This window comes from Nicotiana tomentosiformis, chromosome 1 (assembly GCF_000390325.3).
Source record: "Nicotiana tomentosiformis chromosome 1, ASM39032v3, whole genome shotgun sequence".
Lineage (NCBI taxonomy): Eukaryota > Viridiplantae > Streptophyta > Magnoliopsida > Solanales > Solanaceae > Nicotiana > Nicotiana tomentosiformis.
Window position 1 is genome coordinate 78,268,980 of NC_090812.1, and position 144,179 is coordinate 78,413,158.

Consider the following 144,179-nt stretch of genomic DNA (forward strand, 5'->3'; position numbering starts at 1 on the left):
TCAGTGTGGAGGACGGTCGCCTGCCTTCGACGCTTGTGCCAGGAAACTATAGAGGAGCTAACCTTAGCTCATATGATGAATCTCTATTCTCCCAAAATCTTCCGCGGGGGAATGATAAACCTACAAGCGTGGCCACCATGCTTTGTTGTCTAGCATGGATGATAACAACGACCGTGGGTGGATGGAACGGTCCGTTGCAATCGCCACTAACAACATCATTCCGACAATGGCTTCATCCTTTTCGCCCGCTTGGAACCGCACTCGTAAGCTCTTTATTTAGTATTTCCTTTTACTAAATATTTTTCTATAGCAGTATTGATCCTCCATCCTTCATCTGTTTCAGCAACTCGATGGATTCCACCAGTGGTGGAAGGCTTGGACCGGTGGGTTCAAAAGATCTTGGACATCACGATGTCTGAAACTCGTTTGTGGAAAGAACCGGCCCTTAAATATGGGTGGAAGGCCAAAAATCATGGTAATTTTAACTTACCTTGCTTCCATTCTTTTTGTATATGGAGAACTTGGTCGAACCCTTTTGACTTGTTCACGAAATTAGGTCTACCCGCGGGCTTTGTTGCTATCCCCGATAAGGACGTTTTGGTTAATCCTGCTGATGCAGCGAGGGTGCTTCAGGAGGCAATTACTCGAACAGGTATCTTCGGGCCTGTTTCGGGCGCAAACACTTCTTTACGTATTCCCTGGCCGGAGGATAAAGAACCAAAGATAAGACGTTCCTCTACGGCCGAGAAAAAGAATAAGAGGGCAAAGACTGATGCCCCCGAGTCGTCTCCGGTGGCAATGGTGACTGGTCCTTCTTCCAGGCCGGTCATAGACACCGTCATGATTGATGATGATGAAGAAGCTAGTGATGCGGGAGCTTCTCTACATAAAAGACAACGATCCTCATCATCTCAACAGGATGCTCGACCTGTTGAGAGAGTTACACCAACCGAGGATGATGCCTCGACATTTTGGGGAGAGTTTGATTTGGTAGATAATGTCAACTCCCGTTTTCAAGCCCCAATTGTTGTGCCCGGTACTGCGGGGCTGAGTACCGGGTCCTTGCCGTCTTTGGTTGGCGAGCATCCAACAACCAGCAACTGCATTTGAAGTCTTCGTAGTATGTTTTCTATCACTGCCTCATTAAAAACCTTGTCAGAAAAACCTAATTGGGACAAAAACTGAACGAAGGGAAAAAGAGTGCAGCACATACTTTCCACTTGAATAATGTTCATCAACAATAATATCTTTTGAGGTGTGCCATGCTCCAGTTTCTAGGCAACTTGTCTCCATTCTGGTTCTCCAACTCGTATGAACCTTTCCCAGTGATAACTGAAATTCGGTAGGGACCTTCCCACGTTGGACCTAGCTTCCCCGTGTTGAGCTCTGGGGTATTTTGGGTTACTTTCCTCAGAACCAAATCTCCTAATTTGAAATAATGGAGGTTGGCTCTTCGATTATAATATCGCTCCATTCTCTACTTTTGAGCTGCCATTCTTACACGCGCCAAGTCCCTGCGTTCCACGAGCAGTTCCAAGCTGATTATCATTGCTTCGTTGTTCGATTCTTCATCTGCCCGAAAATATCTCAAAGTGGGTTCACCCACTTCTACTAGGATTAAGGCTTCAGCACCGTAGACAAGGGAAAAAGGAGTTTCTCCTGTGCTTGATTTGGCCGTTGCTCTGTAGGCCCATAGAACTTCGGGCAATTCTTCGGTCCATTTGCCTTTTACTGCTTCTAATCTTTTCTTGAGGTTTTGAATAATCACTTTGTTTTTGACTCTGCTTGACCGTTTGCGCTCGGATGATAAAGAGAAGATGTGATCCTTTTTATCTTCAAATCTTCGAGGAACTTTGTAACCTTTGCACCGATAAATTGTGGCACATTGTCGCATGTTATCTCTTTTGGTATTCTGAACCTGCAAATTATATTTTTCCACAGGAAATCAACCACTTCGCGTTCTCCGATTTTCTGATAAGGACCTGCTTCCACCTATTTAGAAAAATAGTCGGTCAGAAGTAAAAGAAATATTACCTTTTCGGGAGCCGGTGGCAGCGGTCTGATGATGTCCATCCCCCATTTTATGAACGACCATGGCGACAGAACCGAATGTAAGGGTTCTGCCGGTTGGTGTACTAGTGGTGCATAGCGTTGGCACTTATCATATTTTCGTACAAAGTTTTTGGCATCTTGTTCCATGCGAGGCCAGTAATATTCTGCCCGTACCAACTTCAGCACCAAAGAATCTGCGCCCTAGTGATTGCCGCATATCCCTTCGTGGACTTCTCTCATGACATAATTAGCTTCTGACGCTCCTTGGAAGGATTTTCTATACAATTGTCCTCTCTTGAAGCTATAACGTGCAGCTTTGGCGCGTAACGCCCGTGATGCTTTGGGGTCTTCGGGCAACTTCTCGTGCTCGAGATAGTCGATTATTTCATTTCTCCAGTCCCAGACCAAACAAGTCAAATTTACCTCATAGTAACCATCCGTATCGAGGACTGAGTTCATTAATTGCACTACCATCCCGGACTCGGATCCCTTTATTTTTGTCGATGATCCAAAGTTTGCTAATGCATCTGCTTATGCGCTATCCTCCCTCGGGATATGAGTAATTGACCACTCCCGGAATCGTGCCAAAAGAGCATGGACTGTTACCATGTATTGTTGCATACGTTCTTCTTTGGTATCGAAGATCCCGTAGACGTGATTTACCACCAGTTGCGAGTCACATTTGATTTCGATAACCTCGGAATCAAGTACCCGGGCCAATTCGAGCCCTGCAATCAAAGCTTCGTACTCTGCTTTATTGTTAGTTAAAGGGATCGTTCTGATGGATTGCCTTAAGGATTCCCCCGAAGGCGTGATTAAGACTATTTCGAGTCCGGACCATTTTACGTTGGAAGCTCCGTCCGTAAATAAGGTCCAAACCCCGGATGTCGATTCTGACATCATTACTGCCTCCTTGGTTGCCAGAGGCAGTAGTCCCTGATTAAAATTGGCCACAAAGTCAGCCAAGACTTGCGACTTAATTGCAGTCCTTGGTTCATATTCTATGTCGAACTCACTCATTCGACGACCCATTTGGCCAATCTGCCTGAGAGCTCGGGTTTATGGAGGATGTTCCGCAAAGGGAAAGCAGTCACCATAGCTATCAGGTGGAATTGGAAGTAGGGCCTCAGCTTCCGAGCGGCGACTACGAGAGCTAAGGCCAGTTTTTCCAAATGTGGGGTAGCAAGTTTCTGCTCCTGCTAAAATTTTGCTAACATAATAAATGAGAAATTGCGTACCTTCGTCCTCCCGGACTAAAACCGCACTTACCGCAACTTCTAAAACTGCGAGGTAGACTATCAATGTTTCACCTTCTTTTGGTTTGAGAGCAATTGAGGGCTTGATAAGTATTTCTTTAGGTCCCTCAAAGCCTGTTGTCACTCCGGTGTCCATTCGAGATTATTTTTCTTTTTGAGCAGTGTGAAGAAGCGATGACATTTTTCCGACGACTGAGAAATGAACCTGCTCAAAGCTGCTAATCTTCCTGTGAGCCTTTGGAGTTCCTTACGTTCAACAATTGATCCGGGATATCCTCTATGGCCTTGATTTTGTCGGGTTTTACCTCAATTCCCCTTTGTGAGACCATAAATATAGAAACTTACCAGAACTAACCCTGAACGCGCACTTCTCGGGATTAAGTTTCATGTTGTGCTTCCTCAGGATGTCAAATGTTTCTTGCAAATACTTAATGTGGTCACCTGTATTCAAATACTTAACGAGCATATCGTATATATAAACTTTCACAGTCTTTCCTATTTTCTTTTCAAACATCTTATTTACGAGCCACTGATAAGTGACTCCAGCGTTTTTCAACCCGAAGGGCATCACATTGTAACAATATGTACCTTGTTATAAACGAAGTTTTTTCCTGATCTTCCGGGTTCATCTTGATTTGGTTGTACCCCGAAATAAGCATCGAGGAAACTCATTAACTCATGCCCAGTCGTGGCATCAATCATTTGATTGATATTTGGCAGTGGGAACGAGTCTTTCGGGCATGCCTTATTAAGGTCTTTATAGTCTACACACATGCGAAATTTATTATTCTTCTTAGAAACTACTACTACATTCGCTAGCCAGTCCGGATATCTTACCTCTCGGATCGAACCGATATTAAGCAAGCGGGTTACCTCTTCTTTGACGAATTTATTCCTGGCCTCGGCAATAGGGTGTTTCTTTTGTCTTACCGGAGGTGCGTTGGGATCCAAACTCAGCCTGTGCACGGCTACTTCCACCGGGATACATGTCATATCCTGGTGCGAACATGCAAACAATCAGCACTAAATTTAAGGAATTTAATAAAACCAAACCTGAGCTCCGGGTGCACTCATTTCCCCAAATGGAATTTTCTTTCTAGGAATTCTTCGAACAATGCAACTTGCTCCAGTACTCTCCATTGTATGATATTAGCCGAACTTTCTGGATCCACTAGAACACGTTTAATCTTAAAATCCAACACATTTAAAGAAATTATCAGTGCATCGTTGTGTAGTAATAGCAATCCGTCTGCGTCCTTCTCCGTGAAAATGATATCGTCTTCCCGGAGTCTTTTACTATGAGTTATTGATACTTTCGTCTTCTTTGCTGTCGAAAAGGTAACCCCGTTAATCTCATTCCCTCAGAAGATCATATTGATCGTTTGGCATGTGGGTTCTTCTCCTGCTTTTGAAGGTTCTGCGTTGTCTCTGTTACGACCATAATTGTTCTTAGCTCGGTCACTCAAGAAATCTCTGAGGTGACTATTTTTCAATAGTGTTGCCACCTCTTCCCAGAGGTGTCGGTAATCCCCTATTCGGTGGTCGTTCGTCTCATGGTATTCACACCATAAGTTGGGATCCCTCTGGCTAGAATCAGATCTCATAAGTCTCGAGAATCGTGCCTCTTTAATGTTTCTCATGGCTGACACCAACTCTACTATACTGGCGTTGAAGTTATATTCCGATAACTTGGGGTAAGAAGGATCCCGAGACCCCGACGTCTCTTTATCCTGAAGTGATCTATTGTTTCAATCACGATCGTTCCCTATGTCAACGGTGAATTATTTGCTGCACGGAAGTTTCTGCCACTGCCTTCGGTCCGCTCGTAAGGCAAAAACCGGCTCCTCGAAATCCGTCTGTCCGCATCGTAGTCATCCTTTGATTTTTATCTACTCTTATCTCGTCCTTTGGCCGATGATGTAGAACCGACCTGGTCATCTTCGATCCTTATCTTTGACTCGTACCGGTTGTGGACATCTGCCTAAGTTATTGCTTGAAACTCAAGCAGGCTCTCCTTCAGCTTCCGGGAAGCGTCTGAGCTTCTCAATTTCAGTCCTTTGGTGAATGCTTCAGTTGCCCATTCATCCAGAATAGCCAACAGTAATATTCTTTCCTTCTGGAATCGGGTAACGAACTCTCGTAATATTTCAAATTCTCTATGTGCGACCCTGAATATGTCGGCTTTCCGGGCTTGTACTTTTCTGGCCCCGACATGAGCTTTGATGAAATAATCTACGAGCATCTCAAAGAAATCTATGGAATGCTCGGGTAATAATGAATACTACGTTAGAGCTCCCATCGTGAAAGTTTCTCCAAATTTCTTTAGCAACACAGATTCAATTTCGTGAGGAGCTAAATCATTTTCTTTTACCGCTGTTGTGTAGGTGGTAATATGATCCTGTGGGTCTGAAGTCCCGCCATACTTTGGCACTTCAGGCATTTTGAACCGCTTTGGGATTAGTTCTGGTGCCGCATTCAGCTTGTACGTCAATTGAGTATACTTCTTCGAGTTCGGGCCTTTCAATACTGGTGGGGCACCCGGGATTTGGTCTATGCGGTCGTTTACTTCCCTCATAAACCATAAAAGTTCATTCTTGAACGGGTCGTTCTCGTTGTTGAGATCGGATCTGCTCCCCTTAGCCCCGTCGGAGCCAACTTCACCCCTGGGAGTATTGTTGTCGACTCTCTGCGTTATTTGGTTTGCGGGAACACCGGGGGGAATTGGATCTCGTCTGTTTGCATTATTCGAAGCCCCCGATAGCGCCTACTTCAGCTCCGTCATAAGCTTATCCTGTTGCGTGAGATGGCTTAGAATGATCGCATGTTGCTCTTGCAGGACCCTCGCCGCATCCACGACATGCTCCTCGTCAGCATCATCGGGAGTTGTCTCCCGAACCTGTCGAGGGTTCTGTCTGTCATGCACTGGCGTGACGTCATTCCCCTCATTGCGGGTGTCACTGATTGAATCCTCGAAATGAGGCTGATCCCCCCGAATTTCATGGTTATGTGTGTTGTTAACAGTGTTATCTGCTTTTTTTGTGAATTTTTCTAAGACAAAATAATCAAACCACGTTAGTAAAAAGGCAGGGATCAATTTAATTGCACGACTGTCTAGGCCCCACGGTGGGCGCCAAGCTGTTTACCCCTAAAACGGTATAATTAAATTTATACGTGGTTTCTAGATAAGTGAACTAATTTGATCAGAAAATAATATAATAATTGAAGAAATGTACAATACTTAGTCTTAAAATATAGATGAAATAGCAGAAATGACAGTTCCGGGAATAAACTTTTCGGGCACAACAATGATGAGATCAAAAGACGAAAAAGTAAGATTGCATTAAGTTTTGTATAGAATGTAGTGTAAGTTTTGCCAAAAAATTCGCGTCCTTTACAATGATAACTGGGCTCACTATTTATAGTTGTATCTAGGGAAGAAGGTCCTAGAATCGTGCCCTCCTTTAATGTCAATTATGAGGGTCATTGATGAAGATGTAACGGTGAATATAAATGCCAAAATTCTCTGTAACAGGCCGCCGCTCTTAATGCTGCAGAATATTCCTCATTAAATGCTACCGGGCGCATAGTATTTAATATACCTTTATGAACGTTATCCTTTCCGGTGACAAGCAGAATGACTGCGTTCGGTCTTTGGCCATCCCCGTCTAGGGTTTCACGTGTCTTTCCTTTAGATGACCACGTGTCATATCATATTTCACCCTATACGGTCTGCAAATGCAACCATATTAACATGTAAGGGCGTCTAAACTCATACCTACATGTACAACTTCACCACCAAAAGTTGCGGTGGGATTTCTGAATATTTAATGAGAGGTAATATGTGTTTGGGCATATACTATTAACCATGCATTTAGATATAGTATATTCTAATAGTTATCATGGTTAAAAGTCTAAGTGGAAGATTGTTGTGATATATACTATTAACTATGGATTTGGTTTGAATATAGCATTTATTATGGAATAATTGTTTATTCAATTTTAATAAAGTTTTAAATAGATCATATATTCATCTGTGTCCTTTACTTATATAGTAGATGATTTAGTGTATAGAGTTTAGCTTATACGCGGAAGATTAAATCATCGGTTCTTATAAGTATAAAGATCATGTTCACAATCTAATGATGGAATTGGACAAACCATCAGGAATGATTGTAGCACACGATTAAATTTAATTTATCTTGATTATGGGAATGGTTTAATTTCGACTTCTTGTGCTAGTACATTTTGTATGTATTGAACGGACCAAGTAGAGATAAGTATTTTATACTAACTTAATAAAATAATTTCTCTAGCCACTAAACGTACTTATACTCTTAATCTTGATATAATTATTATTAGTTGTGTATATTATTTATTATTTTGATTTATCAAAATGCGAGATTCTTTTGTGGGTCAATATGCCTGGTAAATTGGACAATGATAATATATATTGGCGAAGTAATAGTTAGTTGATGAAATCTATGTCTCGGTGTTGACATTGATGATACACCTTTATGAAAGCTTATAAGTTTTCATGTATTTGTATCTGTCACATGAAATAAGTTAAACGAAAGTCTAAAGAAAATAATCAATGAATTAAATTGTCAGTAATTTAATTTATTTGATCAGTATCTAAATCTTAACATGGGGAGTTAAATAAGGTTTAATGGAAGAATTTCGAAATTGAACTGAGGAGTACAGTTACAAATTTTTAGTGGAATAATTCGTAATTTATTATGGTAGTATTAATTCGAATATTTCGAATTAAGTCCATAATAAGAAGCCTCTTTAATTAAATATTATGGTCCTTGTTGTGCCTGGATAATTAAGAATTAAATGAAATTTTATTTCTTGATGGAAAAGGAAGACCCAACTGGTTTAGAAAAAGATTTTAAACCCAAAAATCTGTGACTATAAAAATGGGTCTTATACTATAGTTTTTACTATACAGTTTTCCTAAGAGTAATTCGCCCACACGAACTACGGATATTATTTGAGTCACACAATCGGTGTTTGCTCTCACTTGAAAGCTTTTTTCTCTATACACTTTAAGAGATAAATATCAATTTTATTTTCGATTAAAATCCGTAATTATCCAAGTGATAATAGCTATTTACTCCGGCTGTTCATACATGTTTTTCATCAATAGATTAGGGTTCGACACCTAATAAAAAGAGCTTTCCCTCTGAGGGGCTCTATGCCGAATGAACCAGTGAGTTCGGGGTACCAAATGGTTATACTTAAAACAAAAACATGAGCAATTCCTAACAACAACCTTACGACGCTAATCAGCTTCTTCAAGATCCTTAGCCCAAAAAATCCCTTTACTTTTATAAACCATTGTTTTCCTCCATTTTTGCCAAAATAAGTTCCATGCTCTTGCTCTCCATCACTTCTCTTCCGTGCATTCAAATGGTGTTCGAAATGTCAACTTTGGGCCAAGTGATTCCCGCCCTTTTACATGAATATTCTGGTTTGCTTTTAAGCGTGTATGTGTGATCTGCTTTGATTGATTTGTATGCTAAGTCATTGTTTACCTAGAGTGCCGCCATGTTGTTCGATGAAATTCCTGTGAAGAACATTGCTCTGAATTTCTTAACAATGCAAAACCATTTGTAAGGGTACAGTTACAATCATTTGAATTCTGACTACAACTTGTTGATTTAACATCAAGAAGAAATGGCTAGAGGTGGTCCCTAACTAAACCAATTTTCAAGAAGATGAGGTTTCCATATGTTCTTTGTTGTGAACATCAGTGGGACCTTCTGCTTTTGGACTAGTCTCAATGTGTAAATAGTATGACAATGAGTTGGAAGACAAAACCATGTGATACTTCAAGTGCTATTGTCTTTAGCTGGTGTCCACAGAATGCCTATGCACATAAGTAGGATTTTATAACTTGTCATTGGCCTATATAAAGAAGGGTTACAATAACAGCACTCAACAAACTTGAAATCATACAAAGCTTTTCTCTGCTTTCAGGGTCGTTACTAATTCTTCCCTTCTTTATTTGCTCATTCTGTATTGAACTAAACGACCATGGCTATCCGTATGCCTCGTATAATAAAGAAGTCTTCTAAAGCTGGAGATGTTCCGAAGGGTCATTTTGCTGTTTATGTTGGGGAGAAGCAGAAGAAGAAATTTGTAATCCCCGTATCGTTCTTGAGTCAACCTTTATTTCAAGACTTGCTTAGTCAAGCTGAAGAAGAATTTGGCTTTGATCATTCAATGGGTGGTCTCACAGTTCCCTGCAGTGAGGATGTCTTCATTGATCTTACTTCTCACTTGAGTAGGATATGAGGCTTTTCCTTTCACAGTTTTGTAAAGAATAGGATTTTCAGTTTGTACATTAAAGGAATTAGGAAAGACACATCATTTATACCATATTACTGAAAATTAGATAGAGGGGGCTACTGTCAGCTGCAACAGTACATCCCAATTTTGAAAGTAATTTTCAGTAGCTGATGTCAAAAAGACATACAGCACATTCATTAGCAAATGAAATCTGTTCATATACATTCTTTAGCCAATTGGATTTTCAGTATTCTTGTTGGATATTTTTTTTTTCAAGACTCCAGTTTCTCCATAACATGGGAATTGGAGCTTCTAAAGTTCTAAAAGTCTTTTATAATTAGCTCTAAAGGAGTCACCTCATCTGTGGCCTTATCCTGAACACTGAAATGTTTTGGCAATGACAACAAAGAAAACTTAATATTTGTAGCAGAAATTTCAAACTATCAAATAAGTGACATCAATAGATCACACTCCATTAGATATTTTTATTTTCTGGTCTTTTCAAAATAAATCTCTGGCTTGATTTATTATAATTTCTACCGAACAGCTGAAAGCTTGGATAATTCTGATCGTGAAATTAAATAAATCATCAGATTAGAACAACTTATGATATGAGGATAACAAATTATATCTGTAGATATTTTCCGTCCATAAGTTTTTGTGTTTTAGATACTTCAATGTATAAAATCTAAATACCTCAATTGCATGTTGCACGGTAGAGTTTTTTATAATTGAAGAGTAACTAGACCAAGCAATTAGAAGCGCCTTTTTTGTTTCTTTTTTCTTTATCTTTACTATTCAGGAGCTAAAGTTCACCTTTATCCTCTTTCAATTTTTTAAATCTTGCTATATAAGTTTGTTGCCCAAAGCCTAACACATAATTGAATTCCCAGAATTAATCAAATTTGTATGTCAGTACATGAGATGTACATCAGATGTTGGTTCTTTTAAGCATACCTCAGATCAGGTGTTTTGTTTGTTATAATCTTAGGAAAGAGTTCCTAAACCACTATACAAAATAATACTCCTATATTATCCATATACAAAATTGTGACATTCTTAATAGATGAGATAAGAGTAGCCAAATATTCTGGATTAAGTTCAGGACCAAGCTAGACAGCACCTGGAAAGCTGGAACATCCCACTTGCCTTTGTTCTATTGGTTCCGGTGATGTCTATTCCATTTTATTTGAATAAATTCTTACTCGAAAACCATGTTAATGACAAGAAATGTCTATGTGTATAGTTAGAACTCTAGGATACATCTTTCTTTAGCAATTTGGTTCTCAGGCATGCTATGTTCCAACTTCAGACAAAAGGTAGGGCCTGATGTCTTGATCTTAAATGGACTAAAGATATGAATACTTTGAAAATTAGTTGGAAGGCAAAACCAGGTTACTTTAGGAGCTATTGTCTTCCCTTGGTGCCCACAAAATAACTCTTTACTATTGATAGGATTCTCTGAGTTGCCATTTGGCCTATATAAACACATTCAAAGAATGACTACTACCACAGCTCTCAGTTTAAAACATTCAAAGATTATTTTTCTGCTTTTGAGGTCTTTAGTAGTTCTTCTTTTCCTTCTTTGCTCTAATACATTAAAACGAAAAGATCATGGCTATTCGTATGCCTCGTATAATCAAGAAGTCTTCCAAAGCTGGAGATGTTCCAAAGGGCCATTTTGCTGTTTATGTTGGGGAGAAGCGAAAGAGGAGGTTTGTGATCCCCGTAGCATTCTTGAACCAACCTTTATTTCAAGACTTGCTTAGTCAAGTTGAGGAAGAGTTTGGCTTTGACCATCCTATGGGTGGTTTGACAATTCCTTTCAGTGAGGATGTGTTCGTTGATCTCACGTCTCGCTTGAGGAAGTGAGAAGGAAATCAACCAGTCACCAGATTATGCTACTTAATTTTGTAAAGTAGGATCTCCAGAGTGTACAGTTAGAAGAAACGGTAATTTGATGTTAGAATGAGGAGAGATACCATTCTCTGACTAGGTAGACTAATGAATTTAGCTCCATATTGAATGGATGCCATTACTTTATTCTCATGACTAAGGACACATTTTTCTACTTCAAAAGAAATTGAAGTAATGAACCTTTGTACTTCTATGGTTCCAATCAATTCCATATATTAATGGAATAATTCATTGCAATTTAAATTCTTGGTCAACTTTCTTGGTTTTGTAAATGCACCCGAATGCAATAGAAAAAATATTTTGAAGGTGTGATAAGAGCTACCATGTTTACCATTTGGCTTTCCAATTAGCTGTGTAGCTTAGGAGTGTGAAAACATCTTTTTCTTTCAAGCAAAGCTCCCTGCTTAATGGTTAGCACTTACCGAATATGTCGTATTCATACTTAGTTTACTGTTTGATTTCTCTTGTTAATCCTATTAATGACAAGAATACAGAATGGATGAGTCTGTTTTCTTAAATGAAGCTATCCTATACCTGGAGTGGTCAATACATTATCATTGGTTCAAGAGCTGTTCTAATTTTAAGTTTTTGTGTCCCAATAACCTTACCCCAGATGAAGATCTGAGCTTGTTGATTGGTTTTCTTTGTCCGTATTTGATTCAAGATCTTCAACATTTCTGCTGCTGATTGAAACAGATACAGGTTAATAGTGAGTAAACATTTCTGCCCTCTACTGTGTGGAGAATTTGCTGAAATAACTCAGGTAATTCTAACCAGGAAAGTTGATTTTACATAATGACTTAGCATGAGGGACCAAACAAGTTGTCAAATATTGCAGTAAATTTATTTCTTATTGCAGACCAAGTGGTCTGGACCTGAATAATTACAGGACAATCACCCGTTGTTATCAATTTGATTTCCAAAAATCCTGTTTTTTCTATCATGTCATAAAAACAATGGTGCCTACTGATCTTCAGGCACAATGGCCTAAAATCATAAATACTTGACAATGAGTTGGATAGCAAAACCATGTGATTCTTCATCTGCTATTGTCTATCAACAGCGTAACAAATGCCTCTTCACCAGTGAAATTTTAAGTCTGGTTGGCTTGTTTCTCTTATAGTACTGACATAGATGGACGCAAAGTTTGTATATGGGGTATGTTTTAGTACTAATGGATAGTGTTTTCGACACAAATCATCATAAGGGACCACCCATTCTTATGCATTTGATTCTATTAGATCCTTTGTATTTGTTCCATGCATAAGAAAATGGTAGGACGTATTGTTCTTGAACTTCTATGAGCTAAAGTAATTAATCATGTCAATTAGTTGGAAGGCAGGACCATGTGGTTATTGGTATGTCATTGTATTTCACTAATTCTTACTATCCATATACAAAATTGTGACATTCTTAATAGATGAGGTAAGAGTAGCCAAATATTTTGGATTAAGTTCAGGACCAAGCTAGACAGCACCTGGAAAGCTGGAACATCCCTCTTTCCTTTGTTCTATTGGTTCTAGTGATGGATATTCCATTTTATTTGAATAAATTCTTACCAGAAAACCATGTTAATGACAAGAAATGTCTAGGTGTATATTTAGACATGAATAGTCACTCTAGGATACATCTTTCTTTAGCAATTTGGTTGTGAGGCATGCTATGTTCCAACTTCAGGGAAAAGGCAGGGCCTGATGTCTTGATCTTAAATAGACTAAATTGAAAATTAGTTGGAAGGCAAAACCATGTTACTTCAGATGCTATTGTATTCCGTGGGTGCCCACGAAATAACTCTTTACCATCAATAGGATTCTCTGAGTTGCCATTTGGCCTATATAAACACATTCAAAGAGTGACTACTACCACAGCTCTCAGTTTAAAACATTCAAAGATTATTTTTCTGCTTTAGTAGTTCTTCTTTTACTTCTTTGCTCTTATACATTAAAACTAAAAGATCATGGCTATTCGTATAATCAAGAAGTCTTCCACAAGTGGAGATGTTCCAAAAGGCCATTTTGCTGTGTATGTTGGGGAGAAGCAAAAGAAGAGATTTCTAATCCCCGTATCGTTCTTGAGTCAACCTTTATTTCAAGACTTGCTTAGTCAAGCTGAGGAAGAATTTGGCTTTGATCATCCTATGGGTGGTGTCACAATTCCCTGTAGCGTGGATGTCTTCACTGATCTTACTTCTCGCTTGAGGAAGTGAGAAGGAAATTAACCAGTCAACAGGTTTTGCTTACACAATTTTGTAAAGCTGTAAAGTAGGGTTTCCTGAGTGTACAGTTCAGGAGTTAGAAGAAACAGTAATTTGAAGTTAGAATGAGGAGTGTTACCACCCTCTGACTAGGTAGACTAATGAATTTAGCTCCATATTGAATGGATGTTATTCCTCTATTCTCATGACTAAGGACACATTTTTCTACTTCAATAGAAATTGAAGTAATGAACTTTTTTACTTCTATGGTTCGAATCAATTCCATATATTGATGGAATAATTTATTGCAATATAATAATTCTTGCTCAACTTTCTTGGTTTTGTAAGTGCACCTGAATGCAATAGAAAAATATTTTGAAGATGTGATAAGAGCTACCATGTTTACCATTTGGCTTTCCAATTACCTGTGTAGCTTAGGAATGTGAAAACATCTTTTTCTTTCAAGCTAAGCTCCCTGCTTACTTGATAACACTCTCCGAATATGTGGTATTCATTTTTAGTTTACTGTTTGATTTCTGTTGTTAATCCTATTTATGGCAAGAACACAGAATGGATGAGTCTGTTTTCTTAAATGAAGCTATCCTACATTATCATTGGTTCAAGAGTTGTTATAATTTTAAGCTTTTCATGTGTCCCAATAATCTTACCCCTGATCCAGATCTGAGCTTGTTGATCGGTTTTGTTTGTTCGTATTTGATTCAAGATCTTCAACATATCCGCTGCTGATTGAAACAAATGTAACTTAATTAACTCTAAGATATAACATCTGTACTCACAATGGAAATTCGGAAACTATAGACATGGGGACAGGTTAATAGTGAGTAAACATTTCTGCCCTCTATTGTTTGGAAAATTTGCTGAAATAACTCCGGTAATCCTAATCAGGAAAGTTGATCCTATATAATGACCTTAGCATGAGGGACCAAACAAGTTGTCAGACATTGCAGTAAATTTATTTCTAATTGCAAAACAAGTGGTACGGACCTGAATAATTACAGGACAATCATCCGTTGTTATCAATTTGATTTCTAAAGATCCTGTGTTTTCTATCATGTCATAAAAATACTCGGGCCTACTGATCATCAGTCACAATGGCCTAAAATCATAAATACTTGACAATCAGTTGGACGGCAAAACCATGTGATACTTCATCTGCTATTGTCAATCAACAGTGCAACAAATGCCTCTTCACCACTGAAATTTGAGATATAATTCACTTGTTTTCTCTTATAGGAGTAGTTCTTACTTAAATTGACACAAAGTTTGTATATGGGGTATGTTTTTGTCCTAATGGATAGTGTTCCAGACACAAATCATCATAAGGGACCATACATTCGTATGCATTTGATTCTATAAGAAAAGGTGTAGGACCTATTGTTCTTGAAATTATATGAGCTAAAGTAATTAATCATGTCAATTAGTTGGAAGGCAGGACCATGTGGTTATTGGTATGTCATTGTCTTTCACTGATGCCCAATCCAAATGGCTCTACACCACAAAATCATGATCTTTTACGACTTTCCATTTGCTTATATAAACATGTTTTGAGAAGTTTTACACCACCACAGCTCTCCACAAAACTAGAAAACTACTCAAAGCTTTCAGAATATTAGTATTTCTTCTTTTCATCGTTTGCTCATCTTAAAGAAAAAATCATGGCTATCCGTGTTCCTCGTATAATCAAGAAGTCCTCAACATCCCTTGATGTTCCCAAGGGCTATTTTGCTGTTTATGTTGGGGAGAAGCAGAGGAAGAGATTTGTAATTCCCATAGCATATTTAAGCCAGCCTTTATTTCAAGATTTGCTTAGTCAAGCTGAGGAAGAATTTGGCTTCAATCATCCTATGGGTGGTGTCACAATTCCCTGCTCAGAGGACATCTTCATTGGAATCACTTCTCAGTTTAGGATTTAAGAATATAGTTGAGATCTTTTTTTTAGGTCTCACAATTTTGTATATCATATTAGGAGATCGGCTCTTGTACAGTTGATTAGTTAGGATCTCAATGAGGCATAGCACCACAAACATTGGTTCTTTTGACTCGCAAAGACTAATTCAAAGAATACATATACCACATCCATTTTTCTCACTTAATGTGTCCAAACGAAATTTATCTTGAAATTCTGCATAATTCAGCTTCTACACGTTTCTAGGATATAGTGTTGACACTACAAATAACTTTTACACTATGAGTGTATTTTAACTGGTTATATAGCAGATTATTTCGTTGATCTTGTATTTTCCAAGTTAGGATTACTATAGAAAGTCTCATGACTTTAACCTGATGGACAATGGTTTAAGTTTCTCTCTTTCAACTGCTTTATGTTCTTTCACTGGAATCTTTGCATTTGAATTAGGTTAGCAGATTCATACATGTGTTATTCCAAAAGTTCATGACTCGGAAACTGATACTTATTTCTTTCTGCAAATTTGTTGTTTGAAATATATGACAATGTTGAACCAGTAAGTTAGCTGCTCAAAGGGCACTTCAGTAATTCAGTTGTTCTTTTGAATTTTTTGAATTTCGTTTTCCCCAAGCTTATATATATAGGAAATCATTGGCATCACCTTTCATTTCTATGCTGATGACAAGCCAATGCGTCTTGAGAGTTGCTCTTCAGTTTACCGCTAGAATCATTAAACCACCAATGCTACGACCAAATATTTAAAACTTTTGTTTATTTTTGAATTGTCATGAACTTGCTTAAATCAATTACTTAGCTTAATGTTTGTTGTTGGTTCTGTTTTCTTTATGTAAACTGTTTAAATTTGATTCTTTTTTTCTGTAGAAGCCAGTTTAAATTTGATTCTTTTTAAACTGTTTAAATTTGATTCTCGAGTCATATGACCAAATTGCTTTCACTGAGCATTCATGTAACGACCCGACCGGTCGTTTTGAGCATTTGCATTCCGTTCAGCTGTTTGAAGTCTTTGAGTAGCTTAATATGACGTATTAGGACTTGTTTGAATAGTTGGTTTTGGTTTTCAGATGATTCGGGATCGATTCGGAAGAGGGATTCTCATGTTAGAAGCTTTGAGTTAGAGAGTTGACCAAGTTTGACTTTTGCGTATTTGATCCTAGATCGGAGTTTTGATGGTTCCGTTAGGTCCGAGTGGTAATTTTGGACTCGGACGTATGCCCGAATTTGCATTTGGATAATTCTAGGAGGTTTCAGCACGAATTGGCGGTCCGGATTTGGAATGTTCATAAGTTTGACCGAGAGTTGACTTTGATGATATCGGGTTTGGATTGTGGTTCCGGGAATTGGAATAGCTTTGTTATGTCATTTGGGACTTGTGTGCAAAATTTGTGTAACACCCCGTACATTCGAACTAGGTGTGGATATGTTAAATGGGTATTAATTTGATATTTTAGACATATGAAATCCTAATGGGATGAGTATGGGTGAAAATAGTTGTTTCGGAATCAAGATGGAGAGTGAGGTGCATAAGATTCGACAAAATCGACTAAGTTTACAAAAGGTCCGTTCTTCTAGCAGGAGGTAGTGAAAATGTGTAAGGAATTTGAGAAAACTCAAAAGATGAAAGTTGTTGCTCTTTGAAATAGCTTTCCAACGATATATTGTGGAGCCCGAACGGATCTCTGTGTAAAACGTTATATGCGTTTTACAGATCAGTGCACAATATGCGCGCCCAGGTGCGCGCCCGGAGGGTCACGTACGCGGCCGCACACTTGAGGCAGTGCTATTGCCATTTTGCGCAGTTAGGTGCACGGTCAGGCCTTCAGGTGCGCAGGGCGCACCTGGGGGGGAGGGGGGTCATTTTTAAAGCCCTACTTCGTCCCCCACACCCCAAAACACAAAAACTTGCTCTAGAAAGGGAAGCTCTCAAGAACCTAACTCCTCAAAGGTAAGTTCTAATGGTGATTCTAAGTTGATTTCAATTCTCCAACACCTTATTAACATGAGTAAACCCTCCAAATCATTAGATATTCGATTGGGGCATCATTGTTGAGAGAAGAAACCCTAGAACTTGAATTCAAGAGGATTGAACTTCAAAAAGATAATGTCTTTACCCTCTAATTGATTATACCATTGGATTAATGATTATAGACTCTATGTTCATGCGATATGAGTTGATGGGTTTGATAGAAAATCATGAAAAATTATAGGTTTGGTTTGTTGATTGTTGATTATTGGTCAAGGGTGTTGTTTATCTTTGGTGAAGAAGAATGATTTTGATTATAAGAAATTTGAGATTTTAGAATTTATCTAGGACCAAGAGAATGGCTTGTTGGTTGTAGAAACACCATTAATAAGGGCTATGAAGCTTTATGCCACCAAGTGTTTGATAAAATGCCTAAGTGACCAAAACATGAGTATTGTTGCTAATTTGGAATCCCTTTGACTTGTATTGATACAGATTAAAGTTGAAAGGGTTGGCGAATGTTGTATTATGCTCAAGAGCAGAAAGTTAAGGTATGTGAGGCTAACTCTCTATGTTTGGGAATGTTAATAATTCTCCCTACACTATTTTTTTTTTACCACGTTACTAATTGCCTCAGAAATATAGTTAAGCCTAGTTCCTTGAATAGTTGCAGAACTTCTATTTTCTAGCTTCGTAACTTGTTCATGATTTTCATTCTGAACGTTGTGAAATCAGTGCGTAATCAATATAGACATGGGTTTGATGCCCATGAGTCTCAGTCTAGATTACTCAGCATATCATAAACAGTTAAAGTTTCACTTTTCATAATCAGTTCATGAATACACGTCTCAGTCTAGTTCATTTCAGCATTCGAGTATCATGTAACTCAATATGATTCAGTATTTCAGTATCATGTATTGCAGTATGATTCTCAGTTCCTAATTTTAAATCCCTGAATGTTGAACCCCTGAATTTGGGACTAAGGCCACAGTTAATGCTTTATGTATCTTTGGGCCTGAGACCGCAGTTTATGCTTTATGCATCTTTGGGCTTGAGGCCATAGTTATGTATACATATACTTGGGCCCGAGGCCACAGTTTGTGCATATATATATTGGGTCTAAGGCCGCAATTTATTTATTCAGATAAACAGGTAGTTCATCATTCAGAAGAGGGAGTATTCATATCCTTACTTCCTTTGTTAAGTTCAGTTATTAGTTATCAGTTCAGTTATCACTTACTAGTTATCATTATCATTTTAGTTATCAGTTATTAGTTATCAGTTATCAGCTATCAGTTATCATTTTAGTTTCAGTTTCAATAGTTATCATTTCAGTTATCAATTATCAATTCTCAGTCATCAGCTTAGTTTCAGTTTTAGTATTTATAATTTTTTCTTTCAGTTGCTTTACATACCAGTGCAATTCAAATGTACTGACGTCCCTTTTTGCCCGGGGCCTGCATCTCACGATGCAGGTAATGATTTAAAGGTTGACGATCAGAGCGCTAGGATTCTCGTACCAGCTATTTGGTGATCCCTAGTTCTTTCGGGACATTATTATTATCTTACAGTCTTCAGTATTTTCAGACAGTCAGTGTTTTCAGTGCTTCATTAGAGGCTTCATAGACTAGAGTAATAGTTAGACAGAGTCACAAGCATTTAAGGTTAAGCAATATTGCGACATATATGTTTTAGACTTATATTAGTGATTCCGCATTTGATTTATATCATTTAGACTTTTAGTATATCAGCATGTGTTAGTTTATCTTTCGCATTCTGTATGTTATGATATCACATGTTGATTCAGCCAGCCAGTTGGTTCGCTCGGTCACATGTAGTCAGGCACCGAGTGTCGTATTACGTCCAGGCCCAGGTTCGGGGCGTGACAATTTGAGTTCATTCCGGATTGATTTGATATGTTTCGACACGAGTTTTGGAAGTTAAAAGTTCAAAAGTTTATTGAGTTCGATTCGAGGTGTGATTCACAGTTTTGATGTTGTTATGGGTGATTTGAGGCCTCGAGTAGGTTCATGTTATGTTTTGAGACTTGTTGGTATGTTCGGACGGGTCCCGAGGGGCTCGGGTGAGTTACGGACGTGGTTCAGATTATTTTCGTCTCATGTTGCATTGCTGAAGCAGGCCTAGAGATGGTGTTTCCGCATCCGTGAAGGTTTGGACGCAGATGCGAGTCCGCAGCTGCGGACTTAGTATCACAAAAGCGAAGGTAGCATGTTGTTGAACAGTCGCAGGTGCGGGGGGTTGGGCCGCATCTGCGGAGGCGCTGAAGCGAGGAGCTGGGGCGCAAAAGCGAGAAAGGGCGCAAGAGCGGATAGGTGCTCGCACCTGCGATGTCGCAGGAGCAAAAGTATTTTCGCAGGTGCGAGGGGTCGGATTTTAGTGACCTTCCGCAAAAGCGGGGTTTTGATCGCAAAAGCAACGCCGCAGAAGCGGCTATTGTTTCGCATATGCGAAAATGCCTCGGCAGAAGCTATATATCGAGGGCTTGATTATTTATTTCACATTTTGATTTGTGGAGCTCGGATTTGGATGATTTTGGAGGCGATTTTCATCACATGAATTGGGGTAAGTATTTTCTACTTGATTTTGATTATATTTCATGAATCTATCTTCGATTTTGGCATTTGGATTATGATTTTTAAAGAGAATTGGGGGTGGTTTTTGTCTAAATTTTTCTAAAGTGATTAATTGAGTTTTGAACATCGATTCGGAGTCAGAGTTGAATGAAATTAGTATGGTTGGACTCGTAATTGAATGTGTTGTCAGATTTTCTGAGTTTTATTGGATTTCGAAGTGCGGGCCCGAGTTTGACTTTTTGGTTGACTTTGAGCAAATGTGTAAAGATTCGATCTTTATCGATTGGGTTTATTTTCCATGGAATTATTTGATAATTTTGAGTTACTTTTGGCTAGTTTCAAGCCGTTTAGAGAATGATTTGAGCGGAATGATGTTTCTAGTGTATCGATTTGGCTTGTTTGCGATAAGTATCTTGCCTAACTTTTTTGGGAGAATTTATCCTACTAATTGCTATTACTTGCTGCATTCGGGGTGATGCATATATGAGGTGACGAGCGTAAATGCATGTTCCAGGGTTAATCATGCTCGGGGGTAAATTATACGATTAATTGTGTCTTGTAGAATTATGTGACCTTCTTGTTTCATGTCTTCCTTGACTTTTAAATTACTATGAATATGAAATTAAATGCTAGAAACCATGATTTAGCTTATTATAATTTGATTAAATTATTGATGCACTAAAATCGGTTGTTATTATACTTAATCATAAATACATTTCTACGACCGTTATTCTTGAGATCTTGGATTCTATACTGGAGTTGAAAATCATTTTTGAGACTCGTTGAAATAATTGAATAATAAGGTTCTTGAGGGTTATTGAATTGTTATTGGCTTGAAAGCCATGAATGATGTTCATTGAAATATTCGCTTAATCACTATCCTTGATGTTATTCATGTTTCCTACCTTGCTTGTTATTGATATACATGTGCTTGGTGAGGAAGAGTGTAAATCACGAAGGGTGATGTCGTCCCATTGTATATACATTAGTATGTGAGGAAGAGTGCAAAGCACGAAGGGTGATGCCGTGCTATTTTATTTACATTATCATGTGAGGATGAGAGTAAAAGCACGAAGGGTGATGTCGTGCCATTTACATTATCATATGAGGATGAAAGTAAAAGCACGAAGGGTGATGCCGTGCCATTTCATTTATATTATCGTATTCTCATTTACATTATCATGTGAGGATGAGGGTTAAAGCACAAATGGTGATGCTGTACCATTTCATTTATATTATCATATTTTTATATTATCATGAGTTCATAGCACTAAGAGTGTTTCCGTACAGGCGAGGACGAGGGACATGCATTATGTTGTAATATCTTTTTCGTGTGTAAACGTTCATGCCTTTACCTTGAGTTGTTATTGTTGTACCTGTTCATGCCTTTACCTTGAGTTGTTACTGTTGTACCTATGTCTTCTATGTGACTTGTCGTTATTGTTCTGCCTTTGTCCTCTATCTCAATTGTTGTTGTGCCTTCTATCTGTTTAACGTGCAAATATCATGTTTTTCCTTCTTGTTGTTATATCAGATTCATGTCGTTCCTCATTTGTTGCACTTTTGAATAAGTTTTCTATCATGTTAGTTATTCAGGCCTTCTATTTGTTAGCTCATAAAGATTATGCTTTCCCTCTTGTTTGTTATATCTGCACCTAGTCCTTCCGCCATGCTAGTTAGTGAGATTTATATTCTTCTTTCCTAATTGCTGTCATTATTTCTATGCCTTCTACCTAGTCTGTTACCGTTGTCCATATATAATGCCTTGTTTGTTATTGTTACCTGTGTATTTTCCACTTTGTCATTACTGTTATTGGCATTTCTTTTACCCGGATGGTTCTGTTATATGTATATTTAGTGAGGATGAGATAAATGCACGAAGGGTGTTGTCATGCCATTGACTTGATATCTTGAGTACATTTCTCACACTATGAAAGTTATGAATTTACTATCGTGGTTTATTGGTTATTGCTATAGGGAAAGGATTGGTCGAGATATTGGAAAATATTAAATTGTGATCTCTTCCAGTACTCATTTACTGCTTCGCATATTCATTTCGTGTAATCTTTTCTGTTATATTATAGTATTGTTCTATTGCTAGTTTACTGCACATGTTATATCACTGAGTATCTTTTAACTAAAAAGCCTTGTCACTACTTCATTGAGGTTAGTCAAGATACTTACTGAGTACATAGAGTCAGTTGTACTCATACTACACTTCTGTACCTTACGTGCAGATCTTGGAGCGGAGCTACGGTAGATGACGAGAGCTGACTCTAAAGATGTTCGTGCCTTCCGGGTGTGGCTACCACTTTTCCGTGGGTAGTTTTAAAATTGAATTCTGTTTATGTACTTTTCGAACAGAAGTTGTATCCATTTCATATCAGTTTTTGCAATTATCTAGTCTTAATAGCTCATGACTTGTACTAGCAGTCCTTGGGATATTGTATGGAAATCCAGATGTAGCATTTATTGATCACCTTTATTTTATTAGAATTGTGTTAACTATCAATTGGTTGACCTAATGGGTTGTGTTAGGTACCATCACGACTAATGTATTTTGGGTCGTGACATGTTGGTATCAGAGCACTAGGTTCGTAGGTTCTATGAGTCATGAGCAAGTGTCCAGTAAAGTCTTGCAGATCGGTATGTTAACGTCCATACCTATCTTCGAGAGGCTACAGGGCATTTAGGAAAATTTTCCTTCTTTCTTTCCTTATCATGTGGCCTTGTTTCAGCTTGAAATCTACGATTTTGATTCTTCCTATTCATTCATATGTGATGTTGCACACTCAGTATTCGCTATGCGCCGACGGTTTGTGATGCTGCAGATGGATTACGAAGGGCTATGGATGCTTGATTATCATCGCGATGTATTGTCTAGTCTCGAGAGCAGATGTAGTGTTAAATCTTTCAGTCGTTCATTTGTGGTACGAGGCGGGTTCTTATATCTGGTTGGTAAGCATAGACTTGAGAAGACTAGCTGATATCCTAGTTCTTGTGATTAAGGTGGGTTCATGGTATGGTGTTGACTTGAGTACAACTGGTGGGTTATCTCCTACGTGATGAGTTTGGATCGTGTGTCTCGTATGAGGCTTCCATTCAGTGGAATGCATATGTTATCATTTCAGAGCATTTGGAGAAGTTTGCTTGACTATTGCAAGAATGCGCACGTGCTTGGCAGAGTCTTCGGAGTGTTTTATGACCAGTATTGCATGAGATTTAAAGTATTCAGATAAATAGCCGTGCGGGATCGGGGCAGTTATGAATACATGGTACTTTGGATTACCTATGATGTGTTCTATGGCTTCGGGCTAAGTGGGGGAGTTTGCTAATGATGATCAGATTGTAGGAGCATGCGTTGTATCAGTTTTCGGGCTGAGGGATTGCTTGGTTGTTTCTTTGAATAGTCATGTGCTGGTGAAGCGCGAGTTGCTCGGTGTGTATTAGTTGTGTATAGAAGATCAGAGTAAGGTGAGCGGTTATCGAGAAGGTTCTGACGAGTTCCATATCATATGTAGCATTTAAGGACTTCTGAATTTGTGTATGGGTAGGGCTTGAGATCGGTAGCGAGTGGTGATCGGATCTTCGGTAGTTCTATGTGAAGAATGATTCTGCATAACAATATTGGAGAGATGTAAGAAACCATTTCGGATTTGCAGAAGGTTCCTTCAGAGTGAGCATATCAGATTGAGTTACTTTCGGTTGGCAGTCTGTGTAACTCGGCTGAGTTAGAGGCGATCAGTTCTGATGACTCGATTATGTGTTAATGAATTCTGAAGAATTCATCGTGGTTATGGCCACAACCGGAGTTGATGTTTGCTACAGATATAGAAGCTATATTTTGTGTGGTGATTTTCTCCTGGATTGAGTTAAATGAAAGGTTCGCGGTTGATGAGAAGCTCAATTTGCTCATGGTTCAGAGTTAATTATCAGATTTTTGTAGTGTCTTGAGTTAGCATGTTAGAGGCGATACGCTGTGTGGGGGTTGGAAAGTTGCATATACAAGGTTGCGGTTTAGTTTTGGAGGGAAGGATATGTGCTCTTGATGACACGGGCGATTTCAGGTGTTTAAGATTATGCTGGCACTATTTGTTATCGTCGGAAGAGAGTGCGCCTGTTGGCAGGTGCATTGTGTTTTGACTTGTGGGTATTTTTCTGTAAGATAATGGAGTATGAGTGACGTATCAACCATTTGAGTAGTGGTGTTGAGATCGTATATGGAAATTCTGGTATATATGAGGTTCAGAGACTGGATGTTCTCGTGGGCAAACTATTCCTTAATTGCGAGTTGTGAAGAAATGTTGAGGATTGGGTAATTAATGGTATGTGTTATGGAAAGGTTGTTATGGACTTTTGGAAGGTTATTTACCTGTTTGGGAATGATCGAAATTTATTTTGGGGATTATTTGTGAGCCTAATGAGAATGTATATTCTGTATCGGATCGGATTTTCTTGCTCCTGTGCAGCTATTACCACAAGTATATCGTCGGGCGGAATAGATGTATTCGTGCCTTGGTCTATATTACGTGTTTCTCTCTTATGCTATGACGGGTGGTGGAGGTTACATGATTTTTCGCACGCATATTGTAAATCCGTTTAGGCCTTATGAAATCATGGGCGAGGTGGCTCTCGTGATGTTGACTTGCTTATTGCACCATAGTAGTGCTTGTCTTTCTCAGTGTTGTTTATGCCCAATCATCTTCCCACAGTTATATTTTGGTGCACTCTATTGTGCTTGATGTGACACATATGTGATGAGTGAGCTTGAGCATTATGGCTCGATGGGTACCACTATGTGGATCGATACGATTGGATCGGCTTGCGCGCCACAATGGTACTGTGATGAGATGTAACTCCTTATATTTATTTCGTGTATTTTTCTTTCACCTTGTTGAAAATAGTTCATAGGAAAAATGTTAAAATCACCATGCGTGCTTAACTTGCTTAGTAGCCTTCATATTTAACTTTCTTACCATAATCTGTCATGTCTGAATTATTACTTATTTGGTATACGGAACCGCGTTGTGTGGGGCTCCATATGATTTTTGGTGAGACTTATCGGTTGGGCTGCTTGTATTGGTTGGGATGAGGTTTCTAGACCTGAGATTTGCACTATCGTATTGGGATAGGGAATGTTCGGAAGAATGATACCATGTTTCCGCTAAGGATTTGGGCAATGGCCCTGGTCGGACGAGCGAGCTTCTTGGCTTATTGATCAGATGAGTGGTTAAGAGATTCTGCGTGTTTCTTTTATCATCGACAGTGTACGAAGGTTTTAAACGAGGTTTTATTTGATATGAGGTTTACTACCAGCACCGAATTTGCTTTTGGGCAGCTATGGTGGTCAGCAGATATTGCTGTGAGTATCTGAGTTGTGGCATGTCGTGCAATTACACCTTGGGTCATGGTTATGGCTTGGCACAACCTGTTCAGACTTATACAATATGTAGATACAAGATTCGAGTCTTGTAATGAATTTCGGGTGTTGGAAATTGAGCTCTAAGGTTTACGGACTAAGGTTGAAGTAAGGATTTCCAGTTATGTTGTGCTGGCAAGCTTATGTGGAGCGGGGTGACGTGGGATCACCCCCGGGTATGTGCACGTTAAGGTTAGCCCTGCCGTAATACTATTGGTTTAAATATACCTCTCTTATGTTAAGTTTGTCCAAGGTGGACATCCAAACTTATGTGACACTGATATTTGATAAGATGGATGTCAAATGGCATGCCACCTCAGCGCCCCTAATCCATATATATAAGACTAAAATTTGAAATATAATATTTTTCATGCTAGCGGTAATGGTGGGAATAGTGGTTGAGGGGGAGGAATTTTAGTGGTAGAAAAAAATAGAAGGGAGAGGTAAAATGGGTTATGAGCGCAGAGGTGACAAGCCATGTGACATCCACCTCATAAAATGTCAGTGCCACATAGGATTGGATGTCCACTTTGAACAAACTTAACGGAAAAAGGGTATATTTGAATTAATAGTATAACGACAAGGGTATATTTGGACTCAAAGTATAACGAGGGTACATTTAAACCTTTTCTGATAGTACAAAGATATATTTGGCCATTTTCCATTGCATAGATGAAAGGAAAATCTAAGGATGAAATGGCTAGGCAAAATCGAGCAACCTGGGACTTCATTCATAGTCTAGTAAATCTTTTGATGCTGATTTTTGTGATGTTTTCTAGATTAACTGGTTATTCTATTAAAGGAGTGTGATTGACTGATTGGTTGACGAGTGAGGCTAGCTCAATTGGTAGAGCACCTCTATCATTAATAAGAAGATTTGAGAGACATTTCTATGGAAAATCTCAAATAGATTGAGAGACCTTTATAATTTTCTCTGAGGGAGGGTACAACAGCACCGGTGCTGAAAAGAAAAACTTCACAGATTTTTTTATTTTAAAAATCTGATTCTTACCATAAAAAGAACTAAGGATATCATGTGCTTCCTAGGTTATTTTTTTTTATAAAAAGAAGGACAACGCCGTTTCCGGGGATCGAACTTATATCACTCGCGTGACAGGCGAGAATACTCACCACTATACTACAACGACTTGTGTGTGTTCTTAGGGTTGGTGTTAAAATTGGATTACAAACTAGAAAGTATCACCCAAAAAATGGAGTAAAGAAACATGTTAGAAAAAAGAGAAACGAAAAACCACAATTTGGTATTCACAATATTTTCTTCTTTTCAGATACTTCACTACTAACAAAGCATGGAAGTTAGTGACCGTAGAACAACTTCTCCGCAGGGAATAGTGTTGCCCATGTCATGATCAAAGCCAAATTCTTCCTCTGCACATTGGAGGAGGTACTGAAACTCATGGTGATTTAAGAAAGAAATTGGTACGATATACCGAGTTCGGTTCTCTCCTACATAAACTGCAAAATGTCCTTTTGGTACATCAATGGGAAGGTGATCTTCATCATTATAGCATTGCTTCCTACCCAAACTTGAACACATTTTCATAATTTGCTTCAAAACTGCAGCTTGTGGTAGCTTGTTTAATTTTCTAATGGCCATTTTTATATATTTTCTTGAAGAAATCTAAAGAAAGTTGAGAGCTTTAGGAAGAAGGAAAAAAAATACTAATAGTACTTATTCTTTGTGTTTGAGGGAAAGAGATGCTACTAAAGAAGTAGTGCTGTTTGGGGTAGAGGGATGTGAAGTGAAACTATTTATGGAGGAAAATCCCATCTTTTTTAATCCCTTGTGTGATTTTTTGTCCTATCAAAACAAGAAAATGAAGGAGTTTTCAAGGGATTAGAATCTGTGAAATCTTGCACTAACACAATTAAATCACATAGTTTTTGTATTTGTATATCATTCTAGTTTGTTTTATCAAACAAGTTGAAACACAATCATTTTGGATTAAGGGTGGTCCTAGGCAAACTTTGGGGAGTAGGATAATTTCCAAGTGGAGTTGAAAGATTCAGTAAACAACAAATTTATTACTAATGTCTTGGAGCATTCCGTAGATCGTATTTCTCAATGAGTTGACCGAATTGTACGACTATAAGTCTACAACTAGATAAGCACATTTATTCCATAGATTTTGTACTGTCCAATAATATTTTTTTTGAGCATTCCATTTATGTTTTTGAAGAAACTAATGTTTGGATATACTATTAACCATGCGGTTTAGTTATAGTATTGTGTTTTATTTCTTATGGGATAATTATTTATTTGAATTATTCAATTCAATAAAGAATTATTTTAAATAGATCATTTGTTAAATATGTGTCCTTTAGTTATGTAGTAGACAATTTAGTGTATGGAGTCTTAGCTCATACACAAAAGATTAAATTGTCGGTTCTCATAATTAAGAAACTTTGTTCACAATCGAAGATATTGTTGGGAAAAATATCTTGATGATTTTAGCACAAGATTAAAGTATAATTTATCTTAATTATGAGAGTGGTTTTACTCCAACTTCTTGTGCTAGTATACTTTGTGTATATTGAATGGACCAAGTAGAGAAAATATGTTTTTGTACTAAATATATATAAAACACTTTCTCTCATTCATTAAATGAGCTTATACTCCTAATCTTAATATAGTTATTATGATTAATGTGATTTATTTATTGTGTTGATTTATCAAAAGGTACAACTCTATTAAGAGTTAGTGTATGCCTAATATATTGGATAATAACGAATAACATTTATAAAATAATAATTAGTTGATAGAATCCATGACTCGTTTTGAGTTTGATGATACCCATTTTATGTAAGCTTATAAGTTTTTATGTAAAAATCCGTCCGATGGATTTTATATCTATCACATGAAATAGTTTAATCGGAATTATAAAGGATTTAATTAGTTGATTAAATTAAATTATCAGTGATTTAGTTTAATTAACTGGTATTTATAATCTTAACATGGGGAGTTAAAATAAATGTTAGTGAATTTTTTAAATTCATATTGAGGAGTTCAATTGCAGTTTTTAGTAGAATAAACTATAATTAATTATAATAGGATTTAATTCTTCCAAATTTTCGAATTAATACTATAATTAGTAGCCTCTTATTTTTTATGTGGTTCCTGCTATACCTAGTAAAAACCTAGACAGACTTGGATAAAAAGTGACTTGGGAGAAAAGTCATCCTTTTAAGTTAGAGTAGGATAATCCTACACGTTTTTGAGCCCCTATTGTGGCTTAATTTCGGAATTATTAAAGGAAGACATGTTTTCAACCAATAAGAGTTGTATTGTTTTGCCCACACAAAATAATTTCGTCGAACGTCTTACAAGGAGCATAGCAGAAGACTGCAGCCCTGGATTCTTGCTCTGTGGAGGACCTGTGTAACGTTTTCAAGAGGTTAGTATTTCTATGCGTATTGAATCATTGTCTAGTTTACATGCTTGTGATACCTGCTTTGTATGCTTTCTTCCTATGCGCATGTTCCAATAACTAAAGTATATTTAGACGAAACAAACAAAATTATATCTATATATAGGCTTTTTCACGTGTTAGACAACCATCACATTGATACTTGGATTAGTTACAATATTTTAACCAACAACAGGTTGTTCTAAAGAATATGTTGTTGTATACAAGAAAGTACCAGTCAACTAGCATTATTTGATTCTTTTTGTTACTCAGCTAAAGATTATTATCAATAAACATCAAAGAACGAGTTTGTATTCACAAGGGTAAAGAGTACAAAAATAATATAAGGTTTGAAGAAGCAAGGGAAAACGTAACTGTAGACTTTTAACACTAAAGCAAAAATCTCAAAATAAAAGTTTTCTTATTATAAAACTCAACACCAGTACGTAATTCCGAGGTGGTTCCCCTATTGAACATATTTTGCCCGGCCAATTTTGCGATATCTTCACCAAAATATTTGTAGTCTGAGATATCATTAGTAATTAACTTCCCTGTATTTAAGTCATAACAACGGAAAGATTCCTTGTCCTGCCTCACAAAGAACAACATAGAATTGTTAGCGAAAGTAGAAAATGTCATTAGCTCTTTATGATTCGGTTTCAAGATTGGCAGCTTTGATCCGATTTCTTGGAGCCCATTTCAACTTTCTGCAATCATCTAACACTAAGATATAGAGCTCATCCTTTACTAGTTGAGCGAATGAGAGCCGCCCATTACAATCCAAGAGATTAGAGCTTCTCAACTTTGAGAAGAAACCAACACCTCTAGGGAAAGTAGTATGACTAATGTAGGTCTTATTAACCATATCCAAAACATCAACTTTAATGTTAAGACCATCATCCTCCATTTCAACGTACCAAATGTAATAAGTAACCTCCCTTCTAAATAAAACCTTAATTCTCTTCCTTTTTCGGCCAATCTCATTTACTCAATAACTTAGGTGGTGGTACCTTAACAGCTCGCCAACAATAAGTAGTTTGATAACTCCCAATCCTAAGAGCGAGAATTTCATAACCGAGTGAATATTGATTTTGATCATCTTCATGACAGAAACCAACTTGACAGCTTGGTTAGATAGAACTAACTCCAAGGCAATGCACAAACTAGGATTTTGTGGATTCGGGATAGCAAGGTTTTTGGCACAAGATAGGGCATCGTATGCGATATCTCAACGGATGAGGATGAGAAGAATCAGAATCTGAGTTAGCATCAGAATCAGAATTAAAATCTGAATCCGAATCAGAATCAGAACGTCCAGAATCAGACATAGTTTGCTCCAGAAGTAAGCCTTGACTACTCTTAGTAATCATGATAAAGTATTCTCCTTTCATGTCTTGAAATGTCATCTTCTTCAAAGAGCCTACATCCCCCAAAGCCAAACTACTCTAGAAGGAATTTTTGAAAAAAAAAGGAGGGAGAGATTAGGGTGCATAAATAGGGTATGCCAAATCTTGCAAACACTTTTGAATTTGAACAAAGACGAAAGTGGCAAATAGCTTAATATGTAAAAAATTATTTCATCTGGAAGCGTCCTTGCTAACTTATTATTATTCTCATGGAACACCATGATTTTAATATGGTTGATTTTATATTATTTTTGCTTCTAAGAGGTCAGTTTGAGAGAAAACGAGTAGAGACACATAAATGCACAAATTGATAGATACCAGAAATAATCAAAAGTAAGGGCATATACCTTAATTATAATAGCTTTTTGTTTACCCTAAAAACTTATAACAATTAAATTTATAAGTGGTTTTATGGATACATGGATTAATTCAATACAAATAATAAATTGCGTTAGATTAAACAGATAGAGGACGTAATAAATTGTCAAACCGCTTAAGGGGGGAGATTTCAGACTCAACATCAGCCTTAATGAAATATCTGCCATCGATCCCGGACTCACAACAACTAAGTACTGATGAACAAAAGTGAGAACTTTGAATAACAGAGAAAATAATAGTATATTTCCTTAATATGCGTGTTACAGTATCATAATGAATAATTAGACTCCTCTTTGTATAGTAGGGGAGTCCTACTCTAAATACAACTCCATAAAAGGTAAAAAAATTCCATTTAGCCAATCACCGAATTCCTGCTGATATGTACCAAGATCCACGCCATGATATCCTGCTGGTCACAGATATCACAGCCTATTGTTGGTCGTGCTTGATTGCTTAGTAGTGCTCTCCGAGGCCTTTGGGATTCGAATCGAACCCGGGGTCATGGCCTCGATACTCTCGAGTTCGGGTGCTTTGACCGGATCTCGGCTCGAGGGGATCCTTGCTTCGATTTCGGTCCCTTGTCATCACGCCTCTTGTTTCGTTTACCTTATTGGAAACTGAGGCATTCCATGGGCCCGGTTTCACCTGTACATAGATAGTCCCCTCGATTCTCAGAGGGTAAGTTTACGGAAACAACGAGAAACGTCATGAGCCCTTCGATTCCTTCTTCAATACGCCATGATAGAAATGACAAAGAACCCGAAATGTCCCATCAGTCACATCATAATGACTTCAAATGCGTGTCAGCATCGGCATGCCGTCCCTTGATGCGAAACGGCGCAAAGCCTCTATAAATATTCCCTCATTCGTTCATTTTTTACTTTTGACCAAACTTCTACCTTCGAATCTTCAAGATACCACTGCCTTCCCTCATATCCTAACATTTTTACCTTCATTCTTCAAGATGTTTCAACAAGTTGCAAGCTTTTATTTATCTTCTACCCAAGCCATCGTGCTTGATTTTCCTAGCAAGTTTTTACCCTTCATCTCCCAATCCTCCTTCACACTTTCAAACTTTTTTCCAGCTTTCGATGGCGAAGACTTCCAAGATTGTTCCCCAAAAAGGTGCTTCTTCTTCTAAAAGCCATCTTCGGTACAAGGCCGATGCAAGTCGGTTCGAGGTATATTTGCTCCATCACCGAGGTCGTCCTTCCTGTGGTTCGAAAGGACTGCGGCTGGGTGGATAAGGACATAGTAATCCCCTGGTCCGACAACGACATTACTACCCATGTGGAGGGGTATTTGAGTGTTTACACTTATCCCTTCACACTGGGCCCGGTGGACCCGATCATACTGGACTTCTGTAGAAGGTATGACGTATGACTCGGTCAGATCCATTCGTCACTGTGGAGGATCGTAATACTCCTACAATTCTTCATGAATAATTTTGACTCCTGTTTGTTCACCATCAATGATCTACTCTGCCTGTAGAGTCCCCGAATCTTCCAGGGGCACTGATAAAGCTCATACGTCGGGCTAGAAAAACCCCATTTTCGAGCATCGATGAGGATCAGGATCGAGGCTGGCAGGGACGCTTTGTCCGGGTGAGGATCGCGGACCTGATTCCTGTCGAATTTAGGTCATTCCCCAAGAAGTGAAATCTATAACGTAAGTATACTTTCCTTTAGATGTCGTTTTTACGTTTTGTCTTCCTTTTCCTCATCGATATTTGTGGTGATGCAGCTGCTCAAGGAGTGGATCGAGAGCATTTGCTCGCAGATACCTTACTCTGAGCGCTCGTGGCACGAACTCTTGAAGGGCCACTGGGAGGCTCGTTCCCACGGTAGGATTTCTTTCAGAATAAGTAACACTAGGCTCCCCTTTTCAGCATCATGTTCTCATTCCATCTCTTTTCTTTTTGCAGGCTTGCCTAAGACCATTGATCTTAGGCCTTTAGTAGGGGAGAAGACGTGTTCGTTGATCCCTCCACTCCGGGACAGCCCGGGGCTACAGCAGGAGAGAAGAAGAGAAGGAGGGCTCCGAGTTCCCCGAGCTCAAAGAAGAAAAAGCTGAGGAGACGGTTGGTCCGTAAGTTGAAGGAGAGCTCCAGATCTCGAGCGCCCGACTCAGACTCGCTTTTCCGGCTCAGGGACGAGCCCAAGGAAAGTGATGTTTTTGTGGCCCGCAAACCATCTTTCCACGAAGAGCAGGGGCAGCCGAGGGGGAAATAATGGAGGATAACCCCCCTCAGGTTCAGGAGGCTGGTGCAGAGGTGAGGGCCGAGACCTGTCGAGACGCTGGTTCCGCTCTGCCCGGTGTCATAGAAATTTTGGGGTTGCCTTCGTTCACAGAGTCTATGTTTGACGAAGCCCGGGTGACGAATGAGCGATTCAACGTAGGGGCCCATGGTGCGGATGATCCCCTCCATTATTTTTTTAAAGGCGTGGACTCTACTGCTCTGGAAGACTTACATGAGAGAGATGATCTGGTAGTCATAATGGTTGACCTAAAAGAGACCATTGAGGTTCTAAAGAAAGAAAAAGATACTTTTACTGAAAGAATTGAAAACGTAGAGCATGAGGGAGATGACATGTTGGTAGTAGTTGTGGATCTAAAAGAAATAATTGAGGAATTAAAAAGGGAAAACAGTTCTGGGAACATCCAAAAGGGAAAGGAAGTTGCAAGTGAGGCACACATTAAGCTTGAAAATGAGCTCAAATTTGTGAAATCTAGTATGTGTGCTGAACTTGAAAGAAATAGACAACTTCAGGAAAATCTAGGCATAGTTAAAAATGACCTAGAAAAATCATTAAAATGAGCCTGGTCCTCTGATACAATCACGGCCATGTATACAAGCAATGGGGGGAACACACAGTGAGTCAGGTTCCAAAAGGAAAGGACTCCCTACAATCCACATTGCAAGTATATTACTGTCCCTTATAACTGGCTTTGCTCTCACTGTGGTAACACTGGGCACTTTAAAGAAACCTGTAAGGCTAGAATTCAGTCCTAACAGAAAAATAAATTTTTTGTTGAAAAGGTAACTACTGCTAAAGAACCCGGTTCCTCCATTAAAAAACGTGTAATGCCTGCTTGAACAAAAATAAGTTTAATTCGCTCTTTTCCTCACTACAAGGGACCCAAACTTGTTTGGGTTCCTAAGTCTAATCCTTGATCTTCTGGTGCATGGAGCAGTCAAAGGAAGTAGTCAAAGATAGAATATGGATAGTGGTTGCTCTAAGAATATAAATGGAAGCATTGATGTTTTCTTTCACTCAAAGCCCTACAAGGAGGGAGTGTGTCCTTTTGGCAATGGAAAAAACGGATACATTCTAGGAGTAGGAAGGGTGGGGAAGACGCTCACTCATTCAATTGAGAATGTGTACTATGTGAATGGTTTGAAATATAGCCTACTGAGTGTCCTTCAAATTTGCGACAAAGGAAACAAAGTTGAATTCTTATCAAAGACTTGCACAGTCACAAATCTTGTGACTGGTGAAGTGGTTCTGTTGGCAAAAAGATTCAAAAATATCTATATTGCTGATTTTGAGTCTTTGTACAATGGGGATCTTACATGTCTAAGTGTTGTTGATGATGATGATGAGTTGTGCCACAGAAGATTGGGACATGTAAGCTTTTCATTGTTGAACAAGTTGGTCAAGAAAGACCTGGTCCGTGGGCTACCCAAGTCAAAGTTCAAAGATCACAAGGTGTGGTGTGTATGTGTAAGAGAAAAGCAAGTCAGGCCCTCTTTCAAGCCCAAGAATGAAGTAAGCACCTCAAGGCCACTTGATCTCCTCTATATGGATCTATGTGGACCTATGAGGGTCCAAGTCGAGGAGGAAAAAAGTACATTTTCGTCATAGTTGACGACTACTCCAGATTCACATGGACCTTGTTTCTCAGAACCAAGGATGAAACCTTTCCAGTCTTTGTTGCCTTTGTGAAGCAGATTCAAGTAAAGATAAGCCATAATGTTGTAAGTATAATCTGATCATGGTACAGAGTTCGACAGTGCAAAATTCGACGAATTCTGTGATAAAAATAGTATAAGCCACAAATTTTCAGCTCCAAAAATACCCCAACAAAATGGTGTTGTGGAGAGGAAAAATAGGACTCTTGAAGACATGACAAGAATTATGCTAATTGACAGTGGCGTAGCAAAAGGTTTTTGGATAGAGGCAGTCAACACTGCTTTCTACTTGGTGAACAAGTGCATGATCAGGTCCCTCCTAAATAAAACTCCGTATGAATTGCTGGACGGGAGGAAGCCCAAGCTAACTCGCCTAAGAATGTTTGGATACAAATGCTTCATTCTCAATAATGGTAAGGCAGCACTAGGAAATTTTGATGCCAAAAGTGATGAAGGAATCTTTCTTGGATATTCCTCACAAAGAAAAACATATAAGGCCTACAACAAAAGGACTCAATGTTTTGAAGAAAGCATACATGTAATCTTTGATGAATAACACCACTTATGTGGGAAATATTCACATGATAAGATTGATCAAGACGGAGAGCAGTCGAAAGTTCCTGGAGAAGGCAAATGGAAAGGCTGATTTGATGAGCCAAGTCTAGGAATCCAACGAAGAAAATACAACAGAACCTTCAGCTGATACAGAAGAACTTGGTTCCTCCATCACAAAAACTGAAGCAGAAGACAGAGTTGCTGATGTCATGCAAGGAACTGCTGATGCTGAGTAGAGAAGTGGTACTCACCCATCCATAGTTGCTAACAATGGATCCCATTTAGAGGAACCTGGATCTTCACACAATGAGATTCAGGTGTCTAACTGGAAGCACAAAAGTTCACATTCTCTCCAAAATGTGATCACTCCTCTTGATTCAGGAATTCAAACCAGATCAAAGACAAGAATATTGTTTGCCCTCTCAGCTATCATTTCTCAAATTGAGCCCAAAAATATCAAGAAGGCATTGAAAGATGCTGACTAGATTACTGTTATACAAGATGAACTCTATCAATTTGAGAGGAATCATGTATGGCACCTGGTTCCTCGACCCTCAGACATAACGATTATATGAACTAGGTGGGTGTTCAGAAACAAGCTTGATGAGTTTGGGAATACAACAAGGAACATGGCTAGGTTAGTAGTTCAAGGCTACAATCAAGAAGAAGGGATCAACTATGATGAGACTTTTGCCCCAGTTGCTCGAATGGAAGTCATCAGAATCCACATTGCCTTTGCATCTCATATAGAATTCAAATTGTTCCAAATGGATGTCAAAAGTGCATTTATGAATGGATATTTAAAGGAAAACGTTTTCGTCAAACAACCATCTGGTTTTGAGTGTCATGAGCATCCTGAACATGTATTCAAACATGACAAGGCATTATATGGGTTGAAACAGGCCCCTCGTGCATGGTATGAAAGGTTGTCCCAATTCCTTCTTGAAAATGGCTTTACAAGAGGTAAAATCGAAGACACCCTATTTTTGAAGAAACGCGGGAGGAACCTGCTCATTGTTCAAGTTTATGTTGGTGACATCATCTTTAGTGCAACAAATGATTCCTTGTGTGAGGAGTTTGCAAAGCTTGTGGGAAGCGAGTTTGAAATGAGCATGATGGGGGAATTGGATTTTTTCTTAGGGTTGAAAGTTAAGTAAACCCCTAAGGGAACAATGATAAGTCAGCAGAAGTACATTAAAGAACTCCTGAAGAGATTTGAGATGGAAAGTTCAAAGACCATTGATACTCCTATTGCCACTACCAATTGTCTGGACATGGATGAACCTGGTTCTCCTGTGAACGAAACCATGTACATGGGTATCATTGGTTCACTCTTGTGTCTCACAGCTAGCAGACCTGATATTATATTCAGTCTGGGATTATCTGCTAAATTTCAATCCAATCCAAAGGAATCTTATCTGAAAGCTGCCAAGAGGATTCTAAGGTATCTCAAAGGAACGCAGGACCTGGTTCTCTACGATCCTTCAGGAGATAATTTCGACTTAATTGGGTATGCTGATGCTGATTATGCTGGTTATCTGGTTGATAGAAAGAGCACATCTAGCATGGCTCACTTTCTTGGGTTATGCTTAATCTCATGGGGTACAAAGAAACAAAACTCAGTGGATCTTTCAACTGTAGAAGCTGAATATGTGGCAGCTGCCTCTTGTTGTGCTCAACTACTATGGACCAAGCAACAATTGGAGGACTTTGGTGTGTTTTCGGATTGTGTGCCACTACAGTGTGATAACACAAGTGCTATCAACATGGCAAAGAACCCGGTTCAGCATAAGCGAACAAAGCATATTGATGTGCGACATCATTTTTTCAGGGATAATTTTGAAAAGGGCCTCATCTGCATAAAGTTTTACAAAATAAAGGACCAGGTAGCAGATATCTTCACCAAAGCATTGAGTAGAGAGCACTTTGAAAAGAATCGACGTGCATTGGGGCTGATGAAATCAAAGTGAGTACCAAGTCCCTCAATGATTGGCTATGAAAGAATGAACAGGTAAAAATGCTAAAAAGTGTTTTCTAGCAAATTCTAACTCATCTCTATACCGTTACAGGTAAACACGCATGGAAATTACAGAGTGAACAAGCAGCCAATAACCTTACATCTGAGTAAAAGGATGAAGCTCTCATTTACAAAACTCGGTCAGGGAACCTGGTTCCCTTGACTCAGGTTAGTAGCTCTTCTTACACTCATGCATATTTTAAACTGTTATAAAAGTGCCACATCATTAAATGTTTCAGTCTCTTTCTCTCTCATCTGCTTAAAATCCAAATGTCACACACATTTGTAATTGACCCGTCTACCCAATACATTACACCCGTTTGTAACCGGTCCCTCACTCCCTCTAACTAACCCCAAAATGTGTCTCTTTCCCAAATATCCACATCAAAGACACAAAATTCTCTACTCTTTCAAAAGCAAACCCTCTCTTTCCCGTGTCTGTACTTCCAAACTCTATTAGTCTCAGAATCCAAAGATTTCAAGCACTACCAGTGTCATCCCTACTGTGTCTTCGTCTCACAAAGCACATGAGTGTGCGTCTGAGTCTCAACCTTCACCCAGTTAAAACCCCACACCGGACCAACAACCACCTATTGGCTCTTCTCCAACCCAATCGAGTTTTAGATCTCACCGCAGTCGTAAAACTCAGAACCCCAAGAGATCCATTGCTCCAACCTCTTCTTCTGCCTCGCCGAAAAAAATAGCAGATGATGAAATAGTAAATGGAGACGAGGGACAAGAGGTGACAGTCAGAAGGTTGGGAAAATCTTTAAAACTCAACCAGATATGGTCGGCAGTGGTGAAGTATCAGCAGTGCCTGCTCCAGGCTTTGATCTGAATATAGCCACTCCGATAGGTAATATTCCTCATGTATCTTCTGATACTATTTTGGGGGTGAATGAGAGAGAAGCCACTGAGAACATGTTACTGATTTCTACAGAGGGAGGATTGGTTGGAGGATATGAGTATGATGATGAGACCATTTGGTTTCAGGGAGAAGGTGAAAGTCACAGAGCTGGAGGTGGGGAACTGGTGCCCTTTGAAAATTTGGCACCAGTCAGTACTACTGGGGAAACAACAGATGGACCTGATCCCTCTACCCATGAAGAGAACTTTGCTCCTACTTGGGATGAAACCACTTGCTCCTCAAAAGAGCCCCAGGTCAGTACTGATGCTTCTCCTTCTCCTTACTTTGATGTTGAGCCGTTGAACTTTGTCAATCTTGAGATGAGATCTCTATATGAAGAGAAAAATGAAAATAGGAAGGAAGACTATGATAATGTGACTGTGGCAAGCTTCATTGCTGCTAGAAGTGGTAGGGCAGTTCCCAAAGAGCCCACTCTTAAATGACCCACTACCAGGATGCAAAAGAAAGAAGCTTATGAGAATATTCTCAATAAAAACAAAGAGGAAAAGAAAAGAAGGAGGTTGATGAAAGAGGGAAAGCTGGTAAATGAGGAGGATGTGCCTCCAGCACTTGTTGTTCATGTTGACGATGAAGAGGTGAATGAAGAACCTGCTTCCCTAGTTCGTAAATCCTCTAAGAAACCTGTGATTCCAAAACCCATGAGAGGGTCATCTGTGAAAGCTATATAGGTGAAAAATATCGAGGGAGAGAAGTCTGAAAAGAAGGAGAAAAATGTGAGAAAGTCTGTGAAGAGGAAGGCCAGTGACAAAGAGGAACATGGCTCCTCCAAGAAGGCCAAAGTGACTGTGTCAAAGGATGGAGGCAGAGAAAACCTTATGAAGTAGAGGGTGCTATGGGGTAGAACTTTTGAAACTGACATTCTTGACAGGTCAGGGATGAGACAACTATTTGACATTTGTGAGTTTCAAAAGTGGACACACTTGTTCACCAATGAGAGCCCCAAGATGTATGAGGAAGATGTTCATAGCTTCTACGCAGATATGTTTATAGTGGATGATGATAACATTTGTTGAAGGTCAATGGCATAGATTTTGTGATGGGCGAGGTTGTTCTAGGGTTTTGGGAGTGCCTACTGAAGGGCTATCATCCATTGAAGAGACTTGTTCTCCTAACGTCAGAAGAGCCATTCTGAAGGATGATGCTGTCCAACAGGGGGAATGGGTGCACAAGAAGGCTCTCTTTCCAATGTATCAACTTCTGTTTGATATGGTGAATAAGGTCTTACTTCTACGCGCAGAAATGTGTTCTATTACTTCAAAAGCAGACTTGTTCCTCATGGAAGCACTGGATTCCTACACCACCATCAATCTGCATGGTCTTATGATTGAGCATATGAAAAAAGTGGCAGACTTCAAGGACGGCAATCATGGCTTGCCTTATAGGTTCTTACTCACTAAAGTGTTTAACTTCTTCAATATCCCTTTGGGAAGAGTGATCTTGTCCAAGTCACACCTATATTCGGGGTTGTGAAATGGTTGATTGCAATAATAATATCTGAAAGTACAAGGGGGGGGGTGAATTGTGGACTATTAATTTCTTAGTTGACTAAGTTTTCACTTAGTCGACTAGCTTTCGTGCAGTACACAGATAAGATAGAGATGAATGCAATGAATTTGAGGGCAACACAAGACACAATAGTTTTTATACTGGTTTAGTACCGGTGTGGTACTTACGTCCAGTTTCCCTTGGGTCACAAGGGTTCTTTTTAGATCTTTGACAAAGAATTACAACAGTGATGGCTTTGGCTCGTTCACCACCAATGATGTTTAGCAATAATGATTTCTGGATGTTGACACAACTCTCTTTTGTGTTCTAACTCCTTATATCTTTTATGACACTTGTAGACTCAAGAATACAGTATTTGTACTTAGACTTAGAGGGACTTAGAAGATAGTGTTTGTAGTTGCGCACATTTCTCCCTTGAGTTCGCCAGTGACCTTATAGGAAAGTATTGCTGCGTGTTTGTGTCTGATTCCAGCAAGGTGTCTTGATTCTTTCAAGAGAGGTGGGTGTTGGATTAGAGCATGGTGTCTCTGATTTCTTCAAGAGAGATGGGCTGGAATTTGTTAAATTATGGAGTGCTCTGTTCCATGCCGTTTCCATGCCGAGATGCTTCATACTTTTCTTGAAGAGAAGAGCGCATGTCAAATGGTTTTCAGTTGGTAGGGTGGATTAAATAATCAAGGAATGCTTGAAGACAAGAAGCACCACTTCCAATTGTTTCCCACTATGATGTGTTTTCCACCCAACTTGTCTCCATTTCTTTTGTCCTTCCTTCTTGATCCTTGTTTAATTTGAGTTTCTGCCTTTTTGATAGCTTGCATCAGGCCCTTCGGTTGATGCCTTGTTCTCTACAGTCAAGAGAGTAAATAGGTATTAGTTTTGTACACTTGTCATCATTGAAACTTAGATATAATAATCTCCCCCTTTTTGATGATGACAACCAAGAGAGAGTAATTAAGGTATACTTCCCTTAGAGTTGTTGTACTCATTACTGCTCCCCCTGAGTTGTTGATTTACTCCCCCTGAGTTGTTGATTTACTTCACTTCTCCATACATTTCTCCTCCTTTGACATCGATCAACAAAACAAAGGTGCAAGCCCAGTATATAACAATATGCATTCAGATAATATGCATGCTAGATAGGAAAATAATATACAGATAATATGCATACTAGTTGGGGCAGCATAAGTAATGCCTTCAGCAGAGACATAGAGTGATGGTTCATACATACAGATGCAAAAATAATTCTTTCAAACAAAAGCAAGCACAAGAGATTGTTTTTAGCACACATAATCATGACTTAATTTCTCCTTAGGAAGTATTTGAGGGTATTGATCACTTTGGTGCAGAAGGATTCATAGGAGGTTTCAACATATTTGACGAGCTTGTCTATTTTTTCTGACACGGAGTTTAATGCCCTGGTTCCTTGTCTCTATATGGCTCCCATATCCTTCCTAAGTTTGGCCACATCTGTACCTGTTTCCTTGGTGACTTCTCTGATTTTGTTAACCTGTTCTTTCATCTCAACAATCATGAGTCTTACACCGTCTAGATATTGCTGAATCTGCTGAAAGTTTTGAGAGGCAGTTGACTGAGATTGGTGGTTCAGTGGGAGCTTCAATCTGTACTGGGACACTCTCAACTTTGGCGCATTTAACCCATCCATCATCACTTAAGGTGTAACTTATCATAGAGAAGGTTGTCTTATCATAGGTACTGGTAATGTGCTTGGGTATGAAAGGTGTCAATTCAACCTTCATAACTCCAAGAATATGTGAAATAAGTAGGCCATAGGGTAGACAAGCAACATAAGAGGATATATCCCTGATACTCTCAAGCATATATTGACGAATCCATACAAACCAGTTGAGTCTTTTGTTATTCACAAGACAGTAGAGAAAAAAGATATCTCTGGTGGATAAGGTGCTAAGGGACCCAGTTCTAGGAAGTAGAGTGGTGGCTATCATGTGGGCCAAAACTTGGTGTTCAAACTTTAGATTTTTAGGACCAATTTCAGGAGGATTATCAGACAGAAAGGCTTTTGCTTCTTCTAAGGAAACTTCAAAGTCTTTTGGCCAAGAATTTTGCACAAAAAACTCATACCCATTAAACTTAGCAGAAAAAATCTTCTCAAATTGATAAGAGTCGAGGACAATTTGAGTGCCTAAAACCATGGATTCCAATTCATCTTTATCATTCACAAATAAATTTGCATTGAACATTCTCACAGGCTCTTCATATACAGAACTCTCAATAGTATCGAATAGAGAGGAAAGATGTTGAAAATCGAAAATAGCAATCACATCACAGTGCATATTTTTCATAAGAGAGAGATTTACAGTACGTCATAAACCATAGATTTCGATTTATATGACTCAAACCTTGATTTCTCATTTGGTCCATAGAATATTAATTTGTCCCCTGGGCCAAATTCAGTACTCTCCACTTTCCCTTTCTTGCATGCAGATTTTTTGGGGGTTTGCTCCATGGGCCTCTTTCCTGCCTTTTCTGGTTAATGGGAAGATCCTCAGACGACTTACTACTTTCATTGTCAGTTCTGAGAGGATCTGAGTCGATGGATGATTCTAAATCTATAGTTTCTTCAGGTTTTAGGGTTTTCCGAACCCTTCTACTTCGTCTGGTAGCGATGGAAGATGAGAGGTTTCTTTTCACCATGGTGAGGATTTCTTTGGAGAGGATGAAGAGTGAGAGGGAGTAGGAGGATTCTTATCTAGACTTTGGAGTGCTGAAGAGTTGCATTGGTTGAAGGATAGTACGGATTCAGAAAAGAGTGACTCTTCTGAGGAGATGTTTCGGCAGTACTGATGGAGGTGTAATAATTATACTTTTATCAAAGTAAAATTAACACTTATAAGAGGAAATTAAAGTGTTTTAATCGTATATAGAAGATTTTTTTTATAAAACACACATGATGCCAATCTTTTTCCGCAGTAGACAAAATCTTTCTTCTAAAAGAGGCTTTATAAAAATATCAGCAAGTTGATATTCAGTACTAATGAATTCTAATGCAATATCACCTTTAACAACATGATCACGAATAAAATGATGCTTGATTTCTATATGCTTTGCTCTGGAGTGATGCACAGAATATTTTGCCAAACAAATAGCACTAGTATTGTCACAGAATATGGAAGTTGTGGTAAGAGATAAATCATAGTCGAGAAGTTGATGCATGATCCAAAGAACTTGTGTACAACAACTTTCAACTGCTAAATATTCTGCTTCAGTTATTAATAAGGCAACACAATTCTGTTTCTTGCTATGCCAGGAAACTAGTGCATTTCCCAATAGTTGGAATGTGCCACTGGTACTTTTCCTGTCGATCTTATAACCTGCAAAATCTGCATCTGAAAAACCTTTCAAGATAAAAAATTTAGAGTGAGCATACCATAATCCTAATTCAGAGGTCCCAATAGGATATCTTATAATTCGTTTAACAATAATAAGATGAGATTCCTTTGGAGCCTACTGAAATCTTATACATTTACACACGCTAAATATTATATCTGGTCGACTAGCAATGAGATGTAATAAGGATCCAATCATTCCTCTGTACATAGTTTCATCAACACTTTTTCCATGGTAATCTTCGTCAAGCATAGTTGTTGGACTCACTGGAGTCCCAATAGTCTTAGCACTTTCCATGCCAAACCTTTTTATAAGTTCTTTGATGTACTTGGTTTGACTGATAAAGATTCCTTTGAGAGACTGTTTGATTTGTAGTCCAAGAAAGTAAGTTAACTCTCCCATCATGCTCATTTTAAATTCTCCTTTCATAGAATGAGCAAATTCTTCGCATAAAACAGAGTTAGGACTTCAAAAAATAATATCGTCAACATAAAATTGAGTAATAAGATTACCTGAATTGCTTAATAAACAGAGTTGTATCGATATTACCTCGTTTGAAGCCTTGATTTAGAAGGAAGGAGCTTAATCTTTTGTACCAGGCTCGGGGAGCTTGCTTGAGTCCGTATAGAGCTTTTGTCATCTTATATACATGATCTGGGAGAATATCATTTACAAAACCAGGAGGTTGCTTTACATAGACTTCTTCAGAGATGTATCCATTTAGAAAAGTACTTTTTACATCCATTTGAAATAGACTGAATCCTTTATGAGCAGCAAAGGCAAGTAATATTCGAATAGATTCCAGTCTTGCTACTGGTGCGAATGTTTCATCATAGTTGATTTCCTCTTGCTGAGAATAACCTTGTGCAACAAGCCGTGCTTTATTTTGCATCACTAGTCCGGATTCGTTTAACTTATTTCTGTAAAACCATTTTGTTCCTACAATAGAAGCATTTGAAGATTTTGGAACCAGTTTCCATACTTTATTTCTTTCAAATTGATCAAGTTCATCCTTCATTGCTTTGACCCAGTGAACGTCTTTTAGTGCTTCATCCACTTTCTTTGGCTCAAGTTGAGAAATTAGAGCCATGTGGGAATTGAGCTTTCGAGATCTTCTGGTAGTGATTCCTTCGTGTGGATTTCCAATAATGAATTTGTGAGGATATCCAGGTTCACTTTTCCATTCATTTGGGATGGTTGTGGTTGTTTTCCTTTCCTCAGTAGTCGGCTTTTCTGTTGAAGAAGATTCTTGGACTTCATTATGTTCCTCAGTTGATAGATCTTGCTGACCAGTCGACTCCTCTTGACAGTCCTTTCCTGTAACAACAGATTTTGGAACAATAGAAATTTCCTCATCTTCAAGAAGTTTTTCATTCCTTGAGTGAGGGTTAGTGTCAACAAAAATAACATGAATTGATTCTTCAATGCATAAGGTTCTTTTATTGTAGACTCTGTACGCTCTACTTGAGGGAGAGTATCCAAGGAATATACCTTCGTCACTTTTTGGATCAAACTTACCCAGATTGTCCTTTCCATTATTGTGGATGAAGCATTTGCATCCAAAAGGATGAAAATAACTAATGTTGGGTTTTTTACTATTCCATAGCTCATATGAAGTCTTTTTAAGAATGGGCCGAGTTAAACATCTATTGATAATATGACATGCAGTGCTTATAGCTTCTGCCCAGAAGTGGTGAGGTAGAGAGTTTTCCACAATCATGGTTCTAGCCATGTCCTGTAAGGTTCTATTTTTACGTTCTACCACTCCATTCTGTTGAGGGGATCTTGGTGAAGAGAAATTATGAGAGATTCCTTGGTCATTGCAAAAGTTTTCAAAGGCTCTCCTTTCAAATTCTCCTCTGTGATCACTTCTGATAGTGGAAATGTAGTATCCCTTTTCACGTTGGACCTTCTTACAGAAAACTTCAAAATTTCTTAGGGCTTCATCTTTATGACTTAGAAAAATAACCCACGTAAATCAAGAAAAATCATCCACAATAATAAAAGCGTATTTTCTACCACCTATAATAGTAGTTCTGGTTGGACCAAACAAATCCATATGCAATAGTTGAAGTGGTTTAGTAGTAGAAATAATATTTTTTGATTTTGAAAGATGAGCGAGTTTGTTTTCCTAGTTGACATGCATCACAAATATGATCTTTTGAAAAATCTAGCTTTGGAAGACCAATGACGATCATGTTTAGAGAGTTTTTGGATAGTATGCATGCTAGCGTGTCCAAGCTTTCTATGCCAAACCCAAGGGTTATCGATCACAGAAGCAAGACAAATTTGATTTCCAAGACTATATATATTACTGATGGCATAGACATTTTTGTCTCTGTTACCTGAAAGAATGACTTTACCTGATTTGTCTTCTATAAACCAGCCATGTTTCTTAAAACGAACCTCATAAGCATTATCACATAGTTGACTGATATTGAGAAGATTGTAACCTAGTTCATCAACCATGTATACTTCGTCCACATCGCATGTTGAGCTAAGGGGAACCTTTCCCACTCCAATAACATTTCCTTTTGATTTATCTCTAAAGGTAAATGTTCCTCCATCTAGTTTGGTGACTGTTTTGAATAATTGTTTGTCACCAGTCATATGTCTGGAACACGCGCTACCAAAATAACATTTTTCTTTTCGATTCTTCTTGAGGTGTTCCTGCAAAACAAGATTACTTATTTTTAGGTACCCAAGCCTGCTTGGGTCCTGAATGGTTAGATTTTTGAGTGTTAGCTTGACTAGAGGATTTAGGTCGCCAGACCCATCTGCTGTTGTCCTTAAAACTGCAATGATTATAAGTGTGACCACATTTTCCACAATAAAAACACGACGGTTTATTGGGATTTTCAGAGCCTTTTTCTTCTCTGATTCTGTTCCTGCATTGGTTAGTGTTGTGACCATTTTTACCACAATAAGAGCATGCCTAAAGGTTTCTAGTTTTAATCAAATAGTTAAAAGGAGTGGTCGAATTTGACTTGACAGAACTATGACTAGTGGATTTTTGTAATCCATTCAATTGAAGTTGAAGTTCATTTATTTCCTCTTAAAGCATGTCACGTTTAATTTCACACACTTCCAGCTTCAAGGCCCAGTCCTTTTTTCTCATTGGATTTTTCTGAGTTTATTTAGAACTCTTTCAATATCTGCAAGAGCAATATTAACAAATTCTTGAAGTTTACAACAGTTAGGACAAGTAGGAAGACGTACCTCACTAGTTCCCTCGTCTGCCATAAGACCGAGTTCACCTAAGTCGTCATTGCTATCTTCTTTTATGGCCATGAAACACATATTTGCAATTTCTTCAAGGTCAGATTCTTCTTCATCACTCCAGGCTCCAAAAGACTTCTTCTTTTGAATGTTCCTGCTAAGTTTTGTCTTCAGTATGAGACAATCAGCTTGAATGTGCCCATATTTTCCACATTCATAGCATCTTCCATTATTTTTATTATTTTCATTATTTGTCCTTTCTCTTCTGAAGTTTGATTTCCCTATTTTGCTGAATCTATTCTTCCTCATCATGCTAGCTACAACTTGAGAAAGCATGTGTCACGCCCCGAACCTAGGAGCGAGACCAGCACCCGGTGCCTCACCTAACCTAGCGTACCAAATTGCGACTAAGGGACTTTGAACATATAATGTCATACTTTGGCCATGGGGCCACCTTGCAAGACAATTTGCAAAGCAAAATATAAAACTGAATGGAAAGTAGCGCTAACTAAACATCAATATAAAGCTAGGCCAACAATGCCGTCATAGCTACTACAGCTGACAAACCACCGAATTATACATACCAGGCCTACAAATCCAACATACTGCACTAACCAACAGGATATGTCTACAAGCCTCTACTGATAGATGTACTATGATCGGAACAGGGCCCCGACCTACCCATAACATATATACAGATATACATAAGATGTACACAAAACTCTAGACCTGGCAACTCCGAAAGACGTGGAGCTTACCGATCAGGCTGAACTTGGGAAACACCTACTGAGGAGGTCTACCCGTCTGTCTGTCTGAACCTGCACGCATGAAATGCAGCGCCCCCAGAAAAGGGACGTCAGTACGAAATAATGTACCGAGTATGTAAGGCAATAAAATAACTGAAATCTAAAACTGAACTGATAATATGATAACTGAAATTAACTGGGAGTCAAAGATGGTCTGGAGATATACTTACCTGCTGATAGTGACCAAACTCCTTCAATATAGTAAGTAAAATAAATGTCCGGCCCTATAAGGCTCGGTACGTGTAACTGCTCGGCCGTAGTAGGCTCGCTCATAGGCGCTCGGCCATACTGGGCTCTATACCTCGGCCATCCTGGGCTCGCTCATAGGCGCTCGGCCACAGTAGGCTTGGTATATATAACTTACCATCTGATCAGAGGTTGCCCAGTAGGGGCCTGCCCACCGATTATAGCTCGATGGTGGTGAAAATAGTGTAATACTGTATATATATATATATATATATATATATATATATAGACCCTCTGCTCTCTTGACTGAATAAAGACAAAACTAAACTGAATATGAAGTCTCGATAAGGAATAATATTGTAACTTATGAGACTAGAATAATGTGAATAAATTCATGAATACGAACTTCTCTTTATGTCTCATTATTAACACATGTAGCTACGAGATCATGCCAAAATGAAGGAAGGGCTTAGCCTTAACATACCTTATCACAATCTTTCCAATCACCAAGTTGAACTCACCTCTTCGCACCTTAATCTACAAGAATGATAATAATACTATCGTTAAGTTACGAAAGGTACAACTATCGCACAACGAACGACAAACTTATTTTGTATTAAAACGGGCAGCATCTCCCCTATAATCCTTACTTCCTCCAAATTCAAGATAACACCAACAATACAAGAACAGAACAATAACAACATATATACACCATTTTTCAGCCCTATATACGCCATCAAATACTACAAAACAGCCCAACACACCCCAATCTCTTCATACACAAAACGACCACTGTAGTAGTGTCAAACGACCCGAAAATGTTATGACGAATGACCAGCCAACCACCCTACATTTATATGGTGTTTCTACACCCCCTTCCTCCTCCAAAACTCCACAAAACAATAGTAAAACACGCAGCCCAACAGCAACACAAAACAGTCCACAAAACAGTCTGCTACAAGTGAATAACTCGAACTCACGGCTTCCGATCACCGTCCCGTGAGTTCTTACAAGTATAGAATGACTTACCATGAATTTACAGCAGAAAAAATGGATGAAATAGATCAGTAAACTCACCTTATTTGTTGGATAACTCAGCTCCTATCTTGGTTCTTCAAACTCTAGGTTTTACCTCCAATTAGAACTTGAAAGGGAGAGAAAATCAATTATGGTTTGTGGGAAATATTTGGGAGGATTCTTTGCAGAGCTTATGTCTGGTTATTATGCTCTATTTTAAGTCTAATATATGAAGAAAATAGGCCTTTAAAAGGCCTCTTTGGACGACCCGAAATGGCCCATTTTTGGGCTTTCATTTAAGCAAGTAGGTGACACACCTACTTGTCACCTAGCAGCTTGTGCAGTATCGCAAAAATGCCCATATCTCTCTACTCCAATGTCGTATTGACAAACGGTTTAATGCGTTGGAAAATAGACTCATAGATATTTAATTTGATGGGTGGAACACCCCATAACTCTAAGTATATTGGGAGAAAATTGCAGTTACATTTGACCCAAAGTTTCAGTAAAACTTATGAATGTAACTTGTGATGACTTTCATCGACTTTTGTTCCACAACTCGCTTGACTTCAAAACATAACACACGGATGTCATACGACTAATATAAATCATAACATAATCTCCTTATCATGTTAATCACCCTAGTCTCACCCCAAAGGTACATGTTATAACATTCCCAACTTGTCGACTTTCGACGAAACATTATTTTATTTAATTGCTTTAGCTTCTGAACTGTCCAACCCTCTTTGTACTTGTTGTTCATGATCTTCAATATTTGTAACCTCAGAGGTAACATGATTAACTTACTTTATATACTTTTAAATATTATCTCATTTTTGGTCCTACATTAGTTTGCTTACGACGCATTTTTACGTACAAAAATATAGGGTGTAACATCACTCCCCACTTGGGAACATTCATCCTCGAATGTTTACTCTTAGAGACTTTGGAAAATTTTGCCAGAGTATCCTTCGTACACTAGGTTAAAACCAACCTGCACGCGGCCAGAAAACATACTATGCATGCCACACATGGCCAATCTTTATAAATAGCAGCAATTTGCCTCACCGACCGTAAATCATAAATATTGAAAGTGAAAAATAAAAGCTTACCTGATGACCTGCTAGCCTACATAGAGCTATGTTGTAGCGTCCCATCTCGAACCATATCTTTCAGTTTGAAATAGGTGGGGGTATTTAGACTTCATTTCTCCCTCCGATTCCCACGTCATCTCTTCTACATTCTTGCTCCTCCATAAAACCTTCACGGAAGCTACCTCCTTATTTCGTAGCTTGCGGATTTGTCGGTCTAGGATGGCAACTGGAATTTCCTCGTATGACAAGTCCTCTGTAATCTGTACATCATCTGTGGGCACCACTCGGGTAGGATCGCCAATGCACTTCCGTAGCATAGATACGTGAAAAACCGGATGGACAGACTCCAATTCTGAGGGCAACTCTAACTCATAAGCTACTTGGCCCACTCTCCGAATGATCCTATAAGGCCCAATATACCGTGGGCTAAGCTTTCCTTTCTTGCCAAACCTCATCACGCCCTTCATAGGTGATACCTTTAAGAATACCCAGTCATTAATCCTGAACTCTAAGTCTCGTCGCCGCACGTCAGAATATGACTTCTGACGACTCTGAGCTGTCAACAGTCGCTCCCGGATAAGCTTTACTTTCTCTATGGCCTGCTGAACCAGGTCTGGCCCATGTAACCCAGATTCTCCAACATCAAACCACCCTATAGGAGATCTGCACTTACGCCCATACAAAGCCTCGTACGGAGCCATCTGGATACTGGAGTGGTAACTGTTATTATATGCAAACTCGATAAGAGGTAGATGTTCATCCCAACTTCTTTTAAAATCCAACACACATACTCGTAACATATCCTCGAGCGTCTGAATTGTGCGCTCGGCTTGTCCATCAGTCTGTGGATGAAAAGCTGTGCTGAGATTCACCTGAGTCCCTAGACCTCTCTGAAATGACCTCCAAAAATGTGCTGTAAACTGAGCCCCACGGTCAGATATAATAGAAACCGGTACTCCGTGTAGCCGCACTATCTCCTTAATATATAACTTTGCATAATCTTCTGCTGTATATGTAGATCTGATCGGTAGGAAGTGAGCTGATTTCGTGAGCCTATCGACTATCACCCATATGGAATCGAGCTTACGATTAGAACGAGGTAAACCCGTGATAAAGTCCATGTTTATCGCCTCCCATTTCCATGTCGGGATCTCTATAGTCTGCATTAGCCCTCCGGGCTTCTGGTGCTCTACCTTCACTTGCTGGCAACTAGTACATTGGGCGACAAACTCAGCAATGTTCTTCTTCATATCATTCCATCAGTACATATCCTTAATGTCATGATACATCTTCGTCGATCCAGGATGGATGGAATACCATGAATAATGTGCCTCTGACATAATCTTGTCTCGTAGCCCTGCTACATCTGGAACACACAAACGACCCCTGTATTTGAGAACCCCATCTCCCTTGAGCTCTAACAATGGCTTCTTCTGCTGCGGAACTCGCTCTCTCAACTCGACCAACTCTGGGTCCTCGTACTGCCTTTCCTTGACTTCAGCTATGAGGGATGATTTTGCAGTGTTTTGGAGTACAACTCCACCATCCTCAGAATCTACTAACCGAACCCCCAACGAAGCCAATTGATGAATCTCTCTAGCTAATTGTCTTTTCTCGGGCTCTACATGTGCTAAGCTACCCATAGATCGGCGACTTAAGGCATCTGCTACAACATTAGCTTTCCCTGGATGGTAGAGAATGTTAACATCGTAATCTTTCAATAACTCAAGCCATCGCCTCTGTCGCAAATTCAACTCTTTCTGCTTGAAGATATATTGTAGGCTTTTATGATCAGTAAATACATCAACATGAACACCATATAAATAATGCCGCCATATCTTAAGTGCATGGACAACCGCAGCTAACTCGAGGTCGTGGGTCGGATAATTCCTCTCGTGCTTCCTCAACTGCCTTGAAGCATACGCAATTACCTTCCCATGTTGCATCAGGACACATCCTAACCCGACACCTGATGCATCACAATACACGGCATAACCCTCTAGACCCTCTGGAAGTGTTAGAACTGGAGCTGAGGTCAACCTGTTCTTAAGCTCTTGGAAACTCCGCTCACAAGCCTCTGTCCATTGAAACTTAGTTTCTTTCTGTGTCAACTTCGTCAATGGTGCCGAAAGGGAAGAAAAACCCTCTACGAACCTCCGATAGTATCCTGCTAAGCCTAGAAAGCTACGAACCTCTGTCGGAGTGGTAGGTCTAGGCCAAGATTTCACGGCCTCAATCTTCTGAGTGTCCACCTTTATACCTTCATCTGATACAATATGCCCCAAGAATGCTACAGACTTCAACCAGAACTCACATTTAGAAAACTTAGCATACAACTTACGATCACGGAGGGTTTGGAGTACCGCTCGCAGGTGGTCCGCATGCTCATCCTCTGAACGGGAATAAACCAGAATATCATCAATAAATACTATCACGAACAGATCTAAAAATGGCCGGAATAGGCTATTCATCAAGTCCATAAATATGGCGGGTGCATTAGTCAACCCGAAGGACATGACAAGGAACTCGAAGTGGCCATATCGGGTCCTGAAGGCTGTCTTCGGAATATCTTTTTCCCGAACTCTGACCTGGTGGTACCCCGACCTCAAATCTATCTTTGAAAAGCATCTAGCCCCCTGCAACTGATCAAACAAGTCATCGATCCTTGGAAGTGGATACTTATTCTTAATAGTTACCTTGTTCAGCTGCCTATAATCGATACACATCCTCAGCGAGCCGTCTTTCTTCCGCACAAATAGTACCGGTGCACCCCAAGGTGAGGTACTGGGCCTGATGTAACCTTTCTCCAGCAAATCTTTTAACTGCTCCTTCAACTCCTTCAATTCGGCAGGTGCCATTCTATACGGAGGGACGGATATTGGTTGAGTTCCTGGAAGCAAATCGATGCTAAAATCAATCTCTCGCTCTGGAGGAATACCTGGAAGCTCATCTGGAAACACATCTGCATACTCTTTGACTACGGGAATAGACTGAAGTGTAGGTATCTCAGCATCTGCATCTCTAACTCGCACAATATGATAAATGCACCCTTTTGCGATCATTTTCCTTGCCTTCAGATAGGAAATAAACCTACCTCTGGGTGTTGGTGTATTACCTACCCATTCAAGGACTGGCTCACCCGAAAAATGAAATCTGACTGCCTTTGCTCGGCAATCAACTGTGGCATAGCAAGCTGCCAACCAGTCCATGCCCATGATAGCATCAAAATCCATCATCTCTAGCTCAACTAGGTCAGCTGAGGTCTGACGACTACAAATTGTCACCGTACAACCTCGGTAAACCCGTCTAGCAATAATCGATTCTCCGACCGGTATAGATACCGCAAAAGGATCACTTAGTATTTCAGGCACTATACCAAACTTCCTCGCGACAAATGGGGTAATATACGATAAAGTAGATCCTGGGTCTATCAAAGCATAAGCATCATGAGAGCAAATGGTTAATATACCTGTCACAACGTCTGGTGAAGACTCCTGGTCCTGTCGACCCGCTAAAGCATAGATACGGTTCTGATTACCACCTGAACTGGAACCTCTACCTCTGCCTCGACCTCTACCAGCCGAAGACTGAGACTCGCGCCCTGAAGGATGCACGGACATAGATGATCCTGTTGCTGAACTCGCTGGTTGTGCCATTCCCCCAGAATCTCTATTTGGGCAATCTCGCATCATATGCCCCGGACGCCCACATGTATAACAAGCATCAGAACCTGCTCGGCATTGGCCCAAGTGTCCTCTACCACAGATGTCACACCGTGGAGGAAATGACCATGTCTGCGCAGAACCTCGCTGTCGCTGCAAACCCGACGCCCGTGAGCTCTCACCTGGTCCTGACTGAGTATAGCGGTCATACCTGTAACCCTGTAACTGAGGTGGCGGAGGCCTAGGTGGCCGTCCGAAGTACTGGGTCCTATAACTACCCTGAGATTGCTCCTGAGACCTGGGAAATCTCATCCTCTTACGTTGCCCTTGCTCAGCCCTCTCTGTACCCTGCTGCCGACGCCTACCCCTTTCTATATTCTGGGCGAATGCCTGAATCCGGGAGATATCCATACTATCCTGCAATGCAGCGGTGGCACATGCCTCGGTTAACTCTGGGGCTAACCCTGCTATAAACCTGTGAATCCTGTCCCGCATAGTAGCAACTATGGATGGTGCATATCTGGCCAATGAGTCAAAACGGAGACTATACTCTCGAACACTCATATTACCCTGCTTGAGGGCTAGAAACTGATCGACTCGAGCCTGTCGGATCTCCCGTGGTAAGTACTGGTCAAGGAAGGCATCTGAAAAATTCTCCCAAATAGCTGGAGGTGCATCACGTCCCCTGGACCTCTCCCATCCCTCGTACCAAAGGATGGCTATATCTCGGAGTCGAAAAGCTGCTAGCTCAACTGCCTCTTTCTCCGTGGCATGCATAACACGAAAGATCCTGTGAAGTTGATCTATGAAATCCTGCGGGTCCTCCCTCTGATCTGTCCCCGTGAACTCTGGGGGACTCAAAGCAATAAACTCTCGGACCCTTGAACTCCCAGACCCCTCAGAAGTTCCTGCACTAGCTGATGCCCTAGCCTGTTGCTGGGTAGCTACCAACTGTGTCAACAAATGCACCGCACTTCTCAAGTCCTGATCTGATGGAAGTGGAGGGGGAACTGGATGTGCGGTTTCCCTAGGAATCTCCGTAGTTGGTGGAGGAGCCGGTAATGGCTGAGTAGGGGTCTCACCTTGAGCCTCAGACTGGGCCCCATCTACTGGGGGTACCCTGCTGGTCCCCTCACCTACTGTTGTATCTCTCCTCTGGCTAGCCGTAGTCTTCCTAGTCACCGTCATCTGTGCATGCAAACACCAACACATAAGTTTAATTCAAATTTCCTATAACTCAGTTCTATAGCACGATTTAGATTTCAAAGAAGGGTAACCAACTCCTAAATGCCCTGTAGTTCCCTGCTTATATAATGTGGTGCACAACACATCTATAAACAAGACCCTACTAGACACGGCTTGTAGACTCCCTAGGACAGAACTGCTCTGATACCAAGTTTGTCACGCCCCGAACCTAGGAGCGAGACCAGCACCCGGTGCCTCACCTAACCTGGCGTACCAAATTGCGACTAAGGGACTCTGAACATATAATGTCATACTTTGGCCATGGGGCCACCTTGCAAGACAATTTGCAAAGCAAAATATAAAACTGAATGGAAACTAGCGCTAACTAAACATCAATATAAAGCTAGGCCGACAAGGCCGTCATAGCTACTACAGCTGACAAACCATCAAATATACATACCAGGCCTACAAACCCAACATACTGCACTAACCAACAGGATATGTCTACAAGCCTCTACTGATAGATGTACTATGATCGGAACAGGGCCCCGACCTACCCATAACATATATACAGATATACATAAGATGTACACAAAAACTCTAGACCTGGCAACTCCGAAAGACGTGGAGCTTACCGATCAGGCTGAACTCGGGAAACACCTACTGAGGAGGTCTACCCGTCTGTCTGTCTGAACCTGCACGCATGAAATGCAGCGCCCCCAGAAAAGGGACGTCAGTACGAAATAATGTACCGAGTATGTAAGGCAATAAAATAACTGAAATCTAAAACTGAACTGATAATATGATAACTGAAATTAACTGGGAGTCAAAGATGGTCTGGAGATATACTTACCTGCTGATAGTGACTAAACTCCTTCAATATAGTAAGTAAAATAAATGTCCGGCCCTATAAGGCTCGGTACGTGTAACTGCTCGGCCGTAGTAGGCTCGCTCATAGGCGCTCGGCCATACTGGGCTCTGTACCTCGGCCATCCTGGGCTCGCTCATAGGCGCTCGGCCACAGTAGGCTCGGTATATATAACTTACCATCTGATCAGAGGTTGCCCAATAGGGGCCTGCCCACCGATTATAGCTCGATGGTGGTGAAAATAGTGTAATACTGTATATATATATATATATATATATATATATATATATATATATATATATATATATATAGACCCTCTGCTCTCTTGACTGAATAAAGACAAAACTAAACTGAATATGAAGTCTCGATAAGGAATAATATTGTAACTTATGAGACTAGAATAATGTGAATAAATTCATGAATACGAACTTCTCTTTATGTCTCATTATTAACACATGTAGCTACGAGATCATGCCAAAATGAAGGAAGGGCTTAGCCTTAACATACCTTATCACAATCTTTCCAATCACCAAGTTGAACTCACCTCTTCGCACCTTAATCTACAAGAATGATAATAATACTATCGTTAAGTTACGAAAGGTACAACTATCGCACAACGAACGACAAACTTATTTTGTATTAAAACGGACAGCATCTCCCCTATAATCCTTACTTCCTCCAAATTCAAGATAACACCAACAATACAAGAACAGAACAATAACAACATATATACACCATTTTTCAGCCCTATATACGCCATCAAATACTACAAAACAGCCCAACGCACCCCAATCTCTTCATACACAAAACGACCACCGTAGTAGTGTCAAACGACCCGGAAATGTTATGACGAACGACCAGCCAACCACCCTACATTTATATGGTGTTTATAAACCCCCTTCCTCCTCCAAAACTCCACAAAATAGTAGTAAAACACGCAGCCCAACAGCAACACAAAACAGTCCACAAAACAGTCCGCTACAAGTGAATAACTCGAACTCACGGCTTCCGATCACCGTCCCGTGAGTTCTTACAAGTATAGAACGACTTACCATGAATTTACAGCAGAAAAAATGGATGAAAGAGATCAGTAAACTCACCTTATTTGTTGGATAACTCAGCTCCTATCTTGGTTCTTCAAACTCTAGGTTTTACCTCCAATTAGAACTTGAAAGTGAGAGAAAATCAATTAGGGTTTGTGGGAAATTTTTGGGAGGATTCTTTGCAGAGCTTATGTCTGGTTATTATGCTCTATTTTAAGTCTAATATATGAAGAAAATATGCCTTTAAAAGGCCTCTTTGGACGACCCGAAATGGCCCATTTTTGGGCTTTCATTTAAGCAAGTAGGTGACACACCTACTTGTCACCTAGCAGCTTGTGCAGTATCGCAAAAATGCCCATATCTCTCTACTCCGATGTCGTATTGACAAACGGTTTAATGCGTTGGAAAATAGACTCATAGATATTTAATTTGATGGGTGGAACACCCCATAACTCTAAGTATATTGGGAGAAAATTGCAGTTACATTTGACCCAAAGTTTCAGTAAAACTTATGAATGTAACTTGTGATGACTTTCATCGACTTTTGTTCCACAACTCGCTTGACTTCAAAACATAACACACGGATGTCATACGACTAATATAAATCATAACATAATCTCCTTATCATGTTAATCACCCTAGTCTCACCCCAAAGGTACATGTTATAACATTCCCAACTTGTCGACTTTCGACGAAACATTATTTTATTTAATTGCTTTAGCTTCTGAACTGTCCAACCCTCTTTGTACTTGTTGTTCATGATCTTCAATATTTGTAACCTCAGAGGTAACATGATTAACTTACTTTATATTCTTTTAAATATTATCTCATTTTTGGTCTTACATTAGTTTGCTTACGACGCATTTTTACGTACGAAAATATAGGGTGTAACAGCATGGCTTTGTTTTCATCATGTTCTCCTTCTTCCTCTTCTTCTTCATTTTCTGGTTCAGCCACAGTCGCTTTAAAAGCTACTGCTTTCTTCTTTTCTTGTTGAATTTGCCTGTCGAAGTGAGTTTTCTCAAAGGCAATTAGATCACCTCTAAGTTCATCGTAGGATATTTTGTCTAGGTCTTGACATTCTAGAGCAATAACTTTGGGCTGCCAGATTGTGGGTAGGCTTCTGAGGATTTTCCTGACTTGTTCTCCGTTTTTTATTGGTCTACCAAAGGATTTTAGATCTTCACGGATTTTGCTGAACCTGGAGAATATTTCCTCCACTGATTCTCCATCCTTCATTTGAAATAGCTCATAGTCACGAACTAGAAGATTGATCCTTGTTTCTTTTACCTTGTTGGTTCCCTCATATGTGATTTCCAATTTAACCCACATTTCCTTGGCAGTTTCACAGCTTGAAATCTTTTCATACTCTTCTCCACTGATGGCATTATACAGTAGATTTTTTGCTTTGGCATTCACAGTTATAACAACAGCTTGTTCATCAGTGTAATCATCCAAGTCAAGTGGATCAGTTGATACAATGATTTGATCATTTTCATCTTTCTTTGGTGGAATTGGAAGATTTCCCTTTTTTATAACACGCCAAACTTTGATGTCATATGACATAGTGTATGTTTCCATGCGAACTTTCTAATGGGAAAAATGTTGTTTGTTGAAGTATGGAGGTCGTACTTGAGAGGTTCCTTCTTGAAATAATGCACCGACGACTGTGTTTGATCCCATGATCTTTTTCTCACTAGTTGTTAAGCAAAGTGTGTGAGCTAGGCTCTGATACCAATTGAAAGTACAGGGGGGTGAATTGTGGACTATTAATTTCTTAGTTGACTAAGTTTTCACTTAGTCGACTTGCTTTCGTGCAGTACACAGATAAGATAGAGATGAATGCAATGAATTTGATGGCAACACAAGACACAACAGTTTTTATACTGGTTTAGTACCAGTATGGTACTTAAGTCCAGTTTCCCTTGGGTCACAAGGGTTCTTTTTAGATCTTTGACAAAGAATTACAACAGTGATGGTTTTGGCTCGTTCACCACCAACGATGTTTAGCAATAATGATTTCTGGATGTTGACACAACTCTCTTTTGTGTTCTAACTTCTTCTATCTTTTATGACACTTGTAGACTCAAGAATACAGTGTTTGTACTTAGACTTAGAGGGACTTAGAAGACAGTGTTTGTAGTTGTGCACATTTCTCCCTTGAGTTCGCCAGTGACCTTATAGGAAAGTATTGTTGCGTGTTTGTGTCTGATTCCAGCAAGGTATCTTGATTCTTTCAAGAGATATGGGTGTTGGATTAGAGCATGGTGTCTCTGATTTCTTCAAGAGAGATGAGCTGGAATTTGTTAAATAATGGATTGCTCTGTTCCATGCAGTTTCCATGCCGAGATGCTTCATACTTTTCTTGAAGAGATGAGCGCATGTCAAATGGTTTCCAGTTGGTGGGGTGGATTAAATAATCAAGGAATTCTTGAAGACAAGAAGCACCATTTCCAATTATTTCCCACTATGATGTGTTTCCCACCCAACTTGTCTCCCATTTTTTTTGTCTTTCCTTCTTGATCTTTGTTTAATTTGAGTTTCTACCTTTTTGATAGCTTGCATCAGGCCTTTCGGTTGATGCCTTATTCTCTACAGTCAAGAGAGTAAATAGGTATTAGTTTTGTACACTTGTCATTGCTGAAACTTAAATATAACAATACCCAACAAGGAGTTGGGATCGAATCCACAGGGAGCTGAGATGGGATTAGGGGTATATATTTGGATAAAGAACGTGAAGTATCTTGCTTGCACTTCCACAAATATGGTTTTGTTTTTACTTCTAAAGTTACGTTAAGGATTAAAATTCTAAAGATATAAAACTAGAGAATATTATTTTTGGATGGTTTTCAAATATATAAAAAGTCGTAGGGGTATGACCTTTACCTAGGTGTTTGCCTAACGGGTTGTAAACTTTAAAGCTTGTTTTGTTGGTCGGTGTATATTATAGCAATCAACACTCAAATACCCACTCAATACCTCTCGGTAAGAGAATGATTTTGTCCAATTTGGATTTCTCAAGTCCAAATGGGTATTAAACAAAATAGTTGATAAAATGCTCAAGTCGGGTTTTACTATCTCTAGGTTCAACCCTTTAATTGAGACTATCAATCTCTTGATTTTATATCAAATTCTTGTTAGCCAAGTTTTCCTAGACTAAGTCTCTCTTTCTTAAGTAAAGACCAAGTCAAATAGGCATAAACTAATGTTTGCAACCATTAATTGTACAATTAAAGGCAAGAACAAGGCTAAATAATAAACACCCAACCATAAACAAGCCATAAAGCAAACACCCATTAGGTTAACACACTAGGGTTGGGTCACAACCCTAGCTAAAAATCTAGCTACTCATAATGGGTATAGAGAAAAATAGAGAAGAAAAGATGATAAAACTCATATTGCAAGATTAAAAGATAAAAATCCAATGTTTAATCACCAAAGCAAGCTAAAGTTGCCTAAAGGGGTAAAGAAAAACGGCTACATTACTTTCAATATTCAAAACTTGACCTAATTTCGTGAAAGTAGTCTATTTATACAAAGCTGGAATTTTCGGACAAAATTGCCCTTTCGAAGGTTCTGCGGCCGCACAATTATATGTGCGGTCCGCACTTCTCTTCAGATCTTGACAGGAGTTGACTCTGCGGCCGCACAATTCTGGATTTCGGCCGCATCTCTCATGTTCTGCGGTCCGCACAATTCTGGGTGCGGCCTCACTGGGCTCCTCTACGGATCGTACATTTCTTGAGTGCGGTCGCATAGCTGTTTCTGCGGCCGCACAATTATTGTGTGATCCGCATTTCTTCTTGAGCTTGAAATGAAACTCTCTGAACTTTGGCTCTTGATTTTCCTTCACATTCTACGGCCGCAGATAAAAATCTGCGGTCCGCACTTGAGCTTCTGTGCCTGATTTTTGTCCTTTTTTAGATCACTCCTCCTTGAGTTGGGTTTCATCGTAGTGGATTATTTTCCAATACTCTTGTAGGTAAGCATATTTCATCAGTTTTCGGGAATACAATTAGACACTTTTGGACTAAAACGAAAGCTAAAAGGCTCTAATAAGTAGGCAAAATTCTCACTTATCAACTCCCCCAAACTTAAGTTTTTGCTTGTCCTCAAGCAAATAAGGTAATTCCCACATCCACAAGATAAGATCTATTCCAGATAATCTAAGGTGAATCAAACACACATCAATTGGGACCAACAATTACCCACAACACTTATGAATTATCAACTAGGCAATGATTTGAAGTTTTAAGCACAAATAGTTCTAATGTGACACTAGAGCATCAAGAGTTGACTTTACTCATCAAGGAAGTTCTCTCTTTCATGTAGGTCATTATGGATCCCAAATTCCTCCTCCTCTACTCTCCGTTAGCATATCTCACTTAAGAATGTAGCACTCACTTCAAGAATTTGTGAAAAGTTCGCTCATCTCTCTCAAAAGAATGTCACAAGTACGGTTCTAAGTACCATATGCTTGCCCCTCATGTAAATCACCACTAATGTAAGTTCACTCAGCTTGAAATCACGTAGGGATTGTTTTGGAATGTAATGAAAGCTTTTGGACTAAAGTAGGAAATGTTGGAACAGAACGGGTTCATCTTTCCTTAAGCACTCCATTTTCTCTTTTTGGCTCATGCTTTGCCGACTCTTTGAGTCATTTTCTTTTTCCTTAGGGGAACTAGAGAGACTTAACATCACTCTTTCTTGGTTATGATATTCGTTTTCTCCTTTTTTGTTTTCTCCATGCTTTGCATTTTTGCTTTTCTTTGAATCCCTTCAACTCTTCAACTTATTCACTTTCTTTTTGTATTTTTTTTGTTCTTTCTTTCTTTTTCTTTGCCTTTCCTTTTCTTCATTTCTTTTCTCTTTTTGTACCTTGATACCACTTTCAAATTTCTCATCTCTCCCCCAGACTTATGTTTTAGCCAATTGTTTCTCAAGAGTGTTAAGAAAATCTCGGGTGCCAAGAGAGGATCACTACAAAATGGATAAAGGCTTGTAACATGGTTATCAAATGAGAAAGGTTTTAGGCTCAAAAAGGTTTACTAGGGATAACAACATTGGTGGATCATGGAAAATTTCAAAATAGATCAAGGAGATCCTACAATCACTTCTCAAGCCAAGCAAAACTTAGAATTTCACCTAGAAACACATTCGGGGTAAGTTCTAGACCATTCACATGGATACTTGGACTTGCAACAAAATATCTCACCTCTCACACAACTAGATTGTTCAAGAGCATAGAGTCGAGGGCCCACAACAATCATATTCGAGATTAAAAATCACTAATGGTTCAATTAAACCACTCGATGATTGTTTAAGTCAACACAAGAGTCAAAAGGTCACTAACTAGAGCTATTTCTTTCAAGAACTTGTTTTTAATCATAAGCATGTAGTTAAGTGTGTTGGTACCAAGTAAAGCATGCTTGACTCTTCTAGTTCGACTCAATTAGGTCCTCTTATTCATTATTACTACTATTCTTACCTAAACATCAAAAACGGACCCAATCCCTTAAGAAGGTTGTCACGCCATCCATCGTTGGGAAGAGTCACCCGGTTCACACAAAAATCACCTTTGGAAAGAACCGTGGAATTAAAAAAACTAAAGGCTTATTGATCACTTAAACATGAAAAGAAACTACTAAATTAGAAAGAAGCAATTAAAGTAAATAAGAAGATATTAGACTAAATATTGACTACTGAGAAAACAAAATAAAGAAGTTATGAAGTAAACTGCTGAAAGCATAAATGAATATACAAACCGAGAAAGGGAAAGAGAATATATACATCAGTAGAGAGAGAAGAATATGCACATAATGAAAGTAAAAATAAAAAGAGAATGTTATCAGTTATTACAAGACAATAACAAATGTCAAATCAAAATAGACTCCACCCCCTGAATAAAAATAAGCATTGTCCTCAATGTTTACCAAAATAAAAACAAGGAAGGGAAAGAGTAGAGAGGACTCCCTATGTGGTCTCAGTGTCCAATGCAGCATCACCTCCCTCAAGCTACTCCAACTGGTGCTGATGGTGCTGATGGGTCTGCTGGTACTGATGGATCTGTCTCCATCAGTAAGTCAAATGGAAGATCTCCAACGGCTGCTATCTTGGTCACCTCCCGTCTCAATTTGTCAATTGATTTCCTCGAAGCCTGAGATTTTCTCATCTTCTTCACCTGCTTCCCAAGTTCTTCAACTGCTCCCCCATGTTCCACCAAGGTGTCCATGATGGTCTTATAATTCTCCAATATTTTCTTCAAAGTTTCCTCCACTGACGGAGGAATCTGGGGTGCTGGTGTAGAAGTCTAAGGTGCAACAACACTGGATAGGTCAGACAGCTTTGCAGTAGCTGTCTGCATCTAGTTGTTAAGACTCGCTAGTGTCTGGGAGACTCGCAGCACAGAGAGTAGATAAGCAGAGGAGGAAGGCACTAATATTGATGGCCCTGAAGATGGAGGTGGAGGTATGGCAGCTGTATCGGTGGAAGGTCCGGTTGCTGTGGAAGGCATGGCTACTGTAGAAGGCATGGAAGCTGAATCTGCAACTACCACCGACGACTCATCAGACTGGCCTACGATAGTAGTCGACTTACCTTTATTCTTCAGGTTCCTTGGGTCCTTCAGAGAGTACCAGGAGAAGGGCTTCTTAGCCCTAACCTTCGTATCAAAGCTCTTGGGCTCCACCACCCCTCCCCCAATCCGTGAGATACTCTGTGATAGTGTTGGGATACGGATAGGAGCTTTCACCCTGCCTGACAACCAAAGACATGTTGGCCGACATGATGGCACCCATATTGATTGCGTACCCGGCCATAATGGAAGTAACTAGGACTGCCCGAGGGATTGGGAGATTATTTTCATTCCGGTTTGGGTCTATGTAGTAACTGCACACAAATGTTTGCCACTCATTTGCTTCAAAGTTGAGGGTGTTCCACTGAATGGGAACCCCTGCTATGATCCATGGTGGTGGTGGTCCTGGAGCTGCTAGTATCTCAGTTAGCCAAGGGCGAGTTGCATCACCCATTGTGAACTTCTCTAAATACTGCATCGGCTCCATATCCTCGATCCCCAAATAAGTGTTCAGGGTGCTCTAATCAAATCGTACTTTCAGGTTCCTCACCTTAGTCACCTTAGTCCCCTTCTTGATGTGCACCATATTGGCGTAGAACTCCCGGACTAAGTGCTCCTTGGCATCCACCACCCTTTTAGTGAACCATGTCTACCCTTTTCTCTCCCGAAACTGTTTTGCCACATTTGGATTGTACCTATCCAAGTATTTCAAAAGAAACTAATGCTCAAGTGTGAGCGATCTCTGAGGCCACCACTCTTGGAACCTGGTGAAAGCGGTCAGGCTCACGAATATGTCTTCCCAAATTTCCTTCTTTTTCGACCTCTCGAGGCCGGCAACTCTGGTATCTCCTCGACCGTCATCCGGAATATCATCATTATCATCATCAACTGTGACTGGTGCGATGGGGGCATGAGTAGATGAGGGTTCTGAACCCTAACTATCATCATCCGAACCCTCAGAAGTGCTTGTTGAGGTGGAAGGCTCATTTCGGAGATGGTATCTCCCTGGAAATTGATGTGGCTGAGATTGGGCATCAGGTCATTCTTCCATAGAGTGGCCCTCTGATGCTTCCCTAGACGGTATGTATGAACTTTACTCAGAGGGATCTGCAGCCCTACCTCGCCCTGCAGTTGCCTTTTTAGATATCACTTTTTGCACGGAGCGTGGTAGGGTACCCCTGCCTCGGCCTCGGGAGGGTTCACCCCTCCCCTTGGATGTATCACCTCGTCCCTGTAATCTAACCATTGTCTGTAATACATAGCAACAGGAATCAGTTATAGTTCAAATCCAAAGTATTAGACAGTTGTAGATAAATAGTATGCAGGTTGGGGGAAGTGCGGTCCGGACATTTTTGGGTGCGGCTGAAGATGCGCTTGTGCGGACCGCGCAATTTTGGAAGTTCGGCTGCACTGATGGTTCTGTGATCCGCACAATTTTAAGTGCGAGCGCACAATTGAAGTGCGGTCCGCACAATCTTGAGTGCGGTCGCACAATTGCAAGCTCCAAAATGATAACTCTCTGAAGTCAGAGAATTGATCAATCTGCGACCGTACACACTTTTCTGCGGCCGCGATTAAATTTCTGTGGATCGCACAATTTTGAGTACGGTCGGCACAATCATTTCACTATATTTACCCTAGCCTAATGATCTGTGAACCGCACAACTCCTTGTGCGGCCGCACAATTCAAAAACAAACGGCAGTCACTTAGGGTTTTTTCAATTCATGCACAATTTAGACATGGTATTGGCAATTTAGACATGATACACAGTTTACTCATCCCCCAATTAGCCAATAGGAAGTTACCAATACAATTCTAAGCTCATATAATGATGAATTTTGACATTAGGGCTAAAAATAACTAAACTAATTATGAACAAAATTAAGCAAATTGAAAAATTTAATGATGAATTGAACATACCAGTAATGTAATGATGCAAGAAAGAATCAAAGATGATGAAATGAGAGTGAGATACTTGAATCAATTGAGTGCACTATGCTTGCCCTAGTGTCAAATGTTCAGTATTTGTAAAGTTTGAATAGTGGTGAGGAGGAACTATTTATAGTTGGCCGGTTAGGGCAAGGACTCAAGAGCTGAGTGCGGCCGCACAATTTTGTGTCCAGTCCGCACTCCTTTACCTGTTACAAATTACCCCTTTGATGATCTACGGTCCGCACATTTTTTAGTGCGGCCGTAGATTTTTGTGCGGACCGCACATTTCCTTGTGCGGCCACACTTTGGCCATTTCTCTTACATGCACAACTTTAGAGAGTTTGTAATTTCTGATCTCCAGTTGTGCGGCTGCAACAAGAATTGTGCTGCCGCATATCCCTTTCTGCTGTGGCCTTCAAAATTGTGCGGTCCACACTTTTTTCACACTTAGCCACTTTTCCTGAGCACAGTTCCTGCAAAGCACACTCATTCCTGCAACACACTTCAAAACCAGTTAGCACAAAACAAGACCTATCTAAAGAATAAGAAAAAGGAAAAGAAAAAGAAACATGGGTTGCCTCCCAAGAAGTGCCTGATTTAATGTCGCGGCATGACGCAGATTACCATCAATCACTAGAAATGAATCACTACCACTACGTGGCCATCACCAACTTTTCCCAGATAGTGCTTCACCCGCTGACCATTGACTCTAAACACTCCATCATTTTTATTTTTCAAATCCAATGCACCAAAGGGTGTCACACTCACAACTTCAAACGGGCCACTCCATTTAGACTTCAACTTTCCTAGAAACATCCGTAACCGAAAATTGAACAATAACACAATATCACCTTCTTTAAACTCCTTGTTCCGAATGTACTTGTCATGGAGGTACTTTATCTTCTCCTTGTATAAGGATAAACTTGTATATGCATGGTACCGAAATTCATCTAGCTTATTCAATTGTGCCACCCTTAAGTTGGAGGCGACATCCCACTCAAGATTTAGCTTCTTCAAAGCCTACATGGCCTTGTGCTCAAGTTCCACCGGAAGGTGACAAGCTTTCCCAAACACTAATCGGTATGGAGACATCCCAATCAGTGTTTTGTAAGCCATCCTATAAGCCCATAAAGCATCATCAAGTTTCTTTGACCAATCCGCCCTGTTGGAATTCACTGTTTTTGACAAAATACTCTTGATCTCCCGGTTGGAGACTTCCACTTGTCCGCTTGCTTGAGGGTGAAAGGGGGTCGTGACTTTGTGAGTGACACCATACTTTCTAAGCAAGGTATCAAAAGCTTTGTTTCAAAAATGTGATCCCCCATCGCTTATAATGGCCCGCGGAGTACCAAACCTTGTGAAGATGTTCATTTTCAAAAATGCCACCACACTTCTAGCTTCGTTGTTGGGTAGAGCAATGGCCTCAACCCATTTTGACACATAATCCACAGCTACCAAAATGTAGGTGTTCCCACAAGAGCTTACAAACGGTCCCATGAAATCAATACCCCACACATCAAAAATATTAATTTCCAAGGTGGTGGTGAGGAGCATCTCATTTTTCTTTGAAATCCCACCGGCCCTTTAACATTCATCACAATGCTTAACTAGATCACTTGCGTCCTTGTAGAGAGTAGGACAATAGAATCCACAACTCAATACTTTGGCCGCCGTTATTGCTCCCCCATGGTGACCACCGTAGGGTGAAGAATGACAAGCCCCAAGAATTTCAGCTTGTTCCTCCTCCGGCACACATCTTCTAATCACGCCATCGGTACAAATCCGGAAGAGGTACGGTTCATCCCAATAATAGTCTAGGCAATCCCGTTTGAGTTTCTTCCTTTGGTTTGAAGAGAACTCATCCGGTACAATACCACTCACAAGATAATTTGCTAAATCAGCGAACCATGGCATCTCGGTCATTGAAATAGCTAGAAGTTGCTCGTCGGGGAAGGAGTCATTGATTTCAAGGCCGTCATGTGGCCTCCCCTCCTCCTCCAAGCAATACAAATGGTCCGCCACTTGGTTTTCACTGCCTTTGTGGTCTTGGATGCCTAGATAGAACTCTTGCAATAAAAGCACCCATCTCATTAACCGAGCCTATGAATATTTCTTGCTCATAAGGTACTGAAGTGCCACATGATCCATGTGGACAATCACCTTTGTACCCATCAAGTACGGGCGGAACTTCTCCATAGCAAAAACAATAGCAAGGAGCTCTTTTTCGGTCATAGTGTAATTGACTTGGGCATCATTCATTGTCTTACAAGCATAGTAGACCGGATGAAAGTTCTTATTGATACGTTGTCCCAAAACTGCTCCAACCGCCACATCACTAGCATCACACATGAGCTCAAAAGGAATGCTCCAATTCAGGGCGGTGATAATGGGAGTAGTTGTCAACTTGAACTTGAACAATTCGAATGCTCACATGCAATCATTATTGAAGTGAAATTTAGCATCTTTCTCCAAAAGCTTGCACAAGGGGTTCACCACCTTGGAAAAATACTTTATGAAACGCCGGTAGAACCCCGCGTGACCCAAAAAACTTCTTACGCCCTTCACGGATATTGGAGGTGGAAGTTTAGAAATCACCTTCTTTTTTCGCCTTGTCGACCTCAATCCCCTTCTTTGAAATCTTGTGGCCAAGGACAACACCCTCCTCGGCCATGAAATGGCATTTCTCTCAATTCAACACCAGGTTCGTCTCTTCACATCTTGCCAAGACCTTATCCAAATTTGCCAAGCAATCATCAAAGGAATCCCCGACTACCGAGATATAATCCATGAAGACTTCAAGGTAATCCTCTACCATATCCATAAAGATCTCCATCATACACCGTTGGAAAGTTGCCGGTGCATTGCATAAGCCAAATGGCATCCGCTTGAAAGTGAAAGTGCCATAGGGACAAGTGAAGGTTGTTTTCTCTTGATCTTCTGGGGCAATAAGGATTTGATTGTAGCCTGAATATCCATCTAGAAAGCAATAGAACCCCCGGCCGGCAAACCGATCAAGCATTTGGTCAAGAAAGGGTAATGGGAAATGGTCTTTCTTCGTGACTTAGTTACGCTTTCGATAGCTCATGCACACTCTCCATCCAGTCACCGTTCTTGTTGGAATCAACTCGCTCTTATCATTAGTGACCACAGTTATGCCCCCTCCCCATTCTTCGGAACACATTGCACCGGAGAAGTCCATGAACTGTCATAAATGGGGTAGACAACATCGGCATCCAACCACTTTATAATCTCCTTTTTTACCACCTCTTGCATTGCTTCATTGAGTCTCCTTTGATGTTCAATAGAGGGTTTGGCATATTCCTCTAAATTAATCTTGTGCATATAAAATATGGGGCTTATTCCCTGAATATTTGCCAAAGTCCACCCAATAGTTGTCTTCCTCTTGTGGAGCACCGCCAATGTAGAGTCAACCTGCACGTTAGTCAACCAAGAGGAAAGAATAACCGGTAAAGTAGAACAAGGGCCGAAAAATTCATACCTGAGATGTGGAGGCAATGGCTTCAACTCCAAGATAAGAGGCTCTTCAATTGAAGGCTTTGTAGGAGGAGTTTTCCTATTTTCGAGATCCAAGGAAAGTTTCCGAGGTGCATAATTGTATGACCCCATCCCTTGCAAAGAATTTACACATTCCATGAAGCCATCCATTTCCTCATCATCAAAATTTAGCAAAACGGCCTACAACATGTCACCCACATTAATCGTGGCACTTGTATCATCAATAATTACATCGGTCACCAAGTCCACGAATGAACATACTTCATTGCTATTCGGTTGCCTCATAGATTTGCACACGTAGAACACCTCATTTTCATCACCCACTCGGAAAGTGAGTTCACCGGCTTCCACATCAACAAGAGCCTTTCCCGTAGCAAGGAAAGGTCTACCTAGAATAATCGGCACCTCATAGTTCACTTCACAATCAAGAATAACAAAATCTGCCGGGAGAATAAATTTATCAACACGAACCAACACATCATCAATTATACCCAACGGTCTCTTCATGGTATGATCCTCCATTTGTAATCTCATATATATGGGTCTTGGTTTCCCAATTCCTAAAGTCTTGAAAACCGAATAGAGCATCAAATTGATACTTTCCCCAAGATCATAAAGAGCTTTAGCAAAGTCAGAATTTCCAATGGTACAAGGGATTGTGAAAGCGCCGGGATCTTCTAATTTAGGAGCCATTGAATGCACAATTGCACTCACTTGATGAGTCATCTTTATAGGTTCACAATTTATCGACCGCTTCTTTGTCACCAAGTCCTTCATGAACTTTGCATAACCAGGAATTTGCTTCCAAATCTTCAATCAATGGTACATTAATAGATTGACTCTTCATCATGTCAATGAACTTTTTGAATTGATTCTCGGCATTTTGCTTGGCAAGCCTTTGAGGATATGGGGGAGGAGGCCTTGGCATTGGTGCCTTAGCCTTTGGCACTACCGGTTCCGGTATGTCAACAATGTGCTCCCTAGATGGGTTCACTTCCTCTTGAGTCTCCTCCACATTGTCATCAATATCAATTCTTACTTCATCATTTGTTTGCACCACATTGCTCGGGATCTCATCTTCTTGTACCACTTGCTCATCATCCATAATTTTCCTTTGACTTGAGGTGGGTGCATCCCCACCTTTTCCACTCCTTGTAATAACAGACATGGCATGTACCGTGTTGTTCCCACCCTTTGGGTTCATCACCATATCACTTGATAGTGCCCCTTAGGACGAGTGTTTAAAGCTTGCGAAATTTTCCCTAATTGAACTTCAAAATTGCGAATTGAAGTGTTGTGAGAGGCTAGTTGGGCATCGGAGTCGGCATTCTTCTCCATCATTTGTTTGAACATGTTCTCAATTCGTCCCATCTCATTATTGGAAGAGCTTGGACCATGGGAAGGATAAGGAGGCGGGTTGCTCGGTTGTTGATACATCGGGGGCCTTTGAAAGCCCGACCCCCGATTTCCTTGGTTATTGTTCCATCCCCCTTGGTTGTTGCCTCCCCAATATCCTTGACTATTTCCACTCCAATTGCCTTGGTTATTTTGACCATTCCAATTTCCTTGATTGTTTTGATTGTTCCAATTCCCTTGGTTGTTTTGATTATTCCAATTCCTTTGATTACCATGGGGTCGCCATTGTTGTTGATTCGGGCCTTGAGGGTTGTTTCTTTGCCCTTGGAAGTTGTTCACATATTGTACTTCCTCCTCTTAATCATTGTAAGATTCATCTTGATCAAACCCACTATCTTCTTGCACATAATGTTCCGCACGGTTTTGCACTTGAGGACCCTTTTGCCTTCTCTTGTTTACCATCATATTAACTCCCTCCATTGCATTGACTTTCTTAGGACCTTGCACGTGTTGAAGTTGAGCCTTGGCTAATTGATTTATTGTGGTGGTAAACTCGGCAATGGCTTGCCCATGATCATGTAATTCTTTATGTAGGTGAATCACGTTTGGATCACCTTGAGGAACATTTGCTCTACTTTGCCAGGCCGATGAAGTATCTGCTATTTCATCTAAGATCTCACATGCTTCCGCATATGGCATTGTCATGAAATTTCCACCGGCAAGTTGGTTGACCACGCATTGATTGGTAGTATTGATCCCACTGTAGAAAGTTTGTTGAATCATAGCCTTTGTCATGTCATTGTTTGGGCATTCTTTCACCATAGTTCGGTACCTCTCCCATATTTCATGCAATGGCTCATTGGGTTCTTGTTTGAATGCTAGAATCTCGTCTCTAAGAGTAGCCATATGCCCGTGAGTAAAGAACTTGGAAATACATTTCTCCGCCAATTCATCCCATGTATGGATGGAATGGTTTGGCAACCTTTCTAACCAATCCAAGGCTTTCCCCCATAGAGAGAAAGGAAATATCCTCAACCTTAAAGCATCCTCAGAGACGTTTGTTTGTTTACTCCCCCAGCAAGTGTCCACAAACCCTTTCAAGTGTTTGTACGCATTTTGATTCGGAGCCCCGGTGAAGAATCCACGTTGCTCTAGCAATGTGAGCATAACATTTGTGATTTGAAAGTTTCCCGTCCTACTGCGGGGCGGGACTATGGCACTTGCATACCCTTCATTCGGCAACACCCGATATGGAACCGCTCTTGGTGGATTTAGGGGTGGAACGGGAACGTTGTCTTGAGGCGGTCTGCCTCGTCTATTTGCTTGAGGTTCAAGAGGAACCTCTTCAACTTAGCCATCTTCCACGTCCATATCCCCCAAAGGCATGTTTCCGAGAGGATCATTGTTGTTGAGAGCCATTGTTTCACCTACAATTGTTTCACCAAAAAGATTAGTAACACATAAGGAAAAAAATACAATTCACACACAAAACCAAATATATAGCTAAATCCATTTTTATGCTCCCCGGCAACGGTGCCAAAAATTAATTTCGTCCAAGTCATACTTCTATTCGGGGTTGTGAAATGGTCAATTGCAATAATAATACCCAACAAGGAGTTGGGATCGAATCCACGGGGAGCTGAGATGGGATTAGTGGTATATATTTGGATAAAGCACGTGAAGTATCTTGGTTGCACTTCCACAAATATGGTTTTGTTTTTACTTCTAAAATTACGTTAAGGATTACAATTCTAAAGATATAAAACTAAAGAATATTGTGTTTGGATGGTTTTCAAATATATAAAAAGTCCTAGGGGTATGACCTTTACCTAGGTGTTTGCCTAACGGGTTGTAAACTTTAAAGCTTGTTTTGTTGGTTGGGGTGTATTATAGAAATCAACACTTAAATACCCACTCAATACCTCTCGGTAAGAGAGTGATTTTGCCCAATTTGACTTTCTCAAGTCCAAATGGGTATTGAACAAAACAGTTGATAAAATGCTCAAGTCGGGTTTTACTATCTCTAGGTTCAACCATTTAATTTGGACTATCAATCTCTTGATTTTATCCCAAATTTTTGTTATCCATGTTTTCCTAGACTAAGTCTCTCTTTCTCAAGTAGAGACCATGTCAAATAGGCATAAACTAATATTTGCAACCATTAATTCTACAATTAAAGGCAAGAACAAGGGTAAATAATAAATACTCAACCATAAACAATCCATAAATCAAACACCTATTAGGTTCACACACTAGGGTTGGATCACAACCCTAGCTAAAAATCTAACTACTCATAATGGGTATAGAGGAAAATAGAAAAAAAAGATGATAAAACTCATATTGCAAGATTAAAAGATAAAAATCTAATGTTAAATCACCAAAGCAAGCTAAAGTTGCCTAAAGGGGTAAAGAAAAATGGCTACAGTACTTTCAATATTCAAAACTTGACCTAATTTCGTGAAAATAGTCTATTTATACAAAGTTGGAATTTTTGGATAAAATTGCCCTTTCGGAGGTTCTGCGACCGCACAATTATATGTGCGGTCCGCACTTCTCTTCAGATCTTGACATGAGTTGACTCTGCGGCGAACAATTTTGAATTACGGCCACATCTCTCATGTTCTGCGGTCCGCACAATTCTGGGTGCGGCCGCACTGGGCTATTCTGCGGACCGCACATTTCCTGAGTGCGGTCGTACAATTATTTCTACGACCGCACAAATTTTGTGTGGTCCGCATTTCTTATTGAGCTTGAAATGAAACTCTCTGAACTTTGGCTCTTACGTAGCTTCTGAGGTCGCACAATAATTGTGCGGTCCGCACTTTGCACTGGGTCTCTGTTGATTTTCTTTCACATTCTGCGGTCCGCACTTGAGCTTTTGTGCCTGATTTTTCTCCTTGTTCAGATCACTCCTCCTTGAGTTGGATTTTATTGTAGTGGATCATTTTCCAATACTCCTGCAGGTAAGCATATTTCATCAGTTTTCGAAAATATAATTAGACACTTTTTGGACTAAAACGAAAGCTAAAATGCGCTAATAAGTAGTCAAAATTTTCACTTATCAAAGTGCAACAGTGGGAACTCGAAAGCAAACTTTCTCAAAGACAACCTTAGAGAAATGTGAGTGTATTGACAAGAAAGGGGGTGTTGGCAGTAATTCCACTATTTCTCAATTGATTGATGCTCAGAATGCTGCAAATGAGGAGATAAGAAGGTTTAAGGCACGGAATGTCATTCTTGAAGGGTAGCTTAGATCAGGCCAAGGAGGCACCTAGTTCTGGCAGTGCACACGGTACAGAGGTTGTTCTCCTGACCAAAGAAAATGCATATCTCAGGAAACAGGTCGAGGACCTGAAAAAGCGGTTGATTAACGAACAAGTGTCTGCAAATGCTCGAATAGACATTCTTCTCAGAACCCTTGCCTCCTCATCCTTGCCTCTCCCTTCAAGTGCCCCCTAAACAGTTTCCTTCCCAGTGTCCAGTTAAATGATGTATGTCCTACCTTAGTCTTTTTTTGTTGTTACTATGGCTGGTACTTTAAGTTATTTTTTATGGATGTTTTTGTAACAATGATGCTACTATCTCTAATTTCTTCTCCTTAAATTAATGAGCATCTTATCTTTTACTATGTATGTTATACTCTTGTGCTCTATTTTTATCCATGTTGTGAGCACACATGTGGCCTGGGTTAACTTTGCTAGACTTCTTTTTGCATTTACTTGTATATAATCTTTTTATGATGCCAAAAGGGGGAAGCAAATTGAGAAGGGGGAACAGGTCCTCAGGTTCTCAGGGGAATAAAGTCTCTTTACAAGAAGATCTGGTTCTCAGGGGGAACTTCAATTATAAGTTTGTCATCATCAAAAAGGGAGAAATTGTTAAGTTACATGCCTTTATGTATTTTGATGATCTAACAAACTTTTTAATAAGAACCAGATTGGGAACCTGTTACACATCCTCAAAGTGCTCAAGAACAACAAGTCTCAAGTCTGGCACAAGTCAAAACAACTTGAGTCAAAGAAATTAGAGAGGGAACAAATGTCCATCAGTTCCTCTAATGACAGTACAAGTCAACTCTCTACAGTTGTAAAGTCGCTGCACTATTTTCTGCATGCAATAGTGCAGTAGTCACTTCTTGGAGCATGCCTTGTACCAGATAATTGCATAAATCATCCTAATGACCTCACTTATATATTACCAATATGAGGCAAGGGAAATACACACACTTGCACAACCCTAAATCATCAATTCTCTCTCAAGTGTGTTGTCGGCTTCAAGTTAGTGAAGAGCAAAGCAACAATAGAACAAAGGACCAGATCCCAGTATCAAGTCTATCATACGTCCTTAGTATTATTGTGTCTTTGTTAGTGTCATCTATTTGTAACTCCTACCTAGCTTACATAGAAGTATTTCTGTAGGAGATCTTTTGTAAAATCATAAACCCTATGTTTATGTTTTGGCTAGAGTTAGTCAAAGTGTGTGCTTTGTAATATAGCTATTACAAGAAGCTTGTAACAGAGTTATTACAAGTAGGTAAGGGATTAAGAGGTTAATTCCTAGATTACAATAGGTTGTAATCTAAAAGTTGCTCAGTTAGTGAAGTTGAAATCCTACGAGGGTAGGTCGTGGTTTTTAATCCCATGAGCTAGAAATTTTCCACGTAAAACTTTTCTGTGTCCTTTACTTACTGCTCTGTGTGTGTGTTCTGTAGAAACTAATAGAGAACTAGATTCTCTATACAGCTTGGTGGACCCTAAGTTTACATCAATGATCAAATCCAAATTCTTCTTCAGCGCATTCTTCTCTCCCACGTAAACTGCAAAATGTCCTTTTGGTACGTCAATGGGAAGGTGATCTTCGTTGTTATAGCATTGCTTCTTACCAAACTTGAACACCTTTTCATAATTTGCTTCAAAATTGTGGCTTGTGGTAGCTTGTTTGATTTTCTTATGGCCATTTTTTAATATATTTTCTTGAATAAATCTAAAGAAAATGGAGAGCTTTAGGAAGAAGAAGAAATACGAATAGTACTTTTTGTGTTTGAGGGAAAGGAGGCTACTAAGTAGTGCTGTTTGGGGTAGAGAGATGTCACGACCCGAAATTCGCACCTTCGGACCGTGATGGCACCTAACATTTCACTTGCTAGGCAAGCCAACATTAGAATAATATTATCCTTTTTTAAAGTAATTTTAAATTTATTAATAACAAGGAAACAAATGCGGAAGCAATGTTTGAAATATAGTGAAATAATCCATAAAAATAACGGTGTCTAAATACCATCCCAAAATTGGTGTCACAAGTGCACGAGCTTCTAGAATAATACAAATAAAGGTCTAAATAAAATAAAGCTGTCTGGAAATAAACACACAGCTAAAGTAAAATAGACGGGGACTTCAGAACTGCGGACGCCATGCAGTTATACCTCAAGTCTCCTCTGGTAGCTGAAATTCGAACAAGTCTATGGTTCACAGCTGGGACCAACTCCAAAATCTGCACAAGAAGTGCAGAGTGTAGTATCAATACAACCGACCCCATGTACTAGTAAGTGTTGAGCCTCACCTCAACGAAGTAGTGACAAGGCTAAGGCGGTTCACTTACATTAACCTGTACGCAATATTAATAACAACAATAAATAATAGAAATAAATTATGTAACTCATTTATAATAATTGAAGCCAACTCAGCAGTCGTAATCAATTATAATTTTTATCAATTCTGTTGCAGCGTGCAACCCGCTCTCACAATATATTCACATTCAATTCTATTGCAGCGTGCAACCCGCTCTCACAATATATTCACATTCGGTTCTATTGCGGCGTGCAACATGCTCCTCCAATATATTCATTTTAATCAAGTTTGTTGCGGCGTGCAACCCGATCCCCCAATATATATATGTATGTCGACTTTTAAATAAGTCTATTGCGGCGTGCAAGCCGATCCTCCAATATGGACTTTAAATAAGTCTGTTGCGGCGTGCAACCCAATCCTCCAGTATGGAATTTTTAATAAGATTGTTATGGCGTGCAACCCGATCCTCCAATATGGACTTCTTAATAAGTCTGTTGCGGCGTGCAACCCAATCCTCCAATATATTCATTATAATTAATTCTGCTGCGGCGTGCAACTCGATCCTCCAATATATTCATTATAATCAATTCAGTTGCGGCGTGCAACCCGATCGTCCAACATAATCATTTACCAATTCTTATAGAAGAAATTTTCCCAATAAATATAACAATTAATATAAAATTATAAGACAACAAGCATACAATAATTATGATTTAATTATGAAACAAACAAAGGAAAATAACAAATTATTATGAAAATCAGAGAGGAAATATGCAGTTTAATATTTTATATGCTAAATGTCAAATAACAATTAGGCACACAATTCAAATAGCATATAACAATTAATGCAGGAATTCAAGAATTAATATTTGGCAAAGAATAGGAGAGAAACAATTATTATAATAATTAATTCATGATTTAAAATAATTTATGATTTTTCAAGTAAGCAGGCAAATAATTAATTTGACGACGTATAGACACTCGTCACCTCGCTTATACGTCGTTCACATGCAATTCACATAACAAATAATTTAAGGGTTCTATTCCCTCAAGTCAAGGTTAACTACGACACTTACCTCGCTTTGTAAATTTTAATCAATTACTCAACCACAGCTTTTCCTTTTAAATTTGTCTCCAAAAGCTTCAAATCTATTCACAAACAATTCGATATATTCAATACTAATAATAGGAATTAATTCCATATGAATTTACTAATTTTCCGGATAAAAATTCGAAATTCATTAAAATATTCGATAGTGGGACCCACGTCTCAAATCTCGAAAAAACTTATGAAATCCGAACACCCGTTCCGATACAAGTCCAACCATACAAAATTTATCAAATTCTGATGTCAAATGGACCTTCAAATCTTAAATTTTTGTTTTTGAAAGATTTTAAAAAAATTCCAATTTCTTCCGTCTAAATCCGAAATAAATGATGAATATAGACTTAGATTTATGAAATACAATCACTTTATGATAAAGAGAACACTTACCCGTTTGAAATTGTGAAAAACTCTTTTGAAATCGCCCCTAAGCCGAGTTCTAATTGAGGGTTTGTGAAAAATAGGAAAAATCCCGTTTTGGTTCTGTTTTAAGTCACAGGCGTCAGTCGCGAAGGGCCTGTAGCGTTCGCGATGTGTAGCAGTCCGTGACTTTCACGTTCGCAAAGGCTTTTTCCCCCCTGGCCTTCGCGTTCGTGAGGCACTGCTCGCGTTCGCGATGAAGGAATGATCAATCCTCCCCCCCCCAGGCGTGCCTAACACTATGCGTTCGTGAGGAGCTGGTCGCGTTCGCGAAGGGTAACGCCCCCATCGCTTCGCGTTCGCGATAAAGCCTTCGCGTTCATGAAGAAGAAAACTTCAGCTGCCCAGTTCACTCTTCGCGTTCGCGAGAGTACCTTCGCGAACGCGAAGAAGGACATGCCAGAACACCTGCTGCAGCAAAATACCAGATTTTCAAAGTCCAAAACATCTCGTGGCCTATCCGAAACTCACCCGAGCCCTCGGGGCTCCAAACCAAACATGCACACAAGTCTAAAAATATCATACGAACTTGCTCGCGCGATCAAATCGCCAAAATAACACCAAGAACTACTAATCGGGCGACAAATCAAAGAAAATTTTCAAAAAAAATTTAACTCTTATATTTTTAAAACCGGACGTCCGAATCACGTCAAATCAACTCCGATTATCACCAAATTTGGCAGACAAGTCATAAATATTATAGTGGACCTATATCGGGCTCCGGAACTAAAATACGGACCCGAGGTCAATAAATCCAACATCAGTAATTTCTTAAAAATCATTAAGCTTTCAAGCTTTTAATATTTCATCAAATTCTATATCTCGGGTTAGGGACCTCGGAATTCGATTTCGGGCATATGCCCAAGTCCCAAATCACGATACGGACCTATCGAAATTGTCAAAACACTCATCCAGGTTTGTTTGCTCAAAATGTTGACCAAAGTCAACTCAGTTGAGTTTTAAAGCTCTATTTCACATTTTAATCCATTTTTCACATAAAAAATTTTTGAAAAATTATACGGGTTGCGCACGCAAGTCGAGAAATAATACATGGTACTTTACGAAGTCTTAAAACACAGAATTACTTATTAAATTTAAAGATGACATTTTAGGTCATCACAAGGGATGTGGAGTGAAACTATTTATAGAGGAAAACCCTATCTTTTATAATCCCTTGTGTGATATTTTTTGTCCCATCACACCAAGAAAATTAAGGAGTTTTCAAGGGATTAGAATCTGTGAAATCTTTCACTAACACAATTAAATCACTTAGTTTTTGTATTTGTATCTCATTCTAGTTTGTTTTAACAAACAAGTTGAAACACAATCATTTTGGATTAAGGGTGGCCCTAGGCAAACTTTGGGAAGTTGGATATAATTTATAAGTGGAGTTGAAAGATTCAATAAACAACAAATTTATTAGTAATTTCTTTGAGCATTCCGTAGATCGTATTTCTCAATGAGTTGACCGAATTGTACGACTACAAGTCTACAACTAGATAAGCACATTTATTCCGTAGATTTCGTATTGTCCAATAAAATTTCTTTGAGCATTCCATTTATGATTTTGAAGAAGGCAGAATACATAAAATACCACCTGAATTTGTACCCAAATCCCTCTTACACATTTGTTGATTACGGAGATATTTTAACACACCAAACCTTTCAAATGTGTATTTATGACACACCGCTTTTGTATTTGATCACTCTTTTCAAATAAGTGTATATCACGCACCAATGAGATGACGACATGTGTATTAACTTAAGAAAAATAAAGAAAATATTTAAAAATAAAGAAAATAATTAAAAATACTCATGTTTTTCTTCTTCCCAAGCACAGACTCCACCGTCGCCCAGTCCTGAACCCCCAATCACCTAAAATCAAACACTATTTGACAAAGACATACTTTACATGCTTCATTTTCCATGTGCATCAAAACAAGAAGAAAATTCCTCTCTCACCACCCAATTAACTATCCACCACCATGAAATCCTTACTCAGCCAATGTTCTGCCACCCATCCTCCATAGTCTTCGCTCGGCACCACCATATTCCTCAGAAGAAAATATTCCCAAATTGACACCTTTCGCCGTCAACTATACTACTAAGCACAAAATTTCTCCACCGACAATCATTCTGCATTACCTATCCTTGAATTCACATCCACTTCCTCCATTTAAATCTACATTTTCGTTCGCAGTCCCTACTTCACCATCATCACATTAATACTAGAACAAAGTTAAAGGAACCAACCCACAACCTCAAGTAGTCAGAATAAACAACAAAAAGATGGTGAAGGTTTGATACATTTTGGGGCCAAGATCTCTGATTGTTTCAGATTTGTTAAGAGGAGTTTTTGAGAAGAAAGAATGGAAAGAAATATAGGAGAAAATATAGAAGAAAAGGGAGAGGATGGAATGTTTTTTGGTGGGATTTTTGAGAAAAAAGAAACGGATTTTCGTTTCTCCATTGTTGTTGGAGAGTTCTTTGCTTGTGCTTGACAAAGAAGATGATGATTAAAAAAATAAAAAAATAAAGAATAAAAAGGGACACGTGGCATATAAAAATTCAAAATTCACTCGCCTATTTTGTGTGAAAAGCATGCGCATGCCACGTCATAAAAGTAGTGTATCATAGACACACATCTGAAAGGTTTGAGTATATAAAAATATTCCCGTGATGAAAATATGTGTAACGGGGATTTGGGTTACAAGGTGGTATTTTGTGTATTTTGCCTTTGAAGAAACTAACGTATTTTTAAACGAGACAAACAAAATTATATCTATATATAGGCATTGCTCAAGAGTTAGACAACCAACACACTAATACTTGAATGATACTAATAATATTTTACCAACAACAGGTTGTTGTAAAGAATATGATGTTGTATACAAGAAATTTCAGTCAATTAGCATTATTTGATATTTTTTCACTCAATTAAAGATTATCATCAATGAACGAGTTTGTATTCACAAGGGTAAAGAGTACAAAAATAATATAAGAGTTGAAGGAAGCAACGGAAAAAGTAACTTTAGACTTTTAACACTTGAGCAAAAATCTCGAGATAAAAGTTTCCATTATTATAAAACTCAACACCACTTATTCCTAGGTGGTTCCCCTGTTGAAATTTTTTTGCACGGCCAGTTTTGCGATATCTTCACCAAAATATTTGTAGCTTGAGATATCATTAGTGATTAACTTTCTCATATTTAAGTCATAACAAGAGAAAGATTTCTTGTCCTGCCTCAGAAAGAACAACATAGAATTGTCAGCGAAAGTAGAAAATGTCATTAGCTCTTGATGATTCGATTTCAAGAATAGCAGCTTGATGATCCGATTTCTTTCAGGCCATTTCAACTTTCTGCAATCGTCTAACACCAAGATATGGAGCTCATCCTTTACTAGTTGAGCGAATGAGAGTCGGCCATTCCAATCCAAGAGATTAGTGCTTCTCAACTTTGAGAAGAAACCACCACCTCTAGGGAAAGTAGTATGACCAATGTAGGTCTCATTAACCATATCCAAAACATCAACTAATGTCAAGAATCAATATCATCATCCTCCGTTTCAACGTACCAAATGCAATAAGCAACCTCCTTTCTGAAGAAAACTTTAATTCTCTTCCATTTTCGGCCATCTCGTTCACTCTTCAATAAGTTAGGTGGCATCACTTCAACGACTCGCCAAAAATAAGTTGTTTGATCACTCCCAATACCAAGAGTGGGAATTTCATAACCAAGTGAAGATTTTTTTTGATCATCTTCATGAACAGAAACTAACTTGACAGCTTGGTTAGATGGAAAAAACTCCAAGGCAATGCACAAAATAGGATTTTGTGGATTCGAGATAGCAAGGTTTTTGGCACAAGATAGGGCATCGTATGCGATATCTCAACGGATGAGGATGAGAAGAATCAGAATCAGAATTAAAATCCGAATCAAAATCTGAATCCGAACCTCAGTAGCAGATTTAAATGAGTCTTCAGATTTCTAAGATTCCTGGACCTGGCTATCCTTCAATTGTTTATCTAATTTCTTAGATAATGCACTCCCAGCCACAGTCTTGCGAGCAAGCATCTTAGTTCTTCCTTTCTTAGACAGAGATGTGGTTGAAGGTGTGATAGATGGTATGGGTGTAATTTCATTGGGTGGGGATGAAGGTTTTTCAGAAGGTTTGCCATTTCTGAGTTTGGGAGCTTTGGAAAATGAGTTTGTGTGAGAGTAGAAGAGGAGAGAAGTTTGAGAGAATTTGGATGGTTTGAAAGTTTAGAAGTGAAGAAACAAAAAACTCTCAATCAATATAAAGTGGAGGAGTTCACTTGAGTAACGGAAGCTTTTGCAGAAGTCTAATCAAACTGCAAGTCAGTTTGAAAAGACGTTCAAGACTATCCCTAGAATCTAGGCACTTAATGCGGTTAGGACTCCTCTTAAACGGAACTGGTTCATTTGTAACGGATAAGTCCAAAAAGGATTTGGGATTAGATGGGACTCTTCTTTTAATCATATTCCAAATATAGTTATTTCAAATTATGCTGAGTGTAGAATACATATCAAGTAATCTTGATGAACCAGGTTCTTCACTGAGAAATCTTTTGTGTAAGTCTAAATTTTTAAAAAAAATAGAGATAATATCATTAGAGATTAATTGGTCATTTTAGCACATGGCACAAGAGTATACTATTGAAAGTATGAGACTGAGCAAAATCTAATCTAACTCTATACAAAATTACAGATTTTCTAACTAAATAAAATTTCATCAAATTCCTTTTTTTCCTCTTTTTTTTTCAATTGTGAAATTTTGAACTGGTCTTTTTAGATGATCTTAATCATCCCTATTTCTAACATGTTCCTTTCAAAGCAATCTCTAGTTAGAGCTTTTGTAAAGATATCAGTTATTTGCTTGTCAGTGGCATAAAATTCCACAGTGATCAAATCCTTTCCATAGTTGTCCCTCGAAAAGCGATGCCTAACATCTATGTGCTTAGTTCTCTTGTGATGAACAGGGTTTTTAGTCATACTAGTTGCACTAGTGTTATCAAAAAAGATGGGGATACAACCAACATCAATTCCAAAGTTCATTAACTGCTGTTTGATCCACAATAATTGAGCACAACATGAAGCAACAACAACATACTCAGCTTTAGCAGTAGATAAGGCCACAAAATTTTACCTTTTGGTGGCCCAAGACACAAGATATGAGCCAAGAAAGTGTGACATACCTGAGGTGCTCTTTATATCCACAAGAAAAAATGTATAATTAGTATCAGCATATCCCGCTAGATTGAAATTACTACCTTTTTGGATACCATAGACACAGGTCAGTGGTGCCTTTTAGGTATCTCAAAATCCTCTTGACAACAGTCAAATGAGACTCCTTTGGATTCGCTTGAAATCTTGCACAAAGGCCTACACTGAAAGCGATATCAGGTTTGCTAGCAGTGAGATACAACAATGAGCCAATCATTCCCCTATAGAACTTCTGATCAACAGATGAACCAGGTTCATCTATATCCAACTTTGTAGCTGTTGCAATAGGAGTGTCAATTTCTTTGGAATCTTCCATTTTAAACGTTTTAAGCAACTCTTTTACATATTTCTGTTGATGGATCATAGTTCCATTTGAATTTTATTTAATTTGTAAGCCTAAAAAGATATTAAGCTCACCCATCATGCTCATTTCAAATTCACTCCCCATTAGTTTAGCAAATTCTTTACTTAACTTATCAGTAGTTGCTCCAAAGATTATATCATCAACATATATCTGAACTACCAAAAGATCTTTACCTTTTTCTTTCAAGAATAAAGTATTGTCAATTTTACCTCTCTTGTAGTCATGCTCAAGAAAAAATTTTGATAGTCTTTCATACCATTCCCTTGGAGCCTGCTTGAGCCCATATAGTGCCTTGTCAAGCTTGTACACATGATCAGGACATTCTTTGCTTTCAAAGTACGGAGGTTGCTTAACAAACACTTCTTCTTTTAGATAGCCATTGAGGAAGGCACTCTTGACATCCATGTGGTGAAGAGTGAATTTCATGTAAGTAGCAAAAGCTATGAGGAGTCTTATTGCTTCCAACCTTGCAACTGGAGCAAAGGTTTCATAATAGTTTATACCCTCATCTTGGCTATATCTTTGAACCGCCAATCTTGCCTTGTTTCTTGTAACTGTTCCATCTTCATCAAGTTTGTTTCTGAAGACCCATTTTGTGCCAATTATTGATCTGTCCTTAGGTCTTGGTACCAGATGCCAGACTTGACTCCTTTCAAATTGGTTGAGTTCATCTTGCATTGCATTTACCCAGTCTGCATCAAGCAAAGCCTCAGCAATATTTTTAGGTTCAATAAGAGATAAGAAAGCATCAAAAGCACAAAGATTCTTTAATGAAGATCTGGTTTTGATTCCAGAGGTTGGATCAGTAATTATGTTCTCAATGGGATGAGAACTCTGATAATTGTAAGATTCCATGACCAGCTGGTTTCCCCTTGATGTTCCTTCAATGTTTTGTTGCTGAGGAACAAGTTCATAGACAGGTTCCCTTGAGGTTTGAGGATCATTTCCTCTTTGTTTTATTCCCCCTGTCATGTTGTACCATCTCCTGTTCCTTCCTCTAGTGCAGCTTCAGTCTGGGCTATGGTTTCATTTTAGTTTCTTACCATCGCAATTGCTTCATCATCATGTTCCTGTCTCTCAGAAAGAATGTTAGTTTCATCAAAAACCATATGAACACTTTCTTCTACACACATAGTTCTTTTTTTATAGACCTTATAAGCTTTACTATGTGAAGAATATCCCAAGAACACTCCCTCGTCACTTTTGGGATAAACTTACCTAGGGAGTCTTTACCATTATTGTGCACAAAGCACTTGCATCCAAATGCCCTAAGATGGGATATGTTTGGTTTTCTCCCTTTAAGTAACTTATAGGGAGTATTCTCTACAAGAGGTCTAGTCATGCACCTATTTATGATATAGCATGTAGTGTTTACAGTTTCTGCCCAGAAGCTATGGGGAAGTTTACTAGAAAGAAGCATAGTCCTAGCCATATCTTCAAGTGTCATATTCTTTCTTTCAACTACTCCATTTTGTTGTGGAGTCCTAAGAGCAGAGAATTAATGATCTATGCCATGCTCATCATAAAATTCAGCAAATTTAGCATTCTCAAATTCAGTGCCATGATCAGACCTAATTGATGCAAGTTGATTACCTAGTTATTTCTGAGTTTTTCTAACAAAAGATGTAAACACGTCAAATGCTTCATCTTTAGATGTTAAAAATAATGTCCAAGTAAACCTAGAATAATCATCAACAAGCACCATCACATATCTTTTACCACCTCTGCTTAATGTTCTCATTGGACCACAAAGATCCATATGGACCAGTTCCATCATCCTGGTGGTGCTTACCATTTTCTTGCATTTAAAAGAGGATCTTACCTGCTTCCCCCTTGCACAAGCCTCACAAACTTTATCTTCCTTGAAGTTGATGTTAGGCAGCCCTATCACCAGGACCTTGGAGACTAATTTGTTAAGTTGACTCAGACTAGCATGTCCAAGTCTCTTGTGCCAAATGAGGGGATCATTATCCAACACACTTAAGCAAGTGAGTTTATTTTCTGAAAGTGTGGACAGATCTACAACATATAGATTGTTCACTCTTTTTCTCTGCAAAACAATCTTGTCAGTGGTAAGATTAATCACAAAGTATTTGGTGGAGGTGAATGCTACCATGTTACCTCTATCACATAATTGTGATACACTTATTAGACTGTACTTTAGTCTATCTATCAAGTAGACATTCTCAATAGAGTGAGAATCAGTCTTACCTATTCTTCCCATTTCCAAAGGAGACATTACCTCCTTTGAGGTCCTCAAGTGAAAGGAATTAGTTCTTGTTTCTTATCATATGCTTTGAGCAGCCACTATCCATGTACCATATTTGGCTGCTCCCCTTCACTTGAACCTGCAAAAGAAAATCAAGGGTTAGTCTTAGGAACCCAAACTAGTTTGGGTTCTTTTATATAGGCAAAAGGATAAATCAAATTCTTTTTAGCCCACCTTGGTAGCCTATTTTTCCCTTGAACAAATTCTTTATTCTTTTGACTTGCCTTTTCTTTTGCAGTGCATTCACTTTTATAGTGACCTGTTTTACCACAGTGTGTGAAAATCTTGTTTTCAAGAAGTGTGAGATACTTGCTTTTAGGATCCCATTTAGGTGCCAGGTTCCTTTGCCAAGTCCTCTTCTGTTGCTACTATGATGTTTCTGTTGCCATGAAAGTGCATCGGAGGACCTGTTCCATTTACAAGTTCTGTCTAGATCATGCTTGACCTTGCTTAAATCCTCCTTTAGAATTCTTACCTGCTCATCCCTTTTATATAGCTCATCTTTCATGTTACTTACATTTTCTTCTAGAGTGAGTTGTGTGTGATCAGCTATCCTTTTACCTGTTCCTAATTTCAGTTTTAGATTTTTAGATCTAAGCTCTAGGACAGTTGAGTCAAGTGCATGAACCTGGTTCTTCAACACAGCGTTTTTACTTACAGTTTCACTAACCTTAAGTTCCAGGTTTTTACACTTAGCCTTCAAAATCACACATTCTTTAGACAACTGTTCCTTTTCATTGTTTACATCCTCAGATTCATCAATCAGTTCAAGAAGTAACTAAGACAACCGTTCTTTAGACAATAATTTAATTTTGTCTTTGAGATGAATTACACTTACCTCAGTTTCTTCATCAGATTCTCCAATGGCCATAAGTGCTTGTTCATCCCATCATCATCATATGAGATTTCATCTGAGCTTTCTCCCCAAGCAGCGACCATAACCTTGGTTGATCCTTTGTTGTTGCTTTTCTTGGGTTGAATATGTTCCTTCTTCCTGTTTCTTCATTCAGCTCTTTCCTTCTTTCACTCAATTTCCCATTGAGGACAGTTTTTGATTTGATGATCAGCCTTTCCACACTTGTAGCATCCATCATTGGTTTGCTTCTCAGAAACTTTTGATTTACTATAGCTTCCACTTCTTGAAGGACCCTTTCCTCTCCTCAAGTACTTCTTGAAGTCCTTGGTGATCATAGCCACTTCATCATCTTCTAGATCAGAACCTTCAGTGATTCTGAGTGCCAGGCTCCTTTCCTTCTTAGGTACATTCATTTTTATGGTTTGTCTCCTAAGTTCATAAGCAGTGAGATTTCCAATTGACTCATCCAATGGGAGAGTGGTAATATTCTTTGATTTCTGAATGGCAGTAATTTTGCTCTCCCAAGTAACAGGCAGAACCCTTGTCAAAATCTTCTCAACTCTATCTTCTTCAGGAATAATCCTTCCAAGAGACTTTAGTTCATTTTTCAATGTAGTGAACCTTGTGTACATCTCTTAAATGGTTTTCTCTTCCTTCATGGTAAAGTTCTCATATTGAGAATACAGTAGAGTTGCCTGGACCTTTTCACTTGAGGTGTTCCTTCATGGGCCACTTGTAAAGTGTCCCAGATTTCATTACAGTGGTACATCTTTGGATTCTACTGTACCTGGACTCTTGGCTTTAGCATTCTTTTTCCATTTCCTCAAGTCCTCAGCAGTGCAATCAGCTCTTGTCTTTGGCATCTCTACTCCTTCGGCATTTATCTTCATAGTAGCCAGTGGTCTATCTGTGACAATGTCCCATAGCTCATAATCTTCTTCTATGATGTGTTCTCTCATTCTGTTTTTCCACCAAGAGTAATACTGGTCGTTGAAGAATAGTGGCCTAGCAGTGGATTGCCCTTCCCAGTTTCCAGGTGGTGCACTCATCTTGATCTTCTCCTAAGGTGTTAGCCTCTTCAAGGATAACCTGCTCTGATACCAATTGATGTTTTATACGTCAATGCCACACAAAAGGTGGGGGTGATTTATGTGGCATCTAATTTTCGCGTGTACTTACTACAGAAGGACCTGGTTCTTCTAAGTGTTCCTTAACTTACTGTTGCTGAAGTAATAAATGTGGAAAGTAAAAAAATAAAAGTATTTTTACATGGAAAATACCTGGCTCAAAAGGTGAAAAAATCAAAACCTACTTCTCAGTAAGATTTTCCCCCAACACTTCACTAAATCAATGAGCTAAAATAACATTTACAATTTGTAAACCTAAGGATTAACTCTAATCCCGTTGTGGCAACCAGCCTCTAGATGTTGCGACAACTTCAAATTAACTCTAACTTGAATAGTGAGAGTACCTATTACAATTACCCCTAGATAAAGCTGAAAGGTACAATTTGAAAACCACCTACAACAATTGAACTAGAATAAAAGACAAACATTTGGAACTGGTTCTTCTATCTGGGTCATGTAGCTTCAGGTTCGCACACTTGAATCACACAAGAATTGTTTGCAAAATGTCTTGTTATTTTGCTCTCAACTCACGTTTAACTTCTGCTTTTGTGCGTTACCGTAGAATGAGAACATCCTGCAATATATAAAGTTAGTAGAATGGGAAATAACTAGAGTTCTAATGCTACTCTTTCTTGTTAGAAGAGTTCTAGTTATCCTCAACTTCTAACTCCTTCCTTATCTTGGATAGTGTTCTCTTTGAGTAAGGAGTCCTTCTCCTTATCAATTATGCAACCTTTTTCGATCAGGATATATCATATATAACAAGTTAAGCTTATCTCCTTCACGTGCATTCCTCATGCTCGAATCTGTCCGTGTCTATATACACAGGGATGAACTTGGTTCATGCCTGAGCTTCCTTTATCAATCTTCAAAACAAAACTTCACTTTGGACCAACAACTTCAAACATAATAAAGTACTGAACTTTTTCCACTTGATGGTTCCATTCATTTAGCATTGGTATTTCTTGTACTTGTGATTCCATATACTCAAGTCCCGTGGTTTGCTAACAATTACGGACCAGAATCAAGTGATCTCTAAATAGCCTAAACTTGACTACGATTAGCCACTTTGCTGTGTTAGTCAAATAATAAATAATGTGATAAACACTACCATGCTTTCTCAAGGGCTTCCTATTAAAATGTGAAATTAGGAGGGCAAAAGAGCTTTGCTTTCCTACGATATTTGTAAATCGCTAGTTAACAATGTGCTCAAATGAATTTCTGATTTTTAAGTCACAGCTAGATGTATGATGTTTATAATTTTACTTATAAAAGGATGAGTCTCTTTATTCAAGTTAGCCATCGTTCATCTAGAGTATCTAATTCGCAAGCTTTTGAGTCTAGTAGAAGGGAGCCTTGGCGTAACTGGTAAAGTTGTTGCGATGTGACCAGGAGGTCACGGGTTCGAGCCGTGGAAACAACCTCTTGCAAAAAATGCAGAGTAAGGCTACGTACGATAGACCCTTGTGGTCCGACTCTTCCCCGAACCCCGCACATAACGGGAGCTTAGTGCACCGGGCTGTCCTTTTAAGCTTTTGAGTCTAATAACCTTTCCTGTTTGTTTTTCCTGACTTAAGGACCTACTTGCATGCTGTTATACAAGCTAACTTAGCAGTGTCCACATGCAAAGCTGTCAGCATTATTTGATATGCTTGACATCATAAGGCTTCAAAGTTTTCTATTTTCAGAAGAAATGAGTATTTTTTGAGACATCAGTTTAATAGTTGGACATAGTTATGGTTATATAATTTTTTTATTTTCTCAAGGATAATGTTTACAACAAAACCATGTTCAGGTTTAGGAACTTTCAGGGATGTCTATCTAGACATATATAATCAGACGGTACAACTCTCTTTAGCAATTTTATTGTGAGGGATACTTTGTTCCAAGTTTTTAACTTTATTTCAGTGATTATCTGATATTAACTTTATTGCAGTGGACAGCTTATAGGACTGAAGGTATGTACATATTTGGTCTTAGGTTACTAAACCATACAGGCCATAGTGTTGGCTGTCCATAAATTACTGTCAGTTGATTTTCTTGACAAATTTAAGCCAGCATGTTATTCTTGTGGATTAGTACCAGTCCATTATCATAATATCTTCACCAAATTAAAAATAAGCTTCTATATTCTTAAGCACCGAGGTCCACACAAGCTCTGCAGTAACACAACACAAGTAGACACTGGTTGGTTTTGTTCTTCTTTGACCACAAACATTGCAGGTCCTATGACCTTCTTATTGACTTATGAAACTGGAAAAATTATTCTAAACTTTATCCATTCTCTATTATTATTTCCAATAATAAATCATCCTAATTTGACCATTTTATAAAGTACTTAACTGAAGCACCACTTGGAACCATAACATTAGTTTTTGGTCATAAGAACCAACTTGTATCCTGAGCCATCGCTTTAGCACTATGGATGATCAGATTTTTTGTCTAAACTTCTCAGGATATTCCCCTCATAGATTCAGATTTCATGATTAGTCATTGGAATAGTGACCACAACTTTCAAGAAGATGAGATTTCCATCTGGTATTTGTTGTGAATATCAGTAGGATCTTCTGCTTTAGAGTAATTCCGAAGTCTAAATAGTATGATAATGAGTTGGAAGGCAAAGCCATGTGATACTTCAGGTGCTATTGTCTTAAGCCGGTGCCCACATAATGCCTATTTTAATGCAAATCACTAGGTTTCTACAACTTGTCGTTCTCCTATCTATATTAACACATACAAAGAAGACTTCACCATAACAGCTCTCAGAAATACTTGAAACCATACAAAGCTTTTCTCTGCTCTTAAGGTCCTTACTAATTCTTCCCTTCCTTATTTTCTTATCTGTATTGAACTAAACAACCATGGCTATTCGTATGCCTCGTATAATCAAGAAGTCTTCTACAGCTGGAGATGTTCCGAAGGGCCACTTTGCTGTTTATGTTGGGGAGAAACAGAAAAAGAGATTTGTTATCCCCATATTATTCTTGAGCCAACCTTTATTTCAAGACTTGCTTAATCAAACTGAGGAAAAATTTGGCTTTGACCATCCTATGGGTGGTGTCACAATTCCTTGCAGCGAGGATGTGTTCGTTGATGTTACTTCTCGCTTGAGTACGATTTGAGTCTTTTTCTTTCACAGTTTTGTAAAGAACTAACCTGGATTTTCAGCTTGAACATTAGAAGAGTTAGGAAAAGACACATCATTTATGCCATATCACTGGAAATTAGATAGAGGGGGCTACTGTTAGCTGCAACAGTAGATCCCAATTGAATGTAATTTTGTAAAGAGACAAACATCATATTCTTTAGCAAATGATATATATCTATTCAGATTCATTCTTTAGCCAATTGGTTTTTCAGTGTCCTTGTTGGATAAATTTCTTATCAAGATTCCATTCTTTGCACAACATGGGAATTGGAGCTTCTAAAGTGCTAAAGTCTATGTTAATTAACTCTAAAGAAGACACCATATATATGACCTTATCCTGAACAGTGAAATACTTTTGCAATGACAATGAACAAAACTTTATATCTGCAGCAGAATTTTCAAAATATGAAAGAAGTGACATTAAAATATCACACTCCATCAGATATTTTCCTTCTCTGGTCTTCTTAAAACTGAGGGATAATTCTGATCTGAAAAGTTGATTAATCATCAGATTAAATGACTTATTATATGAAAACAGAAATTGTAGTTATTTAAGTCAACTTATTTCTAAAAGCATCGATAAGTACAGCTGTATTTACTCTATGGTTCCATAAAATAGTGACCATGTAGAAGTAACTAATGTTGCTTGTTTGCAAGTTATTGAATCCAAACCCATAACTGTATGTGTCTTAAATACTTCAACATAATATATTTTTGCCATATATATTTGTTCTCCAAAGTATATTTCATAATATGATTTCTGTAATTAGTCAAATTTGTAAATTTAGTACATCAAAGAATTCCAAAGATCAGGTGTTTGTTTATCATAATCTGCGGAATCTTCGTAGCGATTAGATTGTGATGCATGCTATGTTCCAACTTCAGACAAAAGGTAGGGACTAAAGATATGAATACTTTGACAATTAGTTGGAAGGCAAAACCATGTTACTTCAGAATTCTCTGAGTTGCCATTGTCCTATATAAACACTTTCAAGAAGGTGTTTACCACCACTACTCTCAGCAAAACTTCAAAGTATTCAAAGATTTCTCTGCTTTTGAGGTCTTCAGTAATTTCTTCTTTCTTTTTTCATCCATACTTAACAAGAGATAATGGCTATTCATATGCCTCGTATAATCAAGAAGTCTTCTACAGTTGGAGATGTTCCCAAGGGCCATTTTGCTGTTTATGTTGGGGAGAAGCAAAAGAAGAGATTTGTGATCCCCATATCATTCTTGAGTCAACCTTTATTTCAAGACTTGCTTAGTGAAGCTGAGGAAGAATTTGGCTTCGATCATCCGATGGGTGGTGTCACAATTCCCTGCACTGAGGACGTCTTTATCGACCTCACTTCTCGTTTAAGGAACTGATAAAGAAACTTGCTTTCTCAGTTTGTAGCGTACAAAAGCAGGATACACAGTCTGTATAGAAAAAACAATTTTTTATGTTAGAATGAGGTGGTAACTAGTTATCACTGTCAGATTAGGTAGATTAGTGAACTTTAGCTCCACAAAGACTGATTGTTTGTCCATGTCAAAGAGACAAACGACTTTACTTTTTTCTACTTCAAAGAAATTGAAGTATTGAACCTTTTCCAATTGATGGTTCTATTCTATTACTATTGAATTGTTTTCTCCTTATGACTCCCTAATTCCTCTCATAGAATATTTATGCTCAAGTCTCATGTGTTGCTAACCATTATGAGCCAGAATCAATTTCTGAAGTGGCCCAAACTGGTCACAATTTTATGTTAGTCAAAGGATGACTACAGTTGAAAATTTATGTGGAATTACACTGCTATTACTCTAGCTCAAGTTTCCAAGAGCTGCAGCTTTTGGGAAGCAACAACTCCAACTGAGAGTAATATAAAAACTAAATGATGTAACAAAATTAATATTACATTGATCCTTCATATGCATTGATGCACCAAGCTGAACAGGCTGACATTGGTATTGATACTTAATGTTCGTTCTTCAAAGTACTCTTAAATTAGCTAAATGCTGCACATACCTGTATTGAATCGTTCCTGCAAACAAGTCCTTGTAACTTAAGATAAAATCTACATGTTCGACCTATGGCTTTCCTAATAAAATATGTACAACAAAGGTGAAACAGCTCTTTGTTTCCTAAAATTTCCCAAATAACTAATTAAAAATGTGCACTATGAATATATGTAGTTACTCAAATTTACAAAGGATGAGACTCTTTATTCAAGTCAACCATCCTTCATATGGAGTACTAGCCAATGCTTAGAGTAACTTACCTAATGTGCAAGCTTTTGTTTACAATGACCTAACAGCAGACTTAAATCTAGCTCGAATGTTGGTCTTTATTGTTCTTATTTGACCGAAACTTCAGAATTTTCTGGCAGGACATAATAGTACAATTTTCATATGCATAACATGGTTCCTTTGGTTCATGTTCTTATGTTTAGAGTTGATACAATTCTCATATCTAGATAGCTACTTAAAGAATCATTTTTTTACTTTAGGAGCTCCTTGCAAGCTGCAACACAAGTTAACAGTGCCCACATGCCAAGCTGTCAGCATTAATTTGTCTAGCATTTTTGAGACCTCCACTCATAAATTTTAACCAAGAGTTAAGATTAGCCACATTTATTGGATTAAGTTCAGGGCCATGTTTGGAAGCACCTGCAGGAACATCCCACTTCCTTTTGTTCTATTGGTATGTGGTGATGGATAAATCCATATTTTTTGAAAAATAAATGCTTACTAGAACATACTAAGTTAAAGGTAGGGCCTATTGTCTTGAACCAATGTGACTTAGAGTCATCAATACTTTGGCAATGAGTTGAAAGGCAAAACCATGTTACTTCAGGTGCTATTGTCTTCAGCTTGTACCCACAGAATTACTCTTCACCACTGATTAACAGGATAATATGAGTTGCCATTGTCCTATATAAACACTTTCAGGAAGGTGTCTACACCACAACTCTCAGCAAAATTTAAAAGTATTCAAAGCTTTTCTCTGATTTTGAGGTCTTTAGTAGTCCATTCTTTATTTCCTCATCTATACTAAAGCTAAAAGAATCATGGCTATTTTAATGCCTCGCGTAATCAAGAAGTCTTCCACATCTGGAGATGTTCCCAAGGGGTATTTTGCTGTGTATGTCGGGGAGGAGCAGAAGAAGAGATTTGTGATTCCGATATCATTCTTGAACCAACCTTTATTTCAAGACTTGCTTAGTCAAGCTGAGGAAGAATTTGGCTTCGATCATCCTATGGGTGGTCTCGCAATTCCCTGCAGCGAGGATGTCTTCATCGAACTTACTTCTCGTTTGAGGAACTGAGACAGAAACTTGTTTTCACAAATTTTGTAGAGCAGTAAAGCAGGATTTTCACAGTTTGTATAGTTGAAGAGTTAGAGAAAACTGTAGTTAATGTTAGAATGAAGAATGTTAGTGAACTTAACTCCACAAAGCCTGATTGTTATTCATGTCAAAGAGATGTCTGTCTCTTTATTTTTTCCATTTCAAAGATATTGAAGTATTAAACGTTTATCACTTAATTGTTCCATTCAGTTCTCATTGATATCTTTTTCTCTGTAAGATTCCATATGCTCATGTGCCGTGGTTTGCTAACAATTACGAACCAGAATCATGTGATCTCTAATTAGCCTTAACTTTACCATAATCAGTCACACTGCTGTGTTAGTCAAATGATAAATACACCTAGAATTTTACATAGAACTAAGCTACAATTAGAAAAACTCGATAATGTGATAAAACGCCATTGCTCTAAGTCTTCCTTTTACAATGGGAATTTAGGAAGGCGAATGAGCTTTTCTTTCCTAAGATATTCTCAACAACTAGTTAACAATGTGCTCAATTGAACTTATGATTTTTAAGTCACAGCTGGATGTATGTAGTTTATAATCCTACTTACAAAAGGATGAGTCTCTTTATTCAAGTTAACCATCCTTCATCTAGAGTAGCTAATTCGCAAGCTTTTGAGTCTAATAACCTTACATCTGATGCACATTTTGATCTGTTTTTTTCTTCTTTGTTCTTATTTAACCAAAACTTGAGAATTTCCTGTTAGGATATAAGATATTGTTTCATACGTCTCATATCTAAAGAGTTATTTTTAATGTCATTTTTTACTTAAGGACCTACTTGCAGGCTGCTTTACAAGCTAGCTTAGCAGTGTCCACATGCAAAGCTGTCAGCATTGCTTGATATATGTTTGGAATCATAAGACTTCAAAGTTAACTATTTTAAGAAGAAATGAGCATTTTTTGAGACATCAGTTTAATAGTTGGAAATTATGGTTATATAAAAAATTTATTTTCTCAAGCTGTATTTCAAGACTTGCTTTGACTTGCTGAAGAAGAATTTGGCTTTGACCATCCAATGGGTGGTGTGACAATTCCCTGCACTGAGGACTCGTTCATTAATCTTACATCTCGCTTGAGGAAGTGAGAAGGAAATCAACCAGTCACCAGATTTTGCTACTCAGTTTTGTAAAGTAGGATCTCCAGAGTGTACAGTTCAGGAGTTAGAAGAAACAGTAAGTTGAAGTTAGAATGAGGAGAGTTACCACTCTCTGACTAGGTAGCCTAATGAATTTAGCTCCATAAAGAATGGAAATGTAATACCTTTGTCTCTTGATTAAGAAGACATTTTTCCACTTCAAAAGAAATTGATGCGATGAAAGTTTTTACTTCTAAGGTTCCATTCAATATCATATATTGATTGAATAATTCATTGCAATTGAAAAATTCTTGCTCAAGTTACTTGGTTTTCTAAGTGCAGCTGAATCTAATAAAAAAGTTATTTTGAAGATGTGATAAAAGCTACCATTGCTTTTGTTTCCAATGACCTTATCGAGCTCGTTGATCGGTTTTCTTTGATCTTACTTGATCCAAGATCCTAAACATTTACACTGCTGATTAAAACGAATGTAAGCTAATTACCCATAATAAGACATGATACCTGCACTTTTCTCGAGTACTCAAGACAAATTTCTGGCAATAACATGGTTATGACTCATAATTTAATGGAAATAGACTCAAGGACATGTAAATAGCCTTCTGTTCTCTGCTATTTGGAAACATTTCTCATGTAAATAACTCTAGTAATTCTGGAAATTTGTGGGCTACTCAGCTAACCAGATCTAGCGACATGCAAATTAGTCGACTATCATTTTTCTAGGGCATGAATTCTATATGAGAGAAAAAGAGAAGAAGAAGAAATGAGGGAGAGGAAGACCACTGTATTTCGTTAGAATAGAATTCTTATTACAATTAGGTACTTAACAGTGCATTTATAACAAACACTGTACTGTTAAGTAACCGCCCTAACTGACTAACCCTTCCAGATTCTTTAATTGCTAAATGACCCCCCCTAACTACTCAAGTCATCATTTCTACACTTCAATACTCCCCATCAAGCTGGAGAGTGGAAGACATCTAACATTCCTAGTTTGGACAATAATAGATGATGTTGTGCAGCTCACAAACCTTTGGTCATCAAATCTGCTAGATGTTGCTTGGTGGACACATACTCAGTAGTTATCAGTCCTGTCTTGATCCTTTCCTTCACAAAATGACAACCAATTTCTATATGCTTGGTTCGCTCATGAAATATGGGATTAGCTGCTATTTGCAAAGCAGCTTTGCTGTCACAGTGCAAGTGCACTGGTTTGATCACACTATTTCCTAGTTCTTCTAGTAAGCCAACCATCCAAACTGTCTCTGCAAATGCTGCAGTCATGCTCCTATATTCTGCTTTGTTGATTGTTTGTTGCTTCTTATATTTCCAGGACAACAGAGAATCTCCTAGTTTGACAATGTATCCCGTAGTTGATCTCCTAGTATTTGGGCATGCTGCCCAGTCTGAGACACAAAACACTGTCAGATTGTTTGCTTCTCCTTTCTTCAGCAGTAAACCCAAGCCTGGAAATCCCTTGATATACCTCACCACTCTTAAGGCTACATCTAAGTGTGATTGTTTAGGATTATGTATAAATTGACTCAATACTTGCACAGCAAAGCTTATATCTGGCCTTGTAATGGTCAAATAAAGCAGCTTTCCTATCAGTTTTTGGTATTTTCCTGCATCCTCCAATTGCTTATCTTCTGTATTCCCAACATGGTTGTCATAGTCCACAGTAATTAGCTTATGATTGAGCTCCATTGGAGTTGCCACTAGCCTGCATCCACTCAAACCTGCCTCTGAAATGAGTTCCATTGCATACTTCCTCTGGTTCGATACAATTCCTCCCTGTGATCTTAGAATCTCTATTCCAAGAAAGTATCTCAATTCCCCTAAGTTCTTCATTTTGAAATTTTGATGAAGAATCTTCTTTACTTCTGTAATCATATCGAGAGAATTCCCAGTGATCAACAAATCATCCACATACACCAAGATGATCACAATGTTCTTGCCACATTTCTTGGTAAAAAGTGAATGGTCATATGAGCTTTGAGAATAGCCAGCTTGCAGTAAAGCATTTGAAAGCTTAATGTTCCATTGCCTTGAGTCTTGTTTCAAACCATAGAGGGATTTCAACAATCTACATACCTTGTACTCCCCCTGTTTGTGAAATCCCAGAGTTAGATCCATATAGACCTCTTCTGTGAGATCACCTTGTAAGAAGGCATTATTGATAACCATTTGAAACAATGGCCAACATTTAGAAGCAGCAATATTGATAATTGTTCTCACTGTAACCATTTTGTCTACAGGTGAGAAAGCCTCATGGTAATCCAATCCAGCTTGGTGTGTGTAGCCTTTAGCCACTAACCTTGCTTTGAACCTGTCCACCTCTCCATTTGCCTTGTATTTTATTTTGTATACCCATTTTGAGCCTATAGCTTGCTTCCCAATAGGAAGGTCTACAATCTCCCAAGTCTGATTATCTTATAGTGCTTGTATCTCCTGTTTCATCGCTTCTATCCATTATGGATCCTGTGCTGCCTCTTTGATGGATTTAGGTTCCACAAGAACTGATAAAGCTTGTAAATAAGCTTGATATGCTATGGTAAGATAATCATACCTAATATGATTGGAAATTGGAAACTTGCAGTTCCCAAACAGCATTGTAGTAGTCACATAATCCTTCCTCCATATGGGAGGAGTTATCTTTCTAGGTTCTCTTTGAACAGGTTGTGTAGGTAAGTTTGTTGTTGCTGGTGCATGCTCTTGCTCAGCAACAGATTCTATAGGAAGAACTTCTTCTGATCCCTCTCTTAATGCTGAATTTGGAGTATCCATCTGCTTTAGCAGTGCAAGGATTGGGGCTATTTCTTCCTGCTCCTAGTCTGCAGAGGCATCATCACTTTCATGAGAGCTAATGGCATCCTGATTCATAGATGAACCAGTATTTTTTTGAGTTACAGATTATATGGGTGTTGGACCAGAAGTGGGCTCTTCTGATGAGATAAGCACCTGGTGAAACATATCATCAGCTTCAACACCTATATCCTTGAAAGGAAATCTTCTTTCTTGAAAAACCACATCCCTTCTTACAAAAAATGACTTATGTTCAAGGTCATACAGCCTGTAGCCCTTTTGTATTTCTGAATACCCAATGAATATTGTCTTCCTAGCCTTATGTGCAAACTTATCTTCCCTAGGCAAGGTTGTTGCATGACAATGGCAACCAAACACCCTTAGATGATCAACCTTAGGTTCCTTGCCACATAACAGTTCATAGGGAGTTCTTCCCTTTAAAACTGGTGTAGGCAGTCTATTGATCACATATACTGAAGTCTTAACACAATCTCCCCAAAATCTTATAGGAACTCCACTTTGAAATTTCAATGCTCTAGCCATCTTTAAAATGTGCTTGTGCTTTCTTTCCACAGTTCTATTTTGTTGTGGTATATAGGGGCAACTAGTTTGATGAATAATACCATAAGAAGACAACAAGCTATCACACTGTGCATTACAAAATTTTGTCCCATTATCAGATCTTAAGTACTTGACATTAGCACCAAAATGGTTGTTTATTATCAGCAGAAAGTTTTTTAGAACTACACACACTTCACACTTTGATTGTATCGAACATGCCCAAGTGTATCTACTGTAATCATCTACTATTGTAACAAAATATCGTTTCTTATCATAAGTTGGAACCTTGTATGGTCCCCAAACATCCAAATGAAGAAGTTGGAAGATACTAGTGTAATTTGAAACACTAGTTGGAAATTTTATCCTACATTATTTTGCAAGAGGGCATACATAACAAGATCTTGTTTCTACAATACTGATTTTATTCTTCAAAGCTGATAAGTGTTGTAATGATTTTATTGAGGCATGTCCCAATCTATAGTGCCACAAGACTGTTTCTGCTCCCTCCTTTGCAATTGTGCCTGCCACTAGTGCTTTATTTTCTGTATCTCTTTGCTTTATTATGTACAATCCTTCATGTTCTCTACCAATCCCCAATACCTTGTCACTGTAGAGTCCCTGCAACACACAGAAGTCAGGGTAGAAGGCATCCAAACAACTGAGGTCTTTGGTGAGTTTTGACACTGATAGCAAGTTAAATTTAAAATCTGGTACATGAAGCACATCTTTCACTTTCTGATTTCCTAGAATCTGTGCATTTCCTGTATGTGTAATGTTTGAAGTCTTCAACCTTCCATGTTTGTGGAACATTCTACACCTGTAGGTTTGTTTAGCAGTCCTACTAGTTGCTTGTACTATTCCTGTGTCAGATAATGCCCATGTGGTTGACCTTCAGAGTTGCTGGTTTCTTTTGCACTTGCATTGTTGGCAAATGTCATGCTTCCTCCTGCAATATGAGTCTTTTTCTTGCTTTTAAAATCTGCTGGATATCCTACTATCTTGTAGCAATTTTTCTTCAAATGTCCCTTATATCCACAGTGTTCACATATCATTCTTATCTTCTTAGGTCTGTTATATTGAGGCCTGCCTGCCATCATAGTCAATGGGTCCTTATTCATGTCAGTCACTCCTAAAGCCCTTTGACTCTCTTCCTGAGTCACTATGGCATAAGCTTCATTCACACTAACTACAGGTCTTTTCATCAATACATTGCTTCTCACATTACTATAGCTTTCATTTAGCCCCATAAGAAACTGCAACAAACGTTGTTGCAATAGGTGTTTAAGTGATGGTCTAGATTCCTCACAGTCACAGCCTGGTTTTGGTGCTAGTATGTCTCATTCATTCCACAGATCATTCATTTTCGAATAATAAGTGGTTACATAATCCGTACCTTGCCTTAATGATGCAATTTCTGCCCACAAGTGATAGATCCTAGTGAGACTATACCTGTCAAACCTTTCCTTAAAATCACTCCATACCTTCTTTGCACTAGACGCGAACATGATACTCGGTATCAATTCACTCGCAACTGTACTACCTATCCATGACAACACAATTGCATTGCATTTCTCCCACTGCCCTGCTAACTCACCTTTGTACATGCTTTTTACGCAGCTTCCGTATACAAAACCAAGCTTACTCTTTCCCCCAAGTGCTAGCTTCATCGCCCTGCTCCACATTGCATAATTCTATGGCCCTGTGAGCTTAATTGGCACTAAAACTAGTCCCGGAGCATCTGATACTTGGAGAAATAACGGATGATTGTGCTCTAGCTGTGTTACTTCATTTCCTGCCATTTTTATAGGTTTCAAGCTTCGTCAATGTCGATCTACCAGAAACTCGGTCGATCAGCCGGAATTTCACTACGAACTCGTCGAAGAACACTCTGATTTCAAGGAACCCGCTCTGATACCATATAAATTTGTGGACGACTCAGCTAACCAGATCTAGCGACATGCAAATTAGTCGACTATCATTTTTCTGGGGCATGAATTCTATATGAGAGAAAGGGAAAAGAAGACCACTGTATTTCGTTAGAATAAAATTCTTACTACAACTAGGTACTTAGCACTGCATTTATAACAAACACTGCACTATTAAGTAACCGCCCTAACTGACTAACCCTTCTAGTTTCTTTAATTGTTAAATGACCCCCAAACTACTCAAGTCATCATTTTTACACTTCAATAAATTCTACTAATTTGAAAAATTGATCCTACACTGCTACACAATGACATGGCATGAGGGACCAAACAAGTTGTCAGATATTGCAGTAAATTTTATTTCTAACTGTAGTGCTGTAGAATCCAAACTCTCAATTTTCCTGTGTTTTCTATCTTGTCATGAAAAACAGTGGGGATTTTTGTTCTTCAAGCACAATGGCCTAAAATCATAAATACTTGACAATGAGTTGGATAGCAAAACCATGTGATACTTCATCTGCTATTGTCAATCAACAGTGCAACAAATGCCTCTTCACCACTGAAATTTGGGATATAATTCACTTGTTTTCTCTTACAGTAGTTGTTAGTGTAAAGGACTCTTGACTAGTGTCATGTTAACATAGGAGATTTTGAACTAGTTTATCTGTATCTTTTTGTATCTTTTTTGTATCTTTCAGTTAACCTATATTTTAGGGCCATATTTTGCTGTTTATGTTGGGGAGAAGCAGAGAAAGAGCTAGATTTATGATACCTATATCATACTTGAGCCAGCCTTCATTACAAGATTTGCTAAGTCAAGCTGAGGAAGAATTTGGCTTTCTTTAATCATCCAACGGGTCGTGTCACAATTCCTTGCTCAGAGGACATCTTCATTGGCATCACTTCTCAATTTTAGGATTTAAGAACATAGTTGAGATCTTTTTTCTCTTTTAGGTCTCACAATTTTGTATACTACCAATTTCCAAAGCAGTAGATCCGTCTTGTACAGTTGATTAGTTAGCATTGCACCACAAAATTTGGTGCTTTTTGACTCACAAAGACACTAATTCAAAGAATACAACGCGACTTGTTTCACATTTTCAAGGCATTTTTATTTAGATAAAGCATTATTGTCTTAACACGAATATCAATGTGCATTTCATATATAATTATGAAGCAAACTCTTCATGAAGTCTTGTAACATTAACAAAAGAATTCCAATCCTATGTAAAATAATCCATGCTATTTTCCCCATGACCTGTTAGAACTATCGGTGTTAGGATCGGAAAATCGGGTAGTGCGGAATTTAGCCAAATAACGTTATAATGATAATAACAAAGACAATGCAAGTTGATAATAACGGCAATTAAAGAAGATAAAGAAGACACAAATTTAACGTGGTTCGGTCAAGGTGACCTACGTCTACAAGCGGAGAGAAGCAATTTTACTATACCAACAAGAGTACAAAAGAGAGTACAAAATTAGAGTAAATACTCTAATTAATTTCAAATACCCCAAGAGAATAACCTCACAAGATCACTCCAAAAAAAGGGTTCACACAAGTGTTTCCCAACACTCACTCTCTTACAAAATACTCTATAATGAAATAAAGGAGGAGAAAGAAAGACAAGAGTGAAAAGCTCTTGAATTGGTATGTTTTTAAATGAGTAGAAACTCCTCTATTTATAGCAAAAAATCTTTGGCCTAATAATGGATATTATGTCATGGCAAATGTTATGATCTACAAATTTGTTATAATGGATATTATGTCATGGCAAATGTCATGAACCACAAATTTATTATAATGGATATTATGTCATGGCAAATGTCATGAAAATTTGGCCATATTACAAATCTCCACCTTGGCCTAATTTCAGCTTATATATAGTAAATTTGCTCCACCTTCTCCGCAAAAATCCCAATGGGCAAAATCATTCTTCATAAATGCCAATCAAGTTCAGGCAAAACTTGAACTTGGACACTGGAAGAGGTTTTGTGAACATGTCAGCAGGATTATATCTAGTGTTGATCTTCTGAACAGAGACTTTTCTTTCAGTAATGGTTTCTCGGATGAAATGATACTTTATATCAATGTGCTTCGTCCTCTCATGATACATTTGATCTTTAGTCAAGTGAATGGCACTTTGACTATCACAGAAAATGGTAATACCACTTTTGTGTAAACTAAGTTCCGCAAATAGACCCTTCAACCATAAAGCTTCTTTGATCGCCTCGGTCACTGCCATATATTATGCTTCGGTAGTAGATAAAGCTACTACATGTTGTAATGTAGCTTTTCAACTAATAGCGCAATCACCGATGTAAAATACATAGCTTGTCAGTGATCTTCTTTTGTCAGGATCACCTGCATAATCTGAGTCTACAAAACCAACCAAAGTGTTAGTACTTCTCCCAAACTCCAAACATGTATTTGAAGTACCTCGCAAGTATCTGAGAATCCATTTCACAGCATGCCAATGTGCTTTACCAGGGTAAGCCATATACCGACTTACCACGCTCACTGCTTGTGAAATGTCTGGACGTGTACAAACCATTGTATACATAATACTGCCGACTGCACTGGAATAAGGAACCTTTGCCATGTACCTCTCTTCTTCCTCTGACTGCGAGGACTGAGAAGCTGATAACTTAAAATGAGCAGCAATAGGGGTACTAACTGGTTTAGCATCTTTCATGCCAAACCTCTCCAAGACTTTCTCCAAGTACTTCTTCTGGGTCAGAAATAGCCTGTTGGCTTTTCGATCTCTTTTGATCTCCATGCCAAGGATTTTCTTAGCTGATCCCAAATCTTTCATCTCAAATTCACTTTTCAGCTGACTTTTCAAGTTGTGAATTTATGTTAAATCCTTAGCAGCAATGAGCATGTCATCAACATATAATAATAGGTACACAAATGAACTATCATTTAACTTCCGTAAGTAAACACAACTATCATACATGCTCCTCGAATAGCCATGACCCAACATAAAGGAATCAAACCTTTTATACCATTGTCTTGGAGACTGCTTTAATCCGTACAAGGATTTCTTCAACAAGCAAACATGATCTTCTTTTCCTTCAATTTCAAATCCTTCGGGTTGATGCATGTATATTTGTTTCTCAAGTTCTCCATATAAGAAAGTTGTTTTAATATCTAGTTGTTCTAATTCCAAATCATACATGGCAACGAAGGCAAGCAAGACACGAATAGAGCTATGTTTAACAACAGGTAAGAAAATATCATTAAAATCAACTCCTTATACCTGACTATAGACCTTTGCAACTAATCGTGCCTTATACCTCGCATCTTCAACCCCTGGAATGCCATCCTTTTTCTTGAAGACCCATTTGCAACCAACAATTCTTTTTCCTGATGGCGACTTCACAAGAGACCAAGTACCATTCTTGTAGAGAGACTCAATTTCTTCATTCATTGCAATCAGCCATTTGGCTGAGTCAGCACCAGAAACTGCTTCTGATTATTGTGATGGTTCTCCAATTTCTTCAGTTTCCTGTGCAACTGAAAAAGCAAATGCAACATAATCTCCAAACCTTGATGGTTGTATACCTTCTCTTCTTGGTCTATGTTTGGCTATAGAATGCTCCTCTTCTTCTGGTTCAACTTCAGGAGTCTCAACTTCAGGAATTTCAGCTTCTGTCTCAACTTTAGGATTTCAACTGTATTTTGCTCTAAAGTTGATGAGCTTGGCTCAGAAGGAATGCCAATCTCAATCTCCACCTGGTTCTGTGTACTCTTTCCTTTATCTGTATTACAAGAACTAGAAGAATCTTTTCTAGAATGTAACATAGAGGATTCATCAAAGGTTACATCTCTGCTAATTATAAATTTTGGTATCGTGGGATCAGGATACCATAGTCGGTATCCTTTCACCCCAGATGTATACCCAAGGAAAATGCAATTTTTAGCCCTTGGCTCTAATTTTCCATCATTTACATGCATGTATGCAGGGAAACCAAATATCTTTAAATCGGAATAATTAGCAGGAGTACCTGACCACATTTCCTCTGGAGTCTTAAAGTTCAAAGGTGCAGAAGGAGCTCGGTTGACAATATAACAAGCTGTAGAGATAGCTTCTGCCCAAAAGGCATTTGTCAACCCAGCATTTGAAATCATGCAATGAGCCCTTTCCAAAAGAGTTTTATTCATCCTTTCTGCCACACAATTTTGCTGAGGTGGCATTCTCACAATACGATGTCGAGCAATTCCTTCATTCTTGCAAAATTCGTTGAATTCATCATTACAAAATTCCAAGCCATTATCTGTTTTAAGTCGCTTAACCTGTTTTCCTGTTTGCTTCTCAATCAAAACTTTCAATTGTTTGAAATTTAAGAAAACATCACTTTTATTTTTCAGGAAATAAACCCAAACTTTCCTTGAATAATCATCAATGAAAGTTAACATATACCTGGCACCACCTTTTGATGGGGTACGTGAAGGACCCCAAAGATCTGAATAAATGTAATCCAAAGTACCTTTTGTTCTATGAATCACTGGAGATTTGAAGGTGACTCTTTTCTGCTTCCCGAACACACAATGTTCACTGAACTCCATATTTTCGGTACTTTGACCACATAAGAGACCTCTTTTACTGAGGATGGAAAGACCTTTTTCACTCATATGCCCCAATCGCATATGCCACAATTTAGTGATGTCAGAATTTGATTTATCTGATATTGAAACTGCAGCAGCACCTGTAATAATAGATTCCAAAAGAGTATACAACGTACCAGATCTGCGTGCTTTCATGATCACAAGAGCACCATGAGAAATTTTCAGAACTCCACCTTCACCTATGTACTTGCACCCAAGAGATTCTAGAGTGCCCAAAGAGATGAGATTTTTCTTCAAGTCAGGAACATGTCTAACATCGGTGAGAGTTCTCACCACACCATCATGCATTTTGATTCGGACTGTACCTTTTCCAATAACTTTGCAGGCAGCATTGTTGCCCATCAAGATAACTCCACCTCCAATAGATTCATATGTGGTAAATAAATTCCGACTGGGATACATATGATAAGAACAACCCGAATCTAAAATTCATTCATTGTTAGATTTGAAACTATTATTAGTTGCTAAAAAAATAGTTCCCTCAGTCTCATCAGCAGCTACACTTGCTTCGGCAGTGTCAGTATTTTTGTGCTCATTTTTGTTTTCTGTATGTTTTTCTTTGTTTTTCAATTTAAAGCATTCAGAAATAATGTGACCTTTCTTATGACAATATTTGCACATGACATTTCTGTATCTGGATTTTGACCTTGATTTAGGTTTCTCACTACTTGAATATTTCTTATTGGATCTACCTCTTATGAATAAGCCTTCCCCTTGGTTCCCACTAGTTTTCCAGTAATATCTCTATCTATTTGTTCTTTTGATTTCAAAATAGATTTGATATTTTTATAAGAGATATTATCCTTTCCATAAAGCATAGTATCTCTTATATGCTTAAACGACTGGGGTAAGGAAATAAGCAATAACACAACTTGATCCTCATCTTTGATTTCAGCATCTATGTTACTTAAATCCATAAGAAGAGAATCAAAAGTATCAAGATGAGTAAGTATAGAGGTACCTTCAGCCATACGAAAAGTGTAGAGTTTTTGCTTTAGGTAAAGCCTGTTTTCTACTGTTCTTTTCATATATAAGGTTTTAAGCTTTTCCCATATGCATTTGGCTGAGCTTTCTGCTGCAACTTCATACAAAATCTCATTTGAAAGATTTAAAATAATACTTGCTTTTGCCTTTTTGTCTATGACGGCAAACTCCTTGTCCGTCATTTTATCCGGCATCTTCTCCTTTCCTTGTAGTGCCAAATCTAAGCCATCCTGAATTAGGATAGCTTCCATCTTTAATTGCCATATTTCGAAGTTTGCACTTCGATCAAATTTCTCAACATAAGACTTTGTTAGAGTCATTTTGGCTTTTTAAACTAACCCAGTTAGATCTGGCTCTGATACCAATTTGTTAGGATCGAAAAATCGGGTAGTGTGAAATTTAGCCAAACAACGTTATAATGATAATAACAAAGACAATGCAAGTTGATAATAACGGCAATTAAAGAAGATAAAGAAGACACAAATTTAATGTGGTTCGGTCAAGGTGACCTACGTCCACAAGCGGAGAGAAGCAATTTCACTATACCAACAAGAGTACAAAAGAGAGTACAAAATTAGAGTAAATATTCTAATTAATCTCAAATACCCCAAGAGAATAACCTCACAAGATCACTCCAAAGAAATGGTTCACACAAGTGTTTCCCAACACTCACTCTCTTACAAAATATTCTATAATGAAATAAAAGAGGAGAAAGAAAGACAAGAGTGAAAAACTCTTGAATTGGTGTGTTTGCAAATGAGGAGAAACTCCTCTATTTATAGCAAGAAATCATTGGTCTAATAATGGATATTATGTCATGGCAAATGTCATGATCCACAAATTTGTTATAATGGATATTATGTCATGGCAGATGTCATGAACCACAAATTTGTTATAATAGATATTATGTCATGACAAATGTCATGAAAATTTGGCCATATTACAATCCGCATGATATAACATATCATGACTATATAAATATTTAAATTCTGAACTCAGATTTTTAAATGTACAATATATTTAGTGCCAAGTTTTATGTTTCTAGACTACATTAATTAAATATTTTTAGTTCAATCAGATGGTTGGCGATATGCCCGTATCTACTGTTTAACAAATTAAGGATTTTTACTGTTTGTTTTTTCCCTTTATTTCTTGGTAGATTGGATTTTATTCATTGTTAAACGAAAAGCATTATCCTTTGATTTAGAGTATATGCGTGAAAAAGGATCTTAGACTAAGTTGTATTTTGACACTAACAATGAATGAAAACGCTAAAAATCACCAGCTCGATATAGACATAGAAAAAACTTAAAATTAAGCATATACTGTATATAAAAAAATAAACGTTAATTAATATAAGAAGCTATAGTACACCCTTTTCACGAGAAAGGCATTAAACGCCTTGGCGAATTTTTCTGTCAGTTATGGATTCCACTAATGGATATGTTTTGGGTGATGAAGAAAGCCAGAATATTTCCTTTGCAAGTAGTAACAAAATTCAACCTTTCATTTCTACACAAAAGTATAAGTGTTTTTATTTTCTCTTCATTCACCACTCTATAAGCTTCAAAAAGTATTTTCTTGGTTTGATATACTTTATATTTGTTCTTAACATGTATGGTGTTTGGTTTTTTTTTAACAGCTTAGATGACGAAAAGAAGAAGTATACTTCTCTCACACTGGCTGAAAGGCTGGGCTTGCCTGACTTCTTCTCTTTGGATGTCAGTATATTAATTCCATCTGTTTCATTTTATACTACGGTGGTGATAAAGCATACTTTGAGAAAAAACTTTCTATACATACCAAAATTACCTTTACAACTTATGGTCATTAATATACCATATCATAGCTATAAAAGCATATCATTAAGGGTAAAATAAAAAATTTAAAAATAATAATTTTAAATATAAAAATAAATCATTATTTTATAGAACAAACTAGAAAAGAAATAATATTATATAAAATGGAATACTTAAGAATTTCGACAATCACTGTCCTTAAATGTCCTGGTGAGTTTTAGTTATGTATAAATAATTTTTACACTACCAGCGTACCCATTACAACAAGTTACTCATCATATTTTTTATGTTATCAATTTACATTCATTATAAACAATTATGTTTAGATGACTTTTAAGTAACATGTTGTTGACTTGTGTATATAGGTTTGGCGAGCATCAGTTGGAGAGCTTTTAGGCAGTGCGGTTCTTGTGTTTATGTTGGATACCATTGTGATTTCTACCCTTGAAAGTGATGTCAAAATGCCAAATTTGATAATGTCATTTCTCATAGCAATTACACTCACCATTCTAATCCTCGCCGTATTTCCTGTGTCCGGAGGCCACATTAGCCCTGTCATTTCGTTCTCCTCTGCTCTTGTTGGACTAATTTCAATGTCACGAGCCATAATTTACATAACAGCACAGTGTCTTGGTGCTATTTTAGGTGCACTTGCACTCAAAGCTGTGGTGAGTAGTACCATTGAACAGAGATTCTCTCTTGGTGGTTGTACCATTACGGTAAGGGGTCTTTACACAAACAGTTGGTGCCTAGTTGGTTTCTTTTTAGCCCGATATACATAATTATACACTGGAAGGGGAGCCTTGGCGTAACTGGTAAAGTTGCTGCCATATGACCAGGAGGTCACGGGTTCGAGCCGTGGAAACAGTCTCTTGCAAAAATGCAGGGTATGACTGCGTACAATAGACCCTTGTGATCCGGCCCTTCCCCGACCCCACGCATAGCGGGAGTTTAGTGCACCGGGCTGCCTTTTTTTTTTAATACATAAGTAGACATTGATTATAGATGTTTATATACATATTATATATGAATTATACATATATTATATTTTCGCCGACTATTTTTAGTCTAAGCAATAAAGTAATTCTTCTTACAGGTAATCACACCAGGGACCAATGGGCCAGCCACTGTGGGCTTGGAGATAGCCCAAGCATTTTGGCTCGAGTTTTTATGCACATTTGCTCTACTTTTTGGGTCACTTTGGATGGCCTATGATCATCGCCAGTCCAAGAAACTTGGGCTTATTAGTGTTATGTCCATTGTTGGGCTTTTAGCGGGCCTTCTTGTGTTTATTTCAACTACAGTTACTGCTAAAAAGGGCTATGCTGGAGCTGGAATGAATCCAGCTAGGTGTTTTGGAGCTGCAATTGTAAGAGGAGGCCATCTCTGGAATGGGCATTGGATCTTTTGGGTTGGGCCTGGGCTAGCTTGTTTTGCTTTCTACTTTTATACAAAGATCATTCCTCGGAATCATTTCCATGCTGATGGATACAAGCATGATTTCTTAGCTATAATTGAGGCTTTGTTTCGGTCTGAGGTATAATGGTTTTTGCTAATGCTTTAAAGGGGTCATTTGGTAGTTTGGCGCACATACTAGTTATTACGCAGAGATTGTTTATATGATGATTAATAATGAAATTTTGTTGTCACAAATAATGAAGGAATTATTATGTAGGGATAACTTATTTTAAGAGTATTTTTATTTTAAATAGTCTGATCCTGGTATTGCTAATACACATGCATTCCTATTTTACATTTCATATTGCATAAATTAATACATAAATTCTCGAATAACTATATGTTGACAATATATAATACTGCCAACCCAGACATTGTTAGTCATGAAGCGATTGTTTTTTATGCCGCCAACCAAATAATGTATTAGATTATGTGAAATGTTATGTTAGGATTAATTACTAATACAACCAACGAAAATCGAAATGACCCCTAAGAAAAGTGCATGATGAGAACGCAGCAACTTAAATGCATCCTTGGGTAGCAAAGCAAGAAGTGACAATTCTGGGGAAGCTTTTTGGTTTTTGTTCTTTTTTTATTTTATTTTTTAAAGACACTATTATGTTGGGATTAATTACTAATACAACCCACGAAATGACCCCTGAATTGATTGTTGTTATCGAAGTGGGAAGTAGCAGAAAGAGAAAGTCCAGAGCTTACATCTTATTATGAAAAATTGAGGGGATGGGATGCTAAATGGAAAAAAAGATCCCTATATAATTTATTTATTTATATATTGATTTGATAACATTTACTCGTCTATCTCAAACAGCCACATATGACTAATCATCATAACCCGACTCAATATTACAAAACTGCACATGAACAACACAGTGGCACTTCATATGATCATCATGTATAAATACTTGGTCCAAAATTGACGAGCACGGATTGCAGTACAAGGGCTCCCTCAGTTTGGATGCTTTTTTCTTGCTTCTTTCTCCTCCAGCATCAAGAAACGGTACCAAGCCAGTTCTCCAAGTTCCCTTAAAATGTCAACTGGCAGCTACAGCACTCTCTTGTATCATGGTGATAAACCAGAGCATCAAGTAATTAAGAAAATGTGATACCTAGTTTTTATTAGCCTCCTTGTATGTCTCCTAATCTAAGGACAAATTGCTTGTTCGAATATTACGCTGCTGATGGCTTATTCCTTTTCTTAGCCGTGTCTGGGAGAAGCTCAGATTTGTCTGTTCCCAACTGAAAGGGGATTCGAGCTTTGGCTGGAACCACCTTTTCACAATAACACCATTGATTCGAATCTTCCCATATGATTCATTCCCTTGATAAGGCAAGCCAAGCCTCCTCAAAAGTGCTGCAACTGCCCGGTTAATCCTGTTGACCAAATAAGAGCATTTTGAATGTTATGTCATTCTGCAGCTCCTACAATGCTGTATCGAAGCCTTCCCGGAAAAAAGAAGGCAAAATATGTACTGGAGCACAAGAAGAATTAACGCTATTAAGCTAACTTGGAATGAAATGTTTTTCACTTTTGCAAATGGCACCTCGGCTTTCTTTTTTTCTCCAGCTAGTGATTTTTTGGTTTCTTTCATAGTGCATGTGAGACACGAAAATGTTACTAAAAGTTGTAGCTTAATGCGAGGCATTACCAAAAATGCAAGACTTGTTGTACTACCAAATTAACATAATTCTCTCGGTCCTACATTTGTCCTTTCCATGTTCCGATATTAACTTTAATTTAGAAAAGAAGCGTTACACGAACATGCAAAATGGAAATTTCTTCTGGTTACCTTCCAGCAATCTTAATTGTTTTCTCGCCAGTGGGTGTCTGAATATGTGACTGCTCTACAGGGAGTAGAATGGATATGTTTGGTATTTTTGCACCTGCATGATTTCCCATGTTAAATATAAATCAAGTTATTCTAATAATGAAGATATTTCCAGTCTATTTCAATATGCACAGCAAATAGAAACAAGCTATCACTGAAGGGAAATTTGGAGTGAATTTCAATCCACTAATATACATGCATGGCATTTCAAAACTCCATCACTTAAAAGAAGATTTGTATGTATCAAAATATTGTTTACCTGCAGCCAGACGATGCTTGAGACCCTTTAGGACAGTCAAAAGATATACCTGGTTAATTTTAAGAAAAAAGTATAAGAAAAGAAAACCACCAAACAAGTATAAGCAAAATTGTCTAGAAAATGGATGGGGAACCCATATAATGTATAAGATTAGCAAAAGGAATACAGAAAGATACATGAAAAGTAACTTTTAACTTCTTAAGTCTTAAAAACTATAAGGAATCCTGCAAAGGGGGGGAGAGAGAAAAACAGGAGAAAAAGAGATCTTTGCAGCCAAAAGGACAAACTTACAATTATTAGTAACTATCAATGATGCTAAAAACTAACTAAGCTCGTCTTTCATGTGGGTAAGATTTTACACAAGCTTACCTGAGCTGTATGAATGTGCAAATTCCTCGCATCGACAGCAACAGGATTTCCTTTTAAAGAAGTCAAAGGGATGGTCCCAAGTGAAGCTGCCTCCTAAGAAACAAGAATATCGTGTGAGATGATCCACCACAATAACCAACAAGATACAGTTGCATACATGATAAAAGACAACTAAGATAGACCACGGACCTCAAGCAATGAAAAGGCACGGGGATCATATTCACCAAATCCATCAATCAAAGAGCACAGGTTTGAGCCCTTTGACGTTTCAACAGTTAATCCTAGATTCTCAATAAGTCTTTCTTTCAGTGATGCATCGCGAGGAAGCTGTAGGCAACCCAGAACTAGTGATAGCTCATCCATTGTGGGCACCACACCAGCAGCAATTGTTTCCCTGTAGATCATTAAGGCCAACGATGTCCTGCAGACCAATTAAGAATTTCATGAGGAAAAAAAGAAATTTGTTTCTTCCTGGCCTCAGAAAGAGCTGTTTAGCCACTTAAGGGACGGATATCTTTTCTGATTCAATGACATATAGTCGGAGAAATAGGAAAGAGAGACATGAAAGATGTGATGATAAATCCACCAGCCTACCCATCTGAGATTTCAAATAATTCAGCCACAAATGTGCTAGGAAATAGTGACCACTATATGTACAAAGTCTTTTCCAAAGCCAGCATGTTAATAACATTAGTGACATCTTTTATGTTTGCACTAAGCACAAGCAGTCCAGTCCCCTTATCCACTCAAGAAAAGAATATTCTTAAAGACAATTTCTTACTGTGTGCCAAATTCCCTGAAATATGTAACAGAATCGAAATGACAACCAGTCTATCTCATTACATGATTGCAACAGTATGTTCAACATGGCATCTCATATAAACTACTTTTACAAAGAAATTGAGGGCATTCACTAAAAGATAATTTTACGTCCATCTTAATACACCACGAAGTTGAGCCTAAACATTTCAAAGCTTTCAGAATTCAGTATCTGATAAACTAAAATAACAATAACAATAAAGAGGTGGTACAGTATTACTGGAGGCATTTTAGATGGAGATGTTGATCTTAAACATCATCATCACTGTAACAGAATATAATTTTCCTTCTGCTTTCCCTTTTTAATAGACATGTCAGAATCAATACCAGATTAAATAGAAGCATACCATTTACTGTCAAGCTGCAGGCGACCAGAGTTATAAGACAAGACAGGCTCACCAAGTGTACAAGCTTTCTGGAATCTCCTTAAGCACATAGCTACAAGAAAAATCCACATAATCAAATAATTGTGATGTCCAAACCAAATGACACAACAAATAAATTCCATTGCTACAGTAGAAGTGAAAAATAATGGCAGGACTAGTGAACATTCTTGTTATGAAGGACAAGAAAAAACAAAAACTGCAGAAGGTTGTGAGCCTCTTCTTTACAATGACCAAGTGAGGGGGGCATGGTTACTGATACTGGCTTCACGAAGCATGCCACTCTAGTAGAAACTTGGATGATATCCTAAAAACATTCTTTACATTGGCACCATGGTTATATGCACAAAATTCCACACTAAGCACCATTCGGTTTTGAAGGAAGTTCCTACAGCTAATGGTGTGACTAGCAAAAGGCCTTTCCCTCCATGGGTGATGCCAAGTTACGGTGGCACAATAAATTATAAACTTAGCAAAGACTGGGCAAAGAGAAGGCACTTCTATTCTTTTGTGACAAGTCAGAAATTTATTTGATAAAAACACCAAGTCCGTGTTAAAGAATGGATTTAGTGGAGTAGCAACAGACCAAAGGAATCCAACTTATCCTAGACTGGTTAGGGAGATTAGTATCTCCACATGAGATTCACTTCCCTGCTCACTGCTAATTCCAGCATCTCTTATCACCTTCATTAATTCTAAATTTCCAGGAGATCGTTATTTGGAGCCAAAATGCTCCTGGAGCAGCATCCACTGAATCGAAGGCTTATTTAAGGGCTTGGAGGTTAGGTCATAGGCTCGTCCATTCGTGGCCACCGTGTAAAAAGGACATGACCAGAAAGTCCATCATTGGCTCAGAAACTCTTCTATGCACAGAGGTATCATCTTTTATGACCTTCATTTGGTCTAAGAATTGCTAGAAGGGGTCAATTAGATATAAATGCTCCAGAAGCAAAATCAACCAACGAGCAGGCTTATGTATAAGCTATAAGGCCCTTCTAGCAATAAGGTAGGCTTATCCTTGTGTTTCCCCCATATAAGACGGACGTAGCCATAATTGTCACATAAGTATCAGTAGGTGCCCGGGAACCAAAATCTCTCAAAACTTTGTTCCCTGTACACCATAATATAGATGCCTGATCCCATTGATGGAAGGATCAAATTTCAACTTGTTAATTTGTCAGATGGGCGGGCCTAAAACAAAAATCATTTGTTTAGTCTTTCCACCACTATGAACATATCCAAATAAAAGAAAAGCAGCCAATCCCTCTTCGTAAGGATGTTGTAGCACCGTACATCAAGTCAAGATACAATATAGCTTATGCAATCAAATAACAAGCTTATAATTCTTACCAAGAAGACATCTGCACATAACAAGGTTTGGGGAAACGCCATCCTTTTTAGCATGAGAAAGAAGCATGAGGCCAATATCCAAGTCATCCTTTCTGTCATGAGATAGTTGAAATAAATGATAAAACTCAGATATACCAAAACTGATAAATTGACAGGAGATAGTGGTCATATACATAAACCTCAATGTAAAGGAATCAAGCTATTACTTTTCACTTGCCACTAACAGAGTGGAGTATGTAATGGTGTTAGGGCATAGGTCCACTCTCTTCATTTCAGAAAAAATTTCCAGAGCCTTCTGATATTGATCGGCATCACCTATTACAAACACATCTCATTGAGGAAATTAAGCAAATACACAAGAACTGGGAACCAGCATATACAGACACCTACAAAGTAAGGTCGTCCTCCGTTATAAACATATTAGGTGTCATAGCAAAAAATAAGATGATGATCTGGAAAGGTTATAAAGCAACTATTGAAGCTAGATTCTGAATCATGAAAGAAACATCCAAGTTAGCTCTAGCAATGGACTGAGACCACTTATAGGTATTGAATAATGAACCTTATAAAAATAAAAACTGATCAGGAGAAAGAAAAACACTAGAGTTTAGATATTTAGAGCCAAAACAAGCATCAGTGAAATGCTCTTACGCTGAGAAAAAGTTTCAAGAGAAATGTGACTTACATAATGCAGTTACCAATGCATTCATCATTGAAACGGTTGGTTTTAACTTGACGCCTTTAATATCCTCATACAATTCTAGTGCCTTCTGCCAGTTCTTTGCCTGCAGATGGATTTGAAAAGTGTTTTAAACCAAGTCACAAGATTTTGAAAGAAACATTAAGACCAATAGAGCCTCTGATGCACAAAGAAAACTAGCAGCATCTAAGGGTATTGGGGCTAATACTTGCTATTGATAGAAAGAAAGTCCATGTTTGTTGAAATGATAGATATAACAGCAAAAACAGGTTCATTTTGGCAGCAGTGAAATATTTCACCTAACTAATGCTAGTAAGATATTTCTTTATTTTAGACAGAGAAGTGGAACATAACATGATATACATTCCAGCTTGTTAAATATATGGTCTTCCAAGGAATTCTTAACCTCAACCTGATACTGATTTGACTTGACGTATTGTTTCTTCTGCTATTGTTGGAAATATAGTAAAGGGAACTAGAGTTTATTAGTGCATTGGTTAACTATGGATCTCTTCCAACTATTTCCCTGTCTACAGTGTCTTCCCATGACAAGATGTTTCTCCTTGATGCTTTTCACTATTTTAAATTCTCCTAAAAGCTACTTCACGATTGGCAAAAGAAATACAGATAGAACACAGGTTGACTACTTCGAGGGCTTGCTTGGTAGAATAGTGACCGGTAAGACATCCCTCCCTCTATATCTCTCCCTTCATTACGTGTCTGATGATCACTTCTTAGAAGCATCTATAAAACACAATAAACTATAAAAGTGGCATAAATATTACTATTGTTCACGGTCATAAAAGAAGGCTGCACACAGTGAATAAGACAAATTCTTTGGAGATTTAGGAGTCAACGTGTCTTACGATTAAGCAACTAAATCCCACACAATTGGTACATAAGCTACTTGATCACGATATATGAAAAAACAGAAGGCAGTGTCGCATTTGCATAATGTATGTTTCTCAAAACTTCTCACATTGTTCCATGAAAAACTACATTTTGCCATAAGGAAGCTTCATTAACCACAAGATATGGAAAAAAAGATGTCAGTATTGCACATAATTTTGAACAAGTAAGTTTTATGACATTCTCATCCTATTACAGCATATCCAAACTACACTGGGATCAAATCCACATCAATATTGAGACCAAGAGCAGGTAGTACTCATTGATATCAATTTCCATCTTTAAATGCAAATTTAAGCCACAATATTGATATTGAGATCTCAATCGAAGAGGAAGATAACCGTAAACAGACAAGTTCTAGTCATCCATTGCAGAGATGAGAGAGAGCAGAAAGCAGAGATAGTACATTTGTCTATATGAAGAAACACAAAAAGGAATGTTCATACATTACTACAGGCTCCCATCAATGAGCTATATGACATAGATCCCACATTTATGCCTTTAGTCCTGGCTTCTTCTAGAACATCAAATGCAGCATCCAACTTACCAGCGTGCCCTGCCACATCTACCAGCGCACTGATAAACATCTGCACAAATAAACGAAACTTAAGTTTTTAAAAATATACGGTCAAAGATCTCAGTGGCAAAGTTTTGATTTAATGCTGACAAAATGATGTAAAGATGGATGCATCAAGCTCTGATTTTTTGCAACATGGTTGAGAAGCAATATTTTGGAGATAGAGGCCAACAAAAATTAAGAATTTCAAGTCATCAAAATGTAAAATAATTTACTGATATGCAAACACAGCAGTTTAAAAATTACTACCTCATCTGGATAAACACCTTTTCTAGTCATGTCATCATAAATGCTGCGCGCAAAATCCCAGTTATCATTTTGACTACAACAATTTACAGCAATCGTGTAAACCTCTGCTGTGCCCTTGATATCATATTTATCAATCATACGGTAAACATCCAGAGCTCGATCAACCTAAAGCAATTGATGTCCATGGTTAATCATGATAGAAGAGAATAAATGTGGGAACATCAGTCCCATTCAACCAAGATATAGATTTTTAAGCAAAAACAGAATGCACATATACCTGACCGGCATTTGCACATGCCTTCATCAAAGCCCCAATAGTAATCTGATCAGGTTCTATTGGTCGTGCTTCTGCTTTCATCTCAGATAAGACATCAAATGCACGATCCACTGCTCCTGATTGACCACAAGCTGTGATAAGAGCATTGAATACAACACGATCTGGCTTCACATTCTACTGAATACAACATGAATCCAACGTGAGATATTTGGCGGTCTAAGTACATGTCACTTTTCAGTATGATTTGGTAAATAATAAGCTGATATGAATGAAATGTTAAAGCAATACCCTCTAAAATTGTATGCCCTAAGTAGATAAAGTTATACCTTAGATCTCATTATACCATAGGCACCGAAGGCCTTTGCAACTTGTCCAGCTTTAGCACACCCATCAATAAGTGCACCATATGTATTAACATTTGGTTCAACTCCAGCATTGACCATTTCATGAAAAACCTACAACTTCAGAAAATATCAACTCGAAAGATTGCATACAAGGTGCAAGGATAGGCAGTAAGATTCAAAGAATTCATGCAGGTTTACTTATATAAAAAACAAGATGCAACTAATGGGAGCAGCATATCAACTATCATTCAGTCTAAAAAGCAATTATGAGAAATGTCGTGAATTTGTTTCTCCCCTTTGAAGTACTCGTTGACATCATTGTCCCGTTGCCAGATATTGTTATGACTTAAAACCCAAGCTATATAAGACCGGCTGTATGAATCCCTCACTATACATGTCGCTCCACTTAGACCTATCCCATACTATGTTGCTCAGACTCTCCGAAAATGTCGCCAGGTGCGTTGTTGCGTGTCATACCATCCAAAGGTAGTGCATTTTTGGAGGATCCGACACGAGCAGCAGAATTTTGGAGAGTCCATGCAGCATAGATCCCAGATCTAATATGCAATAATTTAGATTCTGTAACACTAGAAGTTCTTTACATTTTTCTACATACAAATCTCTAAAATCAATAAGACTCTATATGTATCTTTTTCATCTATTTTTTTCTACATATGGATTCCAAGAGATTGCAGGTCTTTCCGGAGAACTTCCTCTCATGTGATTTTAGGTGTACCATGTCCCCCTTTTAACACCTTCATCATGGTTTCACACCTACGAACCGTGCATCTGGAAGTCGCCGTAGGACATAACCAAGTCATTTTAAGTGAATTTCTCTCATTATAATCTAGTTTAAATCTTGTTTAATCGCACAGCCAACATAACATCCACATTTGCAACACATATCTTGGCCCTTAGAGGCCCAACATTCACTCAGATAAACAGGATTTAAATAAGAAAAAAGACCCTTGAATGAAAATCACAGATAAGCTATAAATATAACATTTTTTCATGAGAAACCACAATCGAAGCACTTACCTCAAACATGGTATCAACTTTCCCAGCTTTTGCACAAGTTGATATAAGAGTAGTGTAGAGCTTGCAATCAGGTTTCAGTCCAGTTTCACGGACAAGTTGAAGCACTCGAAAAGCACCTAAGCAAACAAAATAACTTGACCATAATTACGACGGGATAAAGACAAATGGTTGTATTTCAGAAGAAATTATTGAAATTCGATTTCCAAAGTCTAAGGAAAAAGATATCCCCTTGCACTTCGTCCTCTCTATCCGTGATGGTAAGCTATATTCTTGTGTTTTAGTCGCTTATTGTACTCTAATTCACTGCACTTTACTTATGTTGAGCTTTAATAAGTAGTGTTTTGCACTTATTATGTATTGTATGCCGTGTAGGAATGATTCCGAGTTATTTAGATGTTGCGGAGCAAATTCGAGCTATTTGGAGCTTTGAAGTCTGAGTAGAAGTCCAATGCATTAAATCGGGATCGCGTTCGGGGGTCAAGTACCAAGTCCGGATGTCAAAATTGGAAAAAAACGAAGTACTCTAAGACAAATACACTGCCGCGCCGCATGGGGCGCCGCGGCTGTGTAATTTATGCCCAGAAAATGATTGGCAAAGTGTTCTGGAATTGTCCACAACGACGCGGCATGCGGTGCGGTAGTGCAAAAATGTTAGAGTATGTTCCCAATTCCGCTAAAAAGGGTATTTTCGTCCGGGGTTTATTTGGGGGATAGTTTAAATACACGGAAAAAATACCATTTCTACACTTTTGACATACCTGAGACCTAAGTAAGCTAAGGAGAAGAAGGAGAAGATAGAGCACAAGGATTTCATCCTTCCTTCCTCACCCAAGATCCGGGTTTGGATTGTATTTATGTTTTCCTATACTTTTGTTTCATCCCATGTCTATGGAGTAGAATCTTTTGGATTTTGATGGATTTGGTGTATTGATAGTTGTTTGTGGATTATAACTCTACTTTTTTGTATTTGAATCGTTTTTGGAAAATTTAATTGTTGTATCTATGTTCACTTGTTCTTGTAATCGAGAGAGGCATAACTTGTGATATATTTGCACTATATTGTTGGTTGAGTTCATAGATTCTTCTAAGTAATCGAAAGAAGCTAGTTGAATCCTTGATTAAACCTAATTAGGAGGATAATCGAAAGAGGTTCTCCTAAAGACCAATCCATTAGGAATTCTTGCATATCTTCACCGAGTTTAAATTGGTTCATATTATGAGGTTGAAACTTAATCGAGAGAAGAATTTCTACTAAACAATCGTACTGATAATTAAGTGAATTCGAGAGACTCACTTGAACATTAGAAGTGAATTATCTAGAGTTAGATCCCGAACAATTATCTTGCACCTATGCTATCAACCCATATTTTCTCCCATTGACAACTTCCTTGCTTACCTTTGTTGCGATTGTCATTAGTCAATAGTTTAGATTCTTAGTTAATTTCAATTCTTAATTGTATAAATCCCCATGGTTGATCCTCCTGGATAGCAATCGAGCTACGAACTACGATAATACTGTTTAACTCCAATCCCTGTGGATACGATATTGTACTATACTATCTTTGACTAGCGAGCACAATTTAAGTGTGTGTTTTGCGTCCGTCAATCCGCGTCAAAGAACCTTACACAAAAAGAAACAGGAATAAGTACCAAGAGAAAGAAAACTTACCCTCCAAATCCCGTGAGCTTGCACATACAGACAAGAGCATATTGAATGTGCTTAGAGTTGGATTTTGGATAAGCTTGGTGAAACGGAAAGCTTCCTTCACCGCCTTTTGACTTTTACAGGCTTGGAAGAAACCAGCATGATACACCTGTAATGGGATCTTTAACAAATTACCAACAAGCCAAAATTCATAAATAGAATATGAAGTGAATATAAGCGAGCAGTTTACTTTATCCATATTCAATGAACCGTGCCTTTCCATATTGTCAAGCCTTTCTATGCAGTCCATCAACCTGCAGCAGGAATTCTTGTGTGTGAGCTTGAATGTATAAACAAGAGCAACAGACCAAGGATGTTCCACAGCCTGTGGTTATATAATTTTATTTCAATCGGTAATATCATTTTGTTAAATTTAGTTACTATTGCAATAGTTTTACGAGAAAGAAGCAGGACAAAATCCGACAGGATAACATTTGGACATTATAAGTATCATTTTTATTATAAGTACATCACAAATACTCCCTCGGTTTCAATTTAGATGATGTATTTTGATTTGGTACAAAGTTTAAGAGGAAAAAAAAAAATGTCCTAAAAGTTTAAGGGGCAAAAGTTCTGTGGGGCCATGACATTGGTGTGACTACAAAAGCTTCTGATTAAGGGTAAAGTTGGTAAAATAAAAGTTTAAAGTTAAATTGTTTCCAAATATAGAAATGTGTCATTATTTTTGGAACGGACTGATAAGGAAAGTGTATCATATAAATTGAAATGAAGGGAGTATCATTTATTATGTGCTAATCTTTTCATGGAATATTATTGATGACAAGCCTACGACCAGTCCAAATAATGAAATCAACCGGTCAAACAATAGGTTACCTGCCCTCTCTGAGGAAATGGCGATAAGCTCTGAATTGATCGGATGGTTGAGGTCCATCACACACTTGGATCCCCTTTGGATTAGGAATCGGAAACTGCTTTGTGTTACCATTGTCCAATAGAATGCTCTTTTCCTTCTTAGTGAAATGGTGCTTTCTTTTCCCAATGTCCTTGTTATTGAATGGTCCTTCTTTATAACATCCATGAGGCCTTTTCTCCTTAAAATCCTCTGGAAAATAATTAAATCTCGTCAAAAATCCATACAGAGGGACACGGAGGAAAAAGCAAACAAACCAAGAAAAAAGAACCCTCAAGGGCAGTGTACAAAAAAAAAGATAAAATGGAATGAAGAGGTTGCAGCATTTCCATTGAACACCCTGCTGTATAACGAGAATCTGAAGAGATGCCTTACCTGCTTGTATTGAAGAAACTTTTGAGGTGTGTGAAAAGACACTAATGCGTTCACCGGAAGCATGAGAAGTCAATGCTTTTTGACCATTTAGATTTTTGGTAGATGCCTCAAAGAACGAGTACAACTCTTTGCGTGCAGAATCCCTGAAAATAAGATTATGGATACTAACTTCATCCTCTGCAACATGTTTATGGGCTATCTTAAGTCCGCCGTCCACCATGAGTGCATGGTCTGTTTTCTTGGTTTCTTCAATTCCTTTATCTATGTTGATTGCAGGAAACAAACCAACACTATGCTCTGAACTGACTTCCTCTGTAGTCAATCTGTTACTCGTTTTAGTTCCCTGTAGATGTTCCTGCAGATAATTGTTGTGCAACTCTGCCACAAAAGATGATGGTATTACATCTGATTCAGCATGTGTGTTAGATCCAGGTGCTCCTAAGGTCAAAGATCCACCGGAACTAGAAGCCATCTGATTAGCATCTGCAGACTCAATTTTGTTGGTAATGACGGTTTGCATCAAATAGGTTCCACCTAGTTGCACATCTGTCCCCCCATTCTCATGCTCATTGCTGACTTTGGATACTTCCTTCATTGGAGTTTCGATGGATTTCTCCTCCTGTATGTTTATAAGAGCAAATACATGACGTGGAAACCAGTTCATCACATGTCTTATTTGTCGCCGCAAAGCAAGAGTTAGCTCAGCTGAAATCTATGAAAAATTGTGGACATCAGAAATATGTCTCCTCCTCAATTAACTATGGTAAAACTGTAACACCTCTTGTTAATGTCTTAAGAACAAATTACTCTTGTTGTAAGTACCAATGACCGAAAATTTTATCTTACTTTATTAGATGCCAATGACCAGAAAACTTCAGATGTAATATTTTTAATTTCCATAAATTTATTCAGAAACTAGGAGTTGAGATGGTAGACCCCAACGTTTCCAAGATGACTACTAAGACCAAACACTTGTCTGTTGAAAGAAACGTTGTTCTAGAGGTTGTGTTTTGCCTAGTTTTGGTCTCTCATATACAACGTACTAACTTCCACGACATTTTAAAATGTCATTCAAGTATCATATGGGAGTTAATAGACTGATAAATGAAGCAACTCAAAACTAGAAAAAGATTTTTAAAAAATGGTCAAAAGGGTAAGGCTGCATACATACTAACCACTCCAGACCCCACTGGTGGGAATTAACTGGGTTTGTTATTGTTGTATCAGAACTGATCTGCAAAACCAAAGCATTTCCAACCTTTGGTAGCCCTGCTACATTTACCGACTTTTTTCCATGTCCAATTGTTTTATTTAATTAGTTTATTCCAGGAAAATTAACCACACATCACAATCTGCATGAGTCTGTTATACATACAAGTATCAACCTTTATCTCTTTTCCTTCCTAATTCTGGAAGATAAGTGAAGAGTTTGCTTTGGATAATATTCGAACAGCATATGGTGAATTAATAATAATCTACATTAAACTGTGTGAATAATATCATTTAGCTATAAACATCTACACTAGAGTATGTTCATGTTCCACCTTATATTTTAGGATGTCTACTAATAATACTCCCTCTGTTTCAATTTAAGAGTCTTAGTTTGACTAGGCACAAAGTTTAAAAAATTAAGGACTTTTGAATCTTGTCATCTTAAATTAATGAAGCGTATAATGTACCAAATTGCCCTTTGAATCTTGTAGTCTTAAACAACGTATGGATATTGTTACCAGAGAGTTACTAGACAGAGGCATTCTTTTTTAACATACTAAAAAGGAAAGTAAGTCACTTAAATTGAAACGGAGTGAGTATTATTTTTATGTAATTCTCATCAACCTTTATAACTATTCATATGTAAAAATTTTGTACAAATTTCTCTATCAAACTAAACTTTAACAACTAGCGTAATATATTGCCTCACATTTCTAATATACTACTCCAAATTACTAATTGAAGAAGCAAAGAGTTAGCTTTGGAGCATATTCAAGGAGCATGTATCGAACCAACGGTAATCTACATTAAACAACGACAATAGCATTTAGATATGAACATCTACACTAATTCACTAAGTAAAGCACATTCGTGTACTACAATAGACACGCTAAAACAGGAATTCAGGCTCAGACACATACACATCGTAAAATTACGAGAGTTACCTCCTTGAAATTGGCATCTCTTTTGGAAAAATAACCAAAAAACTGTAAGAAGTGAACCAGTAATGTTATAAAGACCGAGTAATCACGGAGCTTACCTCCTTAATATTGGCATTTCGTTTGGAAAATTCAAAAAAGATGATTGTAAGAGCAGAGATAGTGACAACGGCAGCAACAACCACAACCGATTGCGAATCAAGAGAAGCTCTGAGGACAAATCGCGAAGAATGAGCGCTGAATTGAAAGCCAATATTTCGGCATTTCCTCCGCAAGCGAAGAAGGCCAGGGGACCGTAAATTATTCTGGATAGAACCGGAAAGGCATTGGTGGCGGCGAGGAATGAGAGAAGATGAGATTGGAGAGCAAGAAATTAAAGAAAGCGTGTGAGGTTTTGGAGAGAAGATTGAGTCCATGAAATTGGAAGATTTGGAGAAGTGAAAGTGGGAGTGGAGGAGAGGAGTGAAATGAGTATTTGTTCATCTTTAAGATAGCGTGATGACTGGATAGGAAGTTAGGAGCTGACGGAAGGAACGATGTTTGCTAACGTGGCCTGTTCAGTCATCACTGTATCAAAATCTGAGCCGTTAGAAGATATCTTCTTTTATTCTTTTTTTGTAATGAAATACAAAATCAAGAAAACAATATTGTAATGCTTGCTCCTATAATATTTTTAAAAGTAGATAAGTTGAAGCAAAAATTGTAATCAATATTGATAAACAACTAATCTGCAAATAAAAAATAAATAGTAGCACTTATGCGAAACCTAAAAATCAATTTAATCTCTTCAAATTCATAGTTTTTACATCCTGGGAGTACTTTGCAATAAAACAAGCTAAACTAAGAGACTTTATAATTCAAGTATCAATTTTCGAACTTCCATCCAAGAACATTTATGGTAAAAATTGGATAAAAGTAATATCAATAAAGTTCGCAGGGAAAAACTATACCACTTCCTTTTTGTCTTCCGTACTCGGTACTACCTTATGACATTGGTCGAATTTTCTTTATCTATTTTCTAACCTCAATCAAAAGCAAGTTACCTATCAGCTGATTGGTTAATATTGATCAAAAACAAGATTGAAACTAGATATTCCAAAACAATGCAAATTCCGAACTGCTTAATCATAGTCCAAACCCCACTTTGTTAGCTTCATAAGATAAATGCATGCTTACACGCATCATAATAAAATTATGAAAGAACAATCGGTGTCAATAGCCACAAAAAGCATGCCAAAACCCCACTATATTAGCTTCTTAATCTAAATGCATGCGTGCACGCATCATTATGAAAGAAAAACCGGTCTCAATATCAACAAAAAAGACATACTTGACATAACTTTATTTTTTATTAAAAATCGGTTGATTGTGTATTGTCGAGTAATTACATGTTATTATCAAAAGGTGTGCTAGATAGGTGAGTTTCAATTTGATTTAAACTATAGTTTTCGGTTTAATATATAGAAATAGAGAAATCTTAGTAGTGGATTTTTTATAATTCTAACAGCGAATCGATTGCCAAAAAAAAAAGAATTACAGGCTTATAGCTTAAAACAATTACTACGAATAATGCAACTAAAGATTTTACTTTGCAAGTGGAAGACAAATCAATAATTAGGCTGCTTGTTCATAAAAGCAGGCGTACGAAAAAATTACGGAACAAATACGCAAAGAACTATAGTCCATATTCCATCAGAACAAGTCCAATTCAAAAGGTTAACGAAAGGCATTAGTCCTGTACTCCACTACTTCCCTTTTAAAACCATTGAAGCCACAAAACCCAAAGAATTCAAAACTACTCCTCACGCGGTCCACTAACTCTTCTTAAAACACCAATAAATCATCTTTATCAAGTGCATTTGAATTCTCTTGTAAAATAGCGGGCCAAATCCATATTGACGATTCTAATTCTTGAACAATTACATGTTACCATTGAGAGGTGTACTAAGATAGTTGAGATTCACTTAAACTTAAATGAGTTTTAGGTTTGATATGTAAAAATAGATAAATCTTAGTAGATGATGCTTCACAAACCTCAATGGGTCTATCTAACGAGAATCCTAATCGATTGCCAAAAAAAAAAGGTAATTACATGCCTATAGCTTAAAACAATTACTACAAATCATGCAACTAACATTTTGCTTTGCAAGTGGAAGACAAATCCACAATTCGGCTGCCTGCTCATAAAGCACGTGTAAAAAATATTCCGGTACAAATACGCAAAGCACCAGTCCATATTCCAATCACAACAAGTCCAATTCGAAAGGTTAACGAAAAGCATTAGTCCTGTACTCCACTATTTCCCTTTTGAAAGCATTGAAGCCACACAAACAAAGCCCAAGGAATCCAAAATTCTAGGGAGAAATTAAAAAATAACTAGATTTATAAGTGATAATTAAAAAATAATCACAATTTCAAAAGTAATTGAAATTTAGCTATTTTTCATGTAAAGATAAATCTGAACGAAACACTATTCAAAGTCTGAAAAATATTCCAGCATAATATACTGGAGTTCTAGTATAATATACCGGTCCAGCATAATATGCTGGAAGTTCATACACATGTGCTCCAATCTCCAGTATATTATGCTGGAACTTTCCGCGTGTTTGAGTTACAGCATAATATGCTGGAAGTTCATACACAAGTGCACAAATCTCCAGTATATTATGCTGGACCGGTCCATGTTGCAGCAAAATAATGATTATTTTTTAATGACTTTGCAAACGCTGACTATTTTTGAATTACTAATTCGAAAACTGACTAGCCCGTGTTATTTTTACATTTCTCTCCTCACCCGGTCCATAACTCCTTTCTCTCCCTAAGCCCTGGCCCACGAGAACCAAATTACGTGTACACTACGGTAGACGTGCCCCGTAAAAATTGGACACGCGTCACATGTTAAATTGCCGACCAGAGACAACTATAGTAAACAAAAAGTTCAAATCCCATGAGGTCACAAAGACTTCGTACAAATGCCACCCTAACCGCCCCAGCTGTCCCAACCACATATAAGTATAACATCTTTTTCTCTAGAATTCACTCAAGAAATTGCACTATACATTGATTTAAGACACACCCTTTTGAAAAGAAAGAAAATTTAGTCACGAGAAGTATACTAGAAAGTTAGAAAGTGAAAAGAAAATGGAGAAAAATGAAGTGATGGACGGTTCAGATATAATGAAGTTAGTTGGAAATGAGGCAGTGTTTAGTAATTTTGTAGATCATAAGTTTGAAGAACTGGACATAGACCAAGACGGTAAGCTTTCTGTAAAGGAGTTACAACCTGCTGTTGCTGATATTGGTGTTGCTCTTGGTTTACCTGCTCAAGGTTCTTCTCCTGAATCTGATCATATTTACTCTGAGGTAATTTGTCACGGTAAAATACCCTCTTTTTTATGCTTCCTAAGTTGTAAATGTGGTGGTAAATTGTTCTCTTTTTTTTCTTGTCTAAGAATCAAGAATGAGGCCTAGTTTAATGGCTCACTCGGACTATTTCTCTTGATCACTTCCTTCTATATTATTTTTGGAACATACCACTCAAGTTTTTGTGTTTAATTGGTCTTTGCTTCTGTTGATTTCTTTGTTTCTTTTTTCTTTTGATGAAGTTATAATCTTTGGATTTCTCGCTAAATACCATATTAACCAAAGTTAAGGTCAAGAGGAACATTAAAAAAAGAAGAAAGGTCGGGCCGGTTTGCACGCAATGATCCAGTAACTCTATCTACCAAAACGTAAGAAAAATAAAGTAAACCACTTGCTGTCGTTTGTTTCGACTAGGTGATTTCCTAATTTTTATCTATTTCATTGACTGTTAATTCTCACTCTTGTACTCGAAAATTTAGAGAAATGGTAAATGCAAATTACGGAGATGGTATGGGTCGTATAGCCAGATGTTTAGTGATGGGAGTGGTAGAGCTGACAAAGCCACTCAGTTTGCTTTTGGTGTCTGGACTGTCGGTTTATTTACTCCGTTTTTTATTCAAAGGACCAAGTTTCTATATTTTGTATGTGATCTCATTTGTTTGACTTTCTAGTTTCAACTATCATATGGATTTTTGCACTTACCTATTTTCTAGGTCCAAGTTTTTTGCACTTATCTATACTACGTTCTTCTACCATTATCTGGAATTCTGAATCTGGTATCTACTACAGAACAGTAGCTATATTTGGGATCAGATGAAACTTCCTCGTTGTTTCCTCTGGCCGTCGTTTTATTCTTTTTCCTGCTGTTGTTGACTGAGAGATTTCTGCACCTGATTCCTAGGTGCATTTAGTGAAGATAGATTTTTAAAAAAAGAAGGTTAAATTCTGTGCACATTAAGTTGCATACAATTAATTTCTAGCAAGTCTAATACGGTAACCTGAATAATAGAATAACTACATGCTTTATCCAGTTAAATTGTTCTAATATTGTTAAAAAAAATTCAGTCCTATGTATATAAAGCTTAGTTCGACTTTGCATCTCTGTGCCAAAACTGTTTTTTTTAATCACCTTAAGATTCAAACATCCTCTCTCTATAAGTAGCTTTTACAAAAAGAAAGAAAAAGAATCAATTAAGTCGGGTAGTGATGTAATTAGACATAGCTAACCAGTCAATTTTACATGATTAGCACAATCCAGAATTGTAAGTATGACCTTCTATGCGCATGTTAAAAGCTGATGTGACAACATATGCTTGCTAAAAGAGGAGTAATAAGTTGGCATGCTTGCCAGATTTTTGTGGTTGTACTATGGGCCAAGACATCTTCAATTATCATAAAGCCTACAACTATATTGTGAGCTAAAACCTTGAAGCCATGCCTTGTAAATATGAGATTCTAATATATAGAGGATTTTTCTTAGAGGCATGCTAAAACTGAAATGGTGTAGTGGCCCAGGTCAAGCATTTGGGCCTCACAATATTGTCTCCTTATGCTTTAACCCAAAAGGCGCCTTGACACATGAATTTCTGATCCTACCTTGTATGGTCCCTAATTATTCCCTCTCATTCCGATATAGGATTTACCTAAGACAAACTTTTCAGCACTGGATGTTACAAACTTATGCTCATTTTGTTACCTCAGTATTCTCTTTCACTGAATCCAGTTTTATATTGTTACCTCTTTCTGTTATCCTGTTTGATCTAATTCTGATTAGGGGGACGTGTTGCATGTGAAATAGGTTCTTCAAGAGTTCACACATGGAAAACAAGAGAAAGTAAGCAAGACTGAGTTCAAAGAGGTTCTTTCAGATATTCTACTAGGCATGGCTGCTGGTCTAAAGAGAGATCCAATTGTACTTCTTCGTATGGATGGCGAAGACCTTGTTGAGTTCGTTAAAAGTCCTGCATTTGAACCTGAAATTCTCTCCATATTCTCTGAGATAGAATTGCCTGATGGATCTCTTAAAGATCACATTATCAAGGCTTTTGAGAAGCTTACAGTTGATCAAGGGATGCCTCCTGCTTCAGACTCATGGGTAAAAGTTCATTTTTTCTATTTGGTGGTTTACATAAGCCTAGCTAACTAGTAAATAGTACCACACTTTCAAGCATTATTAACTAATATACACTAAGAAATTTTATACTATCAAGCCACTTAAAATTGATAACCTGCAAAACATAATAAAATTATATAAAGAAATTTTATACTATCAAGTCACTTAAAATTGATAACCTGCAAAACATGATAAATTACGTGTTACAATAGGTAAAACTACACGCAAAAAATCTTTTAAGCTGCAAGTGCATATAAGTTAAAAATTTTCTTTATAATACCTCTCTAACTGAGGCTAAGGCGATAAGAAATATTACACATGGTATCTATTCTTACCTGGCTCAGGGGCGGATTCAATTCAATAGCTACGGGTTCCCGTGAACCCAATAGCTTTTTTCTATAACCTGTATTTGTATTGAAAAATCCATTAAATGTATAAGAATATTTAGCTTGGAACCCAGCCCGTTCATCCAGTTAGTATCGTATATTAACTCATATTTTTGTAGCAACCCATATGCCTAAAATCCTGGATCCGCCTCTGACCTAGCTAATTTGTGGTTGCTTACTGATTCATAACTTTGCTGCTTGCTAGCCCATGTAACTTATTTGTTACGCATTTATATTTGTGATGAGAGTTCTTTGCTAATTACTAGAGCATATTGCTTTGTTATTATTCTTGCTCTGTAGGTAATGAGTAATGTTGTGGAGCCAGTAGTTGATTCCTGCATTGGAGCATCTAATGAGCAACCTGTTTCACAAGAGACATTCTTGGCTGAATTTAAGAAAGTTGCAGAGAGTGCTGCTCAACGTCTCAAGGAGCAGCCAGTAATTGTTGCTCACAGTGAGAATACATTTGATGGAAGTGGAATTAGAAGACTATTGTCTAACAAGTTTGAATTGGATAAGGTATGTAAGTTCATCCATGATATTCTCTTTTGGACCTAATAACATATCATACTACAAGAAATGAGACTTCTGTAGCGACTAACTCGTCACAATAAGTGGAAAAGTTGCCATAAAAGACTATTCCTAGTGGCCTAAAGGTTGCCAAAATTTTCTTTCTTATCGAGAAATAAAAGTTTAGTACATATTCGTGGCGACCTAAGTATAGTTCCCACTAAAATATTACTTTATGGGCGACTACAGAGCAGCCACTAAAACTATCATTTACCACCATAGAAACCCCTACTTTTATGAAACCTCATTTCTTGTTATGTCACTTTCTTGTCACTTGTTATGTCACTTTCTTGTCACGGGTAAAGTTGCTATCATGTGATCAGGAGCTCACAGGTTCGAGCCGTGGAAACAGTCTCTTGCAGAAATGCAGGGTGAGGTTGCGTATAATAGACCCTTGTGGTCCGGTCCTTCCCCGAACCCAGCACATAGCAGGAGCTTAGTGTACCGGGCTGCCTTTTTTACCACTTGGTTCTCTTCTGACAGTTACTTAACCTTTGGTGTTTATGTATGGTGGTGCAGGCGCTGGATTCTGCTGCAAAGACTGTACCCAAAGATCGCCATGGGAAAATGTCAAAGGAATACTTACGAGTTGCACTCGATCTCCTTGCACCATCAGCTGGCTTACCTCCCATTGGTGCTGTTGACCAGGTAATTGTCAACTGAGGATTTTACTTATGTGACTGAAAGTGTAAAAAAGAAATTACACTATCAGCATTTTTAACATATTGTAGCAAGTAATCCACCTTATTTATCAAGTTACTAGTGTCACTTTTTTATGTAGTTATCTCATCTTGTACGTGACTATTAGTGTATAGTAGTTAAACTCATCAACTAATACGTCATGTTTTTGCTTTGGTTAAAAGCTGGCTTTGAGTGTGATATAGTTGTATTCCGCGTGTTTGCAGATGGATAAGATCATAATTGAAGCTTGTAAGATGTTGGATGCTGATGATGGGAAGATGGTTAAAGAGGAAGAGTTCAAGAAATTATTGACAGAAGTACTGGGGAGCATGATGCTGCAATTAGAAGGAAATCCAGTTTCAGTGGCCACAAACTCAGTTGTGCATGAGCCTCTTGCTTCTGCCTCTACACTCTTGCAGCCTCCATCTAATTCTGAGATGTAACTGATCCTATGGAACTAGACGCAAAAGAATAACAGGGGATGTATTATGTAAATTTCTGTTAGAAATGACTCAGAGATAATGCCTTACTAATACGGGATTTATTTGAGCTATTAACTGTTACATAATGTCTTTGACTAATTTAAAGATTGAATGAGTAATATTAATTTTTAAGTACAACCATATTCAGATACACCATAAGCGTAAACTATTATCGTATATGCAAGGCCCCGTAAAATTTTTCCTAAAAATCCGTTTTCCGTGATACCAAAGTAGGCGTAGAGGTTATATTAGTAGACGGTTCGGACTTTTTGGATTGAACAGTGCGCTAGGGAGTTGAAGGAAAATGCTGGGCAAAAGTAGGCATTTTTGTGGCCATTCTGCGGCCGCAGAACCCCTCTGCGGACCGCAGACTGGTCGCACAGTGGGGCAGATTTCTGGGGCATTTTTGATGCCCAATTTCGTGGCCATTATGCGACCGCATAACCATTTCGCGGGCCGCATTCTTGTCGCATATCCCGCCTTGGGATTTTTCGGAGGGAGGTTCTGCAGTGCACTATGCGACCGCAAAACCGTTCTGCAGTGCATTATGCGACCGCAGAACAGGTCTGCGAGCCGCATAGTGACCGCAAACCAGGTCAGTTTTTTTCCAGTTTTAGCACCCAGTTTTGCGGTCATTTCGCGGACCACATAACCTTAAGCATCGGGCCAGCGGGCCTTGAAAAGATTTTCTATACAATTGGCCTCTCTTGAAGCTATCGCGATGCTTTGGCGCACAGCGCCCGGGATGCTTTGTGGTCTTCAGGTAGCTTCCCGTGTTCGAGGTAATCGATGATTTCATTTCTCCAGTCCCAGACCAAATTAGTCGAATTTACCTCATAGTAACCATATGTATCCAGGACTGAGTTCATCAGTTGTACTACCGTCCCGGACTTCGATCCCTTTATTTCCGTCGATGATCCTAGGTTTGCCAATGCGTCTGCTTCTGCGTTATCTTCCTTTGAGATATGAGTAATTGACCACTCCCGGAATTGTGCCAACAGAGCCTGAACCTTTACCACGTATTGTTGCATGCGCTCCTCTTTGGTCTCGAAGATCCCGTAGACCTGATTTACTACCAGTTGTGAGTCGCATTTGATTTCGACGACCTCAGAATCAAGTCCCTGGGCCAATTCAAGCCCTGCAATCAAAGCTTCATACTATGCTTCATTGTTAGTTAAAGGGATCGTCCTGATGGCTTGCCTTAGGGTTTCCCCTGAAGGCGTGATTAAGACTACACCGAGCCCGGACACTTTTACGTTGGAAGCCCAGTCCGTAAATAAGGTCCAAACCCCTGATGTCGATTCCGACAACATTACTGCCTCCTAGGTTGCCAGAGGCAATAATCTCGGACTGAAATCGGCCACGAAGTCAGCCAAGACTTGCAACGTAATTGCAGTCCTTGGTTTATATTTTATGTCTAACTCACTCATTTCGACGGCCCATTTGTCCAATCTACCCGAGAGCTCGGGTTTATGGAGGATGTTCCGCAAAGGGAAAGTAGTCATCACGACTATCGGGTGGCATTGGAAGTAAGGCCTCAGCTTCCGAGCGGCGACTACGATAGTTAAGGTCAGTTTATCCAAATGTGAGTAGCGAGTTTCTGCTCCCGTTAAAATTTTACTAACATAATAAATTGGAGATTGCGTACCTTCATTCTCTCGGACTAAAATCGCACTTATCGCAACTTCCGAGACCGCGAGATAAACTAGTAACGTTTCACCTTCTTTTGGTTTTGAAAGCAATGGAGGGCTAGACAACTACATCTTTAAATACCTCAAAGCCTGCTAGCACTCCGGGGTCCATTCAAAATTATTTTTCTTTTTGAGCAGTGCGAAGAAATGATGACACTTTTTTGATGACCGAGAAATGAACCTGCTCAAAGCTGTCAATCTCCTCGTAAGCCTTTGGACTTCCTTCACGTTTGATAGTTGATCCGGGATGTCTTCTATGGCCTTGATCTTATCGGGGTTTACCTCAATTCCCCTTTGTGATACCAGAAATCCCAGAAACTTACCAGAGCTGACCTCAAACACGCATTTCTCGGGATTAAGTTCCATATTATGCTTCCTTAGGATGCCGAAAGTTTCTTACAGATGTTTAAGATGATCACCTGCATTTAAAGACTTAACGAGCATATCGTCTATATAAACTTCCATAGTTTTTCCTATTTGATTTTCAAACATCTTGTTCACGAGCCGTTGATAAGTGGCTCCGGTATTTTTCAACTCGAAGGGCATCACATTGTAGTAATATATACCGAAATTCGTTATAAACAAAGTCTTTTCCTGATCCTCCGGGGTCATCTTAATTTGGTTGTACCTGGAATAAGCATCGAGGAAATGCATTAACTCGTGCCCGGCCGTAGCATCAATCATTTGATCAATGTTTGGCAGTGAGAACGAGTCTTTCGGGCACACCTTGTTAAGATCTTTATAATCTACACACATGCGAAACTTATTGTTGTTCTTCGGAACTACTACTATATTGGCTAGCCAGTCTGGATATCTTACCTCTCAGATCGAACCGATATTAAGTAAGCGGGTTACCTCTTCTTTGACGAATTTATTCCTGACTTTGGCAATCGAGCATTTCTTTTGTCTTATCGGAGGTATGTTGGGATCCAAGCTTAACTTGTGTACGACTACCTCTATCGGGATGTCTGTTATATCCTCATGCGACTATGCAAAACAATCGACGTTAGATTTAAGGAATTTAATAAAGTCGGACCTGGGTTCTGGGTGCAGTCATGTCCCCAAGTGGAATTTCCTTTCTAGGAATTCTTCGAACAATGTCACTTGCTCCAGCTCTTCCGTTGTGGACTTCGTTGCATCGGTCTCTTCTGGAACTTGGAAATATCTCGGCACCTTATAATATTCCGACGCCTCTGCCCTCGGGCTAACTTCATCTAGTTCAGGAGTAGGTGTCGGTCCTTGTAATTGCTATGTCGCGTGTTCCTTTTCTTTGCTACTGGAGACCGAAATTGCATTCATCTCCCTTGCCGCCGCTAGATCTCCCCTTATCTGCTTAATTCCTTCGGGCGTTGGAAACTTCAGCAATTGATGATATGTTTATGGTACAGCTTTCATCTCGTGCAACCATGACTTTCCCAGAATGATGTTGTATCCCATATCACCATCTACCACTTCAAAAAGAGTTATTTTCATTACTCTTTCAGCATTCGTGAGTAATAAAATTTCTCCCCGGGTTGTCACACTTGCGAGGTTGAATCCGGCGAGGAGCTTTGTGGCCGTAATAATGCTTCCAGTGAGTTTAGCTTGCTCCAATACTCTCAATTGTATGATATTAGCCGAACTCCCTTGATCCACTAGAACACGTTTAATCTTAAAATCTAGCACATTTAAAGAAATTACCAGTGTGTCGTTGTGTGGTAGCAGCAATTCGTCTGTGTCCTCCCCCGTAAAAGTGATATCGTCTTCCCGAAACCTTTTGATATGTGTTATTGATACTTTCATCTTCTTTGCTGCTGAAAAGGTGACCCCGTTAATCTCGTTCCCTCCGAAGACCATGTTGATTGTTTGACACGGGGAATCTTCTCCTGCTTTCGAGGGTTTCGCGTTGTCCCGGTTACGACCATAACTGTTCGCAGCTCGATCACTCAAGAATTCTCTGAGATGACCATTCTTCAATAATGTTGCCACTTCTTCCCGGAGGTGTCGACAGTCCCATGTCCGATGGCCATTCGTCCTGTGGTACTCACACCATAAGTTGGTATCCCTCTGGCTGAGATAAGATCTCATCGGTTTCGGGAACCGTGCTTCTTTGATGTTTCTCATAGCCGACACCAACTCCACTATACTATCGTTGAAGTTGTATTCTGATAACTTGGGGTAAGAAGGATCCTGTGACCTTGATGTTTCTTTATCCTGCAGTGATTGATTGTTCCGACCGCGATCAGTTCTCCTGTCAATGGCGAACCTGTCCGCTGTCTGGAAACCTCTGCTGCGGCCTTTGGTCCGTTTGTAGGGCAAAAACCGACCCCTCGAAGTCCGTCTGTCCATGTCATAATCATTCTTTGATTTTTATCTGTTCTTTTCTCGTCCTTTGGTCGACGACGAAAAATCAACCTGATCATCTTCGATCCTTATTTTTGATTCGTACCGGTTGTGAACATCCGCAAAGGTCGTTGCTTGAAACTCGAGTCGGCTTTCCTTCAATTTTCAGGAAGCGTCTGAACTCCTCGGATTCAATCCCTTGGTGAATGCTTCAGCCGCCCATTCATCCGGGACAGCCGGGAGCAATATTCTCTCCTTATGGAATCGGGTAATGAACTCTCGTAGTAGCTCGAACTCTCCTTGCGCAATCCTGAATATGTCGGCCTTTCAGGCCTGTACTTTTCTAGCCCTGGCATGAGCCTTGATAAAAGAATCCGCGAGCATTTCAAAGGAATCTATTGCATGCTCGGGTAACAGCGAATACCACGTCAAGGCTCCTCTCGTGAGGATTTTTCCAAATTTCTTTAGCAACACAGATTCAATTTCGTGAGGAGCTAAATCATTTCCCTTTTACCGCCGTTGTGTAGGTGGTAATATGCTCCTGAGGGCTAAAGTTCTGTCATACTTTGGCACTTCAGACATTTTGAACCGCTTCGGGATTAACTCTGGTGCTGCACTTGGCTTGTATGGAAATCGAGTATACTTTTTCGAGTCTAGACCTTTCAACACTGGTGGCGCGCCGAGGATCTGGTCCATACGGGCGTTCACTTCCCTCATAAACCGTAAAAGTTCATTCTTGAAAGGATCATTCTCATTATTGAGGCCGGATCCGCTCCGCCCCTCCCCCATTGGAGCCAATTTCACCCCTGGAAGTGTTGTTGACGACCCTCTGCGTTGTTTGATTCGCGGGAGCCCCAGGAGAAATCAGATCTTGTTTGTTTGCATTATTTGAAGCTCCTGACAGCGCTTGTTTCATCATAACCTTTTTCTATCGCGTGAGGTGGCCTAGAATGATCGCATATTGCTCTTGCAAGACCCTTACCGCGTTAACAACATGTTCCTCATCAGCATCATCGGGAGTTGTCTCTCAAACATGTCGAGGATATTGCCTGTCATGCACCGGTGTGGCGCCATTTCTCTCTTTGTGGGTGTCACTAATTGAGTCCTCGAAATGAGGTTGATCCCTCTGAATCTCGGGGTTGTGCATGTTGTTAACATTGTTATATGCCATTTCTTATGATTTTTTTAAGACAAAATAATCAAAACACGTTAGTAAAAAAGGCAAGGATCAATTTAATTGCACGACTGTCTAGGCCCCACGGTGGACGCCAAACTGTTTACCTGTAAAATGGTACAGTTGAATTTATACGTGTTTTCTAGACAAATGAATTAATTTGATCCTGAAATAATAAAATAATCGAAGAATTATGCAATACTTAGCCTTAGAATGTTGACGAAACAGTAGAAGCAACAGTTCCGGGAACAGGGTTTCCGGGCACAACAACAACGAAATCAAAAAGTACGAAGATAAAATGGTATTAAGCTTTGTATAGAATGTAACATAAATTTGCCAGAAAATTTGTGTCATCTACAATGATAACAGAGCTCACTATTTATACCTATGGCTAGGGAATGAGGTCCTAGGATCGTGCCCTTCTTTAATGTTAATTATGAGGGACATTGATGAAGATGTAACGATGAACATAAATGCCAAATTCCTTGTAACGGGTAATTGCTCTTAATGCCATGGAATATTCTCTATTAAATACTACCGGGCAAAGAGCATTTATCACATCTTTATGAGCGTTACTCTTTCCGGTGACAAACGAAACAGTTGTCTTCGATCTTTGGTCATCCCCGTCTTGGATTCCACGTGTCCCTTTTTTGGATGGACACGTGTCATAACATATTTTACCCTATACACTTATATCAAGCTTTAGGCTCACCCATTGGCTCAAGTAATTACATGGTTACTAAGTACTTGTAAATACTTGTGAATGAAAAACTCGCTAAAGACAGTGATTGGCTGATAGTTTCAGAATGCGCTTTTGTAACTGCTTAGAATGTTGTGTGACGTCTGCGATTTTGATTTTGTAAATTATGGCGAATAAAAAAATTGGCGAGTAGGGCATTCCTCCACCATTAACTAGAGTTTTCAAGCCCTTAGTGTGCCCTATACCTATACATTGTGAAATTGGATTAGGCGAACCAGTAGTTTTGATGATACAGGAGACATAAAGCCAAAAAAATGGAATTTTGACAATCATGGTCAAACCTATTTTAGGTTCCAAGATCAAGATTCGTGTTTTGTCTGCGAGTTCGAGGTCATTCTGTGAGTCATACACGAATACTAAAAATCTTGATGCAGGAGTAAGTCAACTCATGCTAGAGTTGACATTTGGAGGATAAGTAGTAAACTTTGAAATTATCGGTCGAGCAAGGAAGTAAGCTTTTCATGTTTACCATATAAGCTTGTTTTCCTCGAAATCTCAACTAAACAAAGATTACTTAGTTTATTCTATACCTCAATCGAAAGTCGGTAATATTGGAACTTCTCGAAGGACAAGAGCTACTAATGCTTTGAGAAAGAAGAAATACTTTTTAAACTTGCAGTCTTATTTCTTTAACTCTAAAATAATATCGTAAAGGTTTAACTCTAAAATAATATCGTAAAGTTGTGAATGAGAAATTTTAAAATTAAATTGTTTTTTGATATAGAAAGATGTCAGTTTTTTAACATTAGACTAAAACGGAAATAGTGTGACATAGTATGAAACACCAAAAGCATATTACACGTTTGCCTCCATATGTAAAGGATGGGGGAAAGGACAAAAATGCCTCCCAAAAATTTATCTTCCGTTATTTAAGTATTTAAATTTCATGACTCACTAGACTATCGGATGAAAAGTTCCTTAGTCTATTGAGCCTATGTCTTTTTTGAATCTGTCTGTTAACATCCTGCTGATAGTTCCAATGGTCTTCTGCTTTGTTACAACCAAACATGGAGGACATATTTCCCAGATGGAATACTCCAAGAACTATTAGAATCTTCCTTTCTACTATCAGTAACCTTCTTCATGAAAAGTTTGTCTCATTATATGTACCATTCTACTTTTGAAGAACTATATCTCTGTTCCAAATTGCTTTTTCAAGAAACGAAAATGGACTTGATCAGTTTTGGAACAGGGTGTTTTCCCCTAATTTTTGTATTGATAATTACCATGTGCAATCTTTCAGGCAACACCCTTTTCCTTTTTCTTTCTACCTTCATTTTGTTTCTAGTTTGCAAATTAGTGAACACTTTACTTACTTTTTCCTTGATTACAGATTGTTATGACCCTCTGGATCCCAATGGAAATATTGCAGTTACATATGACATTGTTAGATGGACAGATGATGGTTATCAGGTCAGAAGAATAACACATCATTCTAATATCTACTTCCTTTTTTTGACAGCCAATGCAAGAGATATTACATATAATTATAAATGAGTTTATACATAGCTTTAAGATACAAACAGCAGCACAAATAGACAGAGATTATATAAGCGCAAAAGCATGATCACTTACCAAATGGGACTTCAACTGTATGTGTATCCTTTTCTTTACCAAATATTACACACTATCTCAAACTCAAGACAGGCCACGGTGTAACTCCAGCCGCTGGCAACTGTGGCCGAATCAAAGGAACTCGCTTCACAATGGAGAATGCTTCGTTAAGGCGTGCAACACGGGTCATGAATTGAGATACTTTCTTGTCATCCACAGTTACTTTCAGCTCCAATGCCTTAGTCTTTTTCTTCAGCTTATACAATCTACGACCCAAAATAACTAATCCCAATACAGCTGCAGCTACAGAAAGTGTCCACACAGGGCTAACCCTAAATGCACAAAACTTTAGAAGTTCAATTGGCACCTTCCACCACACAACGCTCCTCGTCTGTTCCCCTGTTTTCCTCTGTTCTGCTACTTCAGTTATTTCATTCTTCTTTTCACCTTCAGCCTCTCCATTTTCCGGTTTTTTTCCATTTTCACTTTTTATCTCTTCATTTCCTTGGAAACACAGTTCATCTCTACCCTCATATTCACCGAATTTTCGTGTTTCGGACTGTTCACTGCCGGAGTCCGACCAGGACTCGCCGGAATTTTTCATGGTAAATCGGTTCTCTGAACCGGGATCAATCCAACTCGGATTATCCGATTCTTCAGAAACCTCATCGCTTCCATCAGCGCAAGTAAAAGCACTCATGTGCCTGCTCTGAGAATCTATGGAGAAGTAATTGACCTGAAATATACCGCCCGTCTCTGATCCAATTTCATCGTCGAGGCAGTTCGTGTTTCCTCCGGCTGATCCGCCGGCAGTAATTAACGATTCCGAGTCAGAGTTGGGGTTCAAGTGAAGCATCTCCCAATCTTGAAACTCGGCTGCCTCAACATCCATGGCACGCACGATCAAACCCTAAATTAGGAAACGACACTATACACAGAGAAAGAGAAAGAGAGAGAAGGGGGTTTTGAATAGAATCAACTACTTTTGGATTGGGGGTTCACCTCTGGAAACGACACCTCACCCCATGGCCCCCAATATCTACTTCTTTAATTGTGCATTTTTATCTACTTGACGTGTGGATAAGTTTTTATGTGTATTCTATAGTTTTTGACCCATCACCATAATGCATTTAGTTTTTGACCTTCTTCTTTGGTTACATGTCTGCGTTATTCTGTAGAATTACTTGGAAGGCAAAAAGTACTCAGCAAGTGTAACTAGATGATGTGTGTGTGTGACAAACCACAAAAAATTCAACAAAATATCCAATTTTAAACCCATAATTACAAAAGTATACAGTATTAAGTGTTGGGTTTTAGCTAGTTATACCTTAAACTAGGGTGAATGAAAAATGGAGAAAAAAATAAAATATTTAAATTTTTCTCTTTAAAAAAGGGACATTGTCCCATATTAGAGGAGGAAAATAATTTTGATGCGTATATATACAATTGCTCGTCTTTTAGACCTTAAAGAGTTGAGAAAAAAGTAAGCCTCGCGTCGTCGTCGCTAGCTCGGCTTTGGATTCGAATAATGATCTGATTGATTAATTTTTTGGACTAAATTTATTATTTAATATTAAGATTTACATAATATTATTTTAATCCAAAGCTATGGTTAACGTAATATTAACGTAATTTGCTACCGATCATTTGTGTTCACTGAAACACTGGGGTTTGAAATACGGCTATACCAGTATGTAATCCGTTCTATCCTGGAAGGAAAGAATCCATAACCTCGGGTACTTGGAGGGGATTAAGTTCCTTAAAGAAACACTACGAATTCAGTGTGCTCAGATTAATATCTGCTTCTTCTATATTTCTGTTTTTACGCTATTTTCTATTTCCAGAATTACTTTACAAATACAGTATACTAACATTAGGGGTCGTTTGGTAGGGTGTATAAGAGTAATGCTGAATAAGATGTATTAATACTGCAGGGATTAGTAATGCATGGGTTAGTAATGCAAGCATTAGCTATGCAAAGACTATTTCTTATCCGTTGTTTGGTATGGTGTATTAAAATTAAAAACAATTGCATAATTTTTAAGAAATTTGTTTGTTTACAAAAATGCCCTCCATATTATTTAGTTTTAAGGGACTTTAAGGATATTTTTGTCTTTAACCATGCTAATGCATGCATTAATAGCTTTGGGATTGCTAATACCATGGTTTGCTATGCATTAGTTATACATAAGATAATACCAAATAGGGTGTATAACTAATGTTTGTATTAGTTGTACATATATTGAAAAAGTGTATCAAACAAGATTTTACTGATACACAAAGTTAATGCATGCATTATTTTCTCTAATGCACTCTACCAAATGACCTCTAAGTGTTAAGGCTTTAAAGGTTGAGACCCCAAAATTTAAGTTTTGAATTAGCCTGTGGTATTATAGACTTTCTATGGGGCAACGGGCACAATATGTGAGCAAAAAATTGCTCGGGGAGATATATTGGTGATGGAAAATGGAGAAGTATTTTGTGGTAGAATGGATAAACTTAATTAGGTCATTGTGTGCTACATAGAAGTAATTGCAAAATCCAGCTGCGACCTGTGTATTAGATTGATTTAAATTCCTTAGCACCAGAAGTACCGAGTTCATAATTTAGACAACTTGAACAATGTTCATAGCTTAGGTCATTTGACTTTTGATTTATGACTTAAAGAGTATATATTATCTTCTAGCAACTTAAATAGTTAAACAACACAGCTAGTGTAGTTTCATAGAAGCCAAAGCTTATAAAGGTAGAGTCATTTGGTTTATATTCTTCGCACTCTAATTTGACTATAATGCTTCAGGCAAGGATAACCATTCAAAATTACTATCAGTATAGACATATCGAGAAACCAGGCTGGCAATTAGGGTGGACATGGGCTGGTAATGAGGTTATTTGGTCAATGTCTGGTGCTTTTGCCACCAAACAAGGGAATTGTTCAACCTTCAAGTCTGAAATTCCACATTGTTGCAAGAAAGATCCTATTATTGTTGATCTCGCCCCAGAAGCTCCACCAGAAAAAAGATCAGATGGTTGCTGTCACGGTGGATTTCTTGCTGCCTCGGCTATTAATCCTTCCAATTCTTTCGTATCCTTTGAGATGAAAGTTGGAAACTTGAGGGGCAATTATACAGCTCACAAGCCTTTAAATCTCACACTAATGGCTCCAGGACTTGGTTATACTTGTGATGACTTTGTGGACACTGATCCAACGATATCTTCGGTTATAGAAGGCAAAAGACAAGAACAAGTTATCAGTAAGTACTCCATTCGGAACCTTATACTAAACCTTTAGCTTGCAGGAAGAAAATTTGAATTTGAGAGACCTTCCTTAAGAGTTTCACTTTTACTGTGTTCGCTGTAAAACGTTGGATTGGCATCACTAAATCGCTTTTCTTCTTTGTTACTTACATTACTTTTAGGGACATGGAAATCAACATGTACATACTCAACTTTCTTGGCCAACAGATCGCCAACCTGTTGTGTTTCTCTTTCAACATTTTACAATCCTGAGGTTACACCATGCCGTTTGTGTAGCTGTGGATGTAAATTAGCTGACAATGAAGCAAAATCATGCATTAGGTCTGAAATACTGCAATTTCGCCCAATTTTTATGACATTCTTAACTCCATAAATGTGCATAGTTTATTGATTTTGTTGTGATTAATATATGTGGAACAGACAAAGTTCATCGTCTGAGCGCGAGCTAGTTCAGTGCACTGATCATATGTGTCCACTTCGAGTTCACTGGCACATTAAGAAGAACTACAGGAATTATTGGAGGGTGAAACTGACCATTTCCAATTACAACTTAGGTAAAAACTATTCCAACTGGAATGTGGTAGTCCAACATCCTGGTTTTAGCCAGCAATCAACTGTCTTCAGCTTCAACAATACAGTGCTCCCAACTGTTGGTGTCCCAGGTATTATTATCTCATGCTACAAAACCATTTTCCTCCATATTTACACTATCAGTATATATAACTTAAATCCTTTCTCTTACTGCATGTTTGCATTCCTTGTTCTTAGTTTCTTGACGATAGATCATCTTGGACTTCAATGATTCTACTCTTTTAAGCATTTCTTTTTAAGGAGCTTTTCGTTCATCTAGCACAATTTTGATGCAATGCGCATTTGTGATCTGTGAAATCAGGATAAAGACATCCCTCCTTTTGCCCTTAATTACTATATTAAGGTTGTTTTTCATTTGTTCATATATGATTAATGCAGATGAAGTTGCACTCTTCTGGGGTTTAGATTTCTACAACGATGCGTTGTTGCAAGCTGAAGAAAAGCAAGTAGGATCTGTGATGACAGAGATACTTTTACTTAAGGACATGAACTCATTTACACTTAGTAATGGATGGGCTTTTCCAAGAAGAGTATATTTCAATGGTGAGAACTGTGAAATGCCCCTTCCAGATACTTTCCCTATGCTTCCAAATGGTTGCTCAAAGAAAAATCCTTATAGAAGCCATCTTTCTCTTCTAGTCTTGCTTTATTTGACTTACAAAACACTTTAATTTTTGGTCCAAGATCAAAATTTTGCAACTTCCTCCTTAAGATTACCTTTGCCCCACCTCATGAGAATCAGCTCCATCGCTTCTATTTGCTGCAATATAGTGTTGAGGTTTTTTTTTTATTTATTTAAGATGAAATAGTCTTAAAATGAGGGTGATTGGGAAATGGAGGGAAAATGAAATTTTTGAGTAAAATTTTAAGTTTTCCCTCTTGACAATGAGACATTGTCCCATATTGAAAGAGAAAAGATTTTTGGTGGGTATATATATAATTGCTCTTCTTGTAGCTCTTAAAGAGTTAAGAAGAAAGCAAGCCTCGCGACGTCGTCGTCGTCGTCGCTCGGCTTCGGATTTGGATTTGGTCAAATGATTGATTGATTAATTTTTTGGACTAAATTTATTTGTTAATAGTAAATATTAACGTAAGATTATCCGCATTTGTAATGGATATATTCCAATCCGTGTATTGACCACCAGCTTCAATAGCAGCTGCCTAATGCTCTTCCCACCATGGCCAAGTGCTTGCTCCACAAACAAGCTAGTGCATGCTCCATCATGGAGGGTGGAGGGTCGTTCATCTTCAATGCTGACTGCTATAAATATTTGCAGCAGCTTTTGAAGAAATATACGAAAAACCAACAAAACTGAAAACGCTCAACTTTGGCTATACATTGCACTCCTTCCTCTCAGCATTTCCATACGATTTTTTGAGTTTCTACTCCTTTGTTCTGCATTGTTTTAACTTCAAACAAAGCAACTGTAAGTGTGATTTGCTACCGAACTTTGTGTTCGCTGAAACACTGGGGTTTGAAGTACCGCTACACCAGTGTGTGATTCGTTCTATCCTGGGAGGAAATAATCCATAACCTTAGGTACTAGGAGGAGATTAAATACCTTAAGGAAACACTGTGAATTCAGTGGGCTCGAATTAATTACTGTTTCATTACGATAACTTATATTTTCCAGAATTATTATTTACAAATACAGCAATATTAGCGGGACTAACAATATTAAGGAATTTAATATTTATTTCTGTATTTGTGTTATTCTTATTATTCTGCAAACTAAAACCTTTGTGGTTTTGTGTACTCCCGTTTTGGAGAGTAAAGCCTTCGTGGCGTTTTGTTAGAGATTAAAATCTACGTGATTTTTACTCCGGTTTGAAAACGTTTATTAAACATTTGTTTGTGTCATTCTTTTACAGAAAAAAAAATGACGACTGAAAGCGAAAACCAAGCTGTTCCGACGGTGACTGCCAACGCATCGACAAGCCGAACACCGACGTTGGCACCGGCAGAAAAACCCAAAAATTTTTTCCGGAATTGATTTCAAGCGCTGGCAGCAGAAGATATTCTTCTACTTAACTACGTTATTTCTACAGAAGTTCATCAAGGAAGATGTTCCTGATCTTCCAGATAAAACTTCAGAGAATGAACGCTTTGTCGTGATTGAAGCGTGGAAGCATTCTGATTTTTTATGCAAGAATTATATTCTTAGCGGACTGGATGATAATCTATATAATGTATACAGTGGCGTGGAGACGTCAAAAGAATTGTGAAATGCGCTTGAAAAGAAATATAAAACTGAAGATGCCGGGATGAAGAAATTTGTTGCCGCAAAATTTTTAGACTACAAAATGGTAGATAGCAAGTCTGTTATTACCCAAGTCCAGGAATTGCAAGTGATTATTCATGATCTACTAGATGAAGGTCTTGTCATCAATGAAGCATTCCAAGTAGCAGCAATGATTGAGAAGTTGTCTCCGTTGTGGAGGGACTTCAAAAATTATTTGAAACACAAACGAAAGGAAATGTCCCTTGAAGATCTCATTGTTCGGTTGAGAATCGAAGAAGACAATAAACCTGCTGAAAGGAGAGGCCGTGGAAATTCAACAATAATGAGAGCAAATATTGTTGAAGATAACAAAAAGAGGAAGAAGGCTTCTGTTCCGAAATACAACCCAAGCAAGAAGCGGTTCAGTGGAAACTGCTACAACTGTGGGAAAATCGGACACAAATCTACGGAGTGTCATGCTCCGA

General features: G+C 38.4%; 8 protein-coding genes and 1 long non-coding RNA gene across 11 annotated transcripts; 4 read left to right on the top strand and 5 right to left on the bottom strand.

Annotated features, from left to right (window-relative positions):
• Nucleotides 1–13,268: 13,268 nt before the first annotated feature.
• On the top strand, nucleotides 13,269–14,096 carry LOC104108301 (auxin-induced protein 15A-like). Its single transcript, XM_009617300.4, has one exon. It carries the CDS (start codon nucleotides 13,477–13,479, stop codon nucleotides 13,723–13,725), a length of 249 nt encoding a protein of 82 aa, XP_009615595.1. The 5' UTR covers nucleotides 13,269–13,476; the 3' UTR covers nucleotides 13,726–14,096.
• Nucleotides 14,097–15,110: 1,014 nt separating this feature from the next.
• LOC138899474 (uncharacterized) lies at nucleotides 15,111–92,199 on the bottom strand. Its single transcript, XR_011411140.1, has 3 exons — nucleotides 91,954–92,199; nucleotides 90,844–91,111; nucleotides 15,111–15,424 (listed from the first exon to the last, which is right to left on the bottom strand). It is a non-coding gene; the product is annotated as an uncharacterized lncRNA (long non-coding RNA).
• LOC104108303 (protein SMALL AUXIN UP-REGULATED RNA 12-like) lies at nucleotides 26,604–27,346 on the bottom strand. The gene has a single exon (XM_009617302.4). The coding sequence runs from the start codon at nucleotides 27,250–27,252 to the stop codon at nucleotides 26,935–26,937; it is 318 nt and encodes a 105-aa protein (XP_009615597.1). The 5' UTR covers nucleotides 27,253–27,346; the 3' UTR covers nucleotides 26,604–26,934.
• Nucleotides 92,200–98,360: 6,161 nt separating the features above from the next.
• Nucleotides 98,361–99,188, bottom strand: LOC138907011 (uncharacterized). Its single transcript, XM_070196862.1, has 2 exons — nucleotides 98,988–99,188; nucleotides 98,361–98,759 (listed from the first exon to the last, which is right to left on the bottom strand). Exons 1-2 carry the CDS (start codon nucleotides 99,186–99,188, stop codon nucleotides 98,361–98,363), a joined length of 600 nt encoding a protein of 199 aa, XP_070052963.1.
• A 7,257-nt stretch (nucleotides 99,189–106,445) lies between these two features.
• Nucleotides 106,446–108,503, top strand: LOC104087216 (uncharacterized). Its single transcript, XM_070185963.1, has 4 exons — nucleotides 106,446–106,570; nucleotides 106,691–106,769; nucleotides 107,213–107,566; nucleotides 107,944–108,503. The coding sequence occupies exons 1-4, from the start codon at nucleotides 106,473–106,475 to the stop codon at nucleotides 108,388–108,390; spliced, it is 978 nt and encodes a 325-aa protein (XP_070042064.1). The 5' UTR covers nucleotides 106,446–106,472; the 3' UTR covers nucleotides 108,391–108,503.
• A 552-nt stretch (nucleotides 108,504–109,055) lies between these two features.
• On the bottom strand, nucleotides 109,056–123,047 carry LOC104087215 (pentatricopeptide repeat-containing protein MRL1, chloroplastic). 2 transcript variants are annotated; one of them, XM_009591625.4, is made up of 19 exons: nucleotides 122,629–123,047; nucleotides 120,378–121,089; nucleotides 119,966–120,194; nucleotides 119,322–119,385; nucleotides 119,096–119,240; nucleotides 117,427–117,542; nucleotides 116,371–116,499; nucleotides 116,045–116,218; nucleotides 115,768–115,932; nucleotides 115,388–115,528; nucleotides 114,018–114,117; nucleotides 113,539–113,647; nucleotides 113,333–113,424; nucleotides 111,947–112,037; nucleotides 110,970–111,201; nucleotides 110,781–110,873; nucleotides 110,412–110,460; nucleotides 110,114–110,207; nucleotides 109,056–109,697 (listed from the first exon to the last, which is right to left on the bottom strand). In XM_009591625.4, the coding sequence occupies exons 1-19, from the start codon at nucleotides 122,941–122,943 to the stop codon at nucleotides 109,463–109,465; spliced, it is 3,285 nt and encodes a 1,094-aa protein (XP_009589920.1). In that variant the 5' UTR covers nucleotides 122,944–123,047; the 3' UTR covers nucleotides 109,056–109,462. The 2 variants fall into 2 exon arrangements, with proteins under 2 accessions (XP_009589920.1, XP_009589921.1); XM_009591626.4 differs by having other exon boundaries at nucleotides 120,378–120,996; nucleotides 122,629–123,046.
• A 2,440-nt stretch (nucleotides 123,048–125,487) lies between these two features.
• Nucleotides 125,488–130,260, top strand: LOC104087214 (uncharacterized). Of its 2 annotated transcripts, none has more exons than XM_009591624.4 (5): nucleotides 125,488–125,890; nucleotides 127,689–127,985; nucleotides 128,690–128,908; nucleotides 129,479–129,607; nucleotides 129,865–130,260. In XM_009591624.4, exons 1-5 carry the CDS (start codon nucleotides 125,669–125,671, stop codon nucleotides 130,081–130,083), a joined length of 1,086 nt encoding a protein of 361 aa, XP_009589919.1. In that variant the 5' UTR covers nucleotides 125,488–125,668; the 3' UTR covers nucleotides 130,084–130,260. The 2 variants fall into 2 exon arrangements, with proteins under 2 accessions (XP_009589919.1, XP_018623242.1); XM_018767726.3 differs by having other exon boundaries at nucleotides 125,751–125,890; nucleotides 127,665–127,985.
• Nucleotides 130,261–133,190: 2,930 nt separating this feature from the next.
• LOC138907012 (uncharacterized) lies at nucleotides 133,191–134,141 on the bottom strand. Its single transcript, XM_070196866.1, has one exon. It carries the CDS (start codon nucleotides 134,139–134,141, stop codon nucleotides 133,191–133,193), a length of 951 nt encoding a protein of 316 aa, XP_070052967.1.
• A 2,199-nt stretch (nucleotides 134,142–136,340) lies between these two features.
• Nucleotides 136,341–142,238, top strand: LOC104087217 (COBRA-like protein 1). The gene is made up of 7 exons (XM_070196868.1): nucleotides 136,341–136,445; nucleotides 137,044–137,140; nucleotides 137,313–137,482; nucleotides 140,424–140,877; nucleotides 141,043–141,202; nucleotides 141,302–141,543; nucleotides 141,851–142,238. Exons 1-7 carry the CDS (start codon nucleotides 136,341–136,343, stop codon nucleotides 142,141–142,143), a joined length of 1,521 nt encoding a protein of 506 aa, XP_070052969.1. The 3' UTR covers nucleotides 142,144–142,238.
• The last annotated feature ends 1,941 nt before the right edge of the window (nucleotides 142,239–144,179 follow it).

What these genes read in the sequence shown, in the direction of transcription:
- LOC104108301 (XM_009617300.4), top strand. Translation starts at nt 13,477, where the DNA reads ATGGCTATTCGTATAATCAAGAAGTCTTCCACAAGTGGAGATGTTCCA.
- LOC104108303 (XM_009617302.4), bottom strand. Translation starts at nt 27,252, where the DNA reads ATGGCCATTAGAAAATTAAACAAGCTACCACAAGCTGCAGTTTTGAAG.
- LOC138907011 (XM_070196862.1), bottom strand. Translation starts at nt 99,188, where the DNA reads ATGTGGAGCAGGGCGATGAAGCTAGCACTTGGGGGAAAGAGTAAGCTT. An exon ending in TCGCGTCTAGTGCAAAGAAG is followed by an intron (nt 98,760 to 98,987) that starts GTATGGAGTGAT and finishes CGTTTGTTGCAG; the next exon opens with TTTCTTATGGGGCTAAATGA.
- LOC104087216 (XM_070185963.1), top strand. Translation starts at nt 106,473, where the DNA reads ATGGATTCCACTAATGGATATGTTTTGGGTGATGAAGAAAGCCAGAAT. An exon ending in CTGACTTCTTCTCTTTGGAT is followed by an intron (nt 106,770 to 107,212) that starts GTCAGTATATTA and finishes TTGTGTATATAG; the next exon opens with GTTTGGCGAGCATCAGTTGG. An exon ending in TTGGTGGTTGTACCATTACG is followed by an intron (nt 107,567 to 107,943) that starts GTAAGGGGTCTT and finishes TTCTTCTTACAG; the next exon opens with GTAATCACACCAGGGACCAA.
- LOC104087215 (XM_009591625.4), bottom strand. Translation starts at nt 122,943, where the DNA reads ATGGACTCAATCTTCTCTCCAAAACCTCACACGCTTTCTTTAATTTCT. An exon ending in ATGGTATAATGAGATCTAAG is followed by an intron (nt 116,219 to 116,370) that starts GTATAACTTTAT and finishes TGTATTCAGTAG; the next exon opens with AATGTGAAGCCAGATCGTGT. An exon ending in TGCACATTCATACAGCTCAG is followed by an intron (nt 110,461 to 110,780) that starts GTAAGCTTGTGT and finishes AAAATTAACCAG; the next exon opens with GTATATCTTTTGACTGTCCT.
- LOC104087214 (XM_009591624.4), top strand. Translation starts at nt 125,669, where the DNA reads ATGGAGAAAAATGAAGTGATGGACGGTTCAGATATAATGAAGTTAGTT. An exon ending in ACAAGTTTGAATTGGATAAG is followed by an intron (nt 128,909 to 129,478) that starts GTATGTAAGTTC and finishes ATGGTGGTGCAG; the next exon opens with GCGCTGGATTCTGCTGCAAA. An exon ending in CCATTGGTGCTGTTGACCAG is followed by an intron (nt 129,608 to 129,864) that starts GTAATTGTCAAC and finishes GCGTGTTTGCAG; the next exon opens with ATGGATAAGATCATAATTGA.
- LOC138907012 (XM_070196866.1), bottom strand. Translation starts at nt 134,141, where the DNA reads ATGGACAGACGGACTTCGAGGGGTCGGTTTTTGCCCTACAAACGGACC.
- LOC104087217 (XM_070196868.1), top strand. Translation starts at nt 136,341, where the DNA reads ATGGTCAAACCTATTTTAGGTTCCAAGATCAAGATTCGTGTTTTGTCT. An exon ending in AATCTTCCTTTCTACTATCA is followed by an intron (nt 137,141 to 137,312) that starts GTAACCTTCTTC and finishes GCAATCTTTCAG; the next exon opens with GCAACACCCTTTTCCTTTTT. An exon ending in AAGACAAGAACAAGTTATCA is followed by an intron (nt 140,878 to 141,042) that starts GTAAGTACTCCA and finishes CATTACTTTTAG; the next exon opens with GGACATGGAAATCAACATGT.